The following is a 144,179-nucleotide window of genomic DNA, read 5'->3' on the forward strand; positions in this document are numbered from 1 at the left end:
GTTAAGGGCCTTGCTCAGGGTCCCAACAGTGGTAGCTTGGTGGATCTGGGATTGAACTCACAACCTTCTGATTGGTATCCCAACACCTTAACCACTTGGCTACTACATGCCTTAACTAAGATATTGGTGATTGGAAAAATTTTAAGAAAATAATAGAGTGGTACTTTTTGTGTATTATATTGAACAGAGATCATTAGAACTTCACTTGTATGAACTGATTCCAAGAGCACTATTTGTGCTTGGTTACACTCATTAGGGATATTTTTTATTTGTTTATACTATTTCTGCAGTTTTTCTTCACCACTATAAAGTAGTTTACAAATACCAGTTGGCTATTTAATTTTGTCATTTAATTATCTGCCTGGTGATGGCCAGTGTCCACACCGCTGTCACTACTGACATATTTCTCTAGCATGATCGTTTAGGAATTCTATTAATATTCCACATGAGCTTATTAAATAAAGCAAAGAATACTTTATACAATACAAGGACTTTTTTTTAACCTTTTTTGTCATCAAAAATTGTAAGAATAGCTCACATGTCTTCTGGCCTACATTATGTCCTACAACATTTGTCTCTGTTATTCATTTTTTTATCCTAGTGCATCTGTTGCTGTCGTCTTAAAGCTGACACTGGCTCCAAATAATTCTTGTACTTTAATGTTCACGAGGTAAGCACCACAAACCAACCGAGGAGATTAATTACTGTGCATTTAGACACTTGGTTTGTAACAGCAAAAAGCAACTGTCATTATTCATTCACCCAACAGCAAATTATACCTCCATGTGGTGACAGTCTGTACAGCGAACAAACAGATAAATTCACTTCGTCAGTTGGTTTTACGACATCATTTGAGTTTATTAGTGGGAGGATCCTCCTGTGTGTGATGTAACATTTCAATTAGCCAGTTTTTCCACAAAACTAACTTCTGTTTCAAAAGGTAATCATATAGACTAGCTGTGTGGGAGTTATTGCTGTACTTCTAAGCAGTTTGTGTGCTCTTTTGCTATTCTATAAAACGACACAGAAGTGAATAAATAAGACACTGTTTTGTGTGAGAACCAGCCTGATCATGCAGAATCGGGCACAAAAGTACAGAAAGTAGTTAAAGTGAATGACTTCAGTGTCTTTCCCAAGATAATGATGTGAAAACATTTTTCTTCATGGCCACCCCATTGTACTTAGGCTCTACTCCACCCTGCACATAATTACTGAGAGAGGTGTGGCCTTTGGCATTCATCAGCAATCATAAGCTCTCCTGAAAGAGCGTTTACAACCTGCGGTACACAGCCTCGGTCCCAGTAGAGAGAAACGTGATAAGATACTGGCTTCAAGGCAAAATTAACTAAGTGCCCTTTACCTGAGCATTTCTGAATATAACCAGCAGTTGCTACTTCACTACAAGGTTTCGTTGGATGAATGTCTGCAAAGTGACTGAAACTTTCAACATTTAGCTACAAGAAAGACAGCTCATTTTTAACACAGGGCAATAAAAATGTGCCATTTTACTAAAGCATTGTTCCAATAACCTTGTAAGGCCCTTGGATGTCTCATTATAGCTTTTTGAAGAATGATATTTCCGTCCACCGTTCTAAGAAAATGAATCGTCAGAACATTTCCAGCCTATTCACAACTAACCCACAGTGTAACTATACAGCTGTTGTGTGAAAAACTGATCCCAGATCTGCACAGGTTCAACAAGAAGGTTCAACTAAGCAGAAATGGAGCTGGGTTTTTTTTTTCAAGCTGTGTAGTGGGGAGAGACACAGGCTTCTCTCCTTTCAATACTGTAATCCAGGGGCTCTGCGCTCACAATACACATACATTATATCACAGCAGGAGGCCTGGGGCTACGGCTGCCAAGCCAGGGTGTGTGTCACAGTTTAAAAAGGAGCAAAGAAAAAAAAGATAAGAAGCTTCTCGGGCTGTGAGCCAAATCTGCTTCTGTGAAATCCAGTATTAGTCTCAAGCAGTATGCACGCAATCTTTTATAGTTTTCCATCCCTTTTTCCTCTGTCTCTTTCTTTAGCTACACCGTTGTGTTGGTGGTTTGTTTTACTTTAACTCTTCAAAGAATATTCATTATGGAATACGATGGAAATTTTAAATCAGATTAACAGGAACAGGCTCCAAATCTGTGTAGACGTTTGAGTCATCAGAATGCTCAAGCTATTTTGGTTCCAGCACTGGGGATTTACTTCTCAATGGTGACCAGATTAAAGTTCAACTTTCAGCTAAAGTCCACCAAAAATGTCACTATAGCTGGAATAATGTAAGACTGCCATTTCAGGATAAAAGGTTTATTGGCAGGGGCAGCAGTAAATTCCTGCTGAAGTTCACATTCACGTTTAGGAATATGTTACACACTCATTAATAATGTTGTATCTCCAACAGATAAAAACGTTTATAGATTGTAGCTAATGTTGGTTAAAAATGTCAAGGTCAATTTGATTGATTTATTTTGGCACCTAAAGGTCATCTGGCTTCAACCCGAGAGAAAATACCTTCTTGAACATGCATGTTTATCGATCCATCACTCCAGTAGCTTACAACAAGAACCAGACAGAGGCATTTTAACCCTCTGTGTAACTTTGACTCCTGTATCTGCACTTCCGTACACACTTCAATAGATCAGTCACACTCAATCACATGTGCTAGAGGCTCCTGGTCAGGCCTGGCCTTGTTTGGTGGTTTAGATAAACCTGTGTCCATTAGAGCTGCAGAGTGGAGTGGGTTTTAGCAACTAGGGGTCAGTGGCTGAAGCCTTGCTCTTAAGAGCCCAACATTGTTCTGCCATCTATGGATGGGTTCCTCAGGGAAGGATCATACTGCCTACCATGCAGAGAAGGCTTTTAAGTGCTTGTAGATACACTGTGTCTACAGATTAGAGGGTCTTTACTTGGTGAGAGTATGCTGGAAAGATACAACATAACATACAACCACTATGGTTGGCTGAGTGTAAAACCCACAATCTCTGAACATACAAGTTAGTTCTGATTAGCGTTAAAAGAACAGAAATACTGCCACTCCAGAAAGAGTTGGCCACATCCATGCTCCAGGATGACCTTTCCCTCCCCATGTTAGAGCACTCAGCTGCTCAGACAAAACAAAACAAAAAATAAAATGCCAATGTAAAGAGGTTGACATTCAGGGTTTAAGAAGTATGGACCGTCTTTTAAACATTGTGAGCATTATCATTTCTCTGTTGGAGTAGATTTATATCTAAATGTTAGCCTGACATTGGGTTAAATGTTTGGAGAGCAGAGGACCATGAGGACATGTTTCCGGTTAGTGTTTTGCTGTCTTCAAAGCATGGAGCTCTGCTTGTCCCTTCCTCTCAAGCAAATATTTACATATTCAAGCTATTAAATGGACACTTGTCAGAAGGCCATCACTTGAGTTTCCAAGGCGAGGTCCTTCAGAGTTTTACTCCCAGCATTACACATAAATAGCTGTTGTGGACTGATGGATGGTGTTTGTTTGTTGGGAATGCCTAGGTTTATTACATTAGCAAAACTAATAAATAATCATTTGAGACATCTGCATTTTTTAAAATTAACATTGAAAGCTAAGGCTATCTTCACATCTTCACATGCATGCTTGTTTGATTTAAATGGCTAATGGTCTCAACGTCCAACATTTTTTTCTATTTTGATCATTAATGATTTAAAAGTGTGTATGGGAAACAAAAAATTATCAAACATTTTGACTTAAAATGGACTGGAAATGATACCAGTCCAACCTTCCATTAGCAAAGAAAAAATCTAACTTTGATACATGTATACAGATAATGTTGGATAGTCCACTGGCTTATCCATATTCAATCACACACTGACAGCTACTGCCATAACAAAATTGTGTAGCATTAGAAGGTTATGGTCATCAGGACACTTGAAATGTTTTTTCTTCATTAATGAATGTGATTAACTGCTAAAATGAAAAGAGTGAATGCTAAACTGAGCTCATTTGATCGTAGCATGTAGTCACAGTCTGGAAGATACTTTTGTAATTTGCAATGACTAAATGACTAAAAAAAATTTAGGCAGAAAAAAAGAAAGTTTACAAGTAAGAGCGCAATTATTATTATAATCTCTATTAGTATGAAGAATATAGTATTGTAGTATTATTACTCAAATAATGTCCAGCACTTAATACAAAGCACAATTTATAATAAACTGTATGTATTTATCTAAAGCACAGAGCTGCTGATCTCTGCAGTGAGAAGCAAGGAAGCATAGACTCCGGTACAATAAAACTAGATCGCTGAATGACAACGAGAGCAGTTTGAAGTCACATCAAAACAAATTGAGCTTTTGTGGCACACTCAGTCGGTGCCTCTGTCAAATTTACATCTCAATGCAGGCAGTCTGGTGGGCCAGTGGCATGGTAAATGAGCAATGCAAATAGTACACGAGCTGCTGTCTCTTTACAACACACAGAACATCTAGAGAGACACCAACTCCGGACATGTTTGTGTCTAATTAAGTTATTGAATTTAATGAAGCTTTACGCGTTTCAGAACAATAGAAGGATGTTACACGGCCGAGCATGTAAAGACACATACCATCATCAAATAAACGATTAAAGCACTATGAGCAACACTTGTGCTTAAGACTTTTCAAAAGTTCACAAGCACAACACTTACCCCAAGGTTTATGTGATTGGCAGAGATTTAATTGCCTTCCATGTCTTAACATGCTAACTCACACTACAATCATCCTGTAACTGAAGTGAACTGAGATGGATCATATGCGATGGAAATATATTTTATACACTAATTTTTTTAACAACATATAAAGAAGTCGTCCAGTCTTTATGGTGCCTATATTCAACAACAACATATTCTATAAAATAAACAATTTCTATCAACACTAATAATAAATCATAAACTGCATAGAAGAGTAAGCAAATACAGAAAAAAAATTTACATAGTGAATAACAGTTGAAATTAATTAATGATCAAGATACACGAGTCAAATCACTTGAAGGGTTTGTGTGTATTTTTTAAACACACTTTAGCTGATGAAGCAGATGGTGGCCCAAGCTTGGTTGAGTTCACAACACAGTTGGAGCATTAGCTTGTCTAAACTCTCAGGCTTTTGTTATCATTAGGTGAGCACTAATAGTCCTGAGGGAAGCTATCCTCACTAATGCTAGCGGCTGTTAAGTGGATGGCTTGCTAATGGCGTCTTCCAGGGGTTCGCAGAAAGATCACCTGAGATGGCCGAGCACTTAGAACAGAGGTGCCGGGCAGATTAACCATAGTGGGGATTGAACTTAATTTCAGTCTGGTAAATCAGCATCCAGAATCTTCCAGGAAGTGGCTAGGCATCGGAACTTAACTATTACTGACAGCCCAAAGAAGGGAGCATTAGATTTAGTTTAGTTACCCTACTTTTTACAGTCAAAAACAACAAATCATGTAAATAAATTGCACATGGTGCCACAAATAAAAACATTTAGTTGTTTTCAGGTTTTACTTTTCTGTGGGTTCCAGAAGGGCATTGATTTCAACATAACTATTTAGAAGTCTATGTCATTAAACTATTACTAGAATTAAACCATGACTAAACAATGAAAACAATATCTCACTACATTCAAACCAAATACACAATTCTACATTTTGAATATATTATGGAATAAATCTCTTTAACTGAGTCTTTTAGACATGCTACTATCCCTTAAAATGTTTGTCAAGCACCTTAAATATTTTTTTATTTTTATTTATTTGAAATAATGCTTCATAATTTCTTTACTTTTTAAAGGTAAAAAATGTAGGTTTAATAAAAAAAACAAAAAACAAACATAGGCATCAGATAATTCTCTATTCATGTCTGTTGAAGATTTACGCAGCATGCATACCAACCCCTGGCACGTGTTACCGTGCCCCACTCGACAATCTATGACTAACACACCAACATAATGTTAGCATATTAAAGATTCAAATCGATTCATAAGAATTGAATCTAATGTTTTTTCTGTGCCGTGTCATAATCCATTACACACATCAGAGCTGAAAAGATTTTTTTTTTCTAATGTCTTCACTTTTGTCTGTGAATATTCTGAGCTCTTTATTACACCATCTCCATAGCAAACTAATTCACAGTGGAATGTGAGCCTTAGGTCAAGCTGAGCACTGTGGTTTGCAGATCAGTGTGTGAGTACAGTTACCAGGACACCATTATATTGACTTACTCTGAAAATGGCAAAGTTCTTGGAGCAGGTTTGTAGCGAGGTGAAATCTCCAAGCTGAATGAATACAGGAGAGTTACTGTGCCTGCAGAGTGCAAGCTGAGGGCCCGGCGCTTACAGCTTCCTGACATTCCCTCACATGCTAAATAAATACTCTCTCAGATGGCAGCATTAATCCCCAGAGGATGAGTGTAAGAGCGAGAGATGTAATGTAATGTGTCCCCTCTGGAGGGGTTTCAGAAATGATGCAGTGCATTGGAAAGCCTTAGTTTTAAACAAGGACACTGTGTTAACTTCCCTGCATCTGCTAAAGCTACACTTCAGATAAAACAAGAATCTGTAAAACACATTAATACACATAGTCTTGTTAGAAAAAAATAAGAATAAAATCACAGCCAGACATGTTGAAACATTTACAGTCAACACAGTCCTTTATTTATGGAACTTGACTGAATTTAAAAAAAAAAAAAAGTTCATATTTATACCCTGGTGTCAGTTTTTTATCTTCCAAAATGCAAAAAGTATTTTCATCTCCATTTTATACAAATGTGCAAATAAGATGAATCCTTCAGTCTTCAGTGTCAGTCAAGGATCCACAGGACAGGGCTTGAAAGGCTTATTTCAACAACCCCGCCCTTTCAAGCGTTAATTCAAGTAAAGTGCTCCATGAAGGAAAAATCATCAGACAAGGCATCTGTGGCCTTTTCATTTCTCTCTCCATTTACAAAGGATAACAATAAAATCACAATGCAAATGGAAAATAATAATAATAATAATAACAATAATATTAATAGCACAGCAACAAAATGCTACACAGTTCAAACACAGTGAACGTTCGCGCTCTGGTGCCCAGGGACCAGCGAGCAAGTTCAATCCCAGCACATAAGCCTGGTGAAGTAGTCACTAGTCATACGAACTCAAGTTTGCCGTGGCCTGTGTACATGCCCCAGTGGACAAGGGAGAGAAAGCGTTCGCCCCCTTGTGTGCTCAGTTCGGCCTGCCGAAGTTTATCGCATCCTGCACAACAGTTTTCATGTCCAGTCACAGGCACCATGCACTCCAGGTCCAGCTTTGCCATGTGGCCCTTCTTGGTGTGGTTATGCCCATGGAAGCTGTAGTGCAGGCGCGAGAGCATCTGCTGTCTCTGGACCCGGAGCCGCTTGTTCTCACTGCGCAGCATGCGAAGTGCCAACATAATAAGAAGCACCAGGATCAGGCCTCCGGCGATGGGCACAGCGATCACAGCTGCTCGGAACCACACCTCCTTCGCCGAGGCTAACTCTTGAACTCGTGTGATCAGGTTCTGGTTTGAGCCGGCCGACTGATAACGATCTGAAAAAGCAGAGATGAGTTTCTTTCATAAGTTTTCGCTTCATGTACATGTTTTCTGTGTGTAACAAGTGCTGTGTGTAGCTGTTTGTCTGTAACATGTTCTCTCTGAAACACATTCCTGCACAGTGAGGTATTACATAATACACATGCCTTGTTATCTGTGGAATAGTGCTCAAAGGTAAACTATCTACTGCCTACTAATCATTTAGGCCATTAAATCATCTGAGAAAAAACAAAACAACAAAAGAGCCTTTAAAACTCAAGCTACTTACATCTGGTGCTCAAGGAAAATCAACTGAGCATACTTAATATTTTGGAAATCTATTTAATGTATTATAACTCATACATATATACATATATATATATATATATATATATATATATATAAATATATGTTAGTTCTCACCTGTGGGGTCACTTCGTGTGTGAACAATACTGGGTAAACCCCGATAGTTGCACATATCATCGTGACAGCATTCAATAGGAGAAATAGGAGATGGACCTCCACTTGAAACATCTGAGTTCTTCTGATTGCACACATCCACAGAGTTTAACAGTGGGTCTAGACATCCATGTGTTAATGGGGAGTTTGTGTTAAACGGGTCCAAAGCTTTGGTAAAACAGGCGTTGAGCTCCGACTTACACATGTATCCAGTGGCAACACACTGTGGAGCATCACAGTAGCACCTGATCTCTCCTGTAAAACAAAATGCGTATAAATAAGTGCCAAGTCAAAATTAATACAAGTCACAAGTCACGAATAATCTGCAATAAAAACTGCTTGACTTTAATGTTCTTAAAAGCATTTACCTAAATGTTTCGTGCTTAATAATAACAACAACATTAATGTGTACTATTAATGCTTTAAAAGCCATGGTTTCATTTAAAGAGAATCAGTGTATTAAAATTGCACTTTAAAAAAACTCTTTAAATGGGAAAAGTAAAATTCATGTTGCATTGCAGAGGCATCTGTGTAGAAACAAAGTTGGTTAAAAACTTGAGAAAATTAAAACCAATATCCAATATTATTAACACAGTCATGGATATTAATACTCTTATGTCCACTGTGTAAAATAGCAATTTAAATGGCGTGTCAACCACAGACAGTTTATGAAAATTTGTAAAAACAGAGCTGTGAAGTCAGTCTTGCATCTTAAATGTAAGGCCTATTATGTTCTTAAGAAGTTACTGACAAAGTTCAAACTAGTCAAAACTAGAAATGGCAGAAACCATTGACAAACACACATTTCTGCGCATGAATTAAATTTTAAGATTAAAATTGATTTTAAACTGTGTGAGAACTAACTGCCAGTGTGTGTGTATACCAAAGCACACACAGACACACAAACACAAACAAACACAGGTTTTGTATGGGTGTCTGCAGACCTTTAGGACTCACGTTACAGTTCATCACTCTTGTTAGTGTAAACTGCTGACACACAACACACAGCACTAGAGTCATACAGGCTGTGCACTAAACATATAGGCACAAGTATTATAAACAGTCTATTCAAAGTAACTTGATGGTGCCTTTGAATAAAATTTAAATTCAAATTGAAATGATTCTTCAAGGAATCATTCAGAGTATAAGAATGTTTGCAGCAAAGTTCTTCCATCTTAGAAAATTGTTTTTTGATGACCAGTTTTAAACTAAAAAAAAAACTTTTTATAACTTTGTGACTACAATTAATATGTTAATTGCAGTCTAACCGCCATAGTTTCAGATTTACAGTAATGTAGATGAAAACATTTCTGATTATAAACAAAAATAAGGGCTCAGTTCCAGTGCGCACTGAGCAGGGCTCTGTTTTGGGCCCACAGTCTTGCTATAGGTCAAACTCTGCTGTTTGAAAAGATGAAATACATAAAAATAAAGATTGGTCAGTTTTGCTTTACCTTTAGTTAGGAGCATAGCCATGGCACAGAGTTCCAGCTGAAGCCAAAGTGAAACAAAACTGGAATGGCGATCCATTTACGACCAGTTTACAGTCCTTTAAGCCAGAAACAGAGACAAACTCCGATCTGTCCGATCTGTGTGTGTTTAACACTTGGTTACATGTAAATACTTGCTTACATGTGGATTATCACAGAGATGATTAAGTGCATTCCCGCAGTTCCTTCGGTCACATCATGCGCAAAAGATCTCCAGTGCCAAGAGCGCAGAGTCTCAGTCTGGGATGTACTAATCTACCGCACAGAAACTGTCCCTCTGCAGAACATACACAGTCACAAGGCGAAAGAAAGCTTCCGAAACACGGAGTAGGCGAAAAAAAATCAATGCATTGAGGTGTAATCCAGCTGAAGCAGCTTCTGAACAGGACACACGACCACACGGCCGACTGAACCGCGCACTCACAAGACAACAAGTTATCAGCACACGGCTTTGGGAACCTCACAAGGACACGCCCTCTAAGATCACCGATTGGCTAGAGGTGTTGGTTTATTTGCATGCGCTGTACGATTGGCGTTCGTATTGGTTCACGCGGCGGTCACACAATGAACCCGATTAAAGCTGCAATTAAGAAATAAGGAAAGAAACTATTAAATATAAAAGAGCGAAAATGGTTGATTTAATAAGAAAACACTCAAATGCGATTATTACAATTATAATATTAATATTGAAATATTAAAATAATGACATATTGAATGGGTATAAGAATAATCTTGTGTTCTATGTCTTAGGCTACTGGTTTGTGATTAACAAGTTAAATGAATAAGTCTTAATTAAATGGATGTATTGTATAAAAGGTTAGAATCAGCATTGCTGTTAAAAAGATGACCGTTTGAAGTAATACGTGTGTTCCTGACTACAGAAGTCTCGGAAGGTCGCCTATAGAGAAAAGCGAGAGACTCGAGTTGAGCGGTTAGATAAATTAGCAATCCAAAGAGGCCCATGGCGCCAGAGAGCAGACACAGACAGACAGTGACACTCAATTAGGGCCGAGTCGATCCCATACAACACACACACACACACACACACACACACACACACACACAGAGAGAGAGAGAGAGAGAGAGAGAGAGAGCGAGAGAGAGAGAGAGAGAGTTTGTGTGCGTGTGTGTGAGAGAGAGAGAGAGAGAGAGAGAGAGAGAGAGAGAGAGAAAGACTGTGTGTATATAAGAGAGAGAGACAAAGTGTGTGTGTGTGTGTGTGTGTGTGTGTGTGTGAGAGAGAGAGAGAGAGAGAGAGAGAGAGAGAGAGAGAGAGAGAGAGAGAGAGAGAGAGAGCACTGATCGATATCTCACCGTGGCCCCTCCGGTCTGTTCATATGTTTATCATTTAGGACAGGACACTGTTTGAAGGCAAAGTGAAAATCTCACCAGCAACTCTGAACCTCTAGAGATAAGAGAAGTGGTTATGAAACTAATACAGGTTTTGGACACATACAAATGCATAATATAATTTACCTGTAAAAATACAAAATGAAAACGTGAATAATGAGAACAGTCGGATGTCCAGATCTGGATTATTATACTATCATATGGACATGTTGTAAATCTAGTCAACACCAGTTGTAGGAGAGCTCCTTGTGGAAAATAGGGTTTTGTGGGGAAAATAACGAGAACAACTTGAAATAGCCTCAGGCACGGAGACTTAATGTCCATAAAGCGGCGCCTGAAACACAAACACTTTAATCAAACCTACTATTAAGAAAACCTTGTAAGCCACACACTGGTCAATACTAAAACTCTGGCATGCTGCTTTGATGATGTGATCATGCTCTGTGCTGATAGCTCATCGTGTTTACAGGTACAACAACTGGTGAAAAGCCAGAGAGACAGACAGAGAGACGCTATTAAGACCGAGTGCCCTTTGGCTGCAGATAGAGGGCCATCGATCCAGTCTCATAAGGGGTATAGAGAGAGAGAGAGAGAGAGAGAGAGAGAGAGAGAGAGAGAGAGAGAGAGAGAGAGAGAGAGAGAGAGAGAATGTGTGTGTAAGAGAAAAAGAGAGAGAGAGAATGTGTGTGTAAGAGAAAAAGAGAGAGAGAGAGAATGTGTGTGTAAGAGAAAGAGACAGACAGAGAGAGAGAATGTGTGTGTAAGAGAGAGAGAGAGAGAGAGAGAGAGAGAGAGAGAGAGAGAGAGAGAGAGAGAGAGAGAGAGAGAGAGCGCACTGACTGCAGTTTGGGTAATTGTCGGGAATTTCAGAAAGGCGCCAGTGCGTTCAGTAGCTCTAGGCTATATGCCCAATGTGTTCAGTAGCGCTAGGATATATGCCCAGTGTGTTCAGTAGCGCTAGGATATATGCCCAGTGTGTTCAGTAGCTCTAGGCTATATGCCCAGTGTGTTCAGTAGCGCTAGGATATATGCCCAGTGTGTTCAGTAGCTCTAGGCTATATGCCCAGTGTGTTCAGTAGCGCTAGGATATATGCCCAGTGTGTTCAGTAGCGCTAGGATATATGCCCAGTGTGTTCAGTAGCGCTAGGATATATGCCCAGTGTGTTCAGTAGCGCTAGGATATATGCCCAGTGTGTTCAGTAGCTCTAGGCTATATGCCCAGTGTGTTCAGTAGCGCTAGGATATATGCCCAGTGTGTTCAGTAGCTCTAGGCTATATGCCCAGTGTGTTCAGTAGCGCTAGGATATATGCCCAGTGTGTTCAGTAGCTCTAGGCTATATGCCCAGTGTGTTCAGTAGCGCTAGGATATATGCCCAGTGTGTTCAGTAGCGCTAGGATATATGCCCAGTGTGTTCAGTAGCTCTAGGCTATATGCCCAGTGTGTTCAGTAGCGCTAGGATATATGCCCAGTGTGTTCAGTAGCGCTAGGCTATATGCCCAGTGTGTTCAGTAGCTCTAGGCTATATGCCCAGTGTGTTCAGTAGCTCTAGGATATATGCCCACACCTTTCACACGTTCTGCGGCTAACAGCAAGGCCAAAGGCATAATACCCCAGAAGTCTGGGGTATATTTTACACCAAAGCAGTCATGTCTGTTGCACAAGACTAGTGCGAAATCCTACCCCTCCTTCCGGAAACTAGCCCATGTAGTAATATATAGTCTATAGACAGGGGATTTTCCTCCTAGCGCCAGTGTTCACGCTTACGAACGTTCGTTCCAGGTGTAATAACGAGGAAGTGCTGCCCTCTTGTGTCTACCCCTAGAACTACAACTGGTGGGCTCATCAAGTTCAATTGCGCGTAAAAGCTGTAGATCCTTTTTCTTTAAAACAAAACATTTTTCATTACCCATGAACAGATAAATAAGGTAAACACGGGTATATGGATTTCTGTTTTCTGCACTGTGGAAAACAATAAAGAAGCAAACTAACACATCACCATGATTAAAACTATGACCAACTGCAAAATGCTGAGCACCTACTATATCTTTTATCCTGCCGGTAAAATCTTGCTCTAGTATCATTAGAAACTTTAATCTATAATTAGTAAGACTGATGAGGTACAAAAATTAAACCAATGCATGCTGTAAAAAAACATCTGTATGATACATTTGGTATTGATTGTTTAGTATATGAATGAAACGTTAGTTTGCAAAAGAAACAGAATTGAAGAATTGGTCTGAATGGCTGTGTGGATAAGTGAGTTTTTTTTTGGGTGGGGGTGGAGTTTGGGGGGGCACTGAAGGGGTGTGAAAGGCCTGCAGCTCTGTTTACAAATTTCATGCTGGTAGTTCACACCTTTAAAGAGTTACAAACTGTGAGAATGAGACAGATGTAAGGGAGTGGATCAGGAAAGAGGTGCTCAGACTCAGCCGTGATGGCACCTAAAATAGAGACTGTCTGTGTGGAGACTCCAACTTAAAATGCATAATTAAAGACCATTATCTTAGTATTTTCTATTCATTTGTAATTGGAGTCTAACTGGAGTAACATTACCCAGACATTTTAATGACTCAGAAAACCGAGGAAAGGATTTAAATGAAATAAAACTGCAAACTTACACAATCCCATAAAAAAAACTCCAATCATCAGTAACATTCAGCATGAACTGTCAAATTTAGTGCCTATACGAATTGTAAACTGTAGCTCATTTAATATGTGGATTGTTCAAGAATTTGTTTTACAGCTAGCTTTGGGAAAAGCAGACAAAACTACCTGTCCATCTATTCGTTCCCAAATTCTGGTTGCTGGCATAACTTGGGTCCACTTTTCCTTTTAGACAGAAGAATCAGTGCAAATCTGTTCATTAATTTTGATTCTTCACATATCCTATTCAACGACTAAGTAAAATGCAAAAAAATGATGAACATGAACCAAGATGTACTTTTAAGCATGTTTATTACAATACATACATTTCACATTTGACCTTCTGACCCCAGGTGGCCCTGCCCTGATTCTGATATGGAGGAGTTGGTAATGTCCAGTCCTCAGCCTTGACTTTCAGCACTAAATTTCCTACTAGCCGGTAGCACTAGCTCCTCTCTGTCCAATCAGGGTCCAAAGGAAAATGTGTGACAATAATTTATGAATACAACATATGATATACTAGTAATCACTGCAACTTTTAATAAAACTCTTTTTAAACTCCATTATTAATTAACGACTGTACAAAGGAATGAACTCTTGTTTTAATGCAAGCTGCAATAAACTTAAAAAAAAAAAAAAAAAAAAAAAAAAAAAAAAAAAAGGAGAAAGGAGAAAAAAAAAAAAGGAACAAATTGCCAGAAAGGAGGAGAGGATTGTTCTTGATATCAACTAGACTTCACCAGGTTCAGAGGAAGCCAGTTTGGGAGGGAGGCAGGCAGGCGGGCATTTTAGATCGAGCTGCAGGAATGGTGCTTTATCCTCATCACTCAATGAGCAAAAGGATCTCTCTTTTCTTTTTTTTCAGATTCACTCCTCCAGTACAAGCAGGCACTGATGTTGACAAGGGGCTCAATAGGGCCATTGGGGCAGAGACCACTGAACCATTGTGGACAGACATGATCCAATCCCTTTAAAAAGGATGGGGCTGGGGGAGTGAAACCTTTACAGTGCAACCAGAGAAAGCAACAGATTGGGGTAAATGTCAATTAATCATTTATCAACATTACACTTATTCATGTGCAGAGAGACAGAAACAAACCAGACAGGGTTTAAAAGGGGAGTGTGCGCAGTCAGAAGACACGGATATGCATGTGTGTGCGCGTGTGTTGTGGTCAATTTTACTAGATGCCCCTACTGGATCGTCCACCACCCCTCCCATCATGCACGTATAGTACATGCTCAAGGCAATGGCTCACCAAACATTTTCTGACAAGCATGTTTCAGAATTTTTTTCAAAGGCAGGTTTAAAAATCTGTAGTCAGATTTTTTTTAAACATACGGACATCTGAAGACAATGAATGCCCTCGACTGGTGTTGGTGCTGATTAGGTTTCAATTTTTTTTTTTTTACATTTGGCTGACAAAAGCTTTTCTGATAGGCATGGCTTCCCATTGCTTCATCTACAAAACTTATTTACAACATGGAAATAACATCTACAAGAAATCTACATATACACGGCCCCTGGCAAGAGCAGGTCCCAAAACATCTCCACCACATCTGGCCCACAGCCTCTACCCATTATCCCCCTCCCTCGCTCTTCAGTCCAAAGCTCACTGCAGATCCTTTTGTGTAAGACTGGACCAAGAGCAGAACAGAACGTTGGTTCTCCAGGGTTCTGTGCACGCAAATGGACTCCTACTCATCCTTATACCTTTGCTGTCCTTCTATTCAAAACCCACACCAAACAAACCCAGAGTTCTCAAACCATGAAGGAATTCTGATTCTTCAACTTTTCAAGTTCTTTAATTTGTTGTCTCAAAAAGAGTATCCTGAGAGGGGGAGAGACAGAGAGAGGGAGGGGGGGGGGGATATAGCAGAAGATATTAATTTGTACATTATTCTGACAACCACAAGGATTGTTATTTTTCTAGCTTCAGATTCTGACAGAGATTTAATAAATGTTTAGTGTTTTTACACATCTTTTTGTTAGAGATATCCAAACTAAATGGAAGACAGTGGTTACCTCTGTTCACGCAGTGTGGCCTGGATCTCACACACACGCACAAGTGAGCGTAGGTTCTTCAGCTCTGTACAGTTCTCGGACATGTAAATGCTGCCCATGGTGTGAGCCTCTTCACGTAACCGTGACGCCTGAGAACACACACAAAATAATGTAAATTCCATTCATACCATGAAAAACATCTGTAGCTTATCTCAAACAGAGCAGAGCTCAACAGAAATGAATCTGAGTCAAAATGAACAGTCTAATTCACAGGGTCAAAGATCAACTGGTTTTCAAGCTCTGCACTAGCACTCGGTCCATCACCATCATCTCCACTATTACGGCTGCCAATCATAAGATTGTGAGAAGGGCTTTTATTGCTGCTAGATCATTGGACTATGATGAATGTCACAATTGTAGTCCCACTGTTAACCAGAAGATGGCAGTCCAAAACAACAATTATACAGCAATTGCATTAGAAACCGCAACAATCCCATGCCTGAATTGATCTCTACTTCAGTATACAGTAAGTTATTTGGTTGCCATCAATTTTGTGTGCTTTTGGGGAACACATTCACAACAGAGACTAATCTGGTACAGCAATATAACTATACATACAAATCACTCAATACCATTTAAATCGTTCATTAATAATTATTTAAAAAAAAAAAAGGTGATCCATGTTAAAGTCACCCCCACAGCACTGAAATGCAGTGTTTTTTTAATGATATAAAATCAATTTTATTATCCTGTATGAACTAAAGAACATTAAACTGAATGATCTGTATTCATTTTTATATACATGTTTATTAACAATGAACAGAAGTCTAAACTGACTCCTGCAAAGTTTCTAATGTGGATGGCAAAAAGACTAAATATGAAAACAGTAACAATATATACCTCAAGCACCATAGACTTGTTACTTCACCACAGTTGGGGTAAGTTTAGCCTGACGAAGTTTCCACCTCCACTTATTGATTCCACAGAGCCCTACTTATAGAGCCCAGCACATTTCAGTGATTTTGCCGAGTTAATAGTGAATTAATCAAGTTTCATCGTGCAGAGACATCATATAAATTATTATATCAGCAGCAGAATATAATGCTTTGCAGAAATCTATAAATTTGCTGTTTACAGCTTACTGTATCATGACATCAAGGTTACACCACCTTCACACTAATACTGGGTATGGTCTCCCTTTTCTCTAAAAAGCTTCATGGAATTGAGGTATTAACAATGATATGTATTAACAGGGCCAAAGTGTGCCAAGAAAACATTCCCATCACCATTACACCACCTCCACCAGCTTGGATTGTTAACACAAAGGAGGTTGGGTCCATGGATTCATGCTGTTGGCAAAACTGTATGCTAGACCAATGCTAGAGTCAACTTCCTCAAAAAAGGAACATTTTAAGAGTCACTGTATAATACACAGTTTGCTGTCCAGCAAACAAGACAGGAAAGCAAAGTACCTGTTTCTCGACATGTTCTGCAGGCCAGCCTTGCACATGTTTAATGAGGTTCTCGTTAAAGTGTGCCGCCAACGAAGGCGTGAAGGAGCAGGATTGTCTGGCCGTGCCTGTTCCAGCCGGTACTGTAGCTGCAGGCCCTGCTCCGGTCCCCGCGCCAGTACATTGACCTCCACCACTGCCATTATTACTGCTGCTGTTACTGTTTCCCACATGGTTAGGAGCAGGCGAGGGGCTTCTCTGACTACTGTGGAAAGAACAGCACAGGAAAGTTAATAATGTAAAGTTAAAATTTGAAATGAAAATCTTCAAATGTTCATCTATCTATAAAATCCAAACTGAACAGAGCTTGAACAATAGAAACGGTTTCAGTACTTCATATAACGTACACAGATGCATAGTTTACAAATGCAGTTCCAGAACTGACCAAAAGATGGCAGCACAACACAAGCAGATAGGTTCCTTTCCCCAACAAAAAATGATTCATACATAGGCAGAAGCAACACTGCAGCACTGCACATGTCTAGTGTACAAGATCGCAGGTATAAAATGTCACTCCCACATCAATGCAACTGGTGCTCAGCTTCTTGTCAAACCTGGGATGAGATGATAGTTATAATGTGTAAATATTGTGTTTTTCTTTCATTGAGAGACACACACCTCTGCCGCTGCAGTGTCCGTGGGGAGTTGCTGTTGTCATGGTGTTTATCTGAGGGGAGGGGCTGCTGAGATGAGGGTGGGGGAAGAGAACTGGTCTTAATCCCCAGAGCATTCACCTAATAAAGAGAAAGAGAAATGCCAAGAGACAGTGAGGGGAATGATGGTGTCACTGTACCACTTGGCATAAAACCACTCGAATTTCAGCTTAAGGCAGCCCATATTGTGTGTACCTTGGTCTGAGATGAGACAGGTGTGGTGCTCAGGGGGGGTTTCAGGGGTGCAGTGTTAGTTTGAGGCGTACTGATCCTAGGGGAGACATATGACCGCGGAGATGAAGCATCTGACGTCAGGGACATTGGAGACTGACTGGACTGCTGGGCTACTCCAAGCAAAAGAAGAGAGACAAAGAAGAAAGAAATGAAAATCTTTTGTGACTAGCTTATTATTTGCATCATAAACATCACATTTCCATTTTAATGTGTTTTTTGTGCTTCACTGTTGATATTTAAAAAAAAAAAAAAACATCGCCTCAAATAAATTGCTATGCCCTGTCAGACTGAGTTTTGGGGCACATACAAAACCGAACATCTAATGATGAATAAAAGCTAGAAAACAAGCAATTTATATATATATATATATATATATATATATATATCTGTGTATGTATAGATTGTGTGTACACTAATTAATATATATATGTATGTATGTATGTATGTATCTAGATAGATAGATAGATAGATAGATAGATAGATAGATAGATAGATAGATAGATAGATGGATAGAGAGAGAGATAAACATACTATGTGTAAATTTATAATAAAATGTATAATATATAAACGCATTTTTTCCCAACAATTCCACAACTGTAACACCACAACAATTAAAGACTTAAAGCCCTTTTGTCAGAAATAATCACTTAAATATGTATTACGCATGTGCCACTGACTTAATGTTCTCACGTTCTCATGTTCTGCACACCAAACTGTGGTCATCACCACAATGGACACATCACTTAGTTCACTTCACCAAAAAATGAGGAATACATTAACAAATGCAGTTCAATGTTGATCGTGTTTATCAATACATAACTTCCAGTGTTGGGTGTTAAGGTAGATTTGAGCTAGGTAGGATTTAAAAAGTCCAATGAAAAATGTTTTTCTGCAAGCTGAGATGCTAGAAATGCAAGTGCAAACAAATCAAATTGTGCTTAAATTTACACCATCGCTAAAGAGCGTGATTGCAAAACTGCTGAGTGCCAGAAACACAGCTAAGGTTTTACAGGTCATTTAATCCAAATGAGGTTTGTACAGAAGAATATTTTGTAATATATCTAGAATATATCTTTTAACACAATGTAGTGAATCACATTAAAACATGAACAATCGTATGAAGACATGAAACGTACATGACCGAGGCCCTGGGTGAAGTGAGCAAAGAGACTGAATATCCAAGTGCAAGTGTGTGTTTGTCTGATACCTTGACTAGAGAGCTGAGCAGCCTGGGAGAGAAGTGTTGTGATGTTGAAGGCAGATGGACCAGCAGTCAGGAACTTGTGAAGCATCGACTGCAGTGAAGCCTGTGTTACTGCAGCTGTGAGAACTACACACAGAAAGATAAATCAGAATGAGAAATTGCTGTTACCAAGAATACATTTTTTAAATAAATGAGTTTCTCAGGGAAAAATATACACATATAGGTTGTAGCTGCACACTGTCCAATGAACACGACAAGGAAAGTCAGAGGGGCATTTCTGTGGTAGTTGTGAGAAAACTAGTGATCTACAAGGCACGAGCAGCAAAATGCTACTAAAGATTCACAAATTTATAATAAAATTACCAAAATGTGTCAGGACTGCTTACCTACTTCATGGGACACAAAACTATTACCACAGCAAGTTAGCTTTTTTAATCCTGACAAACAAACAAAAGGCTCTAATAATGTAATCTTTAGAGAGCTAGATGCAAACATTCATGACATAACACCATATAAAACACTTCAAAAGACTTGTTAAGATTCAATGGAGGGATCTCAGATTGCACTATTATAAACCGGCACACTAAAAAATCATTTATTGATTCAGTCAAACTTAAACGGTGGCTTTTTTACATGGCTCAAAGAAAAATATTGTAAAATTGAGCTACAGATCAGCAAGAAAAAAGCATTAGTGTGAGTGAATAGACAAATATTTCATTGTGTGATAAAATCAAAATATCAATCAAAATTTGCAACAACATATATACAAGCTGCCAGTCAGTCATGACACTACTACTAAAAAAAAAAAAAAAAGCAGACAGCCAGAATCAGCATGGATACTTGGTTATGTCACAGCTCACTAAGCAATGGAAGCAGGAAAAAAAACCCCCTGCCGGATCATGGCTAATTTACTGTCTGCCAGTCTGAAGGAAAACAGCTTCAGGGAGTCTGTTTAAATGTCGCAAAACAGACACTTGGAATCAGCTTTCCAAATGCAAAGTTCCAAACTAAACAACATTTAGCACTAAGAAGCAGCTGTCAAAGACACCACGCCAAGCTGTTGCTGTACCAAAGAGTTGAGGGACAACTAACTCTGCCAACTACGGTTACTTGAATGCATCTTATTTTTTACGATCCTTATTTTTGATTTCATACAGTTCTTAAAGGTTACCTTCATTGATCTTGGCCATATCCACACTGGCATTGTTCAGCTGCAGTGCCGTCTGGAGCGCAGGTAGAAGCTGCCGTAATAGGGAGGGGTCTTGCAGGATAGTAGGTGTAGCAGGGGACTGCATCACCGGGGAAACTGTAGAACTTGACGCGGAGCTAGTGGGGTTGGTGCCACTTAGCCCAGACACAGCAGCAGAGGAAGAGGACGGGGTGAGAGAGGAAGGCTTTTCTGTGGCAACTACAGACTCTGCATAGGATAAAAACATTAATACCATTGTTAAAAAAACAATCACCACCACCATTTCACACGTACTGATGCTTCAGAAATGCACATTAGCATAACCAAAAACCTCAAACAAGTTATTTAAACAAGTTGTTGACGGTACACGGGTGACGGTACACCAACATTTTTAGAGTCTCTAGCAATGCAGAGAAATATTGTCCCACTCTTCTTTACAGTGTTTCAGTTAAGGTCAGGACTTTGACCAAGCCATTCCAATACCTTGATTTTTTTATTCTTTAGTAATTCAGATGTTGTTCTGCTGCTGTGCTTCAGATCATCCTGTTGCATGATTCAATGTCAGCTCTGCTTAAGCTGCTGGACAGATGGCTTCACATTTGTCGCAAGAATATTCTGGTAAAAAAGTAGAGCTCATGATGGTCTCAATGAAAAGAAAAAACTCCGATACCATGGCAGCAGAACAAGGTCATGTCCTTACTTCTTGACATGATGCAGACACACTTAAAAACCGCAAAGTGAAATTTCTGCTTTTACAGAGGTAGACGATCGAGATTATAGGTTATAGAAGCTGATTAATCTTGAGCTTTTACTTCATAAAACACCTGACTGCTAATTCCTCTTCTAATGATTGTACAAGCAGGAACAATGTACATCCCCCTCATTTAGGCAATTATAAATTGAACTGAATGATGTTATACTTCATCTTCCCAATTTATAAAACTCTCAGGTCTTGTTAAAACCTTTGACCAAATACTGTACAATAAAAATGATTTTATTATAGATGTCATGGAGTTGAGGGATCTGTGGAACAGTTACAGACATACAGTGAACTATGAACGCAGCCATGAACTCTAAATCTACCTCAGCAGCCTCAGTCAAAGCAATTGTTGACATTTTCTTGAAAATCTTACTATTTATAGCTTGTGCATTGACTGTACTAAAGAGGGAAAAGAGGTTGGGCAGTACCGCAAAAAGGTGATTTAAATACAAGGACAGTTAATTAAAATACGTCTTCTTCAGCCACTTCCTTTATGTCACTCCAAGGTAACTATATCCGGCTAACTATATAACCAAGGTAACTATATTCGGCTAAAATAAGAAGTTTAATCAAACTCAAATTTGAGGACTTTTTTTGCTCAACATAGAAATACACAAAAGATAAACATTCACCCATTTACTATGACAGGGATAAAATTGCTGAAAAGCAATGTGATCCACTGAAAAGGACATACAACGGTATGCTGAAGATGGAGGTCTTATACCACTTTGTCTTTGACTAAGCGATTTATTAAAATGTACTGAGAAACTTTGAATAGCTTTCACATTTGTACTGAATTTACAGGACATATATGCTCAGAAGACACAAACCACACAGAAAGTAATATCACATAGGCAATCCCTTCTGCCGTTAGTCTCTACAGCAGCTTTTGTTGGCCAAGAACCGTTCAAGAAGGTGCCTGATTGACATGTAAATGAACCAATCATAGTTAGAGTTTTGTTCAGCATTATGTTTATCAGAAAGTCAACGTCCACACAAAAACAGACCCGGTCTTCAGCCGTGGACTGTTCATTTAACAAAAGTCAAACAAACCAATAAGTCCATCCTGTGAACCTCACATCAATTGGAAACCCAGTGTTTAGCTGATCATTATAAGCACCGACTGTCACAGTTGTAAACATGATAGCTTCCTTCTTTCATAAGGGATGTAGAGAGTCATGATGGTTTTGTGTCCAGGAGGACAAACGCGAACTACAAATCTCCCAGAAATCCTGAAGAATTCATCCAAACAGATAATGACAACTTCAGAACTCATGAAGTGTTTCACATTGTGTGCCACATGCATCAGACCACCAACCAACAGTTTGTGGATGTGAGGTTGAGACTACGCATGAGCAACAATGCCTTTACCCTGCAATCAGCTACACACCTCGGCACAGAGTGATTATTTTATTTATTAATGTATATCAAAGCAAAATTCTTAAATCTGATGAGTCAGAAGGTGTGAATAAGTTCTGCACACAGGTTTGCAGAAAAACAATGTTATTAGGAGACATTTATTTAGAAGTGCTGGAATATAAAATTTGTTTTGTAAATGCTAACAGCCAAAGGGCTTTGCAAATTTTCCCAGCACATCTTACCTGTCTCACAGTAAAATATCAGTCTGTGCATTTCTGATGTGGGGGGAGAGGGAGGGGGAGAGAGAGGGAGAGAGAGAAAGCAAAGTAGATGCTGCTTATGTGCTTAAGTGACAGGGACTAACGTATCTTTCAGATACTTTCTTTACCCAATGTTATTTAATTATGAACCATTAAAATGCACATATGTAAATATATATGTAACATCATTATGTTAAAAAAAAAAACTTTAGTTTTTAATTAAAAATGTAATGCTTCCATGCTTTAAGAGCACCGGCGCATCCGCACACAGTGTTCGAGAGCAAAACAATTCCTATATCAGACCTTTAATCTAATCCTTGCTGGTTTTTTTTGTGCCAGAGAGAATCACAGCAGAGCAAAATTCCTAATCCTGAATTAAAACTGAGCATACGTTATTAATACATTTATGAATAAACGGATATGTATGCCCTAAGACCGGACGACGTGCTACCATAAGAGTGCAGAGCAGACATCAACTTTCCCTTCCATTTGTCGATTGTTTTATTTCTATACCACCACCACATGAATTTACTGCTGACTGATCAATAACAGCAGCTTTGGAAACAGGATTAAGAGAGAGACCAGGAAAAGCCTGATAAGGAGGACACAGCACTTGATATGTTTGTAAATTGGATATGGCAATAATTTGTTAAACATGAAGCTTTTCTGCAGCAATCAAGCACATACTAGAATACTGCATACTAGAATACTACTTTTCAGAATAAAGCAGCTTTGTGATGAGAGGTGCGACAATGGCTGATACTCACTAGTAGGGGTGAAGCTTGTGGGAGCGGCCTGCATCGCTTCACGTCTGTAGTCCCTATCTTTAGGGAAGCTATTGACCACCGCTGTTGCTGTTGCCATCTTGGATGCCTCCTTTTGTCTCTGTTCTCTGTATCATGTGAGAGAGGAATAATAAAATAAAAGGGAGGAAGTGCTTTTGAAACAGTGGAAAAAATAAACAGCCCTCTTGAAAAGTCTGATCGATACGGTTTTGTTCAAATAAGACAAATAAGTATATATAAACACTGGCTGTATCCAAGTACCTGTACTGATCTTTAATTGCATTTCTTCAAATGGTATCATGTATACTGAGCAAAGATATGCAAATAAAGCCATGAATTATGCTATGGAATGTGGCACATTATACTGGCAATCACACAATCATGAGTCTTAATCATTAGTAATGCATTAATATGAGAGTACATTTACACCCTTATCCAGAGCTACATACAAAAGTGCTTTCAAGTCTCAATCAACAAACACATTGACACTGGTTCAATTGGTTACAGACTTAGGATACCGTCAACCTAAAACTCTTAAGGGTGGTTTTTGTTTGTTTAAATATACACATAAAACAAACATTGAAAAATAATAGCTAGTTTAAGTGTTTCAGGAAGAGGTAGATCTTCAAAATCAGCTGTTCAGACATCTAGGCAAAGTTCATTCCACCACCTCGGTGCCTAAAGAGTAAAAAGTCTTGCTGTATGCCTACCTCTTATCCTAAGAGATGGTGGGACCAATCGATAATAATGTGTCTAAAAAGTTTCAAATAACTTGTCCCGCAGCACTTTTCAGTTAAGATGACCCGCCTAAGCTCGGAAGCCCTACCACCTTAACTAGGTCGTCCCCAAAAAAAAAAAAAAAAAAACCAAAGCCGACAAGTGCATCTTGGAGAATAGCGCAGACTCGCTTCACACGCGCCACATGGCCAAAATGAGAGAAAGACGTGGGCCGTCACTGACTAGAAGATAACTAGCCAGTTGATAAAACCCGTGTCCGCAAAATTTTTAATGTTGCTTTATTTATTATTATACGTTATTTAAATTTTATATTTAGTGTTAAATAAATAATTGTTAAATGTAGTAGAGTCTGTGGTCTATCTCTTAAAGAAGTGCCGCCCCGCCGCTAGCCCCATCCACAGCCCCGCCCACCCGCCGAACCCTAACGCCTTAACTAACAAATGTTCTGCGGGAAACCCTGTTATTATCCCAATTTTGTAATCATGTGTGTCAATGAATAATATACAGAAGATTTAGTTTTTTGTAGCATCTCACTAGTATCCATGTCAAATCCACCACCTTTAAACCAGAATCACTATATATGCTCAGTAACCATAACAAAGAACCCAAAGAGTGCACTACATAGTGAATAGATGATCATTTGTTATCCAGCCACAGAAAGAAGTGACTGCACCTCTGCCCTCAATGTCTTCAGTTTTGGCCCTAAAGATTAAAGAATGGATACACTTGGACAAAGTACTGACTCTCAGCACCTCAAGCTCAACAAACGTCTAAGGAGAGGGACAAGTATCAGTGGCATATCATGGATTCACACCAACATAATGAGTACTAAGTCACCACCCCTTCCTGACAACACCATTGATCTACACGACTACCTACATTCAGTGTGGACATGGACACAAAAACAGGACCAAGGTAAAATGGTTCTGGATTCAGATAAGTAAGAACTGTACCACCTGGTGTAAGATATGCCAGCTTGCATTGGATGTGCCATAGGTGTCTGAGGATAAATGGACAACTTGACATTTATCTTGACTCATCTCACATGAAGCTTTACTGTATGTCTATACCCAGTGGCAACTCATAACTGCAACTTCTTATCAGAAACTAGCGCAGCAAACAAACCAAAAACCACGACAAAAGACGACAGCTGACTTCCTGTAGATCAAAGCGACACTATAGCAGAAGCATTTGTGTACCTCTCCAGCCATTCTTTGGGCTTCTCCCACTGCGACACTTCTGTTCTGCAGTTGTAGTAGTACTTCTTCCCTGAAGAGCTGATGTGTTCTGACCAATCATCTGCAGGGTCATATGCCTGAGGAGGCAAAGAAAAACACTTAAAAACAAAACAGATTTTTAAAAGTATGACCATTATTAATGTTTTCTGTGTACTGTTTTCTTAAGCTTGTTCTCCACAGGCATAACATCAAACACATGCTTCACGTGAATGAGGTCCTGGGTTCAAACCCTTGCACATCCAAGAAAAAAAAGAAAAGAAATCTTTCTTGGGCGAAGTGGTAGCACAGTGGGTAAGGCGTTGGTCTACACATCGACAGGTTGAGAGTTCAAAACCCAGCACCACCAAGCTGCCTCTGCTGGGCCCCTGAGCAAGGCCCTTAACACTCAATAGCTCAGTTGTACAGATGAAAAACAAAAGTCTCTCTGGATAAGGGCATCTTCTAAATGCTATAAAATGTACACAATTTCAAATGCATGTTATGCAAAAGTGTAAAACTCCAGCTTCCACATGAGATTTGACCGTACCACTAAATCCGCTTTAACAGAACTGTTTCAGAAAGCAACAAATCGATATTTGAAGATACCACTAAATCGTCTACAAAGGTTGGATACGATTGCAATAATAAGCAGAGTTCAGGAATGCGGTCAGGTCTGAAAGGAAAGGAGAAGGCCGAGCTTGTGGAAAAAGTACTGCATGTGCACACAGAGGAATGGACACAGTAACAGATGAGCTCACAGACTGAGGGCAGAGAGTTGTTTCCATCTAAATACACTTTTGTTGATGCTGCACTTTTGCTGATTTGCCTAAAAAAAAATAATAAAAATCAGTCTGTACAAGTTTATCCCCTCTGATTCAAAACCTCAACCCACCTCATACCTGCATTTGATCCCCACTTGAACTGTTCATGAAACTGACAGCAGATTGTCCAAATGAGTCTTTAATCGTAACGATTAAAGTGGGTGTGTCAGATTGGAACGTGTATCGTGTGCTTTGATGTAAATGTTTAACGGAAAAACACTACTGGTTCTTTCTACCCAGGCAGCAGGGGTAATTGTCACCTGTCAAACCATTCACATGGCAACAAACGTACGTGATATCGACGACAGAGCGGATGACCACTTCAAAAGCATCAGAGATAAAGACAAGGAAATGACTTTGCTACTACTACATAATTGAAATAAAATAGCATTTCTGTTTTTAAAAACTATTTATTGTTCAATAACAATTGCCAGTCCTTTTGTCACGATAATGAATTTATAATAAATAATAATGAACGTATTATTGATTGAATCACTACCATCACAATCGATGAAGTGTGCCAACGTTAACTGCTGTAATTCACATTCTTGTTTCTGGCATAATCATAAACCAGCATGCATGGAGAGAACAAAGGAGAAATCAATGAATCAGAGGCAGACAAGTGGTAGAAATGGAGACAGCCAACATTACAGAAACAGAGGCATGAGGAGCTGGCAAGAAACTCGGGGAAGAAGAATGAGGGGGAGGGGAAGTTCAAGAGAGCAAAACAGAAAGCACACGAGGAAAGAAGTCATATCCTGATGCAAGCGTTTGTAATATTTGGTACAGCAGATTCTGGCACCCCTGCAGAATATTTTACCCGAAATCCCGGCCAGTATTTAACAGTGCTACAAACCAAACCCAAAAATCTACGCTCTCCACATGATGCAGCAAATGGCTGTACAAGAAAGATCTTCATGCTCACAGGACACGATCATCCAGCATTCCATAAATAGCATTTTTCACTGGGAGTTATTACGTCAGCTAGACAGATGTTTAAAGATACAGAGTGATGTGTGCTGTTGCATGCAATCTCCAACAGGATTCAATAGCAACACGGTTAAGGGTAAAGGGTTACATCCCACATGGCTTCTGATTTACAATCAATTATGGAAAAGAAACAACTGCGAGCATTTCCTGCAACAAGACAACAAAATAATTAATACACAACAAACAGCTTGAAAAAGATTTTCAAAGGCAATCTTGGTCTACTGACTAGAATATACTTACAATTTTTACTACTAATATATAAACTCTTACCATTCTTTTGTTTCTATTTAAATTTAACAGAGTAACTATCTTGTTGATAAAGCAGTGGCAGTTTTATCCTTACTACACCGGGTTACAGAAACCACACATCCAAAGCAAGAAGGTCTGAAGAAGAGCAGGAGCTTTTTACTCCGCTCAAAGAGAAAATGATTTAAGATAGAGCATATGAGTAACTAAATATAGCACAGTCTCAAATCTATTCCCAAACTCATGTTAGAAGGAATGTGACACACCGTCACCCATTTATCAAACCCTTCAGGGTAATCTTCCCCAAAAAAAAGTTGCACAGCTTCACCTTCCACAGAACTGCTTCAATAGATGTGCTGTAAAATTCTGTGCAATATAAGATCAAATAAATAAAAAAAAATGTAATTGATATCAAATAATATAATATTAGGATGGTATATAACATTAAGGATAATGATATAATATGATGATTTTAAAAAGACGTACTGCAATTAGACAGCAACACTACAGAAAAGTACATTTACTGTACTGAATTTCTTGGTCTTGTTATTGCATTGTTGTGGATTCCTGTAGAAACCACAATTCTCACTAACTGAATTCACACAGGATTTTCTTTAGACTAAGAATTAGACAAAAATCGTATGTATTCTGAGATCAGGAGACAAGAGTAGCCAATTCGGGGAGCTGATTCCCCAACTTACAAAACAAAAATCACCATCATCATCATCTTACTTTGTGTAGTTTGTAACCCTGAACTAAAGTATCAGCTATTCATAAATTTTATGTTATGTTGCGCTACTGTGCAAAGATAAAAAGGCTGGGTGTTGGGTAGAAGCCTTAAAACACTATTTTGAAACGATCTGCACTCAATGTCCGATTTATAAGGAACACTGTTCGAGAATTCATAAGTGAGGTCTTTCTAATCAGCCCATCATATGGCAACTCCACATACAGGTACAGGTCAAGAGCTTCAGTTTGCATTTAATATCAGAAAGAAGAATAAAAGCAACCTGCGTGTTTGATCGTTAAATGGTCGCTGATGCCAGATGGGCTGATTTGAGTATTTCAGAAACTGCAGAGCTCCTGGGAATTTCACAGAGTCTCTAGAGTTACACAGAATGCTTCGAAGCAACAGTTCTGTCAGCAGAAATGCCTTGTGGATCAGAGATACCTGAAGAAAATGGTGTGATTTGTTCATGATGAGCAGAAATGCATCTCTGCATGCACCGAAAAACATCAAACCTTGAAGTGGACAGTCTACAGCAGCATAATGCCCCTTTTCCACCAAGGCAGTTCGAGTGCTGGTTCGGAGCCAGAGCCTAATTTAGAACCAGTTCTTTCTGTTTCGACCGCCAAAGCACCGGCTCCGAACCAGGAAAAGTGATTCTTAAGTAGCACCAAAACGTTGCTAGTCTAGACTTAAGAACCGCTTGGGGTGGGAGCTGGGCTACTGTTAGCGCATTTGATAATGTACCTTAGGTATACTAAATGTTTAATACACTTTTACTTTACCACAGTATGATCAGTTATCAGCACACATGATAGTAGGTAGCTACATGCTAAGGCTAATTTTTTTTCCTGTGTTAACGATAAAATAACGGTATGTACTACGATTACAACCTCCATTTATACAGATTACACGGAGCTTACGGAGCTGCGTTAACGTTGCTGTGACACGTATACAGTGACGTCACACTCGGCGCGGTGATGGCTCTCTAGCCGGTGGAAAGGCAAACCGGTTCTTAGAAGGTTCGCCAGTGGAACCAACTTTGAACCAGCACTAGCGCTAGCTCTGAACCAGCGCCCGGTTCTTTCCGGTGGAAAAGAGGCATAAGACCACACTGGGTTTGTGCCCTTAACAGCCTCAGCTTCTTGTTCTTGCCGAGGAGTAGAGCCTGAAGTGGTGATCTGCTCTTGTAGCCCATCAGTCTTAAGGTTCAATGTGTTGTGTGTTCTGCAAAGCTTCTCACTGCAGTTGTAAAGATTGCTTATTTATGTTACTATACACTTCCTGTCAACTGTCTCGTCACGCTTCTCTGATCTTTCTCGTCGGCTAAGTGTTTCAGCCTGCAGACCCTATTCTCACAGGATGGTTTTGGTTTTAACAACAATTCAGAATTAACTCAAAATCCTCAAACCGACCTATCTGGCACCAACATCAATACCATGGTTAAAGTCACAAATATAATTTTCCCCACTATGATCTTTGACGTGAACATTAACTGAAGCTCTTGACCTGTATCTGATTTTATGACCGTGCTGCTGCCACATAATTGATTAGATAACTGCATACATGTGTTTCTAATAAAGTGAATTATGAGAGTATATAATATCAGAAATGGTTAACTGTCTATTTAAAGAAATGACTTAACACGCTATAATAATTTATTACAATTAGATTACTGAAGATGTTCACATTTCCAGGTTGGAGGGAAAGAAATCTGATTTTCTGCCTTCAGATTTTTCAGGGCTTAGATTGAATATATATCCAATATCTGGCAATGCAACATGAATTAAAAAGGTCAGATCGAAATTCACGTGGCTTTTTCTCCCCGACATGTACGCACATATCGATGATGATTCAGTGTCAGCAGTGTGGCATGAAGCACAACAACAGCAGGAACCATATTCACTAGAAGGATGGAGAAATTGGCGAGTTACTTGACATTTGGGAATCAATTCATGCAAAACTGGGAGAAACCAAAACAAAGTAGTGTTTGAAACTATAGCCTAAAAAAGTCTATAATCACATGCAGGGTGTTTCCAGGGACAAGTGCCTTGTGGGTATGAATATGAAGAGCAACACAGACAGATCTGATCTGAGTAAAACATGGAAAGCTTGTCATGTTAAAATAACCTTAAAGCAGCACTATTTTATCTTCCTGCTCTAAGGTTACCAACACTATTACAGAATGGACAGATGGTCAGAACCCAGGAGGAGGTTGACAAAAACAGGAAGGGACTGGAGTCTCAAGACATCACAGCAAATGGATGCAGAATGCTGCAGTCACCGTGACTTTCCACACAACTGTGCTTTCCCGTCTACTCGTTTTCTTTAGTTGTCAGCTTTGCCAGTTTATAGTGAATACTCCACCTGTACCCAGGGGCATGAAATACTACTCTGTTCTCTATCCTCGTCCATGCAAACCCTAGTTAAGTTTATTACAGGTGAGAACAGTCCAGTCCTCACTATCTAAAAAAGGTTCCCTGGTAAAGTCAGTTTAATTTCCACCATGTTTCCTTTTCCCTTTCTTGCTCTAATAACTTTGAACATACTGGAATCCATCACTGCATCTATGCCTCCTGCCTGGTCTCAGCACATGTACAATACCCATACACACAATTTCATCAAAAAATGACCTTGAAGGCGTGTGTAGTAGCATTTTGTGGCTCGAAAACTGCATTGCTATTTTGCTGTCTCAAAAAATGTGAGCTGAACTATAAATCGTGCATAAATAAAAAGATGAATGTAACAAAACAAAATGTTCCAGGTATTAGCAGAATTTTCCAGCAACTATTTTATCAACTTCGTTCCTATATATATATTGTGTGGTGTGCAATCAAAGCAAACTCAGCTAATGACCAAAAAGAAGAAAATATTGCTCTGATTTAAATTCAGCTGCCAGATTTGTAGACTCCAAGCTTTGAATGCAATAGGCAATATTTCCTGCATGCCATTTTGTCCTCTAGGCTTTTTACCCCATTCTTTAGAACAGCAAATTGATCATCATTATTACCAGTACAACAACGAATGTGTCCATCCAAGAAAACTACTTTAATATTCTGACCAACCAAACAACGTTTACGGGTGCAAACATGGTATACTCAAACCCTGGGAACAACCATCAACCCCAGGATACTGGCAAACCTCTACCAACATCCAAAAGTTAAGCAAACCTGTCCAATTGGGAAACTAAATTCAGAGAATGTTTATTTACCACTACGATATAAATGCAGCACCATCACAAAGAGCAAGGCATCATTTTTGTTTTTTTACAACAAAATGCGGTGTTTGTGTGCTGTCCCAACGCATGTTTTCCGATCACGCTGAATGTTCGGAGTGTGACAGATTACATGTTTTAAAAGCTCTAGCAAGTGATCCTATCAAGTGGAATCACTAACAGCACTTAGAGATCAATGTTATAACACATGTCAACTCTGTACAATAACAGACCCCATCCATTTCCTGTCTCTTAGATAGTACTGGATTATACAGTAATGGAGGACGGACAGGCCAAAGAGCATGCTTAAGCTTCAAAGCCAGCATAAGTACAAAACAAAAGCTATATGATTTGTCTTTATTTATTCGACCATAGACGTGTGAGCAGGAGCAGCACGACACAGACATGGGGATACTTACTGTGTCGGATTTGTTGGGGTTGGAGTGAGAGTTGGAGCTGTGCAGAGAACCGTGGTTGTGAGAATTCTCTTGAGGAGAAATACTGGTGCCTGAAAAGTAAAAATCAAACAAAGAACAATTAAAAATGCCATTAACAACAAAGCAGAAAGAAATTAGACACCTACCTAGGCTCTGCCATAATCTACTGAATAATAAAAAAAATTTTAGTGGCTATTGATTAGAGAGAAATGGAAAGCATTTGTTCTTTAGCTGGAGATCATTTGACTAGTTAATTAAACATGTGAGCTGTAAAGCATCCTTTTCTTTGTCACACCTTACAGCTCAGTGACATTCTTTTCCCGGCATACCACAGCTTGTTAGGAGGCTTGCGACAGAGCACAAGCTCAAATCATGATACAGTGCCCCTGGAGCAGAGAAAGTTAAGAGCCTTGCTCAGTGGCCCAACACTGGCAGGTTGCTGGTCTTGAACACTCAGCCTTCTAATCAGTAACAGTAATCCCAAAAATTAGACATGTACGAGAACTTTGAACAAGGCAAATAAAGGAGCTAACGTATACAGGAACCTGAGGAGACCAACAGTCTTAACAGGTTAGAGGGAGATACACGTCATTTATACGTTACTCCTGATTGTTGCTGAATTCTCAAATCTGATTGGTCAGGTATTGATTAATTCTCTAAAACCAGCTATGACGGTAGTTTGTAATTTACAGGATACGTTCATATTAATGCACTTTATTGCTTTTATAGCAACAGCTCAATAGATCTAAGGATAGGGTTTACATGGGCAGTGATCTAACAAAATGTATGGAACTAACATTTCACATATGCATACGTAGACAGACAGATACAGACATAGAACAGCACACAAGTCTATCGGGGTTTTTTTTTTACATTTTAACAGCACAGTGCATCAAGAATATTAATACTAATAGTTTATTAGTCTTTCTATATAGAAACTACAGGCTACATAAAACAAAAAGTCAAAAAGACGCCTTGTGCATGCGTCTACGGCAGCACTGCCTGCTACATAAGGCTACAGCTGGCAACAAATCTGCTGTAAATCTGAAAATTTTATTCATATCCCTCTAGCGCAACGCAACAAAACTCAGACATAAGCCTCTAGCATGACTCGCACACAAGGAAGACATGCATCCAGACTCTTCTCTGCCCTGGCACCCAGGTGCTGGGATGAACTTCTCCTGTCTGTAGCAAAGGAACAGCTGAGTCACTGTCTGCCTCTCCTTGTGTTGTTAGATAGGACCTAGTACATCAAGATAGTACAGCAAGAAAAATATCTTGATATTTCTTAGATTTTGGTCCATTTGCACCAAGATGAAGCTTTGATGCCCTGGATAAAAATATCTGCTAAATTCTATAAAGGTTAATTTGCCGATTCTGTGAGTGTTCATAAACACAGACTATACTGCCCAGCTAATATCAATAATGTAAAATATCTTTCATCAGAATATTTGTATTAGCCCATGTTAAATTTACAAACATTTTTGAATCAGTTAGGGTGTCAACAGGAGTATACTGTAGCACTGTGCTGAAGCACCTACACATTCACATAAAAAAACCCCATCCGGTTTTTCCCATTAAACTCTGCACTTCTACAAACAATAAATATCACTCAAGATGCGACAAGAGCTTAAAACGTTAATACCGGTATAAACCGAGTTCATCTACTTTCACATCCTAGATACACAAGCTGTTGCTCACTAGTAGATAAGATGCATCTGCAGAATATCACTATGTAATAGAATTTCCTCTATTCGATAAATGAGAAACTATATAAACGTACAATAGTCACGTTTAGGAGGAAAAATAAACTTAGGATCTAACACAAGACCAGTGCACACTAGACATGTTCCAGGCACCTTCTTTAGTGTGCCACCTGCATTAAAAAAGGAAATAAATGAACACCAGCTGCATCAAAGACAAGTATCATGGCAACGAAAGGATAAGTACATGTGCTGCGCTGCCGTATGTTTTCATGTCATCACTGAGCACGCAGAACTCTGAATTTACACAATACCAGTCAGTCTCTAATCCCTGAACTTTATTTAAAATCTCCAAAGATGTCATGATTGTGCACCTGCAGTTTCACAGAGATGTAATGACATTCAAGACCAGAGGAAAAAAGTCAGCTAGGCTGCACTGCTTCGTGTCATTTACTGAGCTGTGTTGTAATTACAGCTGGCCCAACTTCAGCTGTCCCCGTCCTCCATGCGTAATTAAAAAGGTTGAAAGTTTGAGAGCAGTTTTCGGTATAAAAATTAAGGTGGCTTTAAGAGCCTGGTTATGTGCTGCTCAAAGTCTACTGCAGGTATGCAGCTAAGCAAATGTGTCACTACATTTCTTTTTAATTCCTTTAAACAGAAAGAAAGCGATGGATTACGTTTTAGCCGATACTGTTGAATACATTACTTTCTGGACCGTTTAATATCAATGACTTCAGATGTCAAGAGAGCGAGCCAGAAAAATGCTGTACATTTAGGTTTAGAACTGATTATGTTTAAATTAAAATAGCTCCATGGACATATGAGGGTAAACGTAAATACATATGAAGGAGACTGATGATCTGTCTGTATCCATTATGGCTGTGTGTTTACAGACACAGTAAAGCAAACAAATGTTCCTTTGCTTTCTAATGCTGTTTATTTCATGTAAAAAGAAACTTTTTTTTTTCCAGTTTCAATTCTGGCCAATAAAAAAAAAAAAAAAAGATTAATGACTATATGCTATTATGGTATAAAACAATGCAACTGAAGCATACAGTTTATATACATTTCCAAAAAAAAAAAAAAAAAAATTTGCATTCTTGACCTTCGAGATTGTAGACTACAAAAAAAAAATACAGTAGCACATAATGTCAAGGGTTTAATACGCTTAGCAACATGCTTAATTCATAATACATGTTGTCTTTGTTACTAATTGTACAGTAGAAGATTTCAGATGTGTCAACATTTGCAAGGAGAGTGAAACATTTGAATAGAATAAGAGGCAGGAGTGTGTATGCTTTCTCATCACACCAAAAGAGCTTGTATTTTATATCCTTCAGCACTTTAAACTTTCAAATGTTGTGCACCCAAGGCCAAAACTTCTTTCCTAAATCAACTCAGTTATTTTACAGAATATTTTCTAGAAGGTAAAAAAAAAAAAAAGGTGTAAACCACCCAGTCATATGTCTGCACAGTCTGTAAAGAAATTATCAGCAATTAACAGAGCTCCTCAAGTAAGAATTAGATTATACCAACTCTGCAATCTCTGGGGGAAAAAAAACTAAACTTTTACAAAAGGAATCCTTGGAATTTCTAATGCAGGCTTTGCCACGTCCTGTTTAAAAAACATAACGACAGTCACTATCGCTTTCGAACTAGTGATGTTATTGGAAATGGTGTCAGAACATGCTGCTCTAGTTCTTAGTTTTAGTAATTCAACTCATATCTGCTGTTTAGCACTTGTCATCTGAATTATGAAAAGAAAGTCTGTGAATACTTAAAATGTATGAACATAAGGGGTTTGCAGCTAGTCATTTCTGTTATGTCTACTTCAATCTAAACCGCAGCTACTGGATTCTGTCCATTGGTTCTAGATCTAGTTATTCTGTAAATTTGTATTTATCTAACTCAGTAACCTAATATAAATTTCTCACACTGGCTTGTTCTTCAACTTTATGGTTTAGTGTATTGCTGAGCTGGACAGGCTCTCAACACTGTCGTGTGGCTTATATGGACCGGTCCGTCTGACTGACATAGGACAAGGAGTGCATGTGTGATCGTACCTCCGTCCCTGTCTCTGGCTCGGTGGAGATGTGTGGATTTAGCTCTGCCGTGTGCGCTGTTGTCAGTGTGCTTGCTGTCAGGACTGTCAGATCTGCGCAACATCTTACACGGCGGAGTGCCATCGCTGCTCTCCCGCATCTTCTCATGCCTGTGATCACCACCTGGGTGACTCTTCGACGTGTATTTAAAAGTCTGCAAAGGGAAAGGCTTATTATGTCCCTGCCTTGAACATAATCATGAACTTTATTAACACCTTATAATCTATCTGTGTTTACATTCATAAGCATTCCTTTCAGTGCTTCTAGCAGAAGGTTGAGTCATGATTTGACTCACAGGTCAGAATGTTATTCAACGCAAGTAAAAAATTATGAAGATATTATACCTAGATCCTACTTAGCTGTTTAAACTATTAACTACTTGAATCTCAATGTGGATCGAACAGCATAAATCTGCCATGTCTTTATTAACAGTGCACGGCAGTCAGCTTGTTGTTTATAAACAACTCTTCTTTCTGCAATCAGACGTGTCACTGCTTGCAAATAATTAGTTTGCATCGATTAATGTATTTTAAACTACACCGTCAGTGGTATATATTTTTTAAGACATTCAGGCCTCATCTTAGCCAGCTAACTTCACAGCTTGCCGCTAGCATTAGCTTATGAAACTCGTTAATGTTACACCGTAAAGCTAACGCTAACTAACGCTAGCTATCGTTAGCTAATGGTAAATTCGACGGTCAGTCGGATCGCAAGCTAACTGAGAAGAATAAATGCAGCGGTTTATACGTCGTGTGTTAATTTTCGACAGAAATCACGGTGGATTTGAGACTTTTGTGAGTGTTTTGCGCACAGAGGCCTGTAATGCTCCAGAAGCCTGCGTCAGTGGCCCTTTTAATCTGATTTGTTTGAGCCTTTAGCTTAGCGATACCTGGTAGGGCTGAGAGTCCCTTCGGTCGTTGCACCTACAAATAGAAAAGAGAAAAGCGGTTAGAGACAAGAAAAACATCCACATTCGTAGTTCAGCGTTTAAACAACAGTCGTATACGCTTCATATGCTAAGTTTCTAGTTATTTTGGTTTGACTAAAAATGGCGGACTGTCAAAGAGGAGAAGGAAAAGGAGGAAAAAAATCGTAGTGAAAGAATATAAGTGTTTACCCATCGCCGAGTCTCGGTTGTTTCCTTGTATACATTACCATCAATGCCGTGTTAGTGTGTGCGGGAAGTAGATGTGAAAGACTGGTTGCTTGTTTTTGTTTTAGGATATCAAAGATCCGATCTCATGTATTATTTTAAGAGTTGTGGCTACGCGAGTCGCTCTCGGCCTGTTAGTCGGAAGAGCGCCCTCGGTCCATGTCCCTCTCCCACACCAAACTCTCAGCCTCGACATCGCCCCGCCCCTTCTCGCTTACATCCGGGCGACTCGCTTCATACATCGCCCCGCCCCTTCTCGTGTGCATCCGGGACCTTCACAGGCACATCGACTAAACTCGGCTGTTTTCGGTTATTTTCGTCGAGTTGTCCATAGCAAAGGTGCTTGCGCCTCTGTGTGGTTTTAAGGAGTGGGTCTCATTACCCAATTTTTACGTTGGTTTACTTTTTACGTGCATTTTAACACATTTTAAGGTCAACTTGATGAATATATTTCAATATTCATCATTTTTTATTCATTATATAGGAAGTCACATCAGACTTGTTCAATTGAGAGAGAGAGAGAGAGAGAGAGAGAGAGAGAGAGAACAGGGGAATAAATGCCTTTATTATCGCCACATATACATTACAGCACAGTGGAATTATTTTCTTCACATACCCCAACTGAGGAGGTTGGGGTCAGAGTGCAGGGGCAGCTATGATACAGCACCCCTGGAGCAGGGAGGGATAAGGGCCTTGCTCAAGGGCCCAGCAGTGGCAGCTTGGCTGTGCTGGGGCTTGAACCCAGATCCTCCGATCAACAACCCAGAGACTTAACCTGTTGCACCATTTAAATATATCTAATATTAATCTTGAATTTTGTTTTTATGTTTATTATATTAACCTTTTGTTTCATGTTTATATTCTATAAAGCTGCTTTGAGACAATGTCAGTTGTTAAAAAGAGCCGTACAAATACATTTGAATTTTAACTCATGATACATAAATATTCATATAATGAAGCAGAATCAGGTTTATTGGCCAAGTGTGTTGACACACACAAGGAATCTGGTTCCAGCTGGTTGGTGACTCTCAAAAGTACAGACATAAATAACACTATACATTTAGCTTGGATTGTACAGACAAAAACAGACAAGACAGACTATTCGAGACAATTCAACGTTAGACAATATAGACAGTACGAGTATTAAATTAAATATATTATTAATAAAATCTCTAATTCTCCTTAAGGTTAATATTGAACACCTCTAGAATCATGTTTGTGATTAGTTTTGCCATTACAACTGTCCCTAATTTCATCATATAGTAGACTTTTTTGCTATTAAATTCTGCTACTGTCTTCTATATTGTGCCTTAATTAATTAGATTTACAGATTTGTGTTCATTCATTCCACCCCACCTAGTTTTAATAATTCCATTCCTTCCATCTTCTATAAATATTTCACCTCTTTTGTAGGGCATTTATAGATCATAAAATGTTCAAAGCTCATCAGTACACTACTGTAAAACTCATGCATCATTTGATTGAAATTCATTGACTCTGCTTCTTTAAACATTCTTCGAACTGAAATATTTTCCAGAAAAACAAGAGAAGACCTATTAGTGATGGTTCTTTATTTTTACTTCTAAATAAATACTTGAAATATTACACAAAAACAAAATCACAGTAACAGTATATATAACAAAGCCACACTGGTCATCTGTGCCCTAAGCACATCATCAGAGAAGGCATCCAGTTCGTCATAGACTTGAAGAGAAGTCTCAGATATTCTCCAGAGATTTACTCTCTGTGTTGCCTTTCGTCATTTCATCTGAAGCAGGGAAACCCTAAGGGCTCATTCCTTTGACCAGTATTTCAGTCCAATGCTAAATTAAAAACCCTTCATGCTAAGATCAAGTGGGTGGTGGGACTCTTTGAGTTTTGGGTAAACTGTGGACTTGGCCACAATGAAAACATACATATTGTACTACATATCTACCAATACCAGCACATTTTTTGGATTAAATGCTGAGCATTTTGAAATCAAGAGACATCATAGAAACACATACATCTGGTAACTGTTTCTAAGGAAAGAAGGAATGTTGGAATGATCCATTGAAGGTAAACACAATGCACAGCCAGATTTCATTTGTTTTCCTGTCATTATATAGATAAGCACAGAAGCAGCATTCGCGTTTAGAAAATACAGTAACATTAGTACAGATTATCTTGCATGGAGAAAAACTGTGTTCCCATCAGTGTCAGGTAGGCCTTTGCATCTTTTCATGAATATTTTTTCAGTGATCATGTGCATACAATACTAACTTTCACAAGTTTTTTTTTCTTCAAAAATCATATTGTTCCTTGAGTGCTTTTTGTTTAATTGTGGCTTTGGCTCTGATGTGAAACACACATTTTTCCCCCTCATATACCCAGCAATAACATAACTGTTGCACCAAGACATTAACATCAGGATTAAGACAGCAACAGGCAAAACATCAAGGTGTTAATACTGGTAACCGGACCATAAGTAACTTAGTTTGGAACAATCCTGCAAATTTAAATGGAATGTACATGACTGCGCATCATTAGGTTTATGAAGAACATTTGGTGACCGGGTAAATATGAACTTTTATAAGCTGATCAGTTGGTTTATGATGCCCATGTATACTAGAGCAGACTGTTTTAGCACTAGTATCTAGGCACTATTAAAAGGTCATGATATTTCATGAGCCTTTGAAGTTAAAGGGACACTTTAATATTATTTTACAACACTTAAAGAATAGGAAAAACTCTACAGAAGAGCACATGACTTAAAAAAAGACATGTTCAAATGACAAGAAATTGGGGATCAGGATTAAGTGCATTTTATGTATTGAAGGCCAAATAATTTCTTCTTTCTCTCATGTAGGAGAAAATTAGGAAGGAAAGTGAAAACAGCGGATTGAGTTTAGCCCTCTCTGATGCTAACACGTGGTTCTGCCAGTGAGCTGTGCATGATGCTCGTGATGGACTCTGCACCCAATCCCTGTAGGAAGGTACGGTGGTCCCCATCGATCACATGAACTGAAACCTTCCCATCACACACCTGCACACAGGCAATATTACATTATTAAATTCAAATTGCATTTCACATTATTTCCATGCCTCAAATGACTGAATACAAGGGTTTATTTAAGGGCTATACTAACCTCGTGCAGTTTGTAGTCAGCTCCAAGTCCATCTCCATAGCCACTGCTGGCTTTAGCCTTCAGTAGGGTGATGTTGCCATGGTATTTGGTAGATGGGATGTAGCAATCAGCAGCCTTTAGTTTGTAGTAGAATGAGGAGGCAGCAAAGTGCAGGGTGTCACGGGTAATACCCTTATGTTTACATGCAATCAGATCCACTGCATGGTTCACTCGAGCCTCCAGATCTTTCAAAGGCAGCAATGTCTCCAAGAGCTACAAATGTGAAAAGAGAATACACAGAGGGAAGACAGCAAGTAGTGTAAATCGTTATAGAAAAAGTCTTTTCTAAACTAGTTTTTTTAGTGCTTTGTGAGCCCTTTGGTCGATTTCTGACATTCCAGTTAAGTTTTTGGTGGAGTATTTGATGACTGGAATTAGTTTGATCTAAATAAGTACCCATTTTGATGTCCATAATTATTTCTATATTAAAAGAAGACATTTAGACATAATAATGATGTTCACTATAACAAAATCCAATTTGATATTTTTGTCTACATCATGCTTAACATGTATTCAGGGATCAGTGGATTTAATTCAAACTGTACCAAATGACTTTTTACACAGTTTCTAGCAGAAGGCTTTGGCTTTATGAAAAGTGTCTTTCGTTTAATTGTGAAAGCGTCATTTCAGCTTTAATGCACACACAAACAGATTCGCAGCAGATTTTGGATGAAGCCAAATTAATTTTAGCCTGAAGGCCAAACATCCAGTTGCGGATTACCTTGTTATACTCAATGCTTGTGAACTGCTGGATGAAAGCGCATAGTGCCTCAGTCTCAGCCTCAGACTCATTACCAGGGGTCAGCTTGGCCCTGTAGCTCTATTGGTGAAAAAGACACAGCAAATAAGTCATGCATCGTGTGAGAGAACAAGAAAATCCACAGAAGAGTCTCCCACCTGTGTGTATGCTGCCACATAAGAATGTGAGCCATCAAAAAGAAAGAGATATTCCACAGGGCACTGCATTTCCTGTAGCTGAGAGCACATCTCAAAAGCTACACAAGCACCAAAGGAGTAGCCAGCGATGCGATACGGCCCCTCCGGCTGTGTCTGCCTCACACACTGCACGTAATATGCAGCCAGGTTTTGAATACTGTCCAATGGTGCCGCTATAAGCACACACATTAGAGAGAGAAGTTAGTTATAGTTGAATAAACTATTGTACATCACTGACACTTACAGTAAGTACCAATTATATGAGTAATATATGAGTAATGACGATCTATATATAAGAGAGCAATCTATTAAAACTCCCACACCATTATAATTCAGACTAGGCCATAATTGAGTTCTATGGTTGCAGAAAGAATTAAACACAATGAAAACCTGTGGTTTTGAATGTAAACATGTGCCCACATGCACGTAGGAATTTAAAGGAGCTTTTATTCCTTTGTCATGGAGTAGTGGTGCAAGATCCCTTTAAAATTGTTTACAATCATGTAAGACATTACAAGAGACTCTGTACCATTAACCTTTCCAGGAAGCATCACAAAATGTTAATGGGGTTTTACAAAATCAAACTTTAAACGCATATTTTTAAAAACGGTGCCGAGCTCATCTGTCCTACTATCTGTGGAGTCTGCTGTGGTATTAGTACCTTTGGTGCACTGCAGGCCATAGCATGGGACACTGAGTTTGGCAGTTAGAGTGCGGAAAGCAGCAGTAGAGCCCTCGATTGGGTGAATCAGGAACAGCGGCTTTTCTACACTCTTCACCTCATTCAAAAGCGTCACTGTGGGGCCATCCGGATTTACCAGCATCCCGTTGAGATCAGAATCCAGCAAAGCCTGAGCTCCAGGATGCTTCCCCTCTGGCTGCTTAGCTAGAAGGGAGAAACAAAAATTATAAATACTTACTTTCCAGGTCTCTGTTTCTTATAAACGATAAAGACACACCAGACAACATGCTGTATGCTCACGCTTACCCTCAGAGTCTCCTGATGTGCTGGACATCTCACGCAGTTTGTTGATGGTGAGCTGTCGGATGTCTCTCATCGCCATGACAATATCATAGTCTCTTTCAAGTGTTTGTCTCACCTCCACACCCATAAGTGAATCCAGACCCAGATCAGCCAATGAGGCGTCAGGATTCAGGTTGCTTACGTCACGGACACCTATGGAAAACAAATAAATACAAGTCATGCAGTAAAAATGATTCATAACTACCCCATACATTATTATATGGCAGTGTTAGTCCAACAAATTCATCTAGTGAACAGGAAGTTAAATTTAAATCTCTGTGATAACTTTAAATCCAAAAAAGCTACTCTTGGGCTCTTGATCACTTAACCACAGTGCACTATGCCTGAACTGAATTTTGCCCCTTGAATGAAATATGAAAATCACCTGCTATAAGAATAAATGTGAAATACTATCTCCGGTAAAACATTTAAATTACACAAAACAAAAAAGGGTTAAACACCAGATTTACCTAGAATGTGAGCCACTGTCTCCACCAGGTCCCTCTGCCCAATGCCTTCCCCCTTTGCCACCTGCACCCTTTCTGCCAGCACAAAGCTGGACATGACAGCCCACTGCTGGGACAGGAAGCGGTCCAACACCTCCAGGCAGGAGGCCATACGCTGGGGCAATGTGCCGCCTATCACAGCATCGTTCCCGCCCATAGTCTCAAGGACTACACCCACATCACCGATAGCACCCCACTGCACAGCCAGACCTGGCAGGTTGTCATGACGACGCTGCTCACACACTCGCTCCATGGTGGAATTGGCAAAGCCGTAGTTGCTCTGACCAGCATTGCCACGTCCACAGCTGACCGAGGAGAACACTACAAAGTGCTCCAGCTTGGGACACTTCTGCCTCGTCACTCTGTCAATCGAAATCAATAATTATTCATCGAAACTGATGACAAGTTTTAGGGTTAAAATCCGTAAGTAATAATAAGTATTCATTAGCTATTACAAGGCTACCTGTCTAAGTGGAGTGTTCCATCATATTTAGGCTTGTTGACATCAATAAACTGCTTAGGCGTCAGATTCTCAAGCATACCATCTTGCAAAACCTAAAGACACAGGGTAAGAGTATAAACAGGAAGCTAACCATCAGGAAAAAATCCTTGTAAAACAAAAAGGAGTACAGAATAAAATTTTGGAGGATTACCATTGCAAGGTGGAAGATGCCTCCTACGGGGCCTAACTGGCGCGCTTCAGAGATTAACCGCTCGGTCCCTTTCAAGGTGCTAACATCACTTTTAGACACAAGCACCTGGATGCCCATAGCTTGCCACTCTCGCACTCGCTTTGCCTGATAACCTGTTTCAAAAGGTATCAACATGTTACAGCATGTACAGGCTAAAACCAAATGAATAACAGCAAGGCATTTTTAACCTATGCTGAACTATAATTATTCAGGAGTTACCGTTGCGAATGCCAGAGCGAGAAGTGAGCACTAGTCTGCGAGCTCCTCTCTCAGTAAGCCAGTGAGCTAGCTCCAGTCCAAAGCCTCCCAGACCTCCTGTGATGATGTACGAATGTGAAGCAGGACAAAAAGTCCGGCAAATAGCAGGAAGTGCGAGAGGAGCAGCTGTGGTATTGCCACCATCCTCTTCTACACGCACCTGAGGAAGAAATATACAGGATTTGAGTCTCTGAACCTGAGAATGGGAAACCAATGTAAAGAAAAGTTTTTCACCTATCAACATGAATGTAATCATTTAAGGATGATGTAGTGTTCACCTGCAGCAGCACTTTGCCAATATGTTTCCCCTGAGCCATGTAACGGAAAGCATCCTCCACCTGATTCCTTTCAAAAACAGTGGTGCGCAGTGGCTGCACCACTCCCTCTGTAATGCCCCTCTTCAGCAACAAGGACACCTCTTCCCACTCACGGTTCCCCTCCTCAAACAGAGCATCTAGTAGGATCCCATGGAAGGCCACGTTTTTTAGGAAAAGTGCCATGCCTGTGGCAGAAACACAAATCAGTGGCAGAAAATTGAAAATCAGCTGCTGTTTGTACAGTAAAACATCCTTCATACCCATGGTATTCAGAATACGGTCAATCAGGAGTCGGGTGTTATTATTATTTAAGATAATGTAGAAACTGAGCTGCAGAGAACAATCTCTTCCCAAAATATTAGTTATTACATCTAATTTGGTCAGTTGAATCAGATGGGTCTAATAGAAAGCTAGATAGCTTTAAAAAAAAACATTTTGTATACCAAGTTTCTAACTAATAGTGTAATAAAAAGCTACACACATTTAAATGTGACTGATCATATCTGATTATTATTGAAATAGGATAATCTGGGCTGCAATCAGTAGAAAGTGTGCAAGTTTAAACAGCAGTTGTGGTTTCAGGCTGAGAAAAGATTGTAGAACTCACCCAGATGGGTGTTGTTTGAGAGGTCGTATTTGCCGATCTCCAGGAAGCGCCCATGCCTGGCCAAACACCGTAAGCTAGCCTGCAGCTTCTCCTCAGCCAAGGAGTTCAGAACCACATCAACTCCTGTGTCCAAACAAGAGATTAGTAATTCACAGGTATAAAAATGTCAGCAATTATATCTAATTTATCATATCTTTATGGTGATTCTGACCTTTGCCCTGTGTGTGCTTCAGCACATGTTGCTCAAAAGAGGCATCTCTTGAATTAGCAAATGATTCAGCAGTGAGCTTGGGGAATCTTTCCTGCAGGTAAGCCCTCTTCTCTTTGGAACCTGTCAAATCTCAGATGTCAGAACCAGATTCATTCAGCAATATTATTAATTGTATTTACTGTTGCTATGAAAGCACTCACCCACTGTAGTGAAGACTTTGCAGTTCATGCTGAGTGCGATTGCAATAGCAGCTTGGCCCACTCCTCCAGAGCCAGAGTGGATAAGCACACACTCACCGGGCCTCAGACGCCCACGCACCACCATGGAGTAATAAGCTGTAGCGTAGACCACAGGTACTGATGCAGCCTGCTCCAGCGTCCTACACACACACACACACACACACACACACACACACACACACACACACACACACACACACACACACACACACAGTTACACTACTGTTGTTATAGAATATTTCTTTGTATTCACAAAGCAAGTGTCCTACCAGCTGGATGGGACATCCCAAAGGAAACGACTATCTGCATCCACACAAGTTGCCAGACCTTTAGCAGGCAGGAGGCCCATAACACGACGCCCACTAGGGTCCCGCCCTGAGAATTCCATTCCCAGCATGCACTGCTGGAGTGCGATGTCTCCTGCACAGGGATTTTTGCAGTATTAAAACCTTTTTTTTTTTTTTTTACATTATCATGATATATCAGAGAGACAGTATTTATTTTAAAGCAGATAAATGATTAATGAAGTCGAGTTAGCTACCTGGAATAGCATCTGGGGGCAGTTTGCCTGTTGCTAGCATGATGTCTCGGAAGTTGAGTGAGGCAAAGTAGACGGTGCAAAGCTGCACATTCGGGTTAGAAGGAACAAAGTGGCGCAGAGGGGACGCAATCCAGCGTAGAGAGGACAGATCACCACGAGTAAGGACATTCACATAAGCCTGCTCAGTCAGCTCCTCGTTCAGTTCTACAATACAGATAAGAGTCATATACAAAAACACAAAGTAAGACACATAAAAGAGAGTTTTAGAAAATAGTTTTAGTTTTATATCTTGGTGTAAATCTATAGGGACGGTGCTGACATGGTATACCTTGTGTAAGTAACTGGTGTCTGAACATCCCCCACTGTCCATCCCGATACACGTTGATGGCCAGGTCTTTCTGCAGTACTGCCTGCATGTCCTTATGAGAAAGCTGAAGAGAAGGAGTCACAGAGGACTTCTTCAGGTTAGACACAAATGCACACCTTTGAAAGAAGAGACAAAAAAAAAAAAAAAATCACACACATGAACACTGACATTTAAAAAAAATCATCATTATCTTTTAACCAAAACCTGAATGCACTCAATAAACCTGTGCTTAAGAATGTTAAAGTGTAATAAATGTAACTAAAACTAACCGGATGCGGTTGCCTCCAGGCTCCTGTCTAAGGCAGTTGACCATCCCCACCACTCCATTATGGCCTTGAGTGGCTGTCAGCCATATTGGATCATCTGAAATCTCAGCTAGCAGGCTCTAAAGGAAATAAAAGAGTATGATAATTAATTTACAGAATTAGAGAAAGCATGTCAGAGAGCTGCAGCTCTTAGTACTTAACCTACCTGTTCAGGAAAGTGCATATTGTACAATGAGCATTACTAGAATTTTTCAAAACAGCACAACTTCTTTTAATAAAACAAACAAACAAAACAAAACTTAGAAGTCTTTAAATATGTGTCATTATTGTTATCTAATAATCTTTGCCTCTTTAGTTCATCTAAGTGCTATATCTGGGGAGATAAAGTGTCCCCACCCCCATTGGACACTAGGTTCCTATTAATGGTACTGTGAACTATTTCCCTTTTTTCCTAGTTTGGACTGCAATAACTTAAGCAGAACTACAGACCTTAGGAAAAAAAAAATTAAACTTTAATCGAAAACTATGTAAACTGCAATGTGAGACAAACCAGACTCACCTTAAGAGTCTCTACCCAGGTGTAATCGGTGGAGCCTACAGAGAGTGTAATGGGCTGTTTCTCAGGAGTTTTCCTTCTGCCAAGGAAGAGAACCGAGCCGTAGAATGATTTCTTCACCATGACCATGTTAAGAGAGACCTTTTCAAAGAGCATCTCCCATTCAGCCTAAGTGCATGCAAACACACACACACAAACACAATAAGATCAACTAAGTACCAAAACTGAGCCAGGTCGCAGGGCAAAATTCCTGTTTTTCACAAGAATTTCCATCTGGTTATCTGACCATTACATTGTACACAAGCTTTCAAACACACCTGAGTGAGGAGGCTGGTCTGATTGTCCAGAGAGGTGAGGAAGGCCACTGTCTCACTCAGCGTATCTCCCTTTAACAGGGTGTGTAACAGAACAAAGCCACCTTCCCTGGCAGCTGATGTCAGGTTTTCCAACAAAACCGTTGGGTTTGAAATAGGGCCTGGGACACAGTTACAAATCACCAGGTCAGAACCTCCCAGGCTGGCCATGGCTGTACTCTGCTGAGGATCCCACTGAGCGGCGGATACACCCTGCGCCTCCAGAGAGCTTTGCTGGGCTGAAAGCAGCTCCGTGCTTACGTCAGAGGCCGTGTAGTCCAGACGCAGCATGGGTTGAATGTTGAGGAGGCTGACAGCCCGGGAAAACACACGGCCATTGCTGGAAAGGGCCTGAATTGAGAGAACCGAGTGTAATTATGTTAAGCATATTGCTGTAATATATTGGTCCATTTATAACCTCATTTTTCAATGCATCATAAATATTTCACTGTACCTCCAGGACTTTGAGTTTGCCAGGAGTGGAGTTCTCCAGAGCGGTGTCGAGGCAGTGGCGCAGTGCATGAGAGTCAAGGAGGCCATTAAGAAGAGGATCCTGTAGCAAACATTCCTTCTCCTTCTGCACGGTTTGCTCCAGCTCCGAGCGCAGATTCCCATTAAGTTCCAGACCACAAAGTACTGAGAGTAGCCGTAACAGACCATTCCCGGTCTCTGCTTCAATCAGCTGGTCCTCACTTACACCCTCCAGCCCCGGGATGGAAATTTTCACTCCATGCCTGGCCAACTTCCTCTGGAGATGGTTAATAAGACCTGTAGAAAAGATCAAAGCATGTCAAGAAATTAAGGAGGTCTGAGAGTTAAGATGTATTTGTCCATTCACACCTGATTAAAAACATACTAAAAATAAGAGAGGAAAGGAACTTGCCTTTGCTGTGTCGGAGCTGTTCTGCTAGTTTCTCACTGGATAACAAGTAATCGGTTTCCACCAGGGGCGTGAAGACAAACTCCTCCAGAGTGGGTGGGGTCTGCTGCTGCTGGCGACGAGGTGCGACTGTGGCATGGAGGCCACAGATCTGAACCCCACCTGCTGTAATGTTGTCCAAGCAGCGGTTCACGTGGACATCAACAACTTAAAAAAAAAGAAAAGAAAAAAAAAGGACATAGACACAGCACACTGTTAGATTATTTGTGGCTGTCACACACTTAATATATTTTCCCTGCAGGTACAGCACAGATTTATCCAAATATAAAAATGTAACAAGGCTCTTAAATGCATTTACCTTTCCTGTCCTCATAGTAATCGTGAACTCTTTTCTCATGTAATGTTGGATCTACACACACACAACGAATACGTGTTGGGAGGCGCAGGCTACGTCCAGGCAGGCCAACCACAATCATCTGCAGCATGGTGTCCAGAAACGTCACCCAATTTCCTGTCCATTGCAGCTTTCCATGGTCACCTGTAAACCCCCCCAAAAAAATGCAACTTCCTATCTACATCACAAATTTTTTTTTTTTTAATCTATAGAAAATGAGCTTGCATGTGTTTACCAGCATTGTTGGACTCCAAAATGCCTTGGAAGGTTTTGCCATAATCATATCCACGAAGACGCAACTCTTTGTAGATGTCTCCAGCTTTCAGACGCAGTTTCGGTTCCTCTGCCTCTGCAGTCACAGGTTCAGTCATCTGAGAGTGAAAAGAATCCAAAGCTGCCTCCTCCAACAAGCTCACCTTACCTGAGACAGTCAGAGATATGAGATAGGTATAAACAAACATAGCAGCCTAAACTGATGTTTAAACAGAGAAAGACATTTTTCTAACTGGGATATAACTTACCACTAACTGCCAGGTTGCCATTCTCAGACACTTCAAAACGGTTAGTGGCGGGCATGAGACGAACCTCCAACTGGACTGATCCTATGGTTTGATGCAGAATATCGTTACTTATTTCCATAGAGTTCGTTTTCATTCTCTGGCACTTTTTCTATTTAAATGTAAAACATTGTCAACTTGTAAGACACAGGTTAACCTAGATTACATACGGTCAGTTCGATACAATAAAACAAGATAAAGCAGAGAGTTGTTTGTGTAAATGAATGAGATCTAAAAAATAATAATAATAATAATAATAAAATTAAAAAAACTCAAATTGAGAAAAGATGCATTATAGTGAGCACTTAAGCAGGTTTAAAGTAATTTAAAGCATTTTTTCCCCTCAAGAAACAAGCATTTTTCTGGCATCGCTGAGATTTGAACAGACACCCTTCTGATCTGATCTCAGGTCCTTAACCTGAACTAAATCTGCCCCATGTGCAAGAAACACTCATTTAACGTACCAGTGAAAACCACTCACCAGTCTTGGGTAGAATGGTGGCTCTGTGGATGGTGACATCCTCAAAAGTAACCGGGGTGTGTTCCAGGACAGTGCCTAAACTCCTCATTAGGGTCCTCCAGGCCAGCACCAGGTAACCCGTGGCTGGATACAAGACCCGGCCATCGATACAGTGGCCGATCATGTAGTAGTCTGGAGATTCAGGGTTAATATCTGCAAGTTTAAAAAAAAAAATTTTTTAATTTAAAAAGAAAGAGAAGAGAAGGAGGAAAAGGTCAGTTGTATAATGGCTTGCATTCTCAAGAACGACCTTCTTCGACTGAGTTCATCAGTAGAAATGCTAAAGATGTTTGTATGTCCAGTTTAAGTGCAACACAAAATTTGCTTACCAATGTTGTACACAGTGGCTGAGGTGGAGCCTCCAGATCCTGCTGGGAAATCCTCCACCTTGGGCACATCCCAGCTCTGAGAGTGATCCCACTGGATAAGAGGGGAGATGAGGGGGGTCCCCACGGGAACAGGGTACTTTACAGCCGGATACAGCTGCTTACTGTCCACATTAATACTACAAGACAAAACATGAGCAAGGAAAACTAAATGTGAGATCCTAATATGTTTTAATAATATTTTTCAATGCAAGTAAGATAGCACTGACCCATTCATGTAAATCTTCCCTATGTGAGAAAGAAAGAACTCCAGGTTGTTTGCATGTCCCCTCTTCAGCAAGGGCAAAATGGAACAAGTAGGCTTCAGGCTGCGCCTCAGAATGGCCTGGAGAAGGAGTCGGAGCAAAGCTAATGAGTGCTGCTCAAAAAATCTCTCCTGTTGGACTTAAGAGCTCATTCCGAGCTGTATTCCTTACCTGCAGTAGAGCATGTGGTGCTATCTCCACCACCACAGCATTCTCCGGAACAAGGCTCAGGCCCTCCTGGAAGAGTACAGGGCTCACCAGGTTGTTCACATGGTATTCAGCTGAGGAGTAGAGGGCCAGAGGGCTCTCCCACTCTGACTGGGGGATGGATGTGCTGATCCAGCGAGGAGAGCGAGGACATGGGCTTTTTATCACCTGAGACAGTGCAGATATAAATAAACATGAGTCAGTGTGCATTAACTACAGTAAGCATCTCAGCTGTTATTAACATAACCCTAAGTACCTCAAAGAGTTTTAAATGGTTAATGTTTTCATTTATTGTCTAAGAGAGAAAAAACAGGCTGACATTTTAACAGAAAAGATATCAAACAGAACTAAAATGAAGTGTCAAATTGAACACTTTACAAACAATTTATTGACATATTAGTGAATTTGCATAGAACCAGGAATATTAGCGATTAAGCACTTAGAGGTGTTCAAAAAGAGGTTTAGTAGCTTTTTTCAGCATTAACAAGATTAAACAATTTATTAGACAAATATTGCTTTGTTAATATTTACAGTTATATTTTTATGGGTACTCAAATTTGGATCATAAAAAGCATACTGCTTTTCTTTGCACTAAACCACCAGATGGCGCTATGGTCCTAAAGGGAAGTTCAAGCAGCATCTTACCTTCTGCAGAGCTGCCAGCAAGGCCGGAGCGATGGAGGCCATGTAATAAGAATGGAACGCAACACCAGCACTGCGCACTTCTTTGGCAAACACACCATTGTTCTTAAGCTCAGCAACAAATTTGCTGACTGAATCCTACACACAAATACAAGAAATACAAAAAATTAAATGATGTGATTTGAAAGTGTTCAAATATGAAAATGCACAGTGAGAGGTGTTGGTGTACCTGTGGGCCTGAGATAGTGACCGTGTCTTCTGCATTGTGGCAGGCTGGTACTACCCCCTGTGGACACTGAGCTTTACACTCTTCCCAGGTCAGACCTGAGAACAAGTTGAAATTCAGTACCAGGAACCACTAGGATATTAAATTTCACTTAACAACAGACTAATCAAGAGCAGGTTTTCTTACCCACTGCTGCCATGCCTCCAGGTGGCAGGTTGGCTTCTTTAATACACCTTCCTCTCCAGTAGGCAGCCTGGATGGCCTCACTGTGGCTGAGGGAGCCGTCGGCATAGCCACATGCCAGTTCTCCCACAGAATGGCCCACAATGCCATCAGGCTGGAGGCCCATCCTCTGCAGCATGTCTATCTGTGCAATCTGGAGTACGATGCACAATAATTATATCACGTTCTCCCAGTTTCTGTACACGCACCCTATTTACGCTTTAATAAACTGGCAATGTAACAGGTGTTAAAAAGCAGTAAACAAAACAAATCAGTGTATATTAGACCTTACATATGACAACACATGAATTGTGCATATGAACTACATAGCAAACTGGGAAAGAACAGAACATTCCACATGTAATAAAGAGACATTAAGTAAACAATACAAGAGCAGCTTGTATTACAAGCACTCAAAATTCAGTCAGTAATTATATATGGATGACAAACTTGTGATGAGATAACCAGTTACAGAATGATCCAATTTTCAAGTGGCTATTGTGACACAGAGCATAATAACGATAAGCAAAGTTCAGGAATCGTGTATGTGCATAATTATCGAGCCCTGACCTGAATGGCTGCAAGACCCACAAATGCATGGACCGTGTCCTCAAAAGTGTTTTCATTAGCCTCCATGAGCAGGCGAGACACACACAGCCCTGTGTCCTTCAAAGCTATGTCTGATCGCTCGATGGACTCTCTGAATTCCTGCAGCTGCATTAAGCTACGGCCCATTCCAGCCCACTGCGTACCCATACCTTATGAAGTCACACAAACATGTATATAAATACACAAAACATATCACAGTGGTGTAACCTTAGATAAAAAAAAGTCAGAATCCATAAAAGGAAATTCTTGTTGTAGGACATATTTGGCCATTGTGGACTTACCAGAGCAGATATACCAGAGGGGCCTGGAGGAAGGTGCAGCCTGCTGCACCTCTTTAACCTGTGTTCCCAGCAGTGTGTATCCCCTGTAGGGCATGTTTGAGGTGGGAATAGTACTCAACTCACTGAGCAGGCCCAGGAGGGCATTGTCCTGCCCGTGTTCCTCGGCTTTATGCAAGAGAAAGTTAACAGCCTCTTCAGTGCGCCCACATGCCTGCACCAGCCTGGGCACAGATGCTGGTGAAACTGGAGAAATCGGGTTGTGTCCAGGTGGGCGCAGGATAACATGAACATTTGAGCCTCCAAAGCCAAATGAGTTGATGCCTACAATTCCCCCACGCACGGGAATGGGTTCAGCCACTACACGCACGCGTCCATCTAAGAGCGCCGGGATGTCTGGGTTGGGATTTTGGTAGTGGATGTTGGGAGCCCACATACCATGTTCTAGTGACAGGACCACCTGAGTGTACACCGGAAATGAGGAAATTAACCATATATGTGCACGCAGTCTTGGTGTAATTTTATATATGTATATAAATAAAATTTGTATGTATGTGTGTATACAAATGCCATATGTTAATATACATGTACAAATAACAAAAAAAATGTTAAACACTATGTTTGTAGACTCACTTTTGCAAGAGCAGCAAGCCCAGAGGCAGGCTCAGGATGGCCCATGTTAGATTTAGTAGATCCTATAAGCAAAGGTTCACGCTCTGACTGACAGAAAACACTGACGATGCCATTCACTTCTTGTGGGTCCCCAACCTAAGAAAATAATTAAGTATTACCACACCGTAACCATAAGATGTGTGTTTGTGTGTCCATATCGTGACTTACTTTGGTGCCAGTGCCATGGGCCTCAACATATTCAACCTGCTCAGGGGAGATGTTTGCCTGTTGGTAGAGAGAGCGTACTAGGCGCTGCTGCATGTCTCCTGAAGGAAATGTCACACCTGGCAGAAGGTAAAAACACCATCAAAAACCTATGAGGAAACCATTTGATCTTCAGGCATCAGGGATAAATGTATTCATTGTCCATAAAGTCAGAAAGTAGAGGATGCGTTTCTTTTTCCTGCTAACAAAATTTTGTGTATTAAATGTGGATTTTGATAAATGTAAATTTTGATAGTGTTCCTAAGCCCATAATAATTTTTTTGTATTATAATGATTATAATATTTCTAAACTAATCGTTTTATTTTTATGCCCCATAAATTAGCTCCGCGCCCTTCCTAGAACGACGCTCCTCAGCTCTGCCACATTTCCTTAAATTCTTTCCTTAATTCTGTTTGCGAGGTCACTTGACCCACTTGGTTACAACATTACATTTAGAAACACTGGCGAGACACAAGTGTGCCACCAGGCACTGGGGGAAAGGAGATGGACTGAAGTAAACTAAAAGAAAGTGACCACTAGGATCCCTTGCAATAAACTGATCCTTGGCTGCTTTAAAACTGATTGCACTCTGTATATTACCTTGCTCTTTATAGCCATCTGTGTTGTTGCCAGCATTGAGCACAGTAGCATAGACTCTCTTAGCCATGGATTTCTTAGTGAGGAGTACAGCCACAGCAGCCTCTGAGCGACAGTACCCATTTCCTGGGAGATAAGAGGTCAGATTTCTGGTACACTAGAATTACAATTAGCAAAAAAAAAAAAAAGGTGGGGAGGATTAAAAAAAGAAGAAAAAAGATAACAGTAAACTCACCTGATACGTCAAAAGACTTGCAGGCTCCATCAGGACTGAGCATGCCCAGTTTCATGAACTGCACTGAGGTGTTGGGTTTGAGCAACAAATTAACTCCTCCTACAAGTGCTGCATCACACTGGCCATGCCGAATAGCATTGAAGGCATTCTCCAGAGCCAGGAGACTGGAAGAACATGCTGTGTCGATGGCTGTGCTGGGGCCTTTAAAAAAACACACACAAAAAAAAACCATCAATGCCGAGTCACCCAGTTACTTGGCAACATAAAAGTAACGTGGTCAGGCAACAATGTGGTTTAAAATACTTTAAAATACTAAAGAACATTTTGTTATATATTTTAAAAGAAGATTTATTTTAATATGGATCACAGTTAGGCAAATTTTCACGGTTTTTGAATAAAAGTCTGAATTTATCTAAATAAAATTAAAAAAAGTAGTAAAAAAAATCAATTAAAATCAATAAACGAAGAAATAACTAATATACACTATAATACACAACCAAATTAACTGTTATTTAAAAATTTATTATTTTATACCATGTGTTAGGCAGTAAATCAATATCTATGGTTAAAAAAAATCTAAATTATCCTACACACACTTTGGTATTTTAAATTCTGTCAAAAATGATGATAAAAACAAATCACCAAGTTATTATTAATACTGCAGGCCTAAGGGTTCTGAATATGTTCGAATGAGTTCTTATTCTAATTGCTCCCTATTACAGACAAAATGATAAGAATGATAGAAAACTGAAACTTTGCATACCATTGAAGTCAAAAAAGTAAGAGAGGCGATTGGCGAACATGGCGCGCTGGCAGCCGGTCATGCTGTACCCCAGCAGCTCTTCTGGATCTTTGCTGAAGGCCTCGCCTGCTTCAGAACCACTCACACCAATGTAAACACCCGTATTAGTGCCACGCATGGACACCGGATTTATGCCTGTCAAGCATGATAAACACAAGCATCAAATAAACAGTACAAAGATGGTATAACCTATAAAGCATATAAGATTGCTAAGGTTTATTAACGAATAGTGATTTGCCAAATTGCACGGATGATGGGTTGCTGGAACACTGACCTCCATCAACGATAGCTTCGTATGATATCTCTAGCATAAGCCTCAGTTGTGGGTCCATGGTGTGTGCTTGTTTGGGGTGCACGCCAAAAAAGGCTGCATCAAATCTGTCGATTTCTTTTAGTTTTCCATTTCTGCGAGGAAGACCATACAGACCTGACGAGAGGTAAAGAGACGCATAAAGGTTAAATCCCACATTCTCCGGTGCAACAAAGTGCATCTGTGTTCTCAGCACACTAAGACTGCTGACACTTTAGCACATAAATGTGAACTTCAGTTGTTTGCCAAGGAGAGAAGGCAAAGAGGGAGACGGAGAAAAGGATCTTTTGAGAAGACCAGCACAGGGAGAGCAGCCAGATAGGAAGAGAAACCAACAGGGCTAAGAAACCAGAGAGCAGAGGGGGAGGCACTACAATTTTAATGTCTAATTAGTTAATCACTCTGCTTTATGCATAGCAATTGTACAGAATGAAATGAACAAATTTCTATTTTACATTCTATGACAAAATATGTTTTCCTTTTAAACTGAACATTTTGTTTACTAAATAATTTTGTTTAAGAAAAATCGTGTTATTACTACTTAAATAATATTAAAAACAAATTCATCATTTAATTCTCTTTATCTATAAAAGGTTCCATAAGGAAAGGTTTTTTAGGTTTTATTGGAACGTTAGCAGTGGATCCCGAGCATATTCATGTTAAATAAAGCTGTTACATTGTACAATGGACTGTATATACAACAGATATCTGATTCTACATGATACCTGGTTTCCACCTTCTGTCATCCTCTGTGACCATGTCGACTCCAGTGAAAAGGTTTTGCCAAAATTCTTCCAAATTATCTGACTCCGGAAGACGACCCGATATCCCAGCTATGACGATTTCCTCCATGTTAGTGTGAGAGCTTCTGTGGGATCAGACAGATGTAAAGTAAAGGCTTTTAGACAGCCAACATCCAATGAGCAATTACAGTCGGTCAGATTGTAACTGAACATTTCACCTGACCTACTTCCAACCACACATTCATCAAAGCTGTGAGAGGGCTCAAGTGGACACAGAGGGGGGTATCTGACTGTAGGCTTTGTTTAGGGACCACAAATTCACTCTAATTCTGTCCATACAACAGCTATCTACAAAGCAGGAACAGGGTGGGATCGCTGCCTAGTGCATGGTGCAAATCAAGCAGAATGTGGAGCACAAAGTGTCCCTCTGTTCTGCATTCATCAAAGCAAGCACCAGGGCTCAGTGTGGGAATTCAATCACAAGCCTACAAATTAAGAAAGACTTCTCTTTATGCAGGTTTTAATTCTCCTGTTCCCTACATGCATGATTCCATTCATAATCTCAGTAAGAAATCAATCCTGGGGTGAAAACTATTATGACTTAAGCACTTAACCCAGTACACACCCCCCCCCCACACACACACACACATGCTTACTTGTCATGATGCAACACATTTCACACTTCAACTACAGCACAATACCAACTATGTCAGGAGAAATCAACTAAACAGGTCCAGCTACATAAAATTCTCCACGTGGTCTAGATAAGCAACTAGCATGACAATGGTAACAACATCCACCTTTGCATGAGCCTTTAATAACCTTTTATGAACAGTTTATGTAATGAAAAAAAAATTATATATATATGTCAAGACTCTTTTTCATGACTGACTCACATCCCACAGTGACTCGTCTATCCTGGTCTGGCGAGTTAACTTCAGCTAAATAATTGACATAGATGTAGGTGACTGGATAAACAGCAAGAAAGGGATCTCCTACAGAACACAAGTTGGGTCATGTTTCAAAAACTACAGTTGAAAAGGCTACTTTAGTAATACAGTATGTCGATCTGCCTGGTTCTTGATATAGTACTGGAAAAGGTTTCTAAAGCACTTTTACATCAACACAGCCAGCTGAAGTAACAGAACACAAAAAGGGAACCTCCGTTTAAAAAAATTAAATAATAATAATCAAGTCCATGTAACCTTTAATAGAAATGTATTAAACAGAAACAGTCATTTGTGCTTTTCAAAAACAAATCATTAAAAATATGATGCACTGAAGACAAGAAAAGAATTCAAATACTCCAAAAGATAATTGAGAAGGCTGAATATCGTGTTTTGCGAATTGCCACGATGAACATTGGCTATATAGTTTGCTGCTTTGTCACACATAAAAAAAAAGTTGTTCACTGAAGATAATCTAACAAACTGTCTAACTGATTCATGAACTTTGTTTAATGTTCTCTTGTTCATAATCTGTGATTTCATCATATATGAATGATGTAAATGAATGGTGTTTGCCAGAGCTATTCCCTGTGAGTGCTGCCAGAAGACGTATTCACGAGACAGGTGCTGACATGCAACAATCTGCCATTGTGTGTATGCATGTGAATGTGTTAGAGAGATATTTAGGAGGATTACCGATGAGTCAACATGAAACCATGCACACATGCTTTCAGCATCATTTAGTATTGAGCCTGGGTGAAAAGTTTCAGTCTTCTAAGAAAAATTTACTACATGACTTCATTCTTGCTTAATTATGACATCATTATTTCAGCACAAACAGATGCCTGAGAACTCAAGACCAGAACAGCTTGAGAGAAGATGCTAAATGGTTTGCCCAGAAAAGAGACAGTAATCCACCTGACCCAGATCTAATGAAGCCTCTGTGTATGAAATAATGTCAGCCACCCGATTAGTTAAATACATAAATAGGAATCATCTCCTCTTATGAAATAATTATAGGATACTCAGGCATCCCATGAGGACAAAGGGGCTGGGGAGGTGGGGGTCATACAAATTAATGAATTAGCTAAGCACCGCTGAACATACAGCCACAGACAGCCACAAATCAGCAACAATGGCTTAAATGATGCACCTGCGCTGCCCCTGGGGATGGAAATACAACACAAATGCAACTAATTGGTGATGACACATTCACAGGTTCTCCACCTCATCCCAGAATACCCCTGTGCTGCACATTTTAGTCTTGCCCCTGCTCTTTAAAACGTCCTCTAATGAATTAGATTACTAAAATCAGATTAATTACAGCAAGGACCAGGACCAGGACAAGAAACCTGTGTTCTAGATCAATGGCAATTTGTGAAAAGATTGTTCACACAATCATGAAATAAAGGTGCACAATTTACATTTACATTTCCAGCAATTGGCAGACGCTCCGGATAAAGGCGTCTGTAAATTGTGACTTACATTGTATCATTTTTTCTATAAAAAAGCTGAGCAATTGAGGGTTAAGGACCTTGTTCAGGGGCCCAAGAGTGGCAGCTTGGTGGACCTGGGATCGAACTCACAACCTTCCGATTGGTAATCCAACACCTGACCCACTAGGCTTCCACACGCCTCACTAGGACACCACAATTAATCCTGTGACCCAGACAACCGGCCATAAACATACCGATAAGAAACAGAAGCTTAGCTAATACAGATAATAAATGGCTTCAGCATTAAGGCAGGCTTTGACACACAGGACTATGTGAAGCTGTTAAACTCCAGCAGTACTGCAGTCTGACAAAGTGACAGCCTAATCTTACTGTTTATAAAGAAAAATGCTTTATATCTCACCACACTAATTAGAACGAAACTCTGATTATGTTCATAATTAATCAATAACACAGCAACACTACCATTATCCTAACACACCCAAGCTACAATAAAGGCTGCATTAGGCCTTGGTACTCCAGTATCAGACCTTGTGTAAAAATTAGAGATTCCTCTGAAATCGGTCACATTTTTTCGAAAACAGCGTACTAAGGGATGTGGAGAGCGAAACGTAATTATTCTGTTGCTTTAAACCAAGTTAAATCCTGGCAGGTTTCAGTGTTATCAGTGTTATCAGTACTATCAGGGCTGAATGTAAAATGCCTCCTTACTCCCTGCACAAGTGCACTACTTAGGGTGTGAACTACTGACGTCAGTGCCCTAACTAGTGCACTCCATCTGCAAAATGGTTTGGGATTGAACCCAAAAGATGCACGTTTAGATGTTTATAGCTTATTAAATGTTTCCGATATGCGTTTTATGTGTGTGTATATATACACATATATATATTTTTCCATTATCCATAAAATCAGCCTGAACGTAGAAAAATTAAATTGATTGCAAAAATATTCTGCGTAGTCTAGACAAGCACTTCCTCTTCTTTATCATCACATAGCTCCTCTAGCATTTCTATAACTTTGTAAACAAAGGATTTCGAGCCACAAGATCCATATTATTTGTAAAATATATATTTATAAATAAATAAAGAACTTACCAGTTGCAATCGATGTAGAAGAGATTGAGAGATAAGCATCCGAGGTCAGTGGAGCCTGAGCTGCCTTGTAAGTCCTTTATCTCTGTGAATGTGGATTAATAACCCCTTTTTTCTGAGTGTTGGTCTTCTTACTGCTTTGGTTGCCTTTGCACTGATGTCTGTTTCATTTAAATGTGTGCCATGTTGTATAGCCACGCCACATGGGCTGACAGTTGCCTTGGGTTTCTAGTCCAATGAGAAAGGAGGCAGGGATCCAACATCCAACCACTGAGCTGATGTCCTAACGTTAATTCCGCCTAAAAACACAGGTTATTCGAGTTCAATCATGAAATGGAAGGTTTATGTGCAACATCATGCACAGATGCATGCTATCACAGTAACCTAGACAAGTACATTGCCTTATTGCCTAATGAATCTGGGTCAGAATTAGATATAGACGTCATTGTGTGTGTGTGTGTCTTAAAATGAGGTGTTGCATCTTGTAGGAAAATGTACGAGTGCTATTTCCAAAAAGCTTTAAATCAGCTAGGGACAAATATATTAATGTTAAACTGAGTTTACAATAGTCGCGTGAAAGCCATTTATTTCAGTGATTTTGGGATGTTTCACGTGCGACAGCTTGCAGATCACACAGTTTCGTGATTGACGTTGACTTTTGGCCAATCAGGACGAAGAAAGGGCGTGTTTCTGATATAGGGTGAGGTGATGACGAACCGATTAAGGCGTCCTGCTAAAGACAAGCGTAGCCTGTGAGGTCATCAAGAGGGCGTGTCGTTTAACGGGGTTATTTCGGTTCACTCTATAGATGTTTTATACTGTTTATAGTTAAAGCGCAAGAGTCTTTCACGTTCAGTGCTCGGTTTAACCACATAGCGTCCATGGATGGAGGACCGTAAACGAATCAGAATCAGAATCAGGTTGATTGGCCAAGTTTGTCGACACATAAAAGGAATTTGGTTCCAGGTGTTTGTGACCCTTAAAAGTACAGACATGGCACCACCTCATGGCATCTTTGAGTTTGTGTGTATGTGTGGTGCTGGAACATCTGTATCAGGCCCAACAGCTCGTCTGAGAAGCGTTTGAACATCTCGTGATCATTTTGAAACAAAAATATGCAACCAACATCCGTGCTGTGGTCAGAAAGCAACACAGATTGTAGATTGAAATAGAGTGTATAATAAAGCAGCTAGTGAGAAACCAAAGTGTGCTACATACACGACTATGTTCAAAACACTCCATTGCCACTTTGTTTTGTGTAGCACCATGGTCCTGGAGAAACGTCTCATTTCACTGTGTAGTGCAACAGCTATATATGGTTGAAATGACAAAAGCTCCTTGACTTGACTTGAGACAGGTTAGACAGGTGATGACACACGACATACTTCCTTACTGCTAAGTGTAAGAAACTATAGGCATAAGTAGGTGTATACTTTGCAGGTAAAATACAACCACAGTATTGAGTTATTGAGTATAAAAATATTTTATTATTACAAAAACATTTTTTATTTTCAATGACAGAGCTGACAAGTCATTTACAAGGTACATTTTACAAGGAACCCGCAGAGTTTAGAGTTCAGTAAAGGTAACAAATATTTCACATATTTGAACTCACGATTCATAAAACACAACATCCGGGTTTGTTAAATAGTTTCAAAATCTTGCTCGGATGGCACATTTTGTACCTGCATAGTTTCAGTCTTTAATGTTGTAATTTCGAATCTTGACTGCCTTTCCAGCTGGCTTTGCCTTTTTACCAGGTTCAGATGTAGTTCTGGCTTTTTTGTTTCTCTCCTGGATCACTGCTTTCAAGCCCTGAACTTGAACTGGTAATCCGGGATGTGGTGTATTTCTATTTTCCTCTGCTCTGGCTGACACAGGAACAGTATCTGTAAATTATTCAGAGGAAGCCCATGCAGGGGCATCAACACATAAGGTCACAAAATGGTGTGCTGTGTAACCCTGCATGTAAAGTTATCGTACTGGAATCTCTTTTAGGATTTTCATATTTTTTAAATATGATGTTGATTAAAGGTTCAGAAGGGTACTGAGAACTGTGCTTGAATTGAACCACTTAGATCTATGAAACCTAAAAGTTAACAGGGTGAAATGTTGGCACATTTTGGTGACACAGCTGCCTAGATGCAGATTTGACTGAGCTCCTGGCTTATTGCAGGGACTGTTGGCGTGAATATACAGGCAGAAGAGCGATCTGTAGTGTCAGCACACCTGTTTGCTCCCAGACTACCTCAGTGCCAAGTCAGCATAAAGCCTCTGATCACTCTGTATAGTCATAAAACTGATAATGACAATGTGTTGTAAGAAATTGCACAGACGTTCATAGGTAACACAAATAAAGAATAAAGATATGCTAAAACTCATGGTTTTAAGTTGCAGAAATATTTCTGTTTGAGGAAAGTCAATGTTTGTTATTGGTAATTCATAGAATGGCATGATGTTCTGAAGAATAAGGTGAGCTGTCTATTGAGTGCAATGCCACAGATTGGGTAAGCTCAGTCAGTTGTCCTTGAGGTTGGGACAGTACGATTTCTTGTTTCACAAAATTCTGGAGATCTGCCTAGATACACTGAATGATGCAAATTTGTTCTTGAGTTTATTCATTGCTTTGCTTCACTAGTTATTTAAAATAGACTCAACCCTTAAATTAAAATAATGATTAATTTCCTTATTCCTAACTACACAAGGGGAAAACATACCTTCACCGTTTTCTCCCGTATCCTGTGAGAAATGTACAGACCAAATTACTTGATGTTCCTGCGAACCCTTTTTATGCTCTTCTCATTTTAGTACCATATGAATAGACCCCTCTGATTTTTTTTGACTGCTGCTACTTGATGCATTTACTCATTTAGCACATATGTCAATATCAAACACATCCTGAATCAAGAAATCAGCAAAAAACATTCTGTCAGAATAATTAAATGGGTTAATATAATGATGGGGACTAGATCTATACATATGGGTGTGAATGGTCATAGATCTTCATTGACAAGTCATATAATCCAATGCAAAAATATTGGAATTAAAAAGCTAATTCTTTGAATTTTTTTGTTTAACTATTAAAAGCTCTGAATGTCAACTCTAGCCCGTAAAGCAAGCCAAGATACAAGTTAAAAAAGAAGAATGTAAGAGTTTGGTGAGGTCAGTGGGTCATCATCTTAAGGCAATGATTGCTATTCACAATAGGGCCAATACTTTTGCTCACATAAAATTTTGGTTGTCTGTCACTGAAGGTGTCATGTTTTAAGTTAACACATCTAGATGGAAAGGGAAGCTGAACTTCTGATCAACTGTCTCTCATCTTTTCATCTCGACCCAAAATGTCTGCAAATTACAGCAAAGACAAAATATTCTGCTTTGCCATTTCATGAGTTTCAGAAGGGAGTGTATATAATTACTAACAGGCTAATTACAGACATTCACCTTGGTCCTCACTGTTACTCGAAGTGAGCACTGTAGGACTTAAGCCATGATCCAGCATCTTCCACACATCCTGTAGAGATTCATCAGTACACATGGAGGACGGCAGGGTTTGGGGAGAGCCGACCTGATGCTGCACTGGGCTCTTGGAATTAGAGTGAACAGGGGGAATGTTTTCTTTACGAACTGAACGCTATAAGAAAGAAAAAGAAAAAAATGTTCATCCAGGAAAAGCCTCAGCTGAAAGACAACAGCTTTGTAAGACAGTGAAAATAAGCATCTTTAGCTACCTGGACTATAACTCTTGTTGGCTGTTCCCATGGGTTGGCGTCACTGGCCCCACTCCCACTCCCAGAGAGAGGATAAATTACAATGGGATTTCTGTTATTAAGATCTCTCTGGGCAAATTGCAGTTCCTGGATGGCAGGAAAATAAAACATAAGCAAGAGTTTATTTACTGGATTGCAATAGACCGAAACATTTGCAATAACCTATCTGATAAGAGTTCATTCACCTCTTTTCTGGCACTCTCTAGTGGCCTCACTGATAACAGCATTGCATAAGAAATATGACTAAATCTTAGTCCTAGACATGCAATATGCTCTTCTTGCACAGTAAGCTTACAATAACAATGTTTTTTTTTAAACTAAAGGTTATTTAGCTTAGCTTAGTGTCCTGCTGTCTGAAGCACCTGAGTAGTAAGCTTGTACTGAAGTTGTTCCAAGGCATAAAAACGATTATGTGGCTGGGCATCAGTCTCATCTTTAGAGGGTTCTGTCTCACAAAGGCTAGGTTTGGATCTTGATGCAGAATGTTGCAAATCTGACAGAAAAAAAAAATTATGAACAATTAACAAATTGTATTGCAATTTTACTTTTGAATATAAAGTAAATAAAACATTATTGGATTGTCTAGTCTAATGGTAAAAGAGTTAATTACATGTGGTTTATTATTATTGTTAACCTGTATGTTATGGTAAAAGAGGGTATAGGGATTATTGTGAGGTATTTAAATAAAGACAACTGAGGATTGACAGTGATGAATGACAGTGGTTGGCTTTGCATGAGTATTTGTATAATCCATCATAAAAAAGGGATTCGCTCAGTGTGATGGAAGAAAACTGAACAACTGGGACAGTATTAGTTAACCCAAACATCCCTGCCACAAGAAGCATCTGGTGGACTTCATATATGACTTTACCGGTTATATATATATGTTAACCTGTATAACTGTTACATATTATTAGAAACTTGGTGTACATATTTCAAACAAAACTTACCATCGATTCCTGACTCTATCAGCTGAGCTCGGAGTCTGTTGCCCATCTCAATGAGCTGCTGTTTGTCCTGGCTGAGGCGAGATATTAAACGAGCTGCCTGTTTGAGCTTGGTTTGGAGCAGAAGGGAATTGCTAGGCTTACTTCCTGTGCCAGTATTATGTAACAACAGCTGCTGCCTCAGACTGATATTCTCCTCCTGAAGCTGCTTCACCATCTCGCTCTAGAAAAAGAGTGGGATTTTAATATGCAACCCAGACATAACGATGCATATTATAAAGATTTACTAAAATGACAATTCACAAGTAATTTTTTCGAGTGACATTTTGGAAATCAAAACTTATTTCTTCTCATATGAGAGCTTCATAATCAACTTAAATTATGAACGCTTTACCTGTGTTAGTATGATGGGCTCTCTCCTGCTTGCAATGTCCAGTTTCAGTGCAGAGACCTTCACAGAGACATTGCATTTAAATCATTTTTACCATCGATATTTCTAAGGAACTTCTAAGCTTCTGTTGACATGCCCAGTAGTGTAAATCATTCCCACCTGATTGCCTAATGCAACTGTTTCCAGATTATGAAGAACGCTTCCTTTTTGGTACTCCTCTGCCTCTCTCTTCACCTCCTCTAGCTGCATCTCTGCAGCAGTCAACCTTTGCTTCAAGCTTGCCTCTTCAGTTGCTGCATCTCTTTTTTGATTTGCCAGATCTAACCGAAATGCTTCATTCTCAAGTTGTTTGGAGTGACACTAGAACATGAATATAACACAGATATGACCAAACTAAATACAGTTCTTTCCACTTTGTAAATCCATTATCATTTAGGAAAAAATATATTATAGTCCAAACTGAGTGAAACGTATAGGCTGGTTATGGTACCTGCTGTGTGAGTTGATTCACCAGTGATTCCAAATGGGCAAGCCTCACTTCCTGTTTCTTTAGTGTAGCAGTGCTGGCTACTTTGTCAGCTCGCAGCCCACCTGCCAAAAAAAAAAAAGAAGCCTAGAACAGCATGTTTAAGCCAAAACCAGTTCTGCTCAGCATTGCTCTCAGATGATTTCACATGCACATAAATACAATAATCTTAATGGAAAATATACCTATAGTTTCGTTGAGAGATCTGATGTGGTTTTGAAGGTACGCATTATCAGGGGAAACAGGAAGCACATTTGAAGAACTGGGATTGCGAATAGTTGTCTTAGAGGCTTCTTCTAACTGATCTTCAAGGCCTCTACATTTAGCCTTCAGGTTTTGTAGTTCCATTTCTAGTGCCTGGTTGTATTCTGTAGTTCCTGCCGTGACATATTAACTTAGAAATAAGCAAAGCAAGCATCTCTTTTTTCACATGCTGTTCAAATGCTCATCCCAGGATCTGCTGGTTATATTCTTGCAACAAAATGACAAAGCAAACAAATTAGAAACATATTACAATTCACAGAAACATAAAAATGGTAGTCAGGTTAGACTACCAGAATAAAGAGAATGTTACAGTAGTAAGTATACTGGTTGACATTGACCTGTTGTGTCACAACCTTTGGAAAATGTAATTACAAAAATGTGCAAGTCATGGGGTCTTTTAAAGAAGAAAAGCCATAAATAAAAGTTCTATAGTAAGTACCAGCAGTAGAGGAGGGTATAGGGTCACTGTTCTGAACTGTCATGGAGTTCTGAGTTAAAGGCACTTCTGTGCTGAGAGTCTCCATCTGTCTCCTCATCTCAGTTACCACCTCCCGTAGGCTGCTGTTCTGCTGCTGAAGCCGACGGATCTCCTCTGAAGGAAAGCTGCTACTTTCCATTCCAGCTACCTAAGTTAATAAAGAAACATCTCTGTATAATCAACAGTGTGGCAAACCAAATTGGACTTCACATGTGATTAAATGTCTAAGCTCATACATACTGCTCCTGGTGCAAATAGATCAGTTCTATTTTGATCAACCAGCCTGTCGCAGCTAAAAGCTGGCTATACATAAAATGCTCCACATAATATATTGTTGTTGCTGTTAATCCTTTTCCCTCAAATCTTTAGTTAATTTTAATATGATGATTTCCTAATTGCTATACAATTTCCCAATTGCTGATTGTGAAACAAGGCACAACCCAGCCTGCTTGTGTAACACATGCAGAAAAATAGATTATGACCTTTGCTAGTTCCAGGTTAACGCAATTAAAAAAAAACAACAGAATTTTAATTGACTTTAGTTCAAGGAATGATGTGAATGGGTAGAGCTAACCTGCTACAAATAGAATGGTTGAGTTAGAAAGGTGCTGTTAAGTAAAATAGTGGTTATATTTTTGTTGTTCTGAGCTTGAAATCTGGACTGGAGCATGAGTGCTACATTTAAGAACATAAAAAAACTATATTCTTCAATTCTCTATGATAACCTTTATTATAGTAAATGAAGGACAATTGTAGCTTCATTAAAGGGGCCTGACTGAGTGGGAAGAACGGTTGAACTAAACCTGGTAAAGAAAGGTTGTCTGTCAGCTGAGATATGACATGATTCAGCTTCTTTAAAGATAAAAACATTTGCTGCAGAGGAAACGTTCATTCACCCTCCGAGAATCGTGATCCATCCATGCAATACAACAACATACAGTTAGGACAAACAATGACAGAAAATTTGTTTAAAAAAATAAAAATGCTAACAAATAAAAAGCTTAATAGCAATAAAGTGATTCAAACAAAACGTTTTGTAGACAAAATATTCACCAGTACATGATGTAAAATTCAAACTCAGGATGTTAAGTGCCGATCAGCCACTAGAGGGAGACACTTAATCTCTTTATGATCATCGTGCTATACTTTTTCAGCTTTACATTGTAATACTCTCTCGATAACAATTTTAGCCCTTTCCTAAAAAAATAATTCTGTTGGCAGGATATATATATAAAACACACACACACACACATTATATTATATATATACACACATACACACACACGTGTATATATATATATATACACACACATATACATACACACACACACACACACACACACACACACACACACACACATATATATATAAATATACACACACACACACACACACACACACACATATATACACACAGTGCCTTGCGAAAGTATTCAGCCCCCTTGAACTTTGCGACCTTTTGCCACATTTCAGGCTTCAAACATAATGATATGAAACTGTAATATTTTGTGAAGAATCAACAAGTGGGACACAATCATGAAGTGGAACGAAATTTATTGGATATTTCAAACTTTAACAAATCAAAAACTGAAAAATTTGGCGTGCAAAATTATTCGGCCCCCTTAAATTAACACTTTGTAGCGCCACCTGTTGCTGCGATTACAGCTGTAAGTCGCTTGGGGTATGTCTCAATTAGTTTTGCACATAGAGAGACTGAAATTTTTGCCCATTCCTCCTTGCAGAACAGCTCGAGCTCAGTGAGGTTGGATGGAGAGCGTTTGTGAACAGCAGTTTTCAGTTCTTTCCACAGATTCTCGATTGGGTTTAGGTCTGGACTTTGACTTGGCCATTCTAACACCTGGATATGTTTATTTTTGAACCATTCCATTGTAGATTTTGCTTTATGTTTTGGATCATTGTCATGTTGGAAGACAAATCTCTGTCCCAGTCTCAGGTCTTTTGCAGACTCCATCAGGTTTTCTTCCAGAATGGTCCTGTATTTGGCTCCATCCATCTTCCCATCAATTTTAACCATCTTCCCTGTCCCTGCTGAAGAAAAGCAGGCCCAAACCATGATGCTGCCACCACCATGTTTGACAATGGGGATTGTGTGTTCAGGGTGATGAGTGTTGCTTTTACGCCAAACATAACGTTTTGCATTGTTGCCAAACATTTCAATTTTGGTTTCATCTGACCAGAGCACCTTCTTCCACATGTTTGGTGTGTCTCCCAGGTGGCTTGTGGCAAACTTTAAACGACACTTTTTATGGATATCTTTAAGAAATGGCTTTCTTCTTCTTCACTCTTCCATAAAGGCCAGATTTGTGCAGTATATGACTGATTGTTGTCCTATGGACAGAGTCTCCCACCTCAGCTGTAGATCTCTGCAGTTCATCCAGAGTGATCATGGGCCTCTTGGCTACATCTCTGATCAGTCTTCTCCTTGTATGAACTGAAAGTTTAGAGGGACGACCAGGTCTTGGTAGATTTGCAGTGGTCTGATACTCCTTCCATTTCAATATTATCGCTTGCACAGTGCTCCTTGGGACGTTTAAAGCTTGGGAAATCTTTTTGTATCCAAATCCGGCTTTAAACTTCTCTACACAACAGTATCTCGGACCTGCCTGGTGTGTTCCTTGTTCTTCATGATGCTCTCTGCGCTTTAAACGGACCTCTGAGACTATCACAGTGCAGGTGCATTTATACGGATTACACACAGGTGGATTCTATTTATCATCATTAGTCATTTAGGTCAACATTGGATCATTCAGAGATCCTCACTGAACTTCTGGAGAGAGTTTGCTGCACTGAAAGTAAAGGCGGCCGAATAATTTTGCACGCCCAATTTTTCAGTTTTTGATTTGTTAAAAAAGTTTGAAATATCCAATAAATTTCATTCCACTTCATGATTGTGTCCCACTTGTTGTTGATTATTCACAAAAAATTACAGTTTCATATCATTATGTTTGAAGCCTGAAATGTGGCAAAAGGTCGCAAAGTTCAAGGGGGCTGAATACTTTCGCAAGGCACTGTATATATATATATATAAATAATAATCTTAAAAGTAAACCTTCATGCTTTCAGGTAGTATGAACGACGATTGTTCAAATTATGAAATTTTAAAAAAAGACACGCATTCAAATAAGATTCACCTTTGAATAACTTCCATGACTTTTTCATGGTCTGTCAGCTGTGTAATGTTATACGCATACTAAAATGCACCGCAGCACAACCAGATCCCATTCAGGTCATGACTGGGTCACATTAAGGAAATATGTATCTGTTTATTCTGAATAATATGTGCAACAAATGTATTTCAGTCACAGGTGAAGCCTGTCAGATTCAGCTGTTCAAAATAAACGGACATGTGCGTTATCAATTTAGCCTTTCCTAATGTACTCCCACAAGAGGCACCTTGAACTTTGAGTGTAGCATACTGACACTGTCACAGCATCCCTTGCTGACATGCTATTTAAAGGTCTTTAAATGTTACATGATAAATAGCCTACAAAGCAAGTGAGAGAGACGATGCATAACTCGGTGACCTCTGATAAATGTGCCAGCATCTCCCTGAATAGTTATCTCACCCATCCTGTGGTTGGATGGAGTTATGTATACTAGTGATGAAAGATTTACTTCTGTGAGAATGAAGTGAGGTTTTACTGAATGAATGGAAATCAGTTGTAGTACTATATACTGTGTGTGTGTGTGTGTGTGTGTGTGTATATATATATATATATATATATATATATATATACATACATACATATACATATACATATACACACACACACACACACACACACACAGTATATAGTACTACAACTGATTATAGTAATACAACTGAACTGGCATTTTGTGGTCTAACCTGAGAAGCTGTTTTTGAGGTAAATCCATGCAGAGCCTCGTCTCTCTCTATGGTAACGCTCTTTAGCAAAGCAACTATTTCCTGCAGCTCTCGCTCCTTCTCCTTCAATTCAGCATTTACCTGATGAAATACAGTTGAAATCATTAACAGCATCATAAAATCAGTCACAGATTATTCATCTTTTTGTGACCTGTAATTGTCTTTGTATGTAACTGGTTAAGCTCAATGAACTCTCAGGCCACTTTCACCTCTGGTGTGATATTTAAGTGCGAGTTAGCTCACCTTGTCTCTGGACTGTGTCAGCCCATGGATAAGCTCCTCACTCTTGAGGTAGTGTTCAGCACGTACTTCCTCACAGCGTCGCTCCCAGTCCAGCTCCAACTGGACACACTTCTGCTCCAGAGCCTGTTCCCTCTGAATGGCACTGGCCAACTGCTGCTTATGCCTGAGTCCATCACACAGGGATTATATCTGTATGCTTTATTCACATCAAATACAATTCAAAATTCCTTTAATCACTCAATATAATCTATCACACAGTGCTTTTTCATGACTTTTTCCGAGACCTTTTTCCATTACCTGTAAACATGCATCACACCTGTTGCTTCTTAAAGGTGATCTTATAATGACTTCTGACATCCATGACATTAAAGTTAACATCTTACATCCCTTTCCTGACTGACACACAGCAATTATTATTACTCCAGCACACTTTTACTGAAATATTAGTTTAAAGTATTGTGATTTTTCAATTAATTATATACCACATTTACAAAAAAACAACACTAAGGACCCGATTTCGAGGAATGTGTGGAATCAAAATAGACTTCATTTGTAAATAAATAAACAAACAAATTAATTAATTTGAATAAATTAATTTCGAGAAACTGAATCGTCTGGAAGATGATAATGACCAGCACTTCATCAACCGAATTTTTTTTTTTTATCTATATGCCAGTTAGATAGAAAATATATCAATATATTCAATAAATAAGTGAGTGGATTAATAGCTCATCCTTAAACTCGAATGCTGACAACAATTTATGTAATTTTCTCATTTCTTTTAAAGGAAAACTAATATACACTGCACGGAAACCCTGAAATATTATTACTGTAGCATATTAAAGTATATTTGGATTGGAATATACCTAAGAATAATGCAATAAGCTAAATTTTAATAATCATTTACCTATGCCCTGTTTGCTGTATGTACAGTATAACACCAATATGCAGTAACCCACTAACAGGTTAAAAGTCAACATTTAACAGTGTGATTATTGAGAAGCACCGACCTCTCAGAGTCCTCTTTACATTTCTGTAGCTCTGCTCTGAGTTTGGCCTCTCTGTCCCCTGCAGATAGAAGCTCTGTGTCCTTGCCAACAGTTTCTTTAGAGACCTGGGTGACGTAAGCATCCCAACTGGCCTGCGTCTTTTCCAGCTGTGCACGGAGCCTTTTGGTCAACAAGAGATTTATTCTTATGATAATGTGACAGATTAATAATTCCCTTTCATGTTACTGCTGCAAGTGCAACTCACAAGATTAAAAGGATCTGACTGAAAGGAAAAACAATGGACAATAGTTAACTGTTAATAGTGATGGGGCCATAGCTTTATACATTCAACCAAATAATAGTTTTACCTTCTTATAGGGATATTTACAAGTAGTAATAATTACAATATACTGGAAATATGATCTTCCTGATGGTAATACCAAGCTCTGTGATTTGTATAAATACTGTGATATGCATCACTACTGGGTCGTATGTTTTCATACAAGCCGAAATAATAATTGTGTGCGTGTGTGTGTTTGTTTTACTCCTGGATCTGCTGCTCTTTTTGTGACATCTTATCTGCATGTCTTTTCTCTCTCTTCTCCTGCTCCAGGATCAGGCTGTCTAGCTGCATCTGAAGCTGTATGGCTTTCTTTTTCTCCTCGTGCATTTCAGATACATGCACCTCCTTCATGGTCTCCAGAGCGGTTTCTTTCTCCCGAGCCACATGTTCCAACTCTGCATGCCTGAAATGAGCAGCAACATAGCTCTAGTCACTTCACATCCTCCAAACAACTCTGGCCTGAAGAGCACACGTTATTTATAGTGCCATTTATCTCAGTAAAAGTTCACAACCTCTGCAAGACTGCTGTTTTTTTTTTGTTTTTTTTAAGAGGGGTTGTGTTCAATTATTTCATGCATTAGAATATTTATCCTTGTCAATGATTACTTTCTGTTGCTGACTTCTTCTTCTTTTTTATGTTTAGCCTTCATTTGGGTCACTTTTTCCTCAAGCTCCTTTATCCTAAAAGAATGACACACGATTTCAGTGAGAGAAAAATGAAATGACTTCAATGAGAAATAATACAGATGTGTGGCATGCATGGCATAAGCACCTTGAGTCTTTGACTGCAGATGTAGTCTTGAGATCCCAGTCTCTGTTCAGGATTTCTTTCTGTGCTTGTTGACAGAGTTGCTCAGACAACTGCAGTGCCTCGACAGCCTCGTCGTGGCCTTTGGCATGGAGATCCACCTCTTTATTCAGAAGCTGTATCTGTTAATTAAACCAGCACTTGCAGCTATCTAAGCATATAAAACTCACGGAAAACAAGGTTTTATACTGTTTTGACTTGTGATACATATTTCATTAGATTTCACCTTGAGCTCGTGAGACAACACAACGTTACGCATCTCATCCAGTTTCATGTTGAACTCGTGTTCCCGTTTCCGCATCTCGCTGTCGAAGTCTGCCAACATTTCCTGCCATCGGTTACAAAAGGAAACGAGATGTCATGTACATGCATAGTTTACGCTTCTTCTCCCACAGGTCAAGAGCAATTACAATATATCTGATATAATCTCAAATTCATCGTTATTTCCATATGTTATATGGCTAACACAGTCTACTGAAATATATTAGGCGCGTGCTTTTAAACACATGATACATTACCAACATTCATCAAGTGGCCAAACAGACACATTAAAGTGTAAAGTGCACTGAGGACAGGTTTATATTTTTGAAAAGTTCATCAGTCCCCCAGCAAGTAAATGAACTACTGTGGAAACAAACACTACTAACATATTAAAAACACAGCTGCTGAGCATATCTCGGCTGATCCCAGCTCAACAAGCAAATGTCAAAGGTGACATTGAAATAAATAACGCAACATCTATTTTTGGTATGAACAACAAGGGGTATGGCATTTTGCTCAACAAAATCATCTAACGTCTAGACCCCCATCAGCTACTCGTTTTACAGTGCGACGTGAGAATTCCGTAGGGTTAAAATCTGTCAGATCAGGTACCTATGGTCACACATGTAGGTTTTAAATACCATGCAGATTTATGGAGGGCTAAATGTAAACTAAATGCAACATGTATAAGCTTCATTATTTATTTTCTTAAATCAAAAGCTTTGTTTGATGTGTAAACGATTCAAACACACTGGTCACAGTAAATCCTACTTGTATATCTTCTGACAGGTTGGACTGGGTCTGTGGTACCTGTTTTTGCAGTGCCAGCTCCCCATCTGATGCCTGGATTCGTCGTTGGAGATCCCGTCTCAGAGTCTCATTCTCTTCTCTGAGTGTCTGAATCTCATCCTCCTTCACACTGCAAAAGAAAAGTGCTACAGACGTGGGGATTTTCTGTGTAATATCCCTGACATACAACTTATGCAAATTTCAATTCCTATACAATGCATTAATAGCACTCCATAGATGTTAGCAAAATTGCTCTTGTTTACCTGTACACTCTCTCCAGCTGTAGCCGGTGCTCTACGCCTCTCTTCTGATACTGAGCCTGCAAATCTTCTTTTTGCCTATTTGCCTCTCCCATGGCATCCTGCAGTTTGGCTAGCTGGATCCTCAGCTCACTGAGCTCTGCTTGCCGGACACTCTCTTCCGTATGGACATGGACAGCCATCGCATCGTAGCGCTCCAGTTCTCGGTCCCGCTCCTCCAGCACACGCAAGTTATACTGAAAATCATCCCGCAAACGAAGGAAGCGTTCTCTCTGGGTGGAAAGCTCACTGGTGGCCTCAGACAGTGCAGTCTCCAGCTGTTGAATACGCAAGGCCTGGAGCTCTTTCCATTCCCTCTCCTTAGAGGCTAGTTGGGCCTCAAGATCTGCACTGTCCTGCATGGCTTTTGAAGGCTAATTATAGAACATAGCCTGTCATCGTTGATTAAACAAATCTGCAAATACATGAGCTTTGTGAAGTGATGCAATCAACAATGAATAAATAATTAACATATCACTCATTAAAAAGCATGCACTAATTCAAACACAATTGGTTCCTGTGCACAATTTGTTAACAATGACATATCTACAGACAGTTTAGATCATACAGCTTACAGACACACTTTTTCTCAGAAGGAGAGACAATAATATCTACCAGTCATTACTTTTTATATGTTTAGGTGTTTTGAAATGTTTAAGTATGTTTAAATATGTTTAAGTGCTATGACATTCAGGGCAAAGTAAAAGGATTTTAAATCAAGCTCGAACAGATGAACAAAAGAAATTCTAAATTTGATGTACAATTTTTTATATATTTTTTTTTTTTTGCATTTTAACAGGAACTTATTATACTATGATACTGAGCGGTTCATCGATCGATTTTACACACTGCTTGCAACAAGAAGGAGCATGGAAGAGTTATATCAACTTAAATCCACAAGCACAGATTGAATTAGTTTGGATAAAAGTATGAAGAATACACATGACAGACCCATTCATCTTGGAAGCTACTGGGGATTCAACAGTGTTAGATTCCAAGCTGTCACTCCTGGGTCCCTGGGCAAGGCCCTTAACCGTCAATTGCTCAGCTGTATAAATGAGATAAATAAAGTCGCTCTGGATATAAGAGCGTCTGCCAAATGCCATAAATGTAATAAGATTCAAAAGACTCAAAATTAATACCTTCAATATCAAAGCTGTTCCTTTTTTTTTTCACATAAAGAGTCATCAGGGTCTCATGGAATGTGCCATAGGACAACAACAATAACTGATCCGTGTATTCAGCAAACACATTGTTAAATTAGTAAACTCAACGATTACCATGCTGCTTATGTGAATTTAAAATGATTTATTACAAAATATGACTGTTCAATGTTGACATTTTGTAAAAGCTCACACAAAAATAGCTTATTCAACTGGTTTGGTTTATGGCAATAAGCTTTGTAGATAAATATGTTACTAATAATACAAAACGATTTTAATTACTAGTAGTTAATGTTAGCTAAAGAACTATTTGAGTCTATAAGCTTAACATTACACAAAAGCGCGTTAGATACACTGCAATATATTGTATAGTATTATATATATTAATATATATAAATAATATAATGTACACAAGAATATACACAAATATTGCTGAAGATAACTGTATAAAAAACACAATTACCATTTATCCTACAACAGCCTTGTATATACTCTGGCAGTTTGGTTCCTAAGGACCAAAGCGGGCCGCTGAAAGATTCCGGGGGGAAACTTTACTCGAGATTAAATGTTCCGCGTTTGTTCAATCGAGAATAAGTCTTATTTGTTTTTAGATGATATTAAATATTAAAGTGTCCCGTTAAGTATGCTTAAAGTATACTTTAAGTTGTGTGAATATTTGTGCAGTCTTTAAAAAAGGCCACAGTTCTACAATTCTAATAGGATTTCCAGTTATTCTTGAAATGAAATGGAAATGCATTTAAACTCATTTGTGCGTCTCTGATTAAAATAGGCCAGGTTTATCACCAGTTCACCCAACATGACTCAAATATTAATTTTCCGGCGTTTCAGAAGTTGATGTCCATGCTGTTAAAAAAAAAATTGATGACGAAAGAGGAAACTGCAAGCGGTTATTATTCCGATTCTTTCTAGTGAGTCACGTTTGACTCACAAATAAGAATAGACTCTTTGCGCTCCTAACAATTGCTCTTATTATATCCTTCCCTCATTTTCATCCTACGGCTCTTTTAAGAAAACGTATTTTTATTTTAGTTAACAAGTTAATGTGCCTTCGAATTGAACAAATGTGCTTGGAAACTGCAGGAAGCATCTTTACATGTGTTATTGTTTCTACTTATTTAAAAAGATTAATTTACATTTATCTTGATACTTTGATTCCATCTCCAATATACTAAGAGCAGGCCTTGTCTTAAACGCACCTCTGAACTTTTACACTAATGAATATAACAAACGTTGAAATGAGCATTTTTATGAGCGTTTACTGCAAATGTACAAACTGCGAGTCGGTTCTCAACAATCACTTTAAAGAGTCGGATCAAAGAGCCGAATCGTTCACAAACGACACATCACTAGTCTCCTACCTGCCTGACATCACGTAGCTCTGCCGCTTCCCTGTCGCATAAAGCTATGGCAGCTCAAAATTGACGAATGGTGCCTACTTGATGAAACAGTGAACAATTAACAGATCATTAATAAGCCATTTAGTAGTTCAGACAACACACATCACAAACAAAAATGTCATAAAGAGGCGTATAATTGGATGGAAAGCAGGAAAACGATATTGTATTGTAAAGCACATGCAAGTACCACTTTGCTCACGTGCTAAAGGTTTTTTTTTTTTAAGTGCTCTTATAAATAACAATAACAGCGATTGAAGGACGAAGGAATGGGAGGGGTTGAGAAAAGTGTAGGCGGGATGATGCACGTAGCCACAGAATGGCGCATGAAACGCGCACCAAACGCTCACGTCCTCATTCTCCAAACCCAGGTGTCTGAAGCGCAGCTTGGACTCACAGCGCATCCTCGCTGAACCTCACACGGAAGCAGGGAAACGGCGATGTTTCTGACACCAACGACAGATTCATCATCTACAAATCGATAAGGTAGGCTGTTGTGGACGCTTGTAAAAAGAATTTCCAAGCGTTTAAATCGTGTATATCCAGCAAGTGCCATGTCATTAACCTCCTAGCCGTACAGGTCGTTTTAACTAGAATGATGACTATTGAGTCATCTTTCTGGGCACATTATTATTATTATTATTATTATTATTATTATTATTATTATTATTATTATTATTGTTGTTGTTGTTGTTGTTGTTATAAAAGCTACCATGTATTTCTGAATGTTTCTTTAAAGGACGGAAAATGCGAATATTTAATTTGTTTTTTTTAAACATCTTTAATGAGCTTATTTCTATAATATTTACATGTTACTAATAATTCCGATTAAAGCAGCTATACGCTATTTTTACGCGACAGTAGGTATTTGAGGTGGAGGAGTAACCCTCTGCCTAAGTAAAGTGAAATGAACAAACTGGACTAGTAGTTTGTTACTAACAGCTCCGATGATATATCTGTTTCTCTACTCATTTCTCGAACTAACTTTATTACTAGACGAAAAAGCAGAAGAATCCCAATCTAGTCACGTACACTATGACGTGCTGTGGGCTGCTTCATGTATTAGTCTACACTATTAGTCCACCCACAGTCATTCCATACAAGAGCTACATAATAAATAATAAATATGTGTAGAAGATGTGTTTTATAAAACATTGTAATTTCATTTATTAATATAAAATAATAAAACTATGGCTTTTAATGTTTATTTTGGGATCCAAGCTTGTTATGTGGACAATTGGACAAAACCCCATACCCCAAAGAATTCAGGATTATTATAATAATTCACTGCTAAATAAAATACGTAGGTATAAAAGATAAAAGTTTTTGTTTTCTCAAATACATGAAAGTCAGAAATTTGACAATACATACAAAAAAGTATCATGACACTTCCAATTAATTGTACAGCCTCAGAAACAAGAGAACTCGAGTTGGTACCCTCTAGCGTTCATCTTCTTTGGTACATGTAGTGTAACTTGACTCAAAAAATAAATAAATCTAAATTCAAATCTACAAATAAATCTTTAGTGTATATATATATATATATATATATATATATATATATATATATATATATATATATATATATAAGATATATATGAGCATATGTTAAAATATATACTAAAAGTACAAGAGAAAAGGAATGATCCCTGACTGACTCCCTACAGAATGACTCCTTTACACAGGTTTCTGCACTATTAACAACAGTCACTGATGTCTAATTGTGGGACCAGTGACAAATAATGTCACAGTCCAGATTTAGGATGAATGAAGACTGCACTGGTTGTATGGAGTTATATGGTCTTTTTCATGTGACCTTAAACTTCTTAGTTTAACTGTATATAAGTAAAGATATGCTGACTGACAACTGAGTTTGCTCAATAGTGTTAAAGGGAAATTTCACATGGGTTGATCAAATTACAGGATGTTTGTCACAGATTATGTTCTACACACTGAGATCATGCATAATAGTGAACTTATTTGGAAAAGCATTAATACTGGAATCATTTGTTTAACCAGACACCTGCATGAGTTCTTTTTGTGTGAAATTTATGTAATAAGAAAATGCTACATTAAGCATACTGTTTTTTACAGAGTGGATGATTTTAGAATTTGATTATAACTTTTTTTTTTTTACCCTGATTCAAGTTTCAGAATGTAGCTGTAGTTGGTACTGTTTGTATCCGTTGCCATATCTTTTACATGTAGTATACATGTAGAGTCTCAAGCATTAGTAATAGAATAGGTGATGAGTTGCTACATCATTTCCTGTTCTGTTCTTTTTAGAAACAAGTTCATATTATCACTATGGTGAGACATTGCCTAACTTATTTAAGTGTTAGATTTTCCTTGAATTTGGCTGCACAGTTGTTGGGTGGCTTGCCAATATACTAGAATGCTTCTAATACTTAAAAGAAAGGTAAGCTGGACCAAGTTTAGGGGAAAAGTGTTCATTGAAGATGTTAGATTAGCATAGCAGTCTTTTGGAACTTAACCTAAAGGTACTGTCTGTGTGACCAGACTTTATATTTGGTAACAAATGGCCTTCAAACAATAGAAAGACCTCCTACTGGAGAACTTACAATGGACAGGACAGAAGGGCCATCCTGTGTATTGATCAGGGGATTGCTTTACTACAGTTGGGGCACAGGCACAAATCTAATCAACCATTTAGTTCCTCCTTTACAGTTATATGTAAATTACAGGTGGGACAAAGGAACATCAGACGTTGTTTACATATGAATGTCAGGTGTTGATCAAAAAAAATAGTTCTAACACCAAAATAGAAAATGCATAGGAGGACAATAAAACGTAGTGATAGTGGTTTGCTAATGATATATTGATCTGGTCCTCTTAATGAGTTGTTCAGCTCCTGGGGCATGTCAAAAAGGGCTGGACAGCTAAGCCTCTTTGAGCCACATCTCACATAAGCCTCATAAGGCTAATCACGTGTCTCTGTGTTCATATGGCAGAATTAAGCACAGTAATATAAAGCACTTCATGTTCTCTGTTAAATGCTGAAAGGCACTTGGCACTGTTGTGTGGCCAACTGTTTAAGGAGTTGTGGTAGGCATTGATAGTGAGTAGTGTGTTAGAGAGGTAATGCTGCCTGTTGGGAACTGTTAGTATTGGAAAGCACCAGTGTATGTCGTTAAGTATCTCAAAGGTCTGTTTGGTTTTACTGGCATCATAAATATTCATTCCACTAGTTTTCTTGGGTTCATTGGGTAACCACATTGGGAAAGTTTTGCTCATGTTTTAAATTTACTCTGTATGACTATTTAAAGCTGAAATCACAGTTGATAAGACCCAGTGAAAACAAACATTCCTGTATAGATATGTGTTTTACATACCTAGTTTCTTTCTCATTTGTAGTAGCTTCAAGTGACCTGAACAGAACATCATGGGAGGAGTGGTGGTGGATGATGGAGGCAGTGGAGTGAAGGCCCCAGATGGAGGATGGGGCTGGGCTGTGCTCTTTGGCTGCTTCACCATCACTGGATTCTCCTACGCATTTCCTAAAGCTGTCAGCGTCTTCTTTAAGGAGCTGATCCGTGAGTTCGGCGTGGGCTACAGCGACACTGCCTGGATCTCCTCTATTCTGCTGGCAATGCTCTATGGCTCAGGTTGGTATAGGTTTTAAAGTGAATTCAATGAAAATCATAATTAGTAGGATAATTAAGATTTGATCTATTCTTTTTATTTTCACAGGCCCCCTGTGTAGCATTTTAGTAAATCGCTTTGGATGTCGCCCTGTGATGATGGTGGGTGGCCTCTTTGCTTCTCTTGGCATGATCTTGGCATCGTTTGCCAACAGCATTGTTCAGATTTATCTCAGCACTGGAGTAATCACAGGTGAGCTGTTCTTTACAAATCTTTAAAAAATTTCTCTATCCTTTGAAATTAATAAACAAAATGAGAGAGTGTGTATACAGACACAATGGTTATAACTATGGTTTTCACCCTAAAGCTAATTGCTTCTAATAGTATGTGGGCTGTGTTGCAGGTTTGGGTCTGGCCCTGAACTTCCAACCTTCACTCATAATGCTGAATAGATACTTCAGTGAGAAAAGACCCTTGGCCAATGGACTGGCTGCAGCTGGGAGTCCTGTAGCACTGTGCTGTTTATCTCCTCTGGGCCAAATTCTTCAGTACAAGTACGGCTGGCGTGGTGGTTTCCTCATCCTGGGAGGCATACTGCTTAACTGCTGCGCATGTGGAGCCCTAATGAGACCATTAATAGCACCAAAGAAGAGTGAAGATGACCGGGAAGCAGCAAAAGAAGTAGAGGAAAAGCCAAAACCAAAGCACAAGTTGCTGGACTTCAGTGTCTTTAAAGACAAAGGGTTCGTCATCTACACTATAGCAGCAGCTATTATGGTGTTAGGACTGTTCGTGCCTCCAGTCTTTGTAGTTAGCTATGCAAAAGAGCTGGGCAATGAAGACACCAAGTCTGCACTTCTACTCACCATTCTTGGCTTTATCGATATCTTTGCTAGGCCTACATGTGGCATTATTGCTGGACTTAAGTGGGTGCGACCACGGTGTGTTTACTTCTTCAGCTTTGCTATGATCTTTAATGGTATCACCGATATTATAGGCTCCCTGTCAAAGGACTACACATCACTTGTAATTTTCTGCATTTTCTTCGGTATCTCATATGGCATGGTGGGAGCCTTGCAGTTTGAGGTGCTAATGGCCATCGTGGGAACAGAGAAGTTTTCCAGTGCAATAGGTCTGGTGCTGCTGGTCGAGGCCGCAGCTGTGCTAGTGGGGCCACCAGGTGCAGGTCAGTTCACATTATTATTCGCTGTCCTGTCCAAACATGATTCACTAAAGATAAAATCATAACACTTTTTAAAAAATTATTTATGATTGTTTTATTTTTATTCTTTTAAATAAAATAAATAAATAAATACATACATACATACATACATATTTTTTGGATTGCAGGTCGGCTGCTTGATGCCACCAAGGTCTACATGTACGTCTTCCTGCTAGCCGGTTGTGAGGTGGTCCTCTCGGCTATCGTACTTTGCATCTGCAACTTGCTTTTTATCAAGACTACTCCTCAGCAGCCTGATCCTGCAGCCAAGATGGAGATGGCTGCGACAGAGACTGAGATGGAGCAGCTCAACAAAGTTTCTCAGGATGACCTAGAGAATCATGATGCAAGGAAAGAATCAGAGCCCAAGAATGTACAGGAAGAAGAACAGAGAATAAATCCAGAGGTTGAAGCACAGAAAGAGAGCAAAGAGGACCCAGACAAGCCAGAAGCAGCAAGTGAAGATGAACTTCAGGTGGACTCGGTAGATCTTTCAAAAGTGGCGACCAAAGCAAATGGCGGTGCAGTGGAACCCGAATCTTCTCTGTGATGACAGTACCGTGAGAGAAGTAGACCATTTTAAAAGTAAGAAAGAACTTGATTGCTGTCTTGTGTGTGTTTGTATTTGATGTTTTGATGTTGTGTTCTTTCTCTACTGCACTGAAAGATGTCTCGTGATTACAGGTATGTTGGTGTTTGAATTTCAGTAGAATATGGAACATTTTAACCCTTTTAAAACCTTATAAGGTGACAGGACAAACATAGACTTTTATGCACTAAAAATGTCAGTATACCTAAAATAGAAATAGTACCACAAATTTAAAGCAAGCTATGTGTACAAGGCAGGCAGACTTTTATTTTGGATTCAAAATTACTCTGTTAATGATTAAAATTGCACTAACAAAACTGCAACTTGGTCATTAAGTACTCAGTATCTAAGAAGGGATTAGTTGGTTCAGCTGCACTATTTAAAGGACCGCTGCAGAGAGATTACTGTATTTTAGCTTTGTTACAAAAACAACAGCCAGTAACCATTCATAACTATTATTGTGAACATGCTTGATCTCTATTGCACACACTGTTAGATACTGTGTAACATTTCATAGTCTATGAGAAGCTTACTGTATAGGGTTTTTTGTGGCATTTGTCAACACACGTTATGCAAATTGTTGTGTGGGTATAAAAGCCAGTGCTTCAAGTGACTCAAAATCAAACGTCTATATAATATCTGTCCATATGTCTGTATTTGGAGACCCTACTTAGGGCGAATGACAAAATGAGAGTTTAACACAATCTATTCGTTTTCATTCTGTTTCATATGCGAAGTGTTTAAATGGGCTACTGTGTTCTGGATTTCCAAGTGCAGTGAAACTTGGAAATCATCTACTGGTTGAGGCACAAATGAGTGTGTCTCTCAATCATACCAGATTTAACCTTTATGCTCATTAACAAGCCATTTGTGAGCTAAATTAGGTGTGTTACAGCAAAAAAAAGTATCACCGGTCCGAACAAGTACAGAGCATCTGAGCTTTTTTTTTTTTTCCAATTTTGGGGTTAATAAAGATATGAAATCACCAGTGACACTCCTGCCATTTTATTTGATTTTAATGTTCTAGCTTTATAATTAGAAGCTGCTTTACAGTATTTTTCACAATCACTGTTTATTTATTTTTGCTAGATATTGATTCCTAGCTATTTTTAAAAAAATAGTTTTAGATATTTAGTTTGTATTGGAAAAAATGTTCATGACTACCTATCCAGCATCTTGATTGGGTCAGTAATGAGAGACACATCTGATAGAAATTCTCTTTGTGAACCAGATCAGTATATGTGGTGCTCTTTGTTGATGATATGAAATACTTGAGAGTTGGCTGTGCCTTAAATGTGGAAAGAAGTTACAGCAAACACATCAAAAGGAATGTTTTAAAAACCATTATCCTCACATACTATTCTGTTTTCTTTTCAAGATGCTGTGTATGTGGCTATATTTCGGTAAGATGTTAAATAAAATTCTGAACTGAAAGAAAAAGCTGATCGTGTGTTCATTCCAAGTGAGGGTTCAAACGTGACGAGGTGTGCTGTTGGAGGAAAACAGTGATCAGTAAAAAGATAATGTGATACCTGACAAAGCACACCCCAAAGTGTTTTTTACTACACTCTTGATTTTACCAATGAACAACACATGCTCTGTAAACATTTGTGAGAAAAATGTGTTCCTGTTAGCACTCACTACACGTTAAAACAGCTCTGAACAGTTGTTCTTTCACCAGCCACATATATTCTCTCTTGTAGTTAATAAAACAGAAATGCATCTGGACATGTAAACAGGAAGTCCTGGGAAGAAAACGTATTAGCTGTTGTAAAGCACTGACACAAAAGACTACATCCATAACTGTTAATAATCTCCTTCCCAAAAACTTCACCATATCAAGGAACACATTTATCTGTTTCTATAGCAACATGTTTTTAATCGGCTTATTTAGATCGTACAGTCTTGAGTTGGTAAACCGGTTTTTATTTTGTAGTGAAGCTCATGTCACTTTCTAAACAGATTTGTGTGATAACTTATAAGAGGTGTGGTATAAAGGGCAAGAGCATAGGCGTAAATCCCGGGGGGGGGCACGGAGGGGACATGCCCCCCCCCCATCCGAGGGTCTCCCCCCCCCCATAAATAAATAAATAATAAATATTAAAAAAATATCGCACTATTAATATATTTATGTATACCTAAATAATTGTGTAAGTAGAAAAGAAACAGTTGAGTCCCCCCTCCCCTTCCTCACAGTGGTTTGACCCACTGCCTGCTTTCCCAGGTCATCTCACCTACTCCGCACACACGAGTCAGGTGTGTGGCTGCGGCTTGATTAATGTTCAACTCCATTAATTAGGGGATTTTATTCACTTTAAAAATGATTCTCTTTAATGTAGTTGATGCAGACTCATTCTTAAATTAGTTGCGGAAAAATGCTGATTACAGATGTAATTTTCCATGAATCTGCTATATTAGCGATTAAAATATTAGCTATCTAGTTAACGTTAGCTTGTTTACAATAGCTAGTTGCATAGTGCACTGTAACTAACACGCCAAAGCCGTTGTGTTTATATATAGAGCAGTTGCTGTAAAGTGATTAATTAGGGCCCGAGCACCGATGGTGCGAAGCCCTATTGTTTTTGCTCGGTTTTTTTTTTTGTGTGTGTGTGTGTGTGCACACATTGGCCAATTAAGGTCCCTTAACATGCTCGAAAACTCTTGAAATTTGGCACACACGTCAGAGTCGGGCAAAAGCTGGAATACGGGCGTGGCAGGGGGGCTCTGTAGCGCCCCCTGTAATGCAAAAACAAACATTTGTGCACAGATCGGGCAATTATGTACGAGAGTTGGTACGCATATACTGTAGATCTCATCGACCCGAACAACTTTCGCGCTCTAAACTATGAGCTCCGCCCAACAGGAAGTCGGCCATTTTGGATTATTTCAATAATTGCATGCGGGAAATTGTAAGTAGTCCTCCTAGGGAATTCATGCGATTGACATCAAACGTGGTGAACATGATGCCGAGACATTGCACTTGCTAAATTGCGAAGGGATTTTTGATATCTCGAACGGTGCTGCCATGGCGGCGTGACTAAGTTATGGCGAATTCAGAGAAACAGGAAGTGTCTTCTATCTAAGGCAAAAAAATGTCTTATTGTGATGACACGCGGTGTGTATGTTCGGCCAAGGATTCCGATCGCATCGATGTGCTTATTGTGAGTCCCGGGTATAGCGCCACCAACAGGCCCCAGGAAGTGTGTCAGTCACAAAGGTGGATTTTTCACAGTTGCATGCAATGCACTTTTAAATACTCCTCCTAGGGAATTCATGCGATTTAATCTAATGCGAAATTGCGAAGGGATTTTTGATATCTCAAGCACCGTTGCCGTGGCATCGTGTCAAAGTTTACTTTTATTTCAGGCATATTTAAGGCTTTTGGCGTGCTTAGATTAACTTGAAATTTGACACACACATCACATTCGTCGGCTGTTAAGTGTGGACAAAAAGGTCAGACAAAGGTGTGTCTCGTAAGTGGCTCACAGGCGCCCCGTTTGTCTAAAATGTGGGGTTTTATTTACCTACAGTCCCCAAATGTGTCAGTAACAACATAAAATAGTCCACTGATATTTACCCACTTCATGCACTTGGCCACCGTGCATTGTTTTCTGGGAGGCACCGTATAGCGATCAGAGGTGGGAAGTAACGGAGTATAAATACTTCGTTACTGTACTTAATTAATTTTTCTGGTATCAGTACTTTACTCCACTATTATTTTTTTCGGACAACTTTTTACTTTTACTCATTACATTTTTACACAAACATCTGTACTTTTTACTTCTTACATTTTCAAAACGGACTCGTTACTTTTAGTATTATTTCTTCTCATTGAGCGCTGTTTCCAGCCTATCATCCTATCATTGTGCGGCTCTTTCCCCATGTGACTGGTGTACTGTATAATTTACTGGCTATCAGACATAGACTAAGGATAGCGGAGCTAACAATGAGCAGCACGCCTACAAAAGGAATGACTAATGTTAATTCAGAGGGAGTCACAGTTAAAATAACTAACAACGAGGACATTCCTGAACACCCATGGCCATATATGAGGGAGATGTTTGAAATAATCGGCGTCAAAAAGGATTCCTGGCGAATTGTGTCAACCAGGGGCGGTTCTAGCCCTTTTTAAGGCTGGTTTCAGGCCCCTGTCTGTAATCTCAGCCACCCTAAAACTATAAGTATAATTTTTACTTTCATAAATAAACAATAAAAACTACGTTAAAATGCAGGACATGTCGTCGATGGGAAATAAAATTATTTATCAGTTTGATCCAAGAGCGATTTTTTTTTACTTTGCTTTTACACGCGTGTGTTGTAGTCTTTCAAAAGTGCGTCTTCGGCTGTCTGCTTTATTTGAACGGAAACGCACAGGTACGCGCAGCGTGCACGTTTTATAACGTTAATCGGCGGAAAGACGCAAAGACGGCAACCAAAAGCAGTGAAATTTCACTATTCTTATTACCAGAGTTGTCATATAATATATAATATAAAACTCTTCTTGTTTTAAATACTCACTGAGGGCTAAACCCACTAAAGATGAAATCCTAGAACCGCCCCTGGTGTCAACCCAAAAAACACGAAGTGCTTAATTTAATTAACATTAATTTTGTCATTTGTAAAACATCACAATAATTTTGAGTTGTTTTCAAGGACAGAGCTGGAATCTCCCTACAGTTTGGGATATGGCCTTGGTGATACACTTGGTATACATTACATTTCCAAAAGTATTGGGTCACCTGACCTTTCCTGCTGCTATATGTGGTTGTTTTCTGATCTCATCCCTATTGAACACCTTTGGGATGAATGTGAACGCTGACTCCACCCTACCTCACCTACATCACTGCCTGCCTTTCGTACCAGTCTTGTGGCTGATGAACACAAATATCCATCAGCACACTCCAAAATTATATATACATTTACATACACACACACACACACACACACACACACACATAAACAGGTAGTAGTGATGGCGACTTTTTACTTAAGCACATGTCAGAGCCCATACTTCTTTACTTAACTCGAGTAAAAGAGTGTAGTCACTACTTTTACTGGGGTCTTTTAAAAAATGAGTATCTGTACTTCTACTTGAGTAAAGGATGTGTGTACTTTTGCCACCTCTGATAGCGATAAAAAAAACATGCGACGGCCCGCCATCGCTGCTTGCAGCTATATTTAATAATTGATTTTGTTACAAAACATTACTTATTTTATATATATTTTTCACAATAACAGTCATGTTTATATTTTATTGTATGTTGATGGCTTAACTGTAAACAACACAAACAATGCAATAAATAGTTTTGAAGAAAAATCTGCTTTGTCGTTGAACCTGTGAAAAACTTTATAAAATAACCATAATGACGCGTCTCCATGCTACAGTAATAATGATAAAAGCAAAGTTTTCACAATTAGACTGTATTATTTGTGTACCCTTCAAAAATGTAATACTACCCCCCTCTCAAATTGGGCAAACCCCCCCTACTGTTAAATGAAATTCACACTCATGGGCAAGAGTTACAAAAGTTAGAACATTAAAAAAGCTTTTTAGGAGATTTCAAGGCCTGTGGAGATACCAAATGAGGCAAAGAAACCTGTTCATACTGGATTTAACAGTGTTGGCACATGTATCATGGATTTACTGATCAGCCGAATACCATAGTGACATGCAGTAAAGCAGTAGATAAGAAAATGTACTCATTTTTACTGATAATACTATTCAAACGAACATTTATTACATTTGGCAGATGTCCTTATCCAGAGAGACTTACAGAAGTGCTTTGAAATCTCTAGCAATAAACACATCCTGACTCTCGTTCATTAGGTTACAGGTTTAGAATACCACCAGTATAAAAACTTTGTTGGGGAGGTAGCAAGAAATGCATATGAACAAAATTTCTTTTAAGTGCTAATTTATGTACTTCAGGAAGTCTTTGAGGACATCGTTTGAAGACAGCCAGTGACTCAGCTGTTCGGACATGTAAAAGAAGTTTGTTTCGGTAAAAAGAAGAGTCTGGATACATACATTCGTCATGCCCTGAGAGGTGGAAGGATCAGTCAAGCAGTGCTAGAAGAGTGGACAGAGTGTGGTGCAGCACATGGTGTGATGAGAGTATCGAGGTTATTACTAGGGTAGTGTATGGCTTCGGATTTATTTTATTCTCTGACCAGGTTTGCCAGTTGCCATGGATGCAGACTGTAATAGGTCAGTGTGATGCGAAGAGACATCCTGCTGTGACACGGCAGGCCACTGGACATGAAGACAAACCTGAGACGGTATACGGGAAGTGCAGCTGTTTTGAATATGGCTGAATAGAGACAAAGTGATTTGCCAGTAAGTGCAGTCAGTGTGCTTAACATCTCAGGCAGGGTGGAAAATAAACAGAAGCAGGTATGTTGTGATGAGCTACTGACAAATCCACGGCCCATTATCCGAAGTAAACACAGCTAGACATCAGGAATATGGGCTAATTATTTCTGTAAGCCGATAGCAGGGCTGAAGCACCAAGACAAACATACTGGAGATGCAAAAAAAGACAGTCTACTGCTATGAAAATAAACAAATGCAGCCAATTATCAATGAATCACACAAAGTGAAGGGTTCATTTATTTTGGTTGCTTATTTACACAAGCAACTGTTTAACAGTGTTGAATGTCCAAATACAGTATTCCTCCAGGATACATTTTTAAACCTTGTTTCCTTTAAGCCAACTGAATGAACTCGAGATTTCATTGACCAGCCATTTGTGAGGTAAGATTATGTGGGTTATAGCAGGAAAGATTTATGTAGGAAAAAAATCCTTATAGTAGGAAACAATCCTTACTGAACTGGCCTAAACAAGTACAGTGTAAATGAGCTTGACTGATTTGCAGAACATGTTGAATGATTGGAATGAAATTTATGGACAGCTAGGCCAAATAATTCATAGTGGAAATCTACACATGATTACTACTCTGGACACACTGGCTGAACTCTGACCGAACTTCTATGTCTCAGCTACCTTGTGCAAATGTACCCAATCTTCGATTTCATCTCATGTGTTAAATCTGCCTGCCAAGTTTGCCGGCCCAAAAATAACACCAACAAGCCGATGATCTCCTTCAAGCTGATCTAATGAATAGGTACGTCTAAGAAAGGGTGGGCTAGAATCCAGCAGTTTTGTAGTTTTAGTGCTCAAAGCCTACAGAACACACCAACCTGCCAGGTTTCATACAATATGAAAACAATATGTTGGATTTGAGCCCTACAGGACAGGAACTGGACAGACCTGCTCTAAACTGCCAACATTCTTTCATAGTTGTGACTTTAGAGGGTAAAGACCTTGATTATTCCTTTGACCTAAACAAGGAAAATTGTGTATATAAAAAAACTATACACTATTAATGAACACCTTTGTTTAAGTATATTGACATGGTTTAAGACAAGGCAGGACTCATTGTACACTGCTAGAACTAAAACATCTCTTGAAGTATAGTAGTAATCATAAAATTTTAAATAAAACCACGTGTTACTATTTTCTACTCAACCACCCCACTGTGAAACACAACACTGAAGAAAGCCTAAGCGCTGCCCATTTTACACAATCATGTCATACATCCCAAGAAAGTGTTTCCTGATGAACAGGTCAAGTTTACATCATGTCAGTTGTGTTTATAAACCACACTAACTAGTATTGTAAGTTATAGGATTATAGTCAATTTTAATTCCATTAAAGGGCAGGGAAATTTTTTTTTTTCTGCATTCAGAAGCTAGAAAATAATGAACTAGATGACCTGCATTCATGAAATTCTCCAAGTTAAAGAATTGTAATGCAGAAGAGACTTGTGGAAATAACAGCAAAGATTGATCATATCTATTGCTCAAGTTTTTTGTTGCCATATTTAATATACATAAAAATTTTCTGTTCTGCCTTGTCCTGACATTATGCCTTGTCACCAGAAGAGGGCAGAAGTCACTTGAATTGAAGAAGAGAGGCGTGTTTATAAGCACAACAATGTGGAAACACTGGGATAAGGTGTGAGATCCATGTCTTAATATTCTCCACTTGTTTTACAAGCACCAGAAATAAATATACTCAATAAACAGAAACACGTGTGCAGTTAAAATACAAGTAACTCATTTATTTACACATGTACAAAAAAATGTGGTGCACAAATACAGTGATACAAACTGTAGTAGGGCTCATAGATTGGCATGACAAGACCAAAAATGTGAAGCCCAAAATGTAAGTGGACTTTGCCAACCCATTATTTAGGTCTCACACGCCTTCTTCAAACAGAATGGTACATTAGAGCTATTACATGATCATGTATCACACATCAAAGCAAAGAGCATGCTGTTCTGGGGGCAGCTTTCTCCAGTCCACACACTGGTCTTCATTAGGACATGAATAAAGCAGCTCAGAACATCACACCTTCTGTAAAACACAATACATCAGCTTTCAGGTCAACCTGCAGAGCCAAATCAGTGCAGTAGCGTTCATTAGAGAGGCCTCCATACTCAACCTTGACAGCTGGGCTGCTGTGGAAAGCGTCATATCACTGACTCCAACTTTTCATGTGGAGGAGTCAGTTCATTTCAAATAAATGTTCAGCAATCATGCCTCAACTTGTTTTAACAACTGATGACTTACGTGCATGATGTGCAACAGTCAACAGCAGAGCCCAAGAGACAGATGAGTTGGTAATACCTCCCATGTCCAGCACTTCATTTTATTGGCTTGGTGTTGAATTAAGAAGGGGGGCAGAAAAAAAAAAAATGGAAAAACCCGTAATTTTTACTTTTAATGTAATTTGCATGTCGTTTGTAGTCTCGGTTAGTTGAAAAATGAAAACATTTACACAAATATATTACAGATTTCACAGCTTAGAAACAGAACAGACCTGCAACAATGCAAGGGGCAGTAATACATCTTAGAAAATGTCAGAAAGAAGAAGGAAGGGGGAGACATACAAACAAAAAAGTAATCAAAACAGATGAGCTTCACAGAGCCTGTTAAATGTATGATCTAAAGTCCAAGATAAGTAAATCATCCAATAAGCTGTGTTTGTTTTCTCTTTTTAAAGAGCTAGAAATGCTGACAATTTGGCCCTTTCGCTCTTCAAACTAAAATACAACACTAGCATGCAACAGTAACCCATCCTGCACCACTCACCAGTTACATTATCAAAACATAATAAAAGAATGGGTAAAATAAAAAGCATGGCAGCAGTTCTAAATAGGGAGCCTTGTATAAAGTTTTAGGACATTTTTTTTGGGGGGAATGACTTATGATTTAGGCAGGATACAGAATGGAACCAAGAAAACTGTTAAATACACAAAACCTATCAGAAAAAAACAAATGATGGGTTATGTAGCCATGTGGATGTACAGATAAAGTACTAGAATAAAGAGAGACTCCAGTTTAAAGAACACTGGAGTTTAGCTGGTTGATTCAGTCGGTTAGTCCCAAAATCTCCTTAGACAACGTATAATCGTAAAATCCTCTTTCTGAGTGCACATACACCTAAGTGAAAAAGTAAGAGACAGTAGAAGATAAAGTAAGAGCAAGAAAGAGACCCATAAAGAGGTCAAGTTGATTCTAAACCATTTTGGTTTTGTTGGTTAAAGAGACATGGTCTGCCCCACTTTGTTGCTTTGTCTGCCACATGGGTCATCCTTTGCGGTCTAGACTGGGGGCTTCTGGGAAATTTATTCTGAAACTAAAGCAAAAACAGCAACATATTCCAACATTAATACGAAATATATCTACAAAGAGTGAACTGAACAAGGAAAACCCATTAATACGTAAGCTACTCAAACTCACCAGGTGCTGCTGCCTTCACACTAGGACGTGATGAGCAGCTATTTGCCGTGATGATCGAAGGGAATGCTATTCTGAGGTGAAGATAGAACAATATAGTACTCGTCAAACAAAATGTCTGCAACAATTTTATGACTGATTTTAATTATTTTGCAATAATATATAGTGCTACAGGTTATAAGGCTTAGGCCTTTGTCTTCTGCATGGTTGATACACAAAGACATTCATTATTAACTGCAAATTTGAAATCTAATCAAAAGTATATTTCCTGGATACAGTTGTGTGTCACTGCTAACATGCCAACCTTGAAATATATTTAGTCTAGTGTCAAGATATGTGTTTAAATTATTAGGTGCTGTTACAAAAAATACAAAACAAAGATATCGTTTTGTACTAATATTTACAGAGATATTGTGAAGCAAAAATTTAGAGCCAAGTTTGATGCTACCATAGTAATCGTTTCCAAATGCGTGTGGCATTATTACCATGTAAAGCAGTAAAAAATGCCTATTTGAGATTCCCACAGGGAAACAATGTGTGGCCTCAGTCCATGATAATCTATGACCTTAATAAGAAACCTTCTTTATGATAGAGATTTGATATCCTAAACCACTTAGACATGCTATTTGCTAGGCTTGAGGGCATCTCATGGGCAGAGCTAATCTGTACCTGTGAGGTGGACATGCGCGAGGTGTCTTGTCGTCCTGTCAAGTCTGATGAAGAGACGTTAACAGGAGCACCACGATGAAGCCTCATGCTCACCTTACGGTCCCTATCCATACCGGTTACTGGACGTGGTGACGATGTGTTTGCTGTGAACCAAGAGAGTGGAATGTATAAGCAGACAATCAAGTAGACTTCATGTATTCAATATAATTTAGTATCCTGGCACATACACATCCATGTTTTTTCTTGAGTGTTTATGTTCACCTGTGTGTGAGGTGGGAGTGAGAGGTGTAGGTGGGGCACCATCTTGTGTGCCTCGGGGTCTTCCAGAGGCTGATGGGATGCCACTAGCAGCTGGATTCCTGCTGTGTCTCAGCCTCTCCTCACGGTCTCGCCTCTCTCTTTCTGCCTCTTCTGCTGCACGGTTAGCACCCTGTGAAGGGGGAAATAACTAAGATAAACAAAAACTGTAAAATGCTTCAACAATCACCCATAAAATACATAATCCAATACACGCCTACATATATTCCAAAGCAGAGTCAAACTGATTAAATGATGTACTAACAGTACTTACAAATTTGAGCATGTTCCAATCAAAGACATAGTCATACGAAAAGCCCTGTCTGTGGAACAGGTTCCTGAAAAGTTGCCTGAGATAGGAGTAGTCAGGCTTATCATCAAAACGTAATGACCGGCAAAAGTTGAGGTATGTGGCAAATTCGGCTGAAAGGAACAGACAAAAACAGATTGCTTTATGATTGAGTGAGTTAACAAATTTATTCAATACCAGCACAGATCAGCAACCTACAATACCACAAATGAAATGCTTTAATATAACCCTGACTGGTCACCAAGTTAATTATTTTAGTTGTTTAGTATCAATAGTATTGACATGCATAAAAAACAAACAAACAAAAAAAAAACCCAACCAACCCAGATTCTCATACTAGAGAAGAAAATAAAAAAAAATAAAAAAGGATTGACGCATTCCTTTTTGTAAAGATTCAAAGAGGATTTGTGTCCTAAAACTAAAAAAAACCTTCCTTACTAAAATCACAGCAGCTTTCTTTCCTAAATCGGTTTAGCAAAATTCAGAAAACAAATGAAAAACAGTGAACTAGTACAGATACATACAAGGGTAGCCCTTGCAGAGTACTTCAATAGGGGTGGACATTTTCTTCTCACTGATGCGTTCGTATTTCTGTCTCTTGGTGGCAGCCTTGAGGCCCTGCCATGGCAGTGAACCCAGGTTAAAATACATCAAAACGTATCCCAAAGACTCCAGGTCATCCCGCCGAGACTGCTCTATAGATTTACACACAGATAAAGACACAGATATAAGCATGCATGGTAAAAAAGTTTGACAGTGTTTAGATAAAAATAGGAAAACATCACTAGGAATCATGTTCTCCATAGTAAGAAAATTAATCTACAAGTATATGAGATCCTAGAAGCACAATCCCAATCAAAGAAAATAGAACTTAGGGGTGGGCGATAAAACGATAACGATATGCATCACGATAGACACGTGAACGGTAGCGATAAAAAATGTGCTAGATAAAACGTTCCATATTTTTTATCCTTCGTTGGAAGAAAACACAGGTTGCGAAGGGAGCAACACGCTAACAGCCAATCATGTAACAGCATCAAGTTTGGTTGCACCATATTGTTGTCTCGTGGTGGTCTGCTAGATTCTGCATCAGTAACTGGTGACTGATAAGCAGAAAATGAGCGCCGCAGCGAGCGAGGAAATTGTAAATAAAAGAGTTAGCTACTTTTTCATGTTTCTGCAGGTGTTATATTTCAAACAAATGTTACCGTACTGTATCAGGTTTGTTTTTTATATTACAGATGTATCTATTAGGGTGGAAACGATTCCTAGAGTAACTCTATTAAAAAAAAATTATCGAGGCAAATTCATCTGCCTTGAAGCCTCTTTTAATTCATTTTAAAGCTCACATCACGTTCTTGTGCAATTATTGTGTGTGTGTGTGTGTGAGCGTGCGACAATGTGCTTACATCAAAGCGGAAGGAGACGCGAGGAGGTAGCGGTCTTTTGATTTGCAGGCACGTGGTAGTGCAGGCTGCAAATGGAACGGTGCGATAACAATGGCAATGAGCAAAGATAAGAAACAAGCACTAGAAAACGACAGAAAATGTCCTAGGTTTGGGATCATTTCAAATCGAAGAGTAAAGAAAACGCCGTGGTGTGTGTCCATTGCAAGATCGAGTTGGCATACCACAACAGCACGTTGTCCATGCTTATATACGCTTAAAGCACTCTGTGTGAAACCATGCATGGACTCTAGGTCCAAGTTCCTGTCCATGTTCTCTTAAACACCACAAATCATTCCAAGAAGACAGTAAAGACTTATGTTATGCCCAAGCTGTAGATTTAGAATCCTTTAGTTCTGAAGTGAAGTTGCATGATTTAAAGGCAGTATTTTTGTATTACTATTATTATTATTTATTTAATGTATACCTTAGTTTTGATACTTTAAAAAAAGTCATTTGAAAAGGGTTCATTTAAAACCCAGAATGTCTGGCACTTAAATGTACTTAATTCTTCTCAGTAAACTTTGTCATTGTTCAGAATACAGACAGACAACTACAGACAGAGAAACAATGGGTAATATCTAAATATTTATTTGTGATAGAAAATATTGTTGTATGCATTGCATTCTATACATTTAAAAAAATAAAAGTTCATTTTTCTAAAAAAAAAAAAAAAAGGAGACCCGTCATATTTTCTCTTGTATTTTTAATATTGCTCTTTAATTAAGCAAAAAATAAATTTTATCCGATTACTCGATGAAAATTTCTGAAGAATACTCGATTACTAAAATATTCAATAGCTACAGCCATAATCTCAGTCTACCTCAGTTTTATTTATATTTACAACAATAGTGCACATATTTTAAAACACTTTATTCACCAGAAGGTGAACAGCTAGTGAACTTCCTAGCTCTAAACTTGCACTAAATTCTCAGGTTTCTCTATGTTTATATTTAACACTTTGCACTATTTTATTACACTTTATTAAGTATTTCTTACATTTTGCACCTTAAATGTTAAGAGATAATTGTCAAGTGTTCATTGTGACTTTAGACTTATGTTTACATAATTATTTGAGTTTTCCTGGTTGTTGCCATTTCTGTCTTAATAACTGAGGGAATTATGATCAAAGGAAGGTTAAGTTTAAAATAAAAATGTTTAAATGCAATATATTTTTCCCCTTGTCCTTATTTTATAGGGGTCATAAAAATATCAATAATTATCGATATTGACCGATATGAAACACTGATGTCATGGTACAGTTTTCAGCCATATCGCCCAGCCCTAATAGAACTATTATAAAATAGAACAAAATATCACTAAGCCTACAGTCCTTACCTATGCCCAAATGAGTGTTGATGGAGGCATAGCGGGCCGTGCCAGTCAGGTTCTTGTTCTCCCTGTAAGGAATGTGCTGGTGGGTGCGAGCATCTCTGTACTTCTTGGCTAAACCAAAGTCAATGATGTAGACCAGGTTTCCTTTCTTCCCCAGTCCCATAAGGAAATTATCAGGCTTTACATCTCTGTGAATAAAGTTCTTTGAGTGGATGTACTCTATGCGACTGATCTGTAGGAAGAACAAAAACATGTTGCACATAAATAAAAAACAATGCAATGTTACAACCACAAAAAAAAAAAAATATTTTATTGGGATTTTATGAAATAGACCGAAAGAAAGTGGCAAATAATTGTGAAGTGGAATGAAAATTATAAATGGTGTTCAAATTTTTTACAAGTAAATATCTGAAAAGTGTGGTGTGCATTTGTATTCTGCCCCCTTTACTCTGATAACCGTAACTAAAATCCAGGGAAACCAACTGCCTTCAGAAGTCACCTAATTAGTAACTGGAGTTCACCTGTAATTTAATATCAGCATAAATACAGCTTTTCTGAGAAGCCCTGAGAAGTGTGTTAGAGAACATTAGTGAACAAACAGCATCATGAAGACCAAAGAACACACCAGACAGGTCAGGGATAAAGTTGTGGAGAAGTTTAAAGCAGGGTTAGTTTATAAATTAATATCCCAAGCCTTGAACATCTCACAGAGCACTGTACAATCCATTATCCAAAAATGGAAAGAGAATGGCACAACAGCAAGCCTGCCAAAACATGGCCGTCCACCTAAACTGACAGGCCGTGCAAGGACAGCATTCATCAGAGAAGCAGCCAAGAGGCCCATGGTAACTCTGGAGGAGCTGCAGAGATCCACAGCTCAGGTGGGAGAATCTGTCCACAGGACAACTAAATCTGGTCTTTATGGAAGAATGGCAAGAAGAAAGAAATTGTTGAAAGAAAGCCATAAGAAATCCCGTTTGTGACAAGCCATGTGGGGGACACAGCAAGCATGTGGAAGAAGATGCTCTGGTCAGAGCAAAATTTTTGGCCAAAATTTTACTTTTTGGCCAAAAGTCAAAACGTTATGTGTGGTGGAAACCTAACACTGCACATCACCCTGAACACATCATCCCCACCATGAAACATGGTGGTGGCAGCATCATGTTGTGGGGATGATTTTCTTCAGCAGGGACAGGGAAGCTGGTCAGATTTAATGGGAAGATGTTTGGAGTCAAATACAGGGCAATCTTAGATGAAAACCTGTTAGAGTCTGCAAAAGACTTTAGACTAGGGCGGAGGTTCACCTTCCAGCAAGGCAATGACCCTAAACATATAGAGCTACAATGGAGAGGTTTAGATCAAAGCATATTCATGTGTTAGAATGGCCCAGTCAAACACACCTAAATACAATTGAGAATCTGTGGCGAGACTTGAAAATCGCTGTTCACAGATGCTCGCCATCCATTCTGACTGAGCTTGAGCTATTTTGCAAGGAAGAATGGGCAAAATTTTCACTCTAGATGTGCAAAGCTGGTAGAGACATACCACCAAAAGACTTGCAGCTGTAATTGCAGCGAAAGGTGGTTCTACAAAGTATTGACTCAGTGAGGCTGAATACAAATGCACACCACACTTTTCAAATACTTATTTGTTAAAAAAATAAAAAATAAAAAAAATAAAAAAAATCATTTGACCCATTTCATTTTCCTTCCACTTCACAATTATGTGCCACTTTGTGTTGGTCTATCACATAAAATCCTAAGAAAATACATTTTTGTTTGTGGTTGTAAGGTGTCAAATGTGAAAAAGTTCAGTACTTTTTTGCAAGGCACTGTAGCTTATTTGTGTCATTTAATTCCTATCTGCTTTATTGTGGCTTTAGAGTGCTCACTCACCATCTGATCAGCAAGAAGTAAAACAGTCTTAAGGCTGAATTTCCTGGAGCAAAAGTTGAAAAGATCTTCCAGACTTGGTCCCAGCAGCTCCATGACCATCACATTATAGTCCCCCTCTGCACCACACCACTTTATAGTAGGGATACCAACTGCCAAACAACCACCATTACACATTAGAATAAAACACACAGTCTTCCATTTAGGACTCTTAAAAAAAAAAGTCAATTTTTTTTTTATTATATATACACACATATACACACACATTTTATATACATTATAATTGTAAAGTACCTCCTCCCTGCATCATCTTGTAGATCTTGCTTTCGATATGAAGTTGAGGATGCTTAGTCTTGACACATTCTAGCTTGATGGCCACTTCCTCCCTAACTGAAATGTCAGTGCCTGGAATGAGAATACAACAGACAAAAGAGGGGAAAAAAAGAGGCTCATTAGGAATGTGAAACAGGTCAGGGTACGTAGGTTTATAGCCAAGGAGATTGTATACTTGGAGCCATGACCCAACATTTAAACAATATCTATGCTTATGATTCATAAACGTTTCTCCTACAATTTATAAACAAAATGGTAAGTGCAAAATTACATGAACCTGTGTGTTACAGATCAATGTCTCAATATAAATATTTTGAAAATATTTGAAAAAGCCAAACAATTAAAAGTGAGTAAAAACATTTTTCTACCCTGCTCTACACATCATTAGCTGTATTTCTCAATATGAAAAATGTTTTAAACTGCAATCTTGAGATATTGCAGGACAATCCAAGACAATCCAATCCAAGAATCTTTCCGTTTAAACAAGCATTTGTAGTGTTAATACACCAATCGCCCATCAGTCAGCATCATTTTTGGGGGACTGCACATTCACACCTCAATGAGCACTACATTGGGTGACACCCAACAAATATACTTGTGTAAACTACCCCTAACTGCCAGTGTTTGACCACCAGTCAATGTTGCAAACTCGTATACAAATAAATCATAAATCATTTGGATCAGAAAACTCTATTCTGTAAAATCATTGTTTCCTGTATTCTGTAAAGTTAAAAATATATATATTTTTCTTTATAAAAAATATCAAATCTTTTTAAACTTAGAGTCAAATAAACAGTAAAACTAACTTCCGAATTTTTCTGACACAAGGACCTGTTACACAGGGTTTACAGGGAAAGTGGGCGTTTCAAATGCAAACAACGCTTCAGTGTCAGGATAAACAAGTCCTGACAATCAAGTCGTGCCCTAACCAAGACCAGTTTCAGGTCAGAATTGGTAATGAGCAACATGCTTGGTCACATCCTTTTGAATAGGTACAGATTGAAGCGAATGCATTCTCTTGCCACATTGTTGAAATAGTGAGCAGGTCAAGGCCCATCCTCATCAGAGAGCATTATAAACAGTGTAGTGTTATCTGGCTGAAAAACTTTAAAAATCAAGTTACACATGAGCTTATGATTAAAGGAGGCAAACAGACTTATCAACAAACAGACAAAATTAAAACCTAATTTTCTATGTGACCAAGAGAGACTGTTGGTATAGCTTTGCTACAAAGTGACAGTGACGCAGAATAATTTACACCATATGGCTTGAACACAGGATTATGTAAGCAGTATCATTTTGAAGCACTGACGTAAGAAGGAGCAAATACAAGGATGAATGATGCAGAGGAACTGCTTTCTAGGTGAGTCCCTCACCTGTAGCCGCCTTAATGCCTGGTGACGTGTGCAAGAAACCTGCTGGGAAATCCCTAACGCAAACAGTGGTCAAAAAGAGCTAAAGGAATATGTTTATGTGAGAAGAAGGGGAATTAGAGCAACTGCATCATTACTGAGATACTCATTATCTATGTACGGTACTGATAGGCATCCTGTATTTTGTCTAGCAAATTTTAAGAATATTCACTGCATATATACATTCATGTTGAAAAGCCAAGTCTAGTTTCTCAGGTTTCTCAGTTGCTTTTAGTGACTATATAATAAACACTTGTAACATTCTAAATAGAAAAATAAATATAATGTGGGAGAAAAAGAAAACACAAACTCACAACCCTAAAGAGAGAACTATCCATTACATCAACATACCACAACGACAACATTTTGTAGAACTAAGATCTGTGAATCACCACTTTGTTGACTATTCAGGAGTTTCGTGTACAAGAGAAAATACAGTCAATCTGTATGCAATGACAGTATGCACATAGATTTCTATTCAGCCACAAACCGTGAATTTTTTCATAACTTTTGTTTGCTTGTTTTTAAGTTAAATCCAAATAAGTCACCTACTTTCCTATGTCAAAGATTTTTAAAACAAAAATATATCACATTCTGTGTATACATACATAAAAATTAGAGAATTTTATGTATAAAATCTATTTGAATGTTTAGCTAGGTGATGACGAACTGGTTGACAAAATATCTGGTTGTAGATGTTATTCTGGTTTGAGTCTTTATTTATTAGGGTGATATCTAGTGCTTCGGAGGCCTACAAAGCAGTGTGAAAATTTAAGGCAGGGTCAGTGGAATTACATGGGGGAAAAATCCTCAATGTAAACAGATCATAGGCTAAGAATACACAGAAAGAATGTTTCATAACTGTATAATAACTCAGCATCACGGGTCTTTCCACTGGGTTATATAACATACATCTACAGCATTATAGTGGTGTAACTAAATCAGCTGACATTATCCAGTGATCTGGAGACTTTTAAACTCTCTTGAACTCCAGCCAGACAGGAACGATCATGTAAAATCAGTCACGAGAAGGAACAATTACACAATAATCCAGTTGATTCAAAACTTGACACAAAGCAGCAAAACTAGTCACCAATGACATTTGAGAGTTTACACAATCACAGGACATGACGATATTAACGTGATCATCAAAACCTGACAGGATTCATTAGTAAGCTGTTAAGAAGCTAAAATATACAGAGTTTATATTTTGATACAAGAACAACTTCATACCCACAAACTGGCGATTTGAGATATTATTAAAAAAAAAAAATCACAAAATAACATCCTTATTATTATAACAACAAGTCACACACACTGAATATCGTCACAATGATTTTAACAGAGCAGATGTTAACTTTAGATGTTTACTCTGAACAAACAGCTCGATGTTGCTCGTTACACAAAGCCAATCTCCTCACAAACTAGCTAGACATTTCGTTCCTAACCACAACAACGAGAGCAGGTTAGATTTACAGATAAACGTCAAAATGAACTATAAAATGTTACATACCCAAATAAATGTCACCGAAAGATCCACTTCCAATTTTCCTGCCCAGTCTGTATCTGTTTCCAACTCGAAGATCCATGGCTATGATGACAAGTACCTACTAACTAGCAGGATGGCTCTTTTACTTAACAAATCGCAAACCAAGTATAAAAACACCTCACTAACTAACTAACTTTAACCAGAATCACCTACAATCCAGCTTTTTAACTCTAACTTTACGCCACTCCAACCGTCCAGAATCCCTGAGATGAATCCGGATCCTTTCGTCGGACTTCAGTTTTCACCATCACTTTTTTAACGCACTAGCGAATAAACCTCCACAATATCAGCCCCGAACAGAAGCTTAGAGTCTCTATATTATGATCTTCTAGATTTCATGTTCATTTTTGCTTCCTGCTATGAAGATGGACACGGATTTTATCGCTCGTCCCGTTCGCTCTCCGGGTCTCCAGTCGTCATAGGCCTTCCATCCTCACAGTGGAACACAAACGTAACGTGATAACGTCACTTCCGGTAGAAACGACTCATCAAAACCGGAACTTTAAATGTAAGATTTTTGCTGTGTGTGGGGGGAATAAAATGCGATAATGTGTTAGAAAAATATTAAACATGATAAATATGCGATTGTTTTGACAAAGCCTCAAGTTATAAATATATATATATATTATTTATATAAAATAAAAATATAAAAAATATTTTATTTATATATTTTATTCACTAAATGTCTATATTTAGTGAATAAAATATATTTTGAATATCTTGAGGCTTTGTCAAAACAATCGGACTGTTATTATTTTTACTGCATATTTATAATTTTTAATATTATATATAAAAATTATATTTTATTAAAGTTTTTTTTATTTTATCTAGGTATTTTTAATATTTAATTACACATGAGGTTCTTGAAGTACAAGATTACCTGATTCAATGATTATCCAGGTGCCCCAGGGACTTCATGTCAAATGATATGTCTGTATAATAAAGATTAAAAAGTATCTTCACACATCTGGCTTATTCGGTTATGTAGACATACATTGTACGGCCAAATGTTTGTGGACACCTGACTATAATGTCTATATGTGCTCGTTGAACAACCTGCTCCAGATTTAGACCCTATTTCCCTCTATTATAATAACTTACACATTTATTTACACTCGATAAAGCGGTCACTGGGTATCGAAAAGTGTGAAAACTCCTGATTTAAATAAAAAAGCAAGCAACATTTTTTTTATTGTTTATTTTCCACCGAACTCTATTCTTTTACATTCAGGCTGTTAAACACATGGTACTACTTGTTTAAGTAGGCATCACGTGTGGAGCTCACGGCGCCACGCCCACCAACTCGCTGATAGGTAGAGAATATTTTTATTGGTCTCACAAGAGCCAATCAGAATCCTTTTCCGCCTCTAGCTTATTGCGTAATACGAAGCGCACGTGTTCTCCAACGCGCGGCTCGAGGGGACTCAGATAAACAAACTGGGGACTATTTTTCCTTCTAAGGAAATCAACCATTTTCAACTCTTTCATTTAAACGTATACTATTAAGTTTAATGACAATTGGAAAGTTTTTCTTTGCTGCACTAATGTTGTACTTGATAATGCCATATCAACAAACACACAGGATTAGGTCATGGTTTCAGAAGAAATTGATAAATATGTAAATGATAATCATATAATATAATATGGTCACTGTGATACAGAGAAATTAAATATTTAATAAAATTCCCTGATATTCTACTACTACTCACCACCACAAATACCTATTATTTGTTTGTTTGTTTGTTTGTATTTATTTATTTGTTTATATTTTATTGTTTTATTTATACCTTATATTACAACACATCATGCAAGACTAAATCACAATGTGCTACATTTTTTAATCAAAAGTCAAAGTCATATAGCATTTACAGAATGTACAATAAAACATTTGAAATGTTTTTACAGCACAACAGACAAGGTATTTGATGTTTTCCAAACAATGGCACACATGTAGAACATTTAGAAACCGTTAAAAGTTCTTCAGTTGTCTTACTGAATGCCTTAAAGGTTCTATTTAAAACTACAACTGGTGGTTAAGGTGATGGACTAGGTTTGGATTGGAAGGTTGTGCGTTTGAATTCTATGTCCACCAAGCTGCCATTGCTGGGCCCCTGAGCAAAGCCCTTAACCCTCAATTGCTCAGTTTTATATATATATATATATATAAGATAAAAATGTAAGTCATTCTGGATAAGGGCGTCTGCTAAATTCTGTAAATGTAATATAGTATATTTCATATCAAGTGGCATTATTAAGGCCCATATTTATGGATGCATAACAGCTTATGATTAACAGTGTACTAAACTAATTTCTCTCTGACTGTCTGTGGCCAGCTGACTTGTGTCACTCTCTACCTCTTGCCACCACATATCCCACGAAATGATGATGATGATATAATTGGAGGAAAGAGTGGAGGAAGTAGACTTTGTTTACACCTGTATGATCAGTGTAGATGAATGCACATAAATTTGCATGTAGGTTGTTTAAACCTCTGTGGATGTAGGCTGTTTCAAATCCTACTTACTCTTCATGTAGTCCCAGACAGACTTGATGTTGCGATCAGGGCTCTAGGGGAACCAAACAATCACTTCCCGGACTCCTTGTTTTTCTCTACACTGACGATAGTTTTTAATGACATTAGCTGTATGTTTAGGGTCATTGCCCTGATGCAGATAAAATTTAGGGACAGTCAGATGCCTCCCTGATGCTATTGAATGATGGATAACTATATGCAGCCCCAAACTTGCAAGGAACCTCCACTATGCTTTACTGTTGCCTGCAGACACTCATGATCATACCACTCCCCAGTGCTTCAGTGAACAACCTGCCTCCTGCCAGAGCAAAATTGGACTTTTCAGTCCAGAGCAGCTGCTGCCATTTCTTCTGCACCCGAGTCCCTATGTTTTTATGCATTAGTTGCTTAATCATGTTTCCTTCAGTGGTTATGGCATTTTGACCACAATTCTTCCATGAACAGCACTTTTGGCCAGACTTCTCTGGACAGAAGATGGGTGTAACTGGTTCCACCATCTTCTTATGTTGAAGCTGCAATAAGTTTTTTGTGGCCGGCAAATGTGTACGGTCCTTGGCATTTCACCCATTTCTTTGTCCTCCTTTAAAACTGTCATCTGTCTTGTTGTGGTGCTCAGTCTTGCCATGGTGTGAAACTGTCTTCCACAAACTCAACTTAGTAGCAGATTTTGGCTGTTTCTCACTGAGTTTAAAGCCTACTACAGAGCTGTTTCTGTTGTAGTTAATGACTGAATTTCAACCTACACACGAAGGGAGGCAGGATGAAGGCAGGATTGGTTAATTGGTTAATTATACACTTGACTCTGATCCTACAAAATACCTGAATTTATGCAAATGTAAGAATAAAATGCTGGTTTGAATCGAAAGGGAAGTCAGACCAAATATTGATTTGATTTAGATGTTCTGTTTGCTTATTTTGCATTTTATAAATTGATAAAAAATAAACCATATATAAAGCTTTCAATTTTTAAAGCATTATTACTTATAATATTGCCACACTGCTTAAAACCTTCAAAAACAATCGTATTCAAATATCTCTAGTACTAATAAGTTAAGGTTTAGAATAGGTTTCAAATTCTTTGTTGATGATGACATCTAGTGGCTGTTAATGGAAAAATAGAAGATTTTGTGATATTAAAGAGACCGAAGAGTTTTTTTTGTGATATTAAAGAGACCGAGACTCTCAAGTTTTGAAGACAGGCAAGAGTGACATCTCCAAGAACTCCCTTTTTTTTTTTTTTTTTTTTAAGCTGTGTATGCATTTAAAAAGTGATTGTATAAAAAACAGACTTTATAATTATGTAAATTTGTCATCCAATGTAATTTCTTTTGCAGTGGTTTGCTCTTTAACATGTAACATATATAAAATATGTAACACATATAGAACACTGACCAATTTGACACACTGGATTTAAACAGTTTGCAGAAGAAAGGATTTGCATATGATCTAAAACATGCAAGATCATCTGTGACATATAAAGGGAGAAACCTCCTGAAACAAGCAACAACTGGAAGAAGCAGTGCTAAAAACCTGGAAAAACATCACCAATGAAGAATGCAACGGTTTCATGATGTAACTGTGTCACAGGCACATTATAAACAGGTTGTACAGTATTGCTTTAGACAATTAGCCAAAGCCTTTACAAATGTTTATGTTCTATGTTCATAAAAAAAGAAAATGAAAATGTTTTTTTAAGGTTCATTCTCAGTGGATTCTATATTCAGCACAAACATTAGTACTTCTTATTCCCTCTTCCCAAGACCCCTGTACACTATACATCCTCTGTCGGAGAACTCTTTGAATCAACAACACTAAAAAAAGAAAGAGAAGATAAACACAGGCATCTGTTTCTGCAGTTGCGATCAAAGTGTTTTTATAATATATATTAAAAGATATATATTCAATTTAAAGATGAGGCTGTGATCTTAGACAGTTTAGTGCAAAATGCTCTATACACTTGGAGTGGATTTCCTTTTTCCATTATGCATGTATGCTATTGCAAGTTTGTGACCAGAGCAGTAGCAGCTCCACTTGCCAGAATTTTTCATTTCCTCCCCCAATAACCCCTGTGTCAAGCACAGATAAGATTTACCCACAGCATTTTTCCTAAAACATTACAGCCAAAAAGAGAGGAAATTTGTACATTTCAGAGCTGACCAGATGTCAAATCAATTAAATTACAGTTGCGTTGTTTTTTGTACTTGTTCTTCAAAAGAAATATCTCCTATTACCCCCTTCTCTGTCTTCATGGTGGCATCAGCTGTTCTATATACTTATTTACTGGTAAAATGAGGTAAGCAACGGAGATGCATCTGTCTAATAGTCTGAGAATGTGTCATGACGTAACTTGACTTTCATCTCTTTTTCTCTAATCTCTCTCTGCTTTCTCTTCAGACTGTATTTCTTGACCCCCCCCCCATCCTCTGTAAGGCTGTGCATTATATCTTCACTTGGTTTCTTCTTGGATTTTTCTTTTTCTTCTTTGTGCTCTTGTTGTTTTCCCTTCATCCCTCCCTCTTGGCTATTTGTGCACCTCCCTGAATCCTCCTCCCTTTCCTGTACTCTCTCTCTCTCTCTCTCCCTCTCTCTCTCTCTCTCTCTCTCTCTCTCTCGCTCTCTCGCTCTCTCGCTCGCTCTCTCTCTCTGGCTCCTGATGGTACACTGGGTTTGGTTTTGCAGGAGCGAGATGCCTCACACAGCCTAATGTGAAAACATACTCTTAGAGAAAACAGCAACATCCACAGTGCAAAACGAAGAATATCCTAGTCAAACATTAACTTGTCCTTTCCAGCTTTAGAGGTAAGTCTAATTTTGGTCAATGTATACAATTTAACAACATCCTTAAATAAGTGTGCATTGGAAGTTTGGCATTTGGATGGCATGAGTGATATGGAGCAGCAGTCTGACTGTGACGGTTCTTCGTTAACTGAAACTATTTTTCAGTGGTGTGTGAAAAATGTGTGACAGGAAAATAACAGAGAAAAATAAGCATAGGCTTCTCAGTACAGACTAATTTATTAAAAAACAGCAAAAAAAAAAACATTTTCTGCACAAAAATTCTGCACATTATTAAGCAATAACATTTAATGGAACATTAACTTTCTTTTTCTGAACTTTCCACTACCCTATTTGATTAAAATTGTCATTAGAATCAGGATTGTCATTATATTATAGGTTAATAACATAATGCCAGGGTTGTGGTTTCCATCACTAGCAAAATTAGAAAACAGCAAAGTCTGGCTTTGCTTTATGATCCTCATGTTGAGACAAATCAGGCTTTGTATAAAGAATAATAAGAGGCACAATAAAGTATTTTCAAAAGATGCAGAAACAAAACTAAACAAAACAGATGTCTGTTCGAATGTGATATAAGTCTATAATAATAAGATGTATAATTGATGAAATCTCTGGTTGCCTGAAAATAATTAACTGAGCCAAAGGCCATGGATGAATCTAGGTCAAGAATTCTTAAGGCATGCAATCATCAAGCCCAGTTAAGATTGCTTTATTATTGGAAGATGTTCATGCAGACAGGCCAGATCAAATATTTCAATAAACTGTGATTGTCAGTTGGTTATAAATATTTGGATCTTCACTTTAACATGGCCCTCTCACCAACAGAATGTTCTCACTGTTTACAAGGTAAGGAGTGAGTAGAAATTGAATATCCAAACCATTACCTAAGTGAAATAGATGTATCTGGTCTAATTTATCCTGCAGAACTACTGCACATATGACCTGTTCTTGTACGTTATTATACAGTATAGCGATGACAGTGAGGGGCTAGGGATCCTCTGAAGTCATGTGGTCTCACTTAGATTTGTTTAAATAAATGAAACCTGCTGCAATGTTCCATATGGTCTTTTCAAAGACATTTTCCTGATTCTTGGATTTAACGTGATGCACGGCAGCTCAGCTCTTTTCATGCTCTCACGACATTCAGCTTGTTTCACGCTCTTTTCTGTACTCTTTTTACCCATAACAATCAAGGCTTAAGAAAAGCAATGTTGCAATGACTAAGGTTGGCATTATTTGTAAATTCTGACAACAATTTACATCACAATGTTTTGTCACTCAGCTTCACGTACATCAGCATCTTTAAATATCTGTTCACACAGAGCATAAGGGATGTTTTAGTCTCGGCTGTTCAGACGTATAGAAAAAACGATCCAAGTGTAAATGTTACACAGGTCGTGTATAGACAATTTTTTAGGTTTTTCATGTGATTATTATTATTTTTTTTTTTTACAGATTATATGGTTTTATTTTCATACATAACCATATAATCACATATAGTCCATAGTCCATATAATCACATATAGTCCATAGCTCATATAATCACATGAAAAAGCACATGATCATGCATGAATGGCATATTTCCATAAGAGTTCACTGCAGTTGCAAGAGTCTAATCTGAGCAGATATATTATGAGTTGTCGTGTCTGCTAGAGGAGTCATGGATATAGGTTACAATACATTTTCCTGTATTTCTTGTAAGCTTTCCTGAAACCAAGCCATTGTTTTTACTATATCATAGCAACACACCATACTGACAAGTTGGTACAGGTACTCAGTCTGTGAACTGAAATTAACTGCCATAAAGTATCCCATCTTTTTCTTCTTACTGCAGTTGTAGGGTGGGGAAGGATGTAGTCTGCCAAGAAGGCGAATGCAGGTGTGCGATTACCCCAGAGAAAACAAAAAGAAAATTTCTCCCTTTAACTCTCCCTCTGCCTGAGAATAGCTTTCCTTCTTACATGGGTTTTATGATTTTCTTCCAGCATTAGACCATAAGTGCACATTTAAAAAAGCATTCCTATCACTATAAGAAGGGCTCAAGCAAGTAGTGGCTATTATGGGAGGATTGTTTTGGTGCTCTTTTATTATGCACCTTGAACTACAGGTTGTTGGATCCCACATTCAAGATCACTCTAGCTGATTATTCAGTGAGGTGTGGAGGTACTGGCTATGTGGTGAGTGAAATACAGGGGTAAACAGAACGTGAGGAGTGGATCAGGGAGTGGCCCACGTGATGAGGGTGATGAGGGTAGCTGTCTGCTATCAGATGGAAACAGTGCATATTATATGGCTGTGGCATCTAACAGCACATATCAAGCAAATAAATGCAAACAAGGGCTCAGACAGTACATGGACACTAGATCATGGTATATATAATGCAGTTTGTAATTTACTGGACAGTTATGTGGGTTTCATTGATTTCATTGTTTTTTCAGCACCAATATTTTCAGTGAAAAGAATAGCAAGTATTCTTTCTTGTTCATTGCACAGAGCCATGCTTTTTAAACATTTTGCAGTCATGAACACTCTTCACTGTTTAAAAAGAAATCTGTATCCATTTAAAACTGCACCACAAATTTAAAATATATCCTTTTAAAATATATTCAAATTTTTTAAATATTAGACATTTCAAACAATGGGTTCCTTTATTCGTGCCAGTAGAACAGGTTAAAATCTAGACTTAAAATCTCTCTATCATAATACCACAATTCCTCTAAATATGCGTATTAAAATTGCTTTAGAATTATTAAGCTTTAGAATGATCTGAAGAAAGGGGTTGGTTGCAGATGTGTGAAAGCTTGGCATGGTGTTGTTCAAAGCAATAACATTCTTATGTAAGACATTTACGGTCAGCACATGTTGATAGAGCCAAGCCGACTTTTTTGGCTGGAGTGAAGGCGCCACTGAATGACGTGCTGTATGAGCAAACACGACCTCCGGACCTTGACATCCGCAGGAAGGAGAGAGGATCTGAATCAAGGATATCAGATGAAGAATTGTAAACATGAATGAACATGAAAGGGGGGACAAGCAAATTAACTCGACAAAATGCAGAACAAGAAAAAGTCTCACAAATGAGGTGAAACACTGCTCTCACACACACACACACACACACACACACACACACACACACACACACACACACACACACACACACACACACACACACACACACACACACACACACACACATGGGACATCTCTCTGTGCTAGCTGTTGGATCATCTGTGGGATCAGAGATGAGGAGCAAGAGAAGGCCACATGACACACAAGCGAGTGCATCAAAAGATTAGTGAGGGATCAGTGCACCCTTCAAAGCACTGGCCCACAAAATGCTTTGAAATTCTACAGGTTCTGACCCCTCTCTAGCTCTCAAACTGTTCTTACACACCACATAGGGTGCTTTATTTTGAAGCCTATGAGATGCATTAAGCATGAAAAGATTTCTATATGGCCCACTATATAGAATGGTATACACTCCCTTGCCACATTAATAGGAACACTTGTAGACTCTTTGAAGAAAAACATCACCTGGTCTTAAACTGCACAGTATTGGTGAACTTGTGCCCACTGTAGCCTCAAATTCTTGACAGGAGCGGAACCTGATGTGGTCTTCTGTTACTGTACCAAATCTTCCTGAAGATTCAGGTCAAACCAATCATGTCATTCTCCTCTCACATCAACATCACCTCTTATATCAACAAACATTCTGTGAAAGTTTGAAACAAAGGATCCGCTAGAAACCAAGCTTGTTCACAATAAGAAAAGTGGCATCTAAATTCTACGCAACTTTCATTCAGATATAAACATCTAAATTATAGTAAGCTTTTTTTTTCAAACAATGTCGTCTGTATGTTGAGAATACCTGTGATATAAACTCTGTAAAGGCAATAAAATACAGGACACAGTAGGGAAAGAAATAATCTACATCTCTGAATATAATGTACTTTATGTTCTGGAATGGAAGGTTTTGTTTTGAAACAGGTGACCGTCCATATTTGATGTACCTTTGCTGAGAAAGTTATGCTACTTACAACAGCACGTCCTCGATGTTTGTTGGGAATTTTGCACATAGCTCTTTCTGAAATGTGACCTGGCACCACTGTTGTACTGTCAACTTAGTCTAAGTGTGTCATTTGCTTAGTCTGTAAATCTGCTGTATTTAGTGTCTGCTCAGCTAGGGACAGTTAGGATATCCTGCATGAAGTATTTTTCCATTTCTTTCAGGTCAGGAGAAAATACAACACTATTGCTGTGTTTGCCTGTGTATAGCCCAGACTGTTTGTGTTACGTCTGCCACATTACTGGCTTTGTCTATGGTCTTTACTGGCACAGTGTTAGTGTTACTTTAGTGAGAAATTAGGTTGCTCTGGGAATCAATTCTAGTTGGACAACATGCATACAGTGAGTGAGAGGCAGGCGTACCTTTATCACATGTAACTAATCATTTATTTAAGTGATCCAACAGTAGCTCTTATGCTTGAAAAACGAAGGAATTAATGGAAAAAATAAATCTATATATGAACACTTTATTCAAGCCAAATGCTTGTGTATTCAGTTTCCAGTTTTTCACTGCAAGGAAATGCAGACATTATATTTATCATTTATTTCAAATAAATATTTATGTCAGTAGTGTAAGGTGCACAATAAATTCTTGCCTCTGAGCTCTTCTACCATTTTAGGCCTTAAAAACCTGTTTAGTCTAGAGCTAACTCTTGTATATCATCCTGAATGTTCCAGATCTCAGTATAATTTACTGCAACCGCGTTTCAAAAATGTGGCCGCGAGAAGAGCTTTGTTCACCAGCACATTCGCTCATGCAAATTCCTCTCACAAAGCCCTTTAAACAGTTGACTAGACAGGAACCAGGCGGTGTTTTTTTTTCTCCCGAAAACAATCTTTTAAACACAATTATCTGCTTTGAAACAGCACATCAGAAAACATCAGATGTATGGAACTGACCTTAGGTTAATTGCCACTATTCAAACAATTACTCAAGTAAAGAAGTGGCAAGTGGAATCTCAATGAGGTCTAAGACAAAGCCAATGAAAGTGCTTTGGTGTAATTGTTGGGGCTGGTCAATCAATTGGCCAAATGGTACTGTCAGGGCTGTTTTTCCTCAAGGTCACAAGGCCTTTCTGAGAAGACCATGTTAACCTTTTCTTTATTTAAAAAGAGAATGTTCCTTAGACGTGTTAAAGGCAAGAGAATGAACAGAGGTTACAGTGAAATGTAAATGATGAATTTATATTTATTTTCATTTACATCATACATAGGATGATCTGTTAGAATCTACTTAATAATTACACCTGGGTAGTCTAAACTGTGTTGAATTCAAGATACTTCCAGTTTCATGATTCAAGCCATTACAGAGCTAGATTTATAATCAATGCCTAACAATATCGATTTTGCCCGTACATTCTAATTGAATCATGGTCAGTATGATGTAAAAAGCATTAGCTTAACACCTTACCTCATTACAACAGTCGGATGTCTTTTGTTTTGACAGACAGGACTAATTCCTACATTCTTCCTTCCGTTTAGGATGCTAAAATGAACATTTCACCGTAGTAAATACAGTGGTGTGAAAAAGTGTTTTCCCCCTTGCTGATTTTTTTTTACACGTTTTTCACACTTTAATGTTTCAGATCATCAAACAAATGTAAATATTAGTCAAAGATAACACAGGTAAACACAGCATGCAGATTTAAATGAAGGTTTTTATTATTAAGGTAAAAAAAAAACCAAACCCTCATGACCCTGTGTGAAAAAGTGTTTGCCCCCCTGATAAAACATACCATAACTGTGGTTTATCACACCTGAGTTCAATTTCTCCTGCCACACCCAGGCCTGATTACTGCCACACCTGTTCGCAATCAAGAAATCATTTAAATAAGACCTGACTGACAAAGTGAAGTAGACCAAAAGATCCTCAAAAGCTACACATCATGCTGAGATCCAAAGAAATTCAGGAACAAATGAGAAAAAAGTAATTGAGATCTATCAGTCTGGAAAAGGTTATAAAACCATTTCTAAAGCTTTGGGACTCCAGCAAACCACAGTGAGGAAACCACAAATGGCAAAAACATGGAACAATGGTGAACCTTCCCAAGAGTGGCGGGCCGACCAAAATTAACCCAAGAGCGCAGCGATGACTCATCCAAGATGTCACAAAAGACCCCACAACAACATCTAAAGAACTGCAGGCCTCACTTGCCTCAGTTAAGTTCAGTGTTCATGGCTCCACCATAAGAAAGAGACTGGGCAAAAATGGCCTGCATGGCAGAGTTCAGAGACGAAAACCACTGCTGATCAAAATGAACATAAAGGCTTATCTCAAATTTGCCAGAAAACATCTTGATGATCCCTAAGACTTTTTGGAAAATACTGACAAGACAAAAGTTGAACTTTTTTGGAATGTGTGTCCCATTACATCTGGCGTAAAAGTAACACGGCATTTTTAGAGAAAGAACATCATACCAACAGTAAAATATGGTGGTGGTAGTGTGATGGTCTGGGGATGTTTTGCTGCTTCAGGACATGGAAGACTTGCTGTGATAAATGGAACCATGAATTCTGCTGTCTACCAAAAAATCCTAAATGACAATGTGTGGCCATCTGTTTGTGACCTCAAGCTGAAGCGAACTTCGGTTCTTCAGAAGGACAACAATCCAAAACACACCAGTAAGTCCAACAAAATGAAAACTTTGGAGTAGCCTAGTCAAAGTCCTGAACTGAAACCTACTGAGATGCTGTGGCTTGACCTTAAAAAGGTGTTGATGCTCAAAAACCCTCCAATGGGGCTGAATTCCAACAATTCTTTAAAGATGAGTGGACCAAAATTCCTTCACAGCACTGTAACAGTCTCATTGCAAGTTATTGCAAACGCTTGATCGCAGTTCTTGCTGCTAAGGGTGGCCCAACCAGTTATTAGGTTTAGGGGGCAAGCACTTTCACACAGGGCCATGTGGGTTTGGGTTTTGTTTTCCCTTTAATAATTAAAATTTTCATTTTAAAACTGCATGTTGTGTTTACTTGTGTTATCTTTGACTAACATTTAAACTTGTTTGATCTGAAACATTGTGACAACGTACAAAAAAATAATAAATTAGGAAGGGGGCAAACACTTTCACACCACTGTATATTAAGTAACCAAGTTTAACTAACTTAGTTATTTCTAAATAAGATTCTTGTGACCGCTGTAAACATTATGAACAAAGGATAATACTTAAAACCTTGTCTCGTCTGACTTAAAATCGTCCTAAAATAGCCACTGGTGTTAAATATTTGACCATTTTTGACGTTAGACCGTGTTCTGTTTTAAAACTCTCTTCACTGATTCTGCACTGAAATATACAAGTGTCTGATCAAAGAAGAAACATTACTCTGGTCATGCAAACAATTTATCATTGCAACACCACAAGTAAAATATCCTAGACTTTGTGCATTTATAGACTGAAAAGAATAGATAACAAAATAAATTTAACAAAGCAGATCCCAAACCACTTTAACCCGACACAGGAAAATCTCAGAGTGTCTCTGGAATGGTTTGGATAACTTAACCATAATTACTGCCACAGTTGTTCAGAGGGAAAACAACAACATGGTGCACAATGATTAGAAAATCTGCACAAAAGAGTTCATGGCCAAAATGTAGTCACTTGCCTGAAGTTTGTAAAGTCTTCTATAGTCCAGAAGATTGGCAAGAAATTTGGCAGACGGAGGTACTTCTCCAAATATTCACACAGGGTTGGAGTTGGTGGGTATGAATACTTATGCAAATAAAAATGCTTGTATCTTTATTTATTTGATTATGTTTAATTGTTTCACATAAACAAATAATTTGCATGTCAGTCATATTGTATAAACCCAAAGATGAAAACACCAGTTAAGTCCTGATTAATTGTTTATAAGGTTTTTACAGACCTTTGCACAGATGGCCCAGATATGCAGTCACCACGGGACCCCTGCGCCAGCGGTGACTGTAGGATTTCTGCTACTGGTGTGTGCAACATGGGCAGAACCATACAGGACATCTTTCAGTGAGACAGACCATGATGGATATGAACCAAGAAATCAACAAAACACAGACCACCGAGACAGCAGGTTTTTCTATAATTTAATACATTTATATCTATAAGAACATAAACACAAATCCACCATCAAATATATCCAAAGATATCCATTACATTATATCAAATCGTAATATAATGCATTAAACTTATGCAACCTCCAAGTGATGCTGGCTGCTAATGAAGCTACATTGATAATGATAACAGTATAGTAGCTGATCACCTTTCCTGTTCTTCAATGACAGCAGGACGACCGAATGCCGACGATGTTGTGACCCAAGAGAGGAGCCTCGCCAATATGGCAGCACTTACCCACAATACCAGGTGGTTCCACAGATAAATATCACCATCCTTAAAGGTACCATGTTTATGCACAACCATTTTTCCCTTAAATGCACAGAAATGGTTTAAGAGACAAAAAAATTATTCTTTTGTCATTCACTCCACTGAATCTGCTCTTTGTTACAACACGTAACATAACAGCAAATTTTGTATTTTACTATTTAGTGCACATTCTGTAAATTCCATAAATATTTATTAGAATGTCTTATTTTTAGTTTAGCTTACAATCACAATCAAGCATGAAAAAATTTAGCTTTACATATATTAAGATATATTCTTCTTATGTACTTATGATTATTAGATTATTATAAAAGAAATATATGATTATTTAGCCTGTTTAAGTTGTGTTTTGTACATTTTAATCTTAAACTTTTTTTAAAACTTTAAATGATCAAATTGTTAAGATAATATAAGATATTCCTTTAATATTTCTTGTTGTTGCATCTTTTTGGAAAAAATGTTGAATAATAATAAGAAATAAAATTTGCCAATAAAAGACTATTTAAATTGTGAATAATATTCAAATAACCAATTGAATTTTGCTTATAATAATAAAAGCTAAATATTGATCTGATTATATTCAAGAAATTTTAAGAAGATTTTTTTACTCTTTTTTTTTAATTATTTTTTTTGTTGCTGTGTTCATAATGCAGTTCATTGAATTGGCTGCCATTATATATTTCTTTTTACACTTAATGACAGTCAGGCCAGAATTATACTTTTGTAATCATTTGTCTTTGAGCTTGTTAGGATATGTGTGAATTCTGGCCTGTGTGTCTTTCTTCATACACCAGGGGGCAGTGTTGCATGAAGCAAACAAAAATTAACGAACAAGGGAATAATGAAATAAACACAGCCTTAATAACAGGAGAGATTTGTTTCACCAGTGTTTTACAAAGTTTGCTGTGGGGTGTGGGGGTTGTGGGAGGTAAAAGGATTTAGGGAGGGTTTGTGAAAGAAGTTTGTGTGATCAATTATAAACCAAGTCGATCCTTACAGAAAGCATTTTTGAAGAGTTCATTCTGTAATAAGCAGTATCAAAAGATTCATGTATTGAAGCAATTCAGTTAATTACACAAATTTATCAATCATGGAATAATGAATGATTTCTTTCTACATCACATTCATTGTGTCTTTACTGGGAGGCTGACTAAATTTGCCATTTTAATGACAGGTACATCACCGCACTTTATATTTGAATATGCCACAACTCATGCAGTTTTTTGTAAATGATATGATAATATCATCATGTAGCCATGGTGCAAAGAGTAGACTTACTCCTGCTATTAATTTATAGCTTTCCAGATGCAAGAGTTTTATCATACAGGAGGTGTTTTACACCACCCTCAAAGTAATGCATGTGTCAGCAGTATCTGTATAGCTAATAGTTTAATGAACCTCACTTTAAAATTGAGTGGTTAGGACTTTACCTGCATCCCCCATCCTTTGAAACTGAAAAAAAAAAACTTTTAATTAATTTTAACAAAAAATTAATTTGGAAAACCAGCCAGAAGTCTGGATCAGAAGTGGAAAAGATTGACAGTGTCTTTGGATGTGATTCATATATTTAATGATATTTAATTTGTGTGATACAGAAGCATCTTTTATATAGCAGCATATTAATGCTTTCTCTCCCACTCAGGGGAAAAGGGAGAAAGCGGCCAGCGTGGACCCAGTGGCAAAGTAGGCAAGACAGGGCAGTTAGGCCCAAAAGGACCAAATGGCTTAAAGGGCTCCAAGGGCAATATGGGAACCCCAGGAGAACCCTGTAAATCCTACTATTCTGCCTTCTCAGTAGGCCGAAAGAAAGCCCTGCATAGCAACGAGTACTACCAGACGCTGGTGTTTGACACAGAATTAGTCAACCTCTACGACCATTTCAACATGTTTACAGGCAAATTCTTTTGCTACGTGCCAGGAATTTATTTCTTCAGCCTCAACGTACACACATGGAACCAGAAGGAGACGTACATGCATGTGATGAAAAATGAGCAGGAGATGGCCATCCTGTATGCACAACCCAGTGATCGTTCTATCATGCAGAGCCAAAGTTTGATGCTGGACCTGGAGAGAGATGACGAGGTGTGGGTTCGACTCTATAAGGGCGAGAGAGAGAATGCCATCTTCAGCGATGACTTTGATACCTACATCACATTCAGTGGTTACCTCATCAAAGCCAACAGTGAAGCTTAGCTGAGTTAAGTGATATACTAGCAGGCACAAAATATATACTGTTTTATAGAGCCATGGAAATAACATTGTATTGCTTATTTTATATGGGACATTTAGTATTTATAAAAAGTCCTTCTGGATTTATTTAATCTGAGTAAAAAGTATACAGAGACAGGGGAATATCATGGGAGTTGGGAGCATAAAGCTGAACCAAGGACCAAAATGAATTGTGGTTTATGACCTGTATTACTCTATTATGCTCAAAAATGTATTTTGTTAAGCTTAGCTATGGGAGAGTGGTGTTATTGTGAGTTTGTTTCACAGGTCAACACTTACACAATAATTTCGTGTCATTATGATGGGTTTGGTGCTTCATCTTGCACTAGATGATGGGGATATGTTGCCATGATACCATGATCAAGTACGATGCAGTCCGATGGTACTGTTGAACATATTATCTGGAATGGAATTCCTTAAAAAATATTTCTGTATTATTAGAAATTGCAATTATAGCATTTTTACACTTAAGTAATATAAAAAAATGCACGTACACTCTGAAATTTTAGGAAATATTTTCAAAAAAGGTGAAATGCTATATTTATGGTTTGTCAGATTAAAAGTTAAAAGTTTGTCAAGTCCGTCCTCCATGAAATGAGAGAACTCAGATCCCTTGGCACTTTACAGGAAATACTTAATAAAAGGCAAATTGGAGGCCTCAGGGAGAGGCATTTTTATTGTGAACAGCTGTAAATATTCTTCTTTCTCTCACTGACATTAATAAAAAATAACTCCATGTGTTACAGGTCAGTTATTGAAACATTCTCTAATACAAATATGATGCACATTAATAACTGGCATATTTATCAAATAAAAACTTATAAAGGATAAAAAACTATGGCTGACAACTTTCGAAATAAACTGGTGTCATGTGAGGGGGTGTCTTTATTTTCACTGGCATGGGTGGACTATGAAAAGTGGCCAAGTGCTCTTGACCCAGAGGAATGTTTCCTGGCTGAGAAGTTTGTAGATGTATTAGGGTCCAAATGCTTCACACCCTGTGTTATTATAGTTAAATGACAGCAATAGCACTCTCAACAGCAATTTCTTAACACACTAAGTTGAAATGCAGACATTTGCCTTTGACTTTACAGTACAGTGCGGTGGCTTTAATCCAGTTGTTATCACTGGCAGATTGATAACAGCCATTAATGGCCATTGTCAGTGTGTGTTGCGCTCTCACTTTCAGTTTTATTGCAGTCATTAAGACATATATTATAGTAATGCATCATAGCTATGCACATAACACATGACGAGTTTAATAGCATGTGGGTAAACAAAGCCGTGATGCAGTCCAGATGTCAATGACTTTGATGCAGATTCTGGCCTTCACATAAAAAAAGGAAAAAACAAAAAGAGAAAAGCCTACATAAAAGACACAAACCAAACTATCAGAAATTGCATAGTATGAGGAAATTACTATTTTTCAACGATGTTTTAACTCTATTTTAATAAACATGGCATGCACTATGGAGACCCCTGATCAGAAATAATCAGAAACAAAAAATTAACCTTTGTCACCCTCTTGTGGTTGCTGTATTGATGACAACTTGTGTTTAAACGTATTGTGTTAATTAAAGTGTTATGCTTCGCTATGATGATTACCGTGATAGTGAATCTGAGATAAACTAACAGGCTATTCATTGTACTCAATCCTATGTCACAATAACTGTAACACAATAAATATTTAATTTTACACACTTTTATTAAAAACATGACTCATTATGACTCATTCACTTTCAGTAACCAGTATATCCTTCTCAGGATTGTGGTAGATCTGGAGTCTATCCTGGGAGTAGTGGGAATGAGGTGGGAATACACTCTGGACCAGAGCCGATCCTGACCTCCCTGGGGCCCTAAGCAAAATTCTGCTAAGGGGCCCTCCTACCATTTGCCACACATTCACACTTGACACCCCACTGCACCCACTACAAACCTCCCTTCTTTTAAAAAAAGTTTGCTCCATCTCTCGGTCAAAAAGTAAAACAATACAGAATTGAATGAGGTATAAACAAATCTTTATTGAATGGAATAGTTTATAATATATACTTGGTATTCGACCATTTTGGAATCTGTAATCTTGCTGTAAGTCTTCATGTCAGTCCTTTTCGTGTCTGGCAGCTCTGCACAGCTAATTTATCTAGTCAGATAGAGACTAGAGACAGAATCACATCAACATAACTTTACTGTTATTTGCTCTTGCTGACATCAAACTTGAAGAGAACACAAGTTTACCTGATTGCTGTTCTCGCATTTCACTCTCATTTTGTTTCCTTTTTTCTCTTTTCATGGCCAGATGGATAGCTCCGTTTCATATTCACGCGGGTCCTTGCGTAATTTGCGGGGTCCTACGCGACTTTCGTAATGAGCGTATAGGGCGGATCGGCTCTGCTCTGGACGGGATACCAGAAGAAGTAGAAAACATGGGTGATTGCGTTATTACTGTACTGGAGAAATATTTTAAGGTGGTTACATTTCACTTGAGTGTTATTGAAGTACCTGAATATATGCACTCTCTCTATTTAAAAAACTCACATTTTTATTTAATTCTTCAAAGTATGTATTACAAATCTGAATATGGATAAGCCCCTAGACTGTAGTGTGGAACAGTAGGATGAGCATCACTGCTCCTCTCTGTAAAATGTTTCAGTGTGCTGGAGTTAAGAAAGACTCATATGTTAATTGGCCATATTTAAAAAAGTTGGTTTGTTATTTATAGGATCATTTATTTATGATTTATTCATTATCATTAACCATTATTAAACAGACAGACTGAATGATGTTTCCATGCATGGCTTTGACTGAGCATGCTTTTGACACATTATCAATACTTTCACTTATAACTATGATTTTTGTGCTTATTCCGGCCCTGGACCCCAGACTATCACTCTGCACCATGTGGACAAACATTCACACCTTGGGGCATTTTAGCTTAGACAATCATCTTCCACACGAGAACTGGGAGCCAACTGGGCCTCAGTTTAGGGTTTAGGATTGAACCTGGAAGCCTGAAGCAGTGAGGCAGCAACATTAGCTGCAGTACCACAATGCCATGTTTGCAAAGTTGCAGAAGTACACCTGTGTTTTTCCACTTAACATCTGAATACTTTAGGTAGGCAGACACGCTATGGAAAATTATACCTTGGTATGAATGAGTGTCTATGTGTGTATCACACTCGTTATTCTAAATATTCCAGATATTCTGATCAGGATCAAGTGGTTACTGAAAGTGAGCTATTCAGGTTAGTATTATCTTTAGAAGTTCAACATAAAGCTGCAGTCATTAAAGTGAGCTGGTGTAGTGGCAGTTAAAAAAATGTGAAGTCATCTTAAAGCAGTGATGTCCAGTCCATTAAAAACACTGACTGAATAGATGCTGATGTGTGCTTCTCTCTTGATGGCTCTTTATCTGAATGATAATGGGCCATCAGATGGTATAGAAGGGGCACAAATGCATGTTTGCTCCAAAAGCAACCTTTTTCTGCAGACACGACAACACAGCTCTGAGTTCCAGGGCTTTTAGCTTCCTTTTAGGTGTCTTCCGGGAGCGCTTTTCGTTTAAGCCAGTTAAGCTTATGCTAACTCTGCGCATCTGTGCTACTGATCCTGCTTGACACACAGAGAGAGAGAGAGAGAGAGAGAGAGAGAGAGAGAGAGAGAGAGAGAGAGAGAGATGAATCAGATGCGGGTGGTGATAGCACTGGAAGTTACTGCTTGGCCAGCTCTACGGCGAGCAGATTTATGTTTGGCTTCTGGTCTTGGCTCTACCACAGCCTCTCAAATTAGATTTTCAGTGCAAGCTCTGGACCACTGCCACATAGCCACTAGCAAGAATGAGCGGCAAATGTTACATGGAAAAAAAACTGACAAGAAATATCTTTCTCTGATTATTCAGCTTGTCTGCTTGATGAAGATACGTAATTTGATTTTAAAACCTTTTTACTAGCAGGCCGTAACCAAACAGAGTATAAAGAAGCCATAAAGCTGTATTAGCAACTCAGAGAAAAATCAACTAGAATGTCTAAAGAAAGCCCAGAGCCAAGCAAAATGTACAATTGAGTGAAATGGCCGGAAACAGTGATGGCTCTGCTGAACTGAACTCATACTCCCTGAAATTGATCAGTCAGAAATAATTTTCTCTGATTAAGCCTCTATCTCTAATGTGTTCTTGTGGTAATATAGCATACGCTTTATTTTATCGCATTCATTTCTATTTCTATGAATGCAAAATATTTCAGATCATTATTTTATACACACACATATTGGCAATATATTGAGTCCACTGGGTTGATACTTCTGACTCAATGCCAATCAATTCAAAAGAAACCGTATACCATATGAGTATAGACGCAAAGATCACAGATGTTCTTTCAATTTAACAGTTTAATTAAATGTTCCAGAAATAAAAATGCCAAATGTTGTTAAATGCAGCAAATGTTCAAATGCACTAATCTCTCACTGCATGGACAACCAGGTAATCTGAACATGATTATTGAATCTAGATTAATCTACAACATTTTTATACTATATCTCTGCATATCAATCTAACTCTTTCTGATGGTAAAATATATTTCTTTTCACATTTCATTTTGGACTTTCCTCCAAATATGTCAGTGGTTCTCTGTGGAGTGAATTCTGAAGTACTGACTGCTGAAGAAACTTTTTGTTACAGTTTACGACAGCATATCTCAAGCCTTACTCAAACTGTTACTATATCATACATGAATATCTATTATTTTAACAAAGCACTGATAAAAGTTATATTATATTTATCAGGTGTCCTAGAATCCCATGATATAAATGGAACATTCAGGTTCGAGGTGAGTGAAAGTTCATGCTTGTCAGCTATTGTAGCTGTTTGCTATCTTTCACCTGCACAATTATTTTCTTGTGTTTTTCTTCTGGCCTGCATTTGCTTAGCATACTATTAAGCCTGCTGCATTATCTCCACTCATCTGACATCATCTGACCTCATATTGTACAAGATTTTCTGCCATTTCCCACCTTTTCCCCTCTAGTCTTCTAGGCATCCCCTGACACAGACTTCTGTTTTTCTGCTTTTCACTTGCCCTAGCAGCCCTGAGTTCAGCAAGCTGGGCTGTCCCTGCACAATCCCTCAACCTCTCTGCTTCATTGCCAGTCTTTTACTGTGAACCTCTCTGACTGTATTGCTGCTGCTGTAGTGTGGGGAAAAAAAGAAGGCAAATAGTAAGAAGAGTGAGCGCTAAAAGCTTGGTGCAAAAGCCAGCAAAACGCTCCAGCTGTAACCTATTTCCATCACTCTCCGCCCATATAACAACCATTACCCCTCCCTAGGCCTGGCAGAAGACGAGCTAAGCACTTTTCAGAGGAGAGAGGACAATTTGTGCTCGCTGGAGTGGTTCACCTGTCAACGGCTAGCCCTTGAAGTCCTTGCTGGTGTGCTGGCATCTGTTTCCAGGGGCTGCTGAGTGCCATCAATTCCCTACTCGCTCAGGGTAGGCTTGTGTGAAGAGACCTGGAACTGACTGCTTTAGGAAGCCTCTCTCCAGGTACTTACTCTGACTTTAAGCTTTACTCCATCAGTTCACTCTATCACTGTTCTAAAGATTTCAGTGAAGTCTGCTAAAGAAGCCAAGCATGCCGACTTCCTGTTTTGGCAGATGTGTGTTTTCTTAGAGACAAACCATGCAGTGATTCTGCATAATATGACTTTACACTGAGGTACAACACCACCAAGCTGGAGTTCTAAACCATTACAAAAATAATAATATAAATAATAATATAAAATGTACCATCATTTTATTTTTATTAACAATTGAATTTTATATAAGCGCCAATTAATTACAGTCTTAATTCCAATATTTTCAGTAACACAGGTGAGCATTTCTTGTCCTAAGGTGTTCAAATTTTGCAGCTTAATGTTTTCTGGCTTTCCATGCCTGATCCAATCAATTAAGTCTTAGTAATTAGCTAATTTGCTAAATCAGGTGTGTTCCAACCCTGAATGTAAATGCGACTCAACTGGCAGGTTTGTAAGATTCATCAGTGAGGCTGAACTTCTACAGAATGGCCACTTGATGGCACACTTGGCTGCACGTGCCCCTGGCTGTAACTTTGCCTCTGGGTTCCTAACCACAATGGCCCTCGATGTTCTGCATGTTACATTCATAGAGATCTAATTCATTTTGTTTTCAATGCAGAACTGAATAACTGAAATAAATAAATTGAGAGATGCTGAAAAGACAAGTAGCCTAAAGTACACCAAAGTATAGCTCTGGTCATAGGAGACATCTGAGACACATAAACACCTACATCATGCATATCAAAATTATCTTTAGTCGTTAATTTGTAGAACACTAACTTTAAACACTGCACTTGACTGTTGTGACATGTTTAAATGAATCCTGGAGAACAAAGAATTAGTTTTGCTCCACTTAATGCCAGTTAAACTGTAAATCTCAGAGGAGCTTATTAATAAGCGATCTAGAAGGAGCAGCATGATGATTATTAATTATGTCTCCACCAGAGTACTCACCTGGGAATAACACTGAATTGCTTTAGATAAGGAATATATTATGCACAGTACCTTAATTTGCCAATTGTTGGATCACTTTCAAATCCTTCTATACAGTATTAAATACCGACAATACAATTGGGAGGCCTAGCTAAGATGATTGGTGCTTGTGTATAAATAGACTAAACTGCTGATTTAAAGTTCACGCTCCGGCAGTGGCAGAGATGTGCAGGTCTGCAGGTTGGACTGTAACCCTTGAAAGAAGTCTGCCAGTATTGAACGACTATAACAGCACACCATGCATATTCTATGTCTAGCGGCCACAAGCAATATCAATTTTTAATTTGACGTGCACTTTGAATATGTCGAGGCATATTTATTAGCATATGCCGATATATAATAAATAATCTACTTCTGAAGCCTGCTGGCAACATAAATTTTTCATGCTGAATGTACCTAAATGTACTGCATTTTAAAACAAAATCTTGTGGGTTTAATTTTTATGATGTTTTATTATACATTAAAGATTGAACTCTCGCCTATGTCAGAGATGAAGGAGGGAAAGAGTGTTACATGAACTCCCCATCCCTGTTCTTCACCCCATCTCGCCTAATGACTTGCAATCAAAATCCTTCATTTTTGCTGCCTGCCTCTGCATGTGTAATAACCAGAGACTGCAATATGTTAAAATTGCACTGCACACAGTAAAATTACCACTGTTGAATTAACCCTTACTGTATTAAACTGGCATTTCATTCACACCCAATACAATATAAAGAACAATTCTCTCTCCATTTGTGCCATTGATGTCAGATTATATTGGGTGAAAAGGCTTAAATGAGCATGAAGCTCACATTACACGGACACATCATTTATCAAATTGCGAGCTTTATTCTTTGATTGGATATAACAGGTAACATCTTATTTAATTCAGTCTAGTTTAAAATTGCCTCGTCTGTTGGGAGGTATCTTTAAGTATTTAACAGAGCCTGACTGTGCTCATGCAGGTACTGTACCTTAGTGGGAAAAGGTTCAGGTGTTGCATGGAGCTCATACTCTCGCAGTCCCTCAGAACACCAATGTGCTGCACAGTAGTTTTAAGAAAAGCAAAGAAAAAGAGTGTAACTGAGGAAGAGCAAGGGAGAGAAAAAAGGGAGAGTGAAGCAGAGAGTGACAGTAAGATACTCGTGCTGCTCTAAAGCTAAAGGGGTATTTGCTGCTTGAGTGACTAAGGTCTTAGGTGACCTCTGGCCCCTCCTACAGCTAAGCTCTAATGGAGGTCTGCTAACACGACTCTTGGCTGCCCTGGGCCTGAAGGAATGACACCCTCCCTCTTTTTGTCCAGCATGGCAGAATTAAACATTAAGAAGCACCCCAGGGAGGGCCCTTCTGAAAGGAACAAAGCGCGAATGATTAAAAGTTTCTTGGTGTTCGACATAATTGTATTTGGCAAAGGCAGTTGTGATGGAAAAACTCCTTGGGCTCCCTCAATCAGATTTTAACGTTCCTGTGGCCGTCAGTTAAGTCAACAAATATTTACATTAAAAAACCATTAGAGGTCCCCTTCTCTCTTGACGAGGGATCTCCAAGGTGCATTTGGCCAATTGTTTCACTCGCATGATTCCCTTTTAATTGCGACCGATTGGAGCCTTGGGATAAGGGCAGAGTGGGGAAACTGCCCTATGACTGTACAACTATAAAACATTTATTGGCCAGACTTGCTCCATGGTCACAGTCACGCGACAAGGGAATAGCTAGTACACAACGGGGAAGTGTTAAAGGAGGCCTCCCTTTTTTTTAATGAACCTTTTATGCGTGTTCAAACAGCAGAATAGTCTCTTTTAATGGGTTGCACACCCAGATGCCAGCACTTTGTCCTGTCCCTCTGGCCTACCCTCCTCACATCACATCATTAATTGGTCCACTAATGCCATGTATGTGTCTTGCTTTGTTGTGTTTGGTGTTGAATCTAGCCACCTTGTCTTGAATTCACAGGCTTGCTTGCTCACTCCCCCTCAACTGAATGGCAGATGCTACTGTTCTGCATTGATGGCGTAGCCTTCCAACTTAATTAACACTAAATAATTAGGCAAATAAACATGTAACAGAGGACCACACACTCAGTCCTGAATGGTGGCACTACCCACTTTCAACACATTCCATGTGCAAAAGTGTACTCTCTAAATTAATTTCCACCTACAATTTGCACTGAAGTAATAAAAGTAGGGTGCAGTGACTCAACATGCTGACTGTGTCTGATTTGAGAACCTGGTGGAGCTGTTTGAAAGTGTGCCTGTGAATCATGAAGGCTTTGCTGGATTAGAATGCTGCTCTGAGTATTATCTACTGTATATGTATGCATTATCAGTGCTGAACAGTAGTCACAGTCATGTGAGGAGGGATTAGCTAGTACACAAAAGGGAAGTGTTAACTTTTTTTAATGAACCTGTTATGGTTGTTCAAACAGCAGAATAGTCTCCTTTAATGGGTTGCACACACAGATACCAGCTTTTCCAGATTGAAATACTGCTCTGCCTATTATCTACTGTACGTGCATGCATTATCAGTGTTGGGCAGTAGCATTGTTAGCCCTAAGCAGTGAAGCTATTAGCTTAATGTCATTTTTAAGCTGTAATGAGGTAGTTCTTGTATTTCTTAAATGAAATACCTCTGTATATTGTACGGGATGAATAACAGTGTAGCACTGATTAATGATTAGTCTTGCTGTCTATTTAATGTTAGGAATTAATTCACATTTTTTAGTACATATATTTAGTGAATGCACCAGATATATGGAAACATTAACAGCATATATGTGCTTGATTTATTGTCCTCATAATGTCACATTATACAGTTAATATATCAGTTCTTTCAATTGAGTACCAAGACTACTCAAAGTTAATTAAGTTGAAGATGGTTAACAACTGGGTTTTATATAAAAGAAATATAAGAAAAAAAGAAAAAAACTTTTAATAAATAAAATCTAATGATTTAATATTAAATTTCTTTTGAAAATTTCTCAAATAAGTAGAAATATGTGAAACACTCTATGTTGATTCAGAACTTATTTGACAAATATTTTTATGTATCTGAAATTACATCATAAACATATTTATTTCCACTCAAGAAATACTCATATGAAAATGAAATATACCGGAGTGTCTTGTATAAACCTTTGCTTAATTATCGCTTATTTATTTATTGATTGATTCATTGATTGATTGATTAATGTATAATTTTACCTTTAAACTGACACCCAGATGTTCGACATCCTAATCTTAAATGTAACTAGTGTTGGATATGAAGCACGAATAAATTGATTTCATTTTGCATTATATTCAGATTTAGGCATGAAAACATTGTAAAGTGTAAAATACAACTTATCTGCTGTTAATTTTACCAAATAAGTGCTCCATTATCAAATTATCACTTATTATATAGGTGTTAATGCACCCTGCTGTATGAACTGAGTTCCCCAGTTTTCTTTCTTTCTTTCTTTCTTTCTTTCTTTCTTTCTTTCTTTCTTTCTTTCTTTCTTTCTTTCTTTCTTTCTTTCTTTCTTTCTTTCTTTCTTTCTTTCTTTCTTTCTTTCTTTCTTTCTTTCTTTCTTTCTTTCTTTCTTTCATTTTTTGTATTGTGTGAAATGAATGTAGATGAGCGAGTGCCACTGCCCGGCCAGGTTATCCAGGTTGAGGTCAGTTGGATCCTGGGAGACACCCAGGGGGCATGCCTCTCGAATTTTACTGAAACTGGAAGAGGTATCATAAAAATAGCTGGTGCTGTTGTCTTATGCAGCTACACAGTGCTGATTCAGAACCAGTCCTTAGGGATGACTGGCCTAATTTTAGCAAATTGTGTGTTCAAATCTAAAACACACACACACACACACACACACACACACACACACACACACACACACACACACACACACACACACACACACACACACACACACACACACACACACACACACACACACCAAAAAAACAACAATAAACAAACAAACAACAAAACTCAGCATTTCAAAGGCTCAGCATTAATGATAATACATTAAGTAATTGTTTTTCGGTCATCTTATTTTGATTATTACTTAGTAATTAGCACACAAGCTCACATCTACTGAGGATGTAGATTTAATGCAGTTAAGACACTGAAGGCATGTAGCTTATACTGTAGTGGCTACATTTATCTGAAGGATTGACTTTAATGTCTTTAAGCTATATTTTTATAGTAACTTTAAAAAAAGCTTAGCTTTTCCCATCACTGTATGTTATCTATATATTTGGCAACTGGGTGGAATCAGTGAAAGACTGATGCTTGATAGGTCACTGTGGAAATGTACTGCATAATGTCAGATGTGTCTGATCCCACAGCTTAAAAGTCTGACAAGCGAAGGTGTCAAACAGTAAACACCTATTTAGAGGAAATTAATTAATATATTTGCTGGGGCCGGGGGCTTCTAATTGCTCACAATTAAATTTAAATGAGCCCATGTAGCTGATGAGTGAGGAATCAGTGTTCAGACACAGCAAGAATTAGGACAGGCAGAGGCCTCTCTTAATACCTGCTACTGTATCCCTCTTTTTCTGGTGCTTTGTTGTGCCTGGTCTGCAAAACATGCTGGCTTGCACTTCACAAAAAAGAGAAAAATAAAGGATGAGGCTGTTTCATATGTGGAGCAGACATGTGGGTGATTATGTGCTAATGCTGCTCATCGCTGCACTTTTGTTTTTTGCTCTCCTCCAGCAGGATGAATAATGAGTGGGGCTGGCTGCTACAGCGCAGGGAAAGTGGTCCATAAGGAGCTGCGCTAATTCAGAAAGTCCCTTATCAAAACAAGCTGATGTGCGCTGAGACGTGTCGAGGTTGTGCTCTGCTGAGACAGAGGCTCTGCCCTCCCCCTCGTGCAGCCCGGCAGCCCTGCAGCCCTACTAATTAACCGAGCTACACATTCATTTGGTGTCAAACAACAAGCCTATACCAGAGCAGGGCCGGTCTGAATCCTTTCCAGATAAACACACGCTCTCCGTGAGCAAACAGTGACAAACATATATACTCATGCACTTATGGGAATACAGGAATGGACCTTATAGGAGATTTGCAATCAAATATCAAGTATCACTCTTACAACACAGCAGATGTTCAGCAAGTTTGTCAAGTTTTTTTCATGCATATCGGCGGTTTGTCCACAGTGTCCATTTAGCATTTGAAGATTTGTGGTATCACTCAACTCCTGGGCCAGTATCCATACAGATCATAATCTTGACACATGTTCATGATGAACTCACATAATAAAGCAGGGCAGAGGGCCGAGGGTATTGCTGGACTGCTCGTCACCATAGTTACAATATTCTCCCATAATTAGTGTCTCTGCTCTCTCCCCTGCATCGATTTATATGATCTCCTTAAACAGCTGTAAGAAACAGAAAAGGCCTCTGAGGACCTGTGAGCCTTGGAGGAAGAGGAAATCGAAAGGAAAGAATAGAAACAGGAGAAGAGGGAGAGATGGAAAGAGATAGAGAATAAAGAGGGAGACAACAATGGTGTAACAAACAAGCCCTGGCATTATTGTACGATTGCATGCTTCCATTTTAAATAGGCATGCTGTAACCCGAGGCTGTATTGAATGTGACTGAGATAGATGGGCTGCCTTAAATAGAACTATTCCTCACAGCCAGGAGTAAACACAACTAATGCTCACAGGGCCTTCTTTACTCACACACATACTGTATATATAAACACTCAGGGCTAGCCTCTCAGATGAAGTACACAGACAGATGTACAGTATAGACATATTAGGGGAAAGTTATGTTGGGGGAAACGAGTATGTTGGGGCAACATGTAAACATCTAACATACCATATTCAGAAAACATGATATTAGTAGTTTTATTGGTGATAAATATATTGATAATAAATTGACAGTTTAATTATTTGACAATAATTGTTAAAAATGCAGTAATATATAATATATGGTGTGTATATATATATATATGCACTGTATATTTCCTGGAACAAACTGTACAATTAAAATAAAATATATCTTTGGCCGATGCTTTTATACAAATTGCTATACAACTTAGGCAGAATACAACTGATCAATTGTCTTTTGCTTAAGGATATAACCATGGCATCCTTACAGTAATGGTATCTAACATCATAAACTTCTGATCTATGCTGCAAAGGCTAGCATGTACTTACATAAAATTACTAAATTTTCAGTCATTGACACAAAGAGAACCTTTATCTGACTCAATCTCTGCTGAAATGTTAGATAACCCATCATTCTTTGATTTTTTTGCTATTCTACTGTAAATGTATGCACTTTCCTAATTGTCCAATCATTTGCAGTATAATCCTGTACAAAAAAAAAACCCCAGTATTTTGCTGTAAATGTCTGCAATGTTTACAGTGTACGGTAATATAAACAGTGGTACTAAGTCCTAAATATTTCTTTCTTTTTTTTAACAGCTAAGAATAATAACGGTAAATTACTATGAAATTACTAACAGGTTTTAATATGTGTAATAAATGACATAAAACACCTCATAACTGGATAATTACTTACTAGTAACAAGGCAGCAAGTGCCAACATATTCTTGCTAAATGCCATGGAAAGGTTGCATATTAAACTTTCTTCCAATATATAGTACCAGCCATGACAAACAACCCAGTAAAATCATTGTAACAATAAAGTTAAGAGCTCAGACCACAAATGTATCTCAAATTAAGAATGTAATATTTGTATAGTGTTTTAAACAACATTGTTAATATATATATATATATATATAGACTTTATATATATATATAATATATATAGACTATATATATAAAAATATATAAAATGTATGTATATATTAGTAGGTTTATTGGTGATAAATATATTGATACTACTATATATATATATATATATATATATATATATATATATATATATATATATATATATATATATATATATATATAATACTAGATTTAGAACTCAAAACAACATGAAGCAGAAACCTTGCAAGGAACAAGACTCAAACGAGAAGGCTGATGCTTTAGCACTGGTGTACTTCCTCATAAAGTGCAGCCTCTTCTACTACCATACACTGTACCAAGGGAAGCTCACTGTCTTACTGGTTCTACCCTGCTCAAAAATCACTGCAGTCATGCTCTAAGCACAAATACCTCCATTGGGAGAGGAGGACACAAGCAGCATAAAAACACTCTAACCAGCTTTCATGAGGGGTTATACTGGCCCTTGTTGGATGCTGAAATCTGATGATACTTTTGCTATGGTTGTAAAACATGCCTTGTTACCATCATTGAAGATTAGAATCACTGAACATCGCAGATTTGGTAGTGATGCTATTTTGATGGTGCCTCCTTTTTATCCTTCCATTCTTCCATCTGTCCATCCATCCGTCCTTCTTTACATCCATCCATCCATCCATCCATCCATCCATCCATCCATCCATCCATCCATTTTCAGTAAGACTTCATCCTGGGATCATAATAGGCATAAACTATGGATGGAATGCCAGATCCTTCTTGTTATTCCAACTAATTACAGAAAAAATATAAAACAAAACACCTCTTTTCTCCTTACCAGTTTATTTTCTATAATTAGCTGTTTAATACACAGACCTTATAACGTACACTCACTGGGATTTTACTTAAGACATATTGTACTGTATAAGAAAGCATCACCAAGCTTTAACTGTCTTTCCCCAAGCTGTTAAACAAATATCAATTTGGAACAATGTAGATTGAATATCAGAGCATGACAGCTGACAAGGGAGTTAAATGAGTGGAAAACCATCTTTTTGGTTCCTTCTTCATTTTGTTCTCTGACTTTACTGAGCTGTGGGTTGCAGTAGCTCAGAAGCTCAGCTCTGATGTGGTGGTGTGTTTGTGGGGGGATTTGGAGACCTGTAGGCAGAGCACACACTAGGGAGTTGTGGTGTTTGTCCTTGTATCTGGAGTGTGTGAGTGTGTGTGAGAGAGCATGAGAGAGAGAGAGAGAGAGAGAGAGAGAGAGAGAGAGAGAGAGAGAGAGAGGGGGATGCAGGGTAATAGAGTTGTGATGGCAGATTAGTGAAGTCTCAGACCAACGGTGTGGGGAGGAAAACTGACCTGTGTTTAATTAAATAAGCAAACAATGGAGAGAAAGGAGCCAGGACTAGGAGGACAGAGTATGTGAGGATTGGATGAGTGTGTAATATTTATGTGTAGACTTAGCAGAATGAGCATTTAGTTTGCCTGGGGAACAAACCCTCTCATTCTGTTTCCCACCCGTCAACTCTATAGTAAATATTTACTTTATCTGAGTCTGTAGTCTTATCCTTGAGCTGGAATCGGGCACATTTCTTCTAGTTTCCCTCACACAGGATCCATCTCATTCACTTTGTCTTGTTTTCTCTTAGTTCAACCTTACCACAACCTGACACTTAATTGAATCTGTCCTTCTAAGACCCAGTGAACTGATTGGCACCATTCATAAGGTATAAATATTCATTCTCACTCACTCATTTTCTACCGCTTATCCGAACTTCTCGGGTCACGGGGAGCCTGTGCCTATCTCAGGCGTCATCGGGCATCGAGGCAGGATACACCCTGGATGGAGTGCCAACCCATCGCAGGGCACACACACACTCTCATTCACTCACACACTCACACACTACGGACAATTTTCCAGAGATTCCAATCAACCTACCATGCATGTCTTTGGACCGGGGGAGGAAACCGGAGTACCCGGAGGAAACCCTTGAGGCACGGGGAGAACATGCAAACTCCACACACACAAGGCGGAGGCGAGAATCGAACCCCCGACCCTGGTGGTGTGAGGCGAACGTGCTAACCACTAAGCCACCGTTCCCCCAGGTATAAATATAATAACCAATATATATTACTGAGATTTATCCTGAAACGTGGAACTTCAGCAGACATCCATACACTGATGTTTCGCAGGGTACAAAAGCAATTCTCATAAAATCATTATATACAACATTGCAGCATTTCAGACTTTTAGAAGAACTTAAGAAAATATATTAGAAAATACATCTAAGACACATTTAATATTCTGTAAGTATACTTTATATATACTACATGTCTTCAGTATTTATTGGCCATAAAGTAATGAACTCTATTTAATGTAGTGACAATAATAGTCACAATATTGACAGTAGGTGATTCTTACTGTGTCAGCTGCCTCTCATTAAATACTCAACACATGACAGACACCACATAAGCACCATGAAAGAGAACCCTTTAAAACTGCAGATTTATTTTCTGGAATTAATTTCCAAGTATAATTAAAGCCTTAATCTCCTTTTTACCCTCAACAAAACAATTTTGTACGAACCCATAGAAGCAATCCAAAATTAATTTACCGCACCAGTGATTAGTATTAATGCTTTGGCATTTTTTTTTGCTCACTTCTTCCTCTCTTTCTGAGTGTTCAGAAAAAAGGATATGTCCTGTTGTAACATAGAATATTCACATGTAATTAATGTAAGCCTAGCAGTGCACAGTGAGCTAACAGGCATGTACTCTTAATAGCCTTCATCCAGGGAATGACAGCTTTATGTCAGCAGTGGCCTGCTTATGATATGAGTTGGAAACCAACCCTGTGCATCAAGCTTTCATATCAAAGAAACCAATTTTTCTTATGCTGGCCACAAAACACGTCTCCTAAACTAATGCAAGATGTGTAAATGTTCCATGTTAACAGGCTATGTTCAAAGTCTGACCTCTGAGAACTCAAGCTTTATGCACCTGTACCTGTAATTCAAGACAGAAGGATCAGAGAGACTTACTCCACTAAAGCGGTCATAGGAACGAGTAAGCTCCTTTCCATAATTAGAACATAAATTAAATGGCAAAAAGAACTAAAAGAGAAAGAGCAACAATAAGTGAGGAACTCTGTGTCTTAAACACACACTGTTGGTTCTGATGATTCTAGGCTAGCATTTTTCATCCGGTTCCTAAGGTGATGTCTAGCAGAGATGTAAAGCTTTGTTTGATTGGACTAGACTCCACACAGCATGTATAACGAGGTGATGAAAAAGTACTGAAACATGGGATCAATGTGGAGAGTGAAACCTTGTTTGTTAGAGTAGATGAGTGCAGGTATTGTGTTGTTTTGGAGGACAGAGAGGAGAGATCAATGGTGCATTTGCTTTGTGTAGGTAAATGATCATCCGTGGAACGGACAGGTACACTCTATCTTATGGTCGTCTGGGGATTTCAGACAAATTGGCCTAAAACTCGCATCATCCTTTTTACTCGCAATTCTGAATCTTAACACCGGCATTGACTACACAACAGACGATGCCTCATTCTTTTCTAACACAAAGTTGAATGGTCTGTTTACACAACATTCATTGTCCTGTCTGAGGGCATTAAATAGGACAAAATTTTAAATGCAGTGTTAACAAACAGTTGCCTTTTAACAAAGAAATTGGAATAGTACCAACAACTAGTTAGTCAAGGCAGCTGAACATGCATTGTAACAGTAAAGCTAACGAAAGTTAAAGTTGCCTAAATTTGTTAATGTGAGAAGTTAAACAATGACCTTGATTAATAAAAATCCTTACAGTGATACTGATATCAAACGTTTCTTTTCACTCAGAGAACACAAAGTCAACCCCACAGTAACACTACATTCTACCTGTGTAGCAGGTAACTACTGAGTACAGGAGCTAAGTAGGAACGAATGAGTAGCTGTTCAATAGCAATTATCTTAGTTCTATTAACTGCTAAGAACTACTGGTTAATTACTCAGCAAGTATGTTAGCAGGAGTTCATTATTAACTAAGCATTAATTACTGAGTGAAAAACAGTAATTACTGAGTCTTATGTTTCTTCTGCAAAACTACTAGCCATCTATGGCTCATTAATAATAATTACTGATTATTTACTTATCACATTGACACTAATTTCCAATACTTCCTCCTGGAGATGTACAACCCGATATACTGTAACTTATTCCAATACCTCTGTGTTTAAAATTTAAATGTCTATGTGAGTTAGTATACAGTTGGTCTCCACTGAGGAGCACAAGGGTGGTATGTTGATTTTATTTAGCCAGTCAATGTTCAAACAAAGAAATGAATGAAAATTAGCTTAAAATGACAAAGGTACAAAGGTGCAATGGAGCAACGACCAAAAATATATTCTCAATAAACATATTTTCAAGCATGTTTATTGAGTGTTTCAGTACTAATGTTTCAGTAATTAGCAGTAAATTACCATGACAGTAATTATATTGATTATAAGAGTTGAAAGAAAGAAATTATTTCCGCTAGAAACATACAAATTTCAGCTCCTGAACTTCAATAATGGTCAATGCAACTATAGTATAAGGGGATTTGTGATGTACTCAAAACCAAACTAGAAGATATATATATATATATATAAACGTCACCATGAACACCTTCTGCATGGTAAAACATTTTGTACATGGATCCAATATAATAACCAATATAATATGGTACTGGAACATTGCTTGGTAGTGGATCTTGAAGAGTGAAGATTAATTACATCATTAATTCGACCAAGTGACTGCCAAAATCTCGGTTGCCTCTGGCAAATATTAATTTAAAACTTCATCATGAACAGATCAGCAAACATGCAAACGAATTAATATAGAAATACAGGAAAAGCAGAATCACTATTACACAATGGTAGCTTACATTTACAATCCTGTGGTCCGAGTTGAAAAAGGGCATTGTGTACATGCACTAATCTCATAGTAAAAAGGCACTGAAATATAGTGCTATATACAGTAAGCTGCTCGAAATATTCTAGGTTTCAGGTCAATTTTAAAACCAGTGTTTTGCTGAAAAACTTCTTTTATGCACCAAAAGCTTTGTGTTTACGACTGTACATCTTCACATCTACGAGTTCATTATATACTGTAAATACTTGCATCTGCTTCTTATTTTCATTCATTTATTCAATTTTATGTAACCCCTTTATCTGGAACACTGGGAGTGAAGCATGAATACACCTATTACTGATACTTTTTAAAATATATATTGTTATAACTAATTTTTCTAAATGGTTAATAATTCAGGAGTTAATAGATACTAGTAGAAAATAGATACTATGCGATATATTAAAAAAAAAACAACTGCTGTAAAGATCTGTAAGTAATTAAAACAATGCAGACTGTTGAAGAAAGAAATATTTATTAATAATCATATTAATCATGATGATAATAATCATAAGATAATGATATAATAAATAGTACTGGTTGTCTGAAGCACATTGGAAGCATACAGAAAGAGAACAACTCAAATGCAAAGTTAGACCTGAACAGTCTTTTCATTTTCAATATTGATTTTTCTGCTTATTTTTCTAAACTTGTACTTATTTGGAACAACTGCAAAATATTTATGAAGAAAATAACCTGAAAATATTAAAAATAGCTTTGTTGTTACATTGAGCCAGTGTAGCACAATAAGAACACTGTTTTTTTTTGTTTTGTTTTTTTTAAATATAACACATTTTGTATTGAGCTGACAGTAAAAGGAGATTTTGTACATTTGTAGAAAATAAAGGGGCTGGAAGCACATAGACACGGGATGGACTGACAGATGAATGGAAGGGATGGATTCATGGATACTCTTTCACTGAGATGGCCTTCTCACACCCCATTCAAACCTTTGTGCTTAGGGAACTGGTGAAGACACACATGGCTGCAGATTGTGGAGAGGGTGTGTGACTACTGAACTAGATTTAGGTTTGTGTTTATAAATATTGGTTTCCTTCATCAATCTGAGTTTGACAAAGTTGTCTGCATAACTGCGCTTGGGCCTGGTAGGAAGACAAATTTTGGATGAAGAGAAAGTTAGAAAAGCATGTTTCATTTCAGCTTAAGCTAAAGGGAGGAGTATGAACACACTAGAGTTTGCATTGCCTTTTGGCTTTGGGTTAAGGAAGACAGGGTGAGCTGACTTTGGTGCTTAGGTGGACATGTCTTCAGACTTCAAGGAAGGAGCAAGAGCACAGGGTGAAGACAACAAGCCAAGAGATACAGTGCAAGGGCTGATACACACCTTACAGCGGTCTAAAACCAGGACATGTAAACAAGATATATGTCATACAGACAAAAGCAAAGAAATAAATCCAGAGGTCTTGGATCTCTGTGAAATTGACATCTTTTGTTACTTTGTTCAGTTACAGTCACTTTCAGTACAGAATCGTCCAGTCGGATTTAATGTCCCTGAAACAGCTTGTCTTGACGGTTAGCTCCCATCCGCCACTGCTGATACATGCTGATGCTCCATAACTCTCCTCTAACAGGCGAACAAGTGCCTCCATTGCCCAGTGTATAGTTACCTTTAATGTATTACAATCACTGAGATACGAGTTGCCAGCTTGATAGAAAATAAAGTATTGTTCTGAAAGCAAAAATGCAGCGAAGAGGAGTTATATTTTCATGGTGTGGAACGTGTAAGTTCTGTCTTGACATAACACCTGAGTCCAAGGAAGCTCATGATTTTGCAAAGCTTGGGAATGGCATCTGGAGAAGAGGCTTACCTACACACTAATAAATGTACCATTCTTTGTCTGAACCAAAATCCGGGAAAATCAGCATGTCTGATTTGCATGTCACATAAAAAAAAACATTTTCATGTTTTAATTTCACATATAGAGTAATACATCATAACAGGAAGCTTTTGCATGTAAGTAAGTTTTCACATTTTGCATCAACAAAAACATTTTACTGTTTTCTTATTAACCTCAGCACATTGTTCCTTTTCTTGAAGCACATTAGTGAACCAATTCTGACTGATCACACTGTCCTGGAGTGCTCCGTTATTATTATTATTTTTTTTAATCATATAACAGTAGTCAACACAGACATCTCCATTAGAACTCAGGTCCAGTACCAGAACAGAGACTAGCTAGACCATGTACATACATTTACAAAGTACTACTTAAAAAATAAGGACATATACCTAAAAAGTTCAAGAGTTTGAAGTACATTCAATAGCTGAAACAAAGAATCAGACAGACAGAGAAATGCCACCGAAGTAAAAATCTCTCAGTACACTAACAGTGCAAAACCTGAACCACCATTGAAAACAAGAAATAAAATCATTGTTTGAAGGGTCGCAAAGTCACAAATAGATATATTCATATAGAAATGTTTTTTTTTTCTCCATACTTGTAATACAATAATACAACATTAGTAAATGGCTACAATTGACATTTGACCCATGCTCAGCAGCATGTTATTAGTACAATGTTTAACTATATATGGATATCACTAAAGTGGAGCTCAGTAGAAGTAGAAAGGTAACAGACTTTAGTAAAATTTCGCTTGCAACCCTTTGACTAAAACTACCGCCCATCTCACTTTGTTTCCCACATTATAGCAGGCAAGAGCCTATTTTCAAGATGGATGGCCAAACTCCTGTGACAATACAAAGCAGACAGCTCCAATTGTCTTAATTTGTAGCCCCCTGACACCATGTACAAAAGTGGTTTACTACACAACATGGCCACCTCCACAACAACACTACAATGTAATGCTTTTTGGTAGCACTGGGGCCACGAATCAGTGAAGCCCCTTTCCACTTTTCCATTTCCCACTTACTCCACTGTGACCATTCCAGGCCGACACACTATATCACACACACACACACACACACACACACACACACACACACACACACACACACACACACACACACACACACACACACACACACACACACACACACACACACACACACACACACACAGCCTCGTATGTCTCAGTGCGCCCATTTTTCTTCACTGGGCCTTTACACATTGTGCTACTGAAAACAGAGGGTTGTCAGACAGCATGAATGCCTGTATGAACTCTATCTTCTCATTTAGGGATGGAGATGGTCATTAGATGGTCTTGTAGCTTTGGCAATTGCCACACTTATCCATAACCATTAAAGTATGCATAATGACAATTTATCACACGCTGCATGGGAACGACCTCAAAGACATCTCTTGCACTCTTTTTTGTTTTCGTGGACAGGCTTTTGGTGGTATATTTACAGTTTCTTGACTCGACCTGCCTCTCCTATTTAAATTATAATATTACAAGGTCTTAACAAACTTTAAAGTCTTTTAAAAGTATCATCTCTTGACATTGGCATGAAACGTAATTACAGTACAGTGGATCTATATTTGCAAAATTCAAATTAAAAATGATTTCTTTTCAAATTCATGTCAAGTTTATAAAACTGCTTTAAGCCAACGATACTGACATTTAGGAGAAATGGAGGGCGAAGGAGTGAATAAAAGTTTCTTTTTCAGGCCTACATCAATGACTAAAGGCCCTTGACCTTTTCTCTCTGGGATGTAATGCTGTTCAACAGGAACTTAGCCTTTGTCCACCGAGGCATTAGCTGTCACTTCTGACCCATAGCAGAAGGTCAGTGATGGAAGACTCAGGCCTACCACACACTGGAGCCCTAGACGAAGCCAGGCTGCCAGACTTGTGTCTAAAGAGGTTGCAGCCCACTTGTCTTACCCTTTTCCCTCCAACCAGTCTTAAGGGCAGGATAAGCTAGTCTGCAAAAGGAGGAGGGGGTGAGGAAACAACCATGTCCCCTCAACCCCCCTCTCCAACAGCGCTGCATTCATGCATCGTTTACCTCTGCTGAGTTTTTTTTTTGTAACATTTTCTAACATATTTATACATACATATATCGCTATATAGATTTATATATATTTATATATATACACTCATCTTTTACTCTTTTTGAGATCACAAACTTAAAAAAGTTTAGAAAAATAAAAAAAGTTTTTATGATGAGCTCTTGTCTCGTCCTCCACCCAGCCAGGCTGTCACAGGTGAAGGCTAATTCTTCTTCCGCTTCACAGCTTGGCTGTCATTCATGTCTCCATCAAGATATGATGCCTCCAACTCACAGCCTTGGTTGAAGGGATCCTTCTTTTTATGTGTTTTTGTATTTTTATGTGTTTTGTTTTGTATCGCCACCTTAATCCTTCTTGTCGTCCACTATTTAGCCGATGTCCGCCTCTTCTATGATCCCTCTTTTTCTCTTTTATTTACTAGAAACATAAAAACATGTTGATTAGTGGAACGTTATCCTGTAAGCTGTTGTATGTTAACATGCACTTGTTAAACAGCTGAACTGATTAAACAATAAAAGATTATATTATATTACTGAAACGCTTATTATATTCTGCTAATTGTATGGTCTCAGAAATTATTTCAGAAATATCCGACATAATCCTTGGATATAATGCTAAACATGCATTTCAGGATTATCCACAAATCCTGATACAGAGGGGCTGAACAGAAAGCAAGACACCTTAAAGGAGCTTTGGAAAAATTGAAGATAACAAAGTAGTATTATGAAGGATGACAATAAACAAGAAGAGGAACAGTTTCCACAGCGAAAGATGGGCAGATGTTAGACAAGTTGGAGAAACAGAACAACAGAGAGATGGTGAGAGGAGGAGAAGATCAGGAGCAAAACCGGGAGTCCAAGGTGTCCTGGGGCTCTCTTCCTGACAGAAGCTCTCTAATTTAGGGAGATGTGGCGCTGCACTGAAGAGGCTCACAAGAGCATGCAGGCCAACTTTAATTTTAACATCACTTTGTTGTTGCTCAGCCCTCCCTGGAGGAGCCCACAGATGTGCTCTGGCATACTGATCAAGCCCCATGATGGGCTTCTGTTCTCGACATGAGCCACTTTATCTCTTACACAGACTCATGATGGGCTCTGCTCTCTTGCTTGACAAACACAGAGAGAAATAGACTCAGAGAAAGAGTTACTAGAGACGCTCGATCCGGCTGCCTACTCATCTGTGACCGGCTACAGATTCTCTTTCAAATGATGCTGCCATAGACAATGAAACACATGCAATCTCTAAGTCTACTAATAGCCAAAAATTTGCTTTCATATACATCCATTTCTGTAAGAAAAAGTAGGCTATACACAGTGTCTGGTTTAAATTTCAATTTGAAGATCATTACATTCACATTGAGGACACACATGCTAGAATTGTCTTTTTATTTAGACACAAAAACATCTTTACAATGTTATACTGTACAGAAGTGTACAGAACTATAACTACAGTGTCTTCATCAGAGTCCATAACCAATACATACGTGGACAATCTTACTACCAGTCAATGTTTTCACACAGTATGACCTGAAACATTGAAAATGTCCAGTACACATTGCACATGAGCTGAGCAGCAAATACACAGGTGACATATACATATAAAAGAGGATCTAATAGTGTAATATAGTTCTAGAAGTAATTTTTTTTTTTTATAAACATATACAAAAAATCCCCTGGCAGAGAAAAACTGCATGTTTAAATAAAAAAAAATAAAATACAAATAAAAACAAACAAATAAATAAAATAAAATAAAATATATATTGAATTTAAATTGTTCTGTAATTGCCTGACTAAATTAGAAGTGCATTAATGACATAGTCTATATGTAGCAGCGATACAAGTTTGCTTAACAATATCTGAGGTCTACAAATGTGGCTGTAACATTTTTAGTGCCATTCACTTTCCATTGCACGTTATCAATCCAGATTCTTTCACTATATTATTGCATTGCACAAACTCAAATTCAAATGAATTGCAGTTCTCAGATTTTTTTTTAACTAATATTTATCTTTATCTTTGTGGTGAAACTGGTAACTATTTTAAAATTCTGTTACCATAATTAGAACAAATTCTATTACAGAAATAATACTGCCATTTTGTACTGGCCCTTGGCCCATGGTGCCATCTTACAAATGACTGCATTAACAGAGCCAATTAGACAGGCAATCATTTAATGGCTTGCTGCAGCATCCGTGTAAAATGAAGACTTCCATCATGACAATCTGCAAGCGCATACATTCATTCTGATGCCAGCAAACTGTCCTCTAAGCACTCCTTTTTTCAGAGCTATTTAGCCTCAGTCTTTAAATACTGGATCACACGAATGGCTAATGGAGTTATAATTGAGTAATAATACAGTATGATGCATATAATTCTGTTTAATGTAGACAAAATGCCTATACTAAAAATAAGAAACACTAAAATTAAAAACAAAGGATTTGTACATTTCTGCATAGTTATGTATCAGTAAGATTCTGGAAGTGAATTAGTAGAAAGTAGGAGCTAGTAGACAGATATTTTCGAATGGATTGAACGTTTGGGCTCTGATTTATTAAAATCCAAAATAAAGAACATTTCTTTGCATGTGCAGTTGGGTAAATTGTGCATGCAGATAGAGGGCATGTTGCGGGGGATTTACAGAGAATAATTGTGTGCATTACATCATATGCAAACTAGGGGGAGGAAACATTATGTAAATAAGGTTTCTTGTGTGTACTAAATATTCCTGGCAGCCGCAGTGAATACCGATCTCCCTAAGACTAGTGTAAGGGTAAACTGAATGTGAAACTCAAGTATAGCACCAACTAAAGACAAGCGAGATAGGTCAGAAAAAAAACATGAATAAATGTTTGTAGACATAAGTGTAGATTACATTAATAAAGTATTTGTAAAAGAAAACCAATTTAATGGCTGTTGGCATGGGAGGAACGAGTATACAGCAAAATCTAATAAATGTAATAATACCACAGTAATAATTAATAATGTCATAATTTTGAAAATCTAAGATATCTTTTAAGGCTCATTATGAAGACAGTATATATTCAGTTGGTAGAACCAGGCTTCTGCAAATTTAATGCCCAGTGCCCTTTAGACATATTAATTTCTGCACGCATTGGCCATTCACAAAGTGGCTTTAAGGGTTGGTCAATTACAGCTTCACTGCCAAATTAATTGATTTGCATTTCACAGCTTGAGCAGGAATGCTCCAAAATAGCTTGCTTATTAAATAAAATATACACAGTGAACCTGCCATGATTCTAGGTCTATGTGAAAGACACAATTCTTTCCTAACTTCCTGTTAGGGTACATATTTTATTTTCAGGTCATATTAAATTTAAATGTGTTTTTACTCTTAAGTAAATCAGGACGTGTGTGTTAGAATGAGACAGACTGCATTACACTTCTCTGATTTTGTTTTACAGTTGGTAGAATGACAGCAGAGTCTTTTAAATCTGTCTTTAATTGAAATGAAAATGAAACAAATGTCATAGGGCAGCTTTAATACTTTCAAGTTATTTGGAAACATCATATAAACACATTTATGTAGCCCAACTGCACAGCACAGTTATTATTCTAACACATTTAGACATAATCAGTTCTGTTTTCTCTTCGGAAAAAATGTATAAAGAAATATATGACTGAACATTTTACATAGTTATATAAAAATTCACAATGGAATATCTGTAGGCTTATAATATTATTTTATAAAAGGAAGAATACATTGTTTGCTTTGTTTCTCTAAGTTTGAAGTACTACAGCAGAGCTACATTTTCTTAAATATGCTATATCTATTGTTACACATAAGTATTTATTTTCTGATCAACCTACAGTAGGCTTGACCTTGTTCCAAAAAAAATGGATATGTACATTGACGAATTTAAAAAACAAAACAAAACAAAACAAATAAACAAACGAAAAAAAAAAAAAAACACCACCACTAACAACAACAAGAAGAAACTGTTTAAAACTGATAAAGTGCAAGCATGGATGTCAAACCAATTTCAGTCTTATTTACAGCTTATGGTTGCAATCATTTTGGTAGCACTAGCCTTGTATTCCATTTCCACAGAGCACGATTTTTTATTTATTTTTTTTTATCTAAGGCTAGTAACTAGCTAGCTTGGAGGCACTGTGTTTTGAGGTACCATCCAAAAACACCCAACAATCAAACAAAAAAAAGTATTTATCCAAATACATTTATGTTATTACTTAACACTGAAAACTTATAGGTGTTAGAGGAAAATGCCTGACGTGTGTTGAGCTGCTCGATTTAAACATCCGCACATTTTTCTTACTGTAAAATGATATTGTTGATCTAGCAGTATTTATTTATTTATTTTTTTTTTTATAAAAGAACATTGAACAATGATAAATGTGTTAATAAATGTACTTGATGTTACAGTCATTATCTTAGCAGTGTTCGTAAGAAACTTATTAAATATTTAACTAGGATTATAGTAGCAAGGAAAGGGGTCGGGCTCAGCGGCTCAACTTTATTTCTTTTTATCAATACTAAAGAAAATTCTTTTTAAAGAAGACGACGAAGCTCAGAGAGTTGAGGAGGTAGTGGTGGATGTGAAGAGGAAGCTTATTTAAGTGAAATATTACGTTGTATGGTAGATTTTTTTCTTCAAATCGGGGGAAGCACTGCATCCAATCACTGTTTTACAATAGGCTGCATGTGATTTCAGTCTAGAAGGAGAATGGTGTGTCTGAAGCCACAACTGCTATGGTAATAGAACGAGCTGAACAGCAGTGCTATACGCAAGGTAAGCCTGGTGTATCTTCAAATGAGATCAGTGGTTATTGACTCAATGGTGTTATCTTTAATCTGTGGAGTAAATTGCTTTGGATGCTGCCCCTCCGTCCTGAATCTTTTCTCCCTTTCTTCTATAACTCCCACCTTTCTATTCCATTTGAAGTGAGCAGGCAGCTATTTACTGGGCAGAATGTGTGTCAGTGTATAGGGATGTGAGCTGCTTCTGAGCCTCAGGGACATGATCAACGCCCTGAACAACTTGGAAACGAGAGAGGCCCTATTTCACAGAAAGGATTATTGGCTTCTCCCACTCGTTCTCTCTCTTACTCACTCTCTCTCACAGTATGTTCTCTAAAGGCCTAGCATGTCTTATCACCGGCTTTCTACAAAGTGCTGGGTCTGAGCATAATGTCACCTTGAGAGAGCTTTTCACCTGTGAACTTCTCCACTTCTCCACTGGGACAAAGAACAGCCCTGATTCATAAGAAACACTACTAAAATGCTAGAATATACACCCATTTCAAGGTATGCACATGTAAAATCATGAAAGCAAATGACAAACTAAATATCTTTCAAGGGTAACAACCACTCTCTCGGGGTGATTCAATCTAGGATAGTGTGACATGGTTAACATATGGATCTTACCTGAGAGGAGGTACAGACCATGTCTGATAAGGTTCGATTGATTTTCTCAAAACCCAACCTGTTCATCTTACTCTCCCTTCCTCTTTGAAAGAACTCCTAAATCGTTGCTGTCTTATTAAGGATTCTGAAGTCACCTATACATTTTTGGTCAGCTAATAATGATCCAGAAATATATGACTCGGCGGGACACACCAAGAGCTTAACAAGTACCTCAACAGCAAATCAATAGCTGAACATGTTGCTCAGTACCCTGTGGTGCTTCATCTCTGCAAAATGTGCAGAATCTCAAGGGAAAGGGAAGCCTCCTCCTTGTTTCTCATTTTAAACTTACTTGGCACTTTTTGCCTTTTTTTTTTTTTTTTTAACAGTTTTATCTCATGATTGTATTTCAGCATCTCATTGCAAGAGTGACCTTTAAGAAGAAATGTGTGCCACAACAGCAATGAATATTTCAACAGCACACCACTATGCCTTCACTGTCTTCATTTAAGCTGCAGCGGGATTTCGTGATTTTATCAGCTAGAGGGTGCAACAGACCATGTAGTACCGATGCGCTCTTCCTTTGTGATATTAATACTCAATGTTTATTTACAGAA

The 144,179-nt window shown here is 38.4% G+C and overlaps 8 protein-coding genes and 1 long non-coding RNA gene across 19 annotated transcripts in view; 2 read left to right on the forward strand and 7 right to left on the reverse strand.

Annotated features, from left to right (window-relative positions):
• Positions 1 to 6,596: 6,596 nt before the first annotated feature.
• On the reverse strand, positions 6,597 to 9,906 carry bambia (BMP and activin membrane-bound inhibitor (Xenopus laevis) homolog a). Its single transcript, XM_027177459.2, has 3 exons — positions 9,421 to 9,906; positions 7,931 to 8,221; positions 6,597 to 7,524 (listed from the first exon to the last, which is right to left on the reverse strand). Exons 1-3 carry the CDS (start codon positions 9,494 to 9,496, stop codon positions 7,100 to 7,102), a joined length of 792 nt encoding a protein of 263 aa, XP_027033260.1. The 5' UTR covers positions 9,497 to 9,906; the 3' UTR covers positions 6,597 to 7,099.
• A 3,839-nt stretch (positions 9,907 to 13,745) lies between these two features.
• On the reverse strand, positions 13,746 to 36,967 carry waca (WW domain containing adaptor with coiled-coil a). Its single transcript, XM_027177556.2, has 13 exons — positions 36,720 to 36,967; positions 36,492 to 36,525; positions 35,564 to 35,756; positions 31,780 to 31,868; positions 25,345 to 25,460; positions 23,390 to 23,514; positions 20,226 to 20,471; positions 19,058 to 19,180; positions 17,812 to 17,960; positions 17,582 to 17,697; positions 16,925 to 17,168; positions 15,474 to 15,601; positions 13,746 to 15,279 (listed from the first exon to the last, which is right to left on the reverse strand). The coding sequence occupies exons 1-13, from the start codon at positions 36,758 to 36,760 to the stop codon at positions 15,210 to 15,212; spliced, it is 1,674 nt and encodes a 557-aa protein (XP_027033357.1). The 5' UTR covers positions 36,761 to 36,967; the 3' UTR covers positions 13,746 to 15,209.
• Positions 26,574 to 31,770, reverse strand: LOC125145343. The gene is made up of 2 exons (XR_007143708.1): positions 29,987 to 31,770; positions 26,574 to 27,320 (listed from the first exon to the last, which is right to left on the reverse strand). It is a non-coding gene; the product is annotated as an uncharacterized LOC125145343 (long non-coding RNA).
• A 1,342-nt stretch (positions 36,968 to 38,309) lies between the features above and the next one.
• fasn (fatty acid synthase) lies at positions 38,310 to 59,458 on the reverse strand. Its single transcript, XM_027177536.2, has 42 exons — positions 59,021 to 59,458; positions 55,508 to 55,650; positions 54,747 to 54,899; positions 54,434 to 54,607; positions 53,671 to 53,871; positions 53,439 to 53,561; positions 52,802 to 52,917; positions 52,595 to 52,729; positions 51,965 to 52,421; positions 51,645 to 51,832; positions 51,039 to 51,228; positions 50,856 to 50,950; positions 50,630 to 50,764; positions 49,949 to 50,152; positions 49,742 to 49,857; positions 49,476 to 49,651; positions 49,108 to 49,299; positions 48,591 to 48,671; positions 48,305 to 48,490; positions 48,034 to 48,213; positions 47,679 to 47,882; positions 47,250 to 47,563; positions 46,760 to 47,146; positions 46,446 to 46,610; positions 45,890 to 46,005; positions 45,582 to 45,736; positions 45,254 to 45,457; positions 44,982 to 45,132; positions 44,674 to 44,852; positions 44,474 to 44,593; positions 44,263 to 44,385; positions 43,617 to 43,840; positions 43,300 to 43,498; positions 43,042 to 43,193; positions 42,852 to 42,943; positions 42,353 to 42,750; positions 41,847 to 42,035; positions 41,520 to 41,744; positions 40,820 to 41,031; positions 40,644 to 40,742; positions 39,884 to 40,135; positions 38,310 to 39,780 (listed from the first exon to the last, which is right to left on the reverse strand). Exons 2-42 carry the CDS (start codon positions 55,632 to 55,634, stop codon positions 39,643 to 39,645), a joined length of 7,527 nt encoding a protein of 2,508 aa, XP_027033337.2. The 5' UTR covers positions 55,635 to 55,650; positions 59,021 to 59,458; the 3' UTR covers positions 38,310 to 39,642.
• Positions 59,459 to 60,476: 1,018 nt separating this feature from the next.
• Positions 60,477 to 79,095, reverse strand: ccdc57 (coiled-coil domain containing 57). Of its 9 annotated transcripts, XM_047817398.1 has the most exons (23): positions 74,659 to 74,801; positions 74,175 to 74,259; positions 73,984 to 74,080; positions 72,997 to 73,447; positions 72,755 to 72,863; positions 71,910 to 72,011; positions 71,648 to 71,805; positions 71,482 to 71,556; positions 71,078 to 71,278; positions 70,554 to 70,712; positions 69,544 to 69,706; positions 69,262 to 69,381; positions 65,355 to 65,541; positions 64,837 to 65,028; positions 64,616 to 64,716; positions 64,285 to 64,485; positions 64,129 to 64,185; positions 63,738 to 63,957; positions 63,150 to 63,280; positions 62,749 to 62,874; positions 62,462 to 62,651; positions 61,735 to 61,756; positions 60,775 to 60,906 (listed from the first exon to the last, which is right to left on the reverse strand). In XM_047817398.1, the coding sequence occupies exons 4-22, from the start codon at positions 73,392 to 73,394 to the stop codon at positions 61,737 to 61,739; spliced, it is 2,910 nt and encodes a 969-aa protein (XP_047673354.1). In that variant the 5' UTR covers positions 73,395 to 73,447; positions 73,984 to 74,080; positions 74,175 to 74,259; positions 74,659 to 74,801; the 3' UTR covers positions 60,775 to 60,906; positions 61,735 to 61,736. The 9 variants fall into 9 exon arrangements, with proteins under 9 accessions (XP_047673348.1, XP_047673351.1, XP_027033330.2 ...); XM_047817392.1 differs by lacking the exons at positions 61,735 to 61,756; positions 74,659 to 74,801 and adding an exon at positions 75,575 to 75,718 and having other exon boundaries at positions 60,477 to 60,906; XM_047817395.1 differs by lacking the exons at positions 61,735 to 61,756; positions 74,659 to 74,801 and adding an exon at positions 75,575 to 75,699 and having other exon boundaries at positions 60,477 to 60,906; positions 74,175 to 74,194.
• slc16a3b (solute carrier family 16 member 3b) lies at positions 79,014 to 82,464 on the forward strand. Its single transcript, XM_047817400.1, has 4 exons — positions 79,014 to 79,236; positions 79,322 to 79,465; positions 79,617 to 80,399; positions 80,564 to 82,464. Exons 1-4 carry the CDS (start codon positions 79,014 to 79,016, stop codon positions 80,983 to 80,985), a joined length of 1,572 nt encoding a protein of 523 aa, XP_047673356.1. The 3' UTR covers positions 80,986 to 82,464.
• Positions 82,465 to 89,122: 6,658 nt separating this feature from the next.
• csnk1db (casein kinase 1, delta b) lies at positions 89,123 to 100,556 on the reverse strand. Of its 2 annotated transcripts, XR_007143665.1 has the most exons (11): positions 100,037 to 100,556; positions 97,073 to 97,183; positions 96,782 to 96,930; positions 94,890 to 95,118; positions 92,631 to 92,801; positions 92,071 to 92,219; positions 91,761 to 91,929; positions 91,500 to 91,642; positions 90,834 to 90,904; positions 89,661 to 90,729; positions 89,123 to 89,444 (listed from the first exon to the last, which is right to left on the reverse strand). XR_007143665.1 is itself a non-coding variant. In XM_027177490.2 (10 exons), the coding sequence occupies exons 1-9, from the start codon at positions 100,110 to 100,112 to the stop codon at positions 90,872 to 90,874; spliced, it is 1,230 nt and encodes a 409-aa protein (XP_027033291.1). In that variant the 5' UTR covers positions 100,113 to 100,556; the 3' UTR covers positions 89,123 to 90,729; positions 90,834 to 90,871. The 2 variants fall into 2 exon arrangements, 1 of the variants encoding a protein (XP_027033291.1); XM_027177490.2 differs by having other exon boundaries at positions 89,123 to 90,729.
• A 4,651-nt stretch (positions 100,557 to 105,207) lies between these two features.
• Positions 105,208 to 116,787, forward strand: c1qtnf1 (C1q and TNF related 1). 2 transcript variants are annotated; one of them, XM_027177492.2, is made up of 4 exons: positions 105,208 to 105,404; positions 113,329 to 113,510; positions 113,722 to 113,834; positions 115,461 to 116,787. In XM_027177492.2, the coding sequence occupies exons 2-4, from the start codon at positions 113,341 to 113,343 to the stop codon at positions 116,009 to 116,011; spliced, it is 834 nt and encodes a 277-aa protein (XP_027033293.1). In that variant the 5' UTR covers positions 105,208 to 105,404; positions 113,329 to 113,340; the 3' UTR covers positions 116,012 to 116,787. The 2 variants fall into 2 exon arrangements, with proteins under 2 accessions (XP_027033293.1, XP_027033292.1); XM_027177491.2 differs by having other exon boundaries at positions 105,210 to 105,404; positions 113,319 to 113,510.
• A 20,338-nt stretch (positions 116,788 to 137,125) lies between these two features.
• The window catches only part of rbfox3a (RNA binding fox-1 homolog 3a), a 323,538-nt gene continuing 316,484 nt past the window's right edge, over positions 137,126 to 144,179 (reverse strand). Inside the window, exon 16 of the mRNA XM_027177421.2 lies at positions 137,126 to 138,597. Within this exon, the coding sequence (XP_027033222.1) occupies positions 138,595 to 138,597 (3 nt within the window). The 3' untranslated portion in view covers positions 137,126 to 138,594. The remainder of the gene's footprint in view (positions 138,598 to 144,179) is intronic.

Source organism: Tachysurus fulvidraco, chromosome 8 (genome assembly GCF_022655615.1).
Source record: "Tachysurus fulvidraco isolate hzauxx_2018 chromosome 8, HZAU_PFXX_2.0, whole genome shotgun sequence".
Taxonomy (NCBI): Eukaryota; Metazoa; Chordata; class Actinopteri; order Siluriformes; family Bagridae; genus Tachysurus; species Tachysurus fulvidraco.

Coding starts and splice junctions, on each gene's coding strand:
- waca (XM_027177556.2), bottom strand. CDS start 36,760: ATGGTAATGTATACAAGGAAACAACCGAGACTCGGCGATGG. Junction 31,869..35,563: donor AGCCAGAGACAGGGACGGAG/GTACGATCACAC, acceptor TTTACTTTTCAG/GCACCAGTATTTCTCCTCAA. Junction 17,961..19,057: donor TGCTCAGCTCTCTAGTCAAG/GTATCAGACAAA, acceptor TGCTTGGAGTAG/CCCAGCAGTCCAGTCAGTCT.
- slc16a3b (XM_047817400.1), top strand. CDS start 79,014: ATGGGAGGAGTGGTGGTGGATGATGGAGGCAGTGGAGTGAAGGCCCCA. Junction 79,237..79,321: donor GGCAATGCTCTATGGCTCAG/GTTGGTATAGGT, acceptor TTATTTTCACAG/GCCCCCTGTGTAGCATTTTA. Junction 80,400..80,563: donor AGTGGGGCCACCAGGTGCAG/GTCAGTTCACAT, acceptor TTTGGATTGCAG/GTCGGCTGCTTGATGCCACC.
- bambia (XM_027177459.2), bottom strand. CDS start 9,496: ATGGATCGCCATTCCAGTTTTGTTTCACTTTGGCTTCAGCTGGAACTC. Junction 8,222..9,420: donor GGCTATGCTCCTAACTAAAG/GTAAAGCAAAAC, acceptor TTTGTTTTACAG/GAGAGATCAGGTGCTACTGT. Junction 7,525..7,930: donor CACACGAAGTGACCCCACAG/GTGAGAACTAAC, acceptor CTGCTTTTTCAG/ATCGTTATCAGTCGGCCGGC.
- c1qtnf1 (XM_027177492.2), top strand. CDS start 113,341: ATGGCCCAGATATGCAGTCACCACGGGACCCCTGCGCCAGCGGTGACT. Junction 113,511..113,721: donor ACAGACCACCGAGACAGCAG/GTTTTTCTATAA, acceptor CTTCAATGACAG/CAGGACGACCGAATGCCGAC. Junction 113,835..115,460: donor AAATATCACCATCCTTAAAG/GTACCATGTTTA, acceptor TCTCCCACTCAG/GGGAAAAGGGAGAAAGCGGC.
- ccdc57 (XM_047817397.1), bottom strand. CDS start 73,394: ATGCAGGACAGTGCAGATCTTGAGGCCCAACTAGCCTCTAAGGAGAGG. Junction 70,713..71,077: donor AAAGAGCAGCAGATCCAGGA/GTAAAACAAACA, acceptor GTTGACCAAAAG/GCTCCGTGCACAGCTGGAAA. Junction 64,717..64,836: donor ATCTCTCAACGAAACTATAG/GTATATTTTCCA, acceptor TTTTTTTGGCAG/GTGGGCTGCGAGCTGACAAA.
- fasn (XM_027177536.2), bottom strand. CDS start 55,634: ATGGAGGAAATCGTCATAGCTGGGATATCGGGTCGTCTTCCGGAGTCA. Junction 51,229..51,644: donor TGGGTCTTGCAGCCATTCAG/GTCAGGGCTCGA, acceptor ATCGTACTCCAG/ATTGCACAGATAGACATGCT. Junction 43,841..44,262: donor CTCAAACAACACCCATCTGG/GTGAGTTCTACA, acceptor TTTCTGCCACAG/GCATGGCACTTTTCCTAAAA.
- csnk1db (XM_027177490.2), bottom strand. CDS start 100,112: ATGGATCTTCGAGTTGGAAACAGATACAGACTGGGCAGGAAAATTGGA. Junction 95,119..96,781: donor TACTTCTTGCTGATCAGATG/GTGAGTGAGCAC, acceptor TTCTTCCTACAG/ATCAGTCGCATAGAGTACAT. Junction 91,643..91,760: donor CACTCCCACCTCACACACAG/GTGAACATAAAC, acceptor CTTGGTTCACAG/CAAACACATCGTCACCACGT.